This window comes from Dermochelys coriacea, chromosome 28, assembly GCF_009764565.3.
Source record: "Dermochelys coriacea isolate rDerCor1 chromosome 28, rDerCor1.pri.v4, whole genome shotgun sequence".
NCBI classification, from domain to species: Eukaryota; Metazoa; Chordata; order Testudines; family Dermochelyidae; genus Dermochelys; species Dermochelys coriacea.
The window spans coordinates 6317712-6439230 of NC_050095.1; the positions used below are offsets into that span (position 1 = coordinate 6317712).

Sequence of the window (121519 nt, forward strand, 5' to 3'; positions counted from 1 at the left end):
GTTTCCCAGGGGAGCTGAGTGGGGCCTGGCTCAGGAGGGGCAGGGAGCGGGGGCTGCTCTCACTGGGCAGGGAACAAGCCGACCCCAAACTCCGTGTGTCTAAAATAAGAAGTTACGCCGGTAGAAGTGGCTGTGTGGACATTATTCATCATTTTTGAATGGTTTCGGTTGGCAAAATGACATGGGACCCCCCCAGCCGTCAGCTCCCTCCCCCCAGCTCACAAATGTCTCTGTGACCCCTACCTTTCACCAGCTGGGATCAGGGTGCGCCTCGCTGGGGGAGCTGCCGTATCTCCCCCCGCCCCCTCCCGGTGGGCCCAGGGGCCTGGGGGGGTGCAGCTCTGTCAGTGAAAAGGGGGCTCAGCCCTTAACCTCCCATCTCCTGGCTGCAGCTTGAATGGTCCCATTTACCCCCAAAGACCCTCCTAATAATTCCCTTCTCCCAGCCCCCACCTTTGCTCCCACAACTGCCCCCCCAGCTCCATTCCCCTGGGCCCCAGTAACCATCCTGTCCCACAACCCCTCCCTATGATCCCCCCAAATCACCCTCAGCCCTCCTTTCATAGAATCATAGAATCATAGAATATCAGGGTTGGAAGGGACCCCAGAAGGTCATCTAGTCCAACCCCCTGCTCAAAGCAGGACCAAGTCCCAGTTAAATCATCCCAGCTAGGGCTTTATCAAGCCTGACCTTAAAAACCTCTAAGGAAGGAGATTCTACCACCTCCCTAGGTAACGCATTCCAGTGTTTCACCACCCTCTTAGTGAAAAAGTTTTTCCTAATATCCAATCTAAACCTCCCCCATTGCAACTTGAGACCATTACTCCTCGTTCTGTCATCTGCTACCATTGAGAACAGTCTAGAGCCATCCTCTTTGAAACCCCCTTTCAGGTAGTTGAAAGCAGCTATCAAATCCCCCCTCATTCTTCTCTTCTGCAGACTAAACAATCCCAGCTCCCTCAGCCTCTCCTCATAAGTCATGTGCTCTAGACCCCTAATCATTTTCGTTGCCCTTCGTTGTACTCTTTCCAATTTATCCACATCCTTCCTGTAGTGTGGGGCCCAAAACTGGACACAGTACTCCAGATGAGGCCTCACCAGTGTCGAATAGAGGGGAACGATCACGTCCCTCGATCTGCTCGCTATGCCCCTACTTATACAACCCAAAATGCCATTGGCCTTCTTGGCAACAAGGGCACACTGCTGACTCATATCCAGCTTCTCGTCCACTGTCACCCCTAGGTCCTTTTCCGCAGAACTGCTGCCGAGCCATTCGGTCCCTAGTCTGTAGCGGTGCATTGGATTCTTCCATCCTAAGTGCAGGACCCTGCATTTATCCTTATTGAACCTCATTAGATTTCTTTTGGCCCAATCCTCCAATTTGTCTAGGTCCTTCTGTATCCTATCCCTCCCCTCCAGCGTATCTACCACTCCTCCCAGTTTAGTATCATCCGCAAATTTGCTGAGAGTGCAATCCACACCATCCTCCAGATCATTTATGAAGATATTGAACAAAACGGGCCCCAGGACCGACCCCTGGGGCACTCCACTTGACACCGGCTGCCAACTAGACATGGAGCCATTGATCACTACCCGTTGAGCCCGACAATCTAGCCAGCTTTCTACCCACCTTATAGTGCATTCATCCAGCCCATACTTCCTTAACTTGCTGACAAGAATGCTGTGGGAGACCGTGTCAAAAGCTTTGCTAAAGTCAAGAAACAATACATCCACTGCTTTCCCTTCATCCACAGAACCAGTAATCTCATCATAAAAGGCGATTAGATTAGTCAGGCATGACCTTCCCTTGGTGAATCCATGCTGACTGTTCCTGATCACTTTCCTCTCCTCTAAGTGCTTCAGGATTGATTCTTTGAGGACCTGCTCCATGATTTTTCCAGGGACTGAGGTGAGGCTGACCGGCCTGTAGTTCCCAGGATCCTCCTTCTTCCCTTTTTAAAGATGGGCACTACATTAGCCTTTTTCCAGTCATCCGGGACTTCCCCCGTTCGCCACGAGTTTTCAAAGATAATGGCCAAGGGCTCTGCAATCACAGCCGCCAATTCCTTCAGCACTCTCGGATGCAATTCGTCCGGCCCCATGGACTTGTGCACGTCCAGCTTTTCTAAATAGTCCCTAACCACCTCTATCTCTACAGAGGGCTGGCCATCTCTTCCCCGTTTTGTGTTGCCCAGCACAGCAGTCTGGGAGCTGACCTTGTTAGTGAAAACAGAGGCAAAAAAAGCATTGAGTACATTAGCTTTTTCCACATCCTCTGTCACTAGCTTGCCTCCCTCATTCAGTAAGGGGCCCACACTTTCCTTGGCTTTCTTCTTGTTGCCAACATACCTGAAGAAACCCTTCTTGTTACTCTTGACATCTCTTGCTAGCTGCAGCTCCAGGTGCGATTTGGCCCTCCTGATATCTTTCCTACATGCCCGAGCAATATTTTTATACTCTTCCCTGGTCATATGTCCAACCTTCCACTTCTTGTAAGCTTCTTTTTTATGTTTAAGATCCGCTAGGATTTCACCATTAAGCCAAGCTGGTCGCCTGCCATATTTACTATTCTTTCGACTCATCGGGATGGTTTGTCCCTGTAACCTCAACAGGGATTCCTTGAAATACAGCCAGCTCTCCTGGACTCCCTTCCCTTTCATGTTAGTCCCCCAGGGGATCCTGGCCATCTGTTCCCTGAGGGAGTCAAAGTCTGCTTTCCTGAAGTCCAGGGTCCGTATCCTGCTGCTTACCTTTCTTCCCTGCGTCAGGATCCTGAACTCAACCAACTCATGGTCACTGCCTCCCAGATTCCCATCCACTTTTGCTTTGAACCCTTTGCCGATGGAGCACCCCAGCAGAGCCCTCTCCTTTACCCCATGGCTCATCTCCGACATCCAGCCTTTCCCCCCGGCAGGACTGGGCTCTGCCATTCGAGCTGCTCACAGCTCCATGGATGGGGGCGATGCTCTCCCCCAGATGCTGGCTCCCCTCCCCACCACCAGGTACTCTCTGGTCTTAGGTGGCTTTTCCCCAATGCTGCACTTCACCTCTGCTCCCCAGCCCTGGACTGGAGAGTGCAGAGAGCTGAAGGCTCTGCAAACTGAGTGAGAAACGAGGAACTGCAGTGACCGCTCTGCTCAGCCTCAGGGCCCAGGACAGAGACAGCTCGCCGGGATCCAGGACCCTCCCAGCCAGAACAGGGCTGCTGGGGACTGTGAGAAATGGTCCCAGCCCCACACCAGGGCTGAGCTTTGCCCCTAATGCTCTGATTCTCATCCCCCCACCCCCGCCAGTGAATGTGCCCAGCACCCTAAGAACACAGCTGCTAGAGCACAGCTCGAGGTAAACTGAGGCAGGAGCACAGGTTATTGAGTGAGCCAGACATGGGCAGCGAGTATCATAGGCAAGGGGAGGCTGTGCCTCCCCAAGGAGCCTATCATGCCCCCCCGCCCCCAGGCCAGCATGCCTCCAGCAGGGACTCTGGGCCACGCTGCCTGTCTGGCACTTTGGGGCTGGCAACATGAGCACCGGGACTGAGGGCCGCCCGGGGCTGGGGGTGAGGCCACCTGCAGCTCCAGGAAGGGAGGGATGGGGGCAGAAGGGGAGGGGCAGGGCCTGGGGCACAAGGGGAGGGGCTGGGGGTTAGCTTCCCCTGGAGCCAGACTCTGGGAAAGGTGGAGGCTAAGACAGCATCTGAATTGGTTTGAAAGGGTGTGATTTTTGTCAGGCAATGTCGATTTCCTTGTACACATACCAACTGATTGGGAAAATATTTGCACTGCTAATCATCCAAATATGAAGAAAGGTGAAGTAGGAAAAAGACTGTTGAGAACTTAAAAGTATGATTTTAAAAAGATTCACTTTGTCAACAGCACAAATGTACAGTTGTGTTCAAAGGGTCTAAAGCTTCCACTTTGTTTTGCCTGCCAGCGTCTGTCATGAAATAACAATGGTCTGACCCCCTCTTATTTGCTGTCCTTCCCATGTGAAAGTTGCCCTAGAGAAAAGCTGAAAATGCTTGAAACCCACAATTGTACAAAAGGGTGAACATCTAAACAGATCGAAATAGAAAATGGCTTAAAATGAATGTTGCTATTCAAAATTATTTATAAAAAACAAACTTATAGTTAGCCAAGGCTACCCCTGAGGAGCAGAGAACAGCGTAAAGGAGCATGGAGGATGCAGCAGAGCATCTGGCACTGTGGCGGTTTATGGATGTTGGGAGGCATCGTGGGAGGGGGTTTCTGGTATGAGAAATATCCCCTTCCCTCTCTGTCTGTCTGCCTGTCTCCAGCTCTGGTCGCTTGCCTTGCACTGGAAGCTGCCAGGTGCAGGGACATCTTTTCTTTCAGCCGCTAGCAAACCAGGTCCCGGTCCGTAACTTGGACTCCTACCCGCTACGGTAACACACCTAGTAATGTAGTAAAGGCGCTTTTGCGCTGCCTGAGTGGCATCAGAGGCGTTTGTGTAACTAAGGATCAGGCCCACTCTTTCCTCTGGAGATACCACAGGGCAGTAGTAGGTAGGCACAAGGGCCCGTTGCCACTGAAAAGGTATCCATTAAACCGGGCCATCCAGCCCCATGAAGCCTACCCGCTTTGGCAAGGAGAGTTACGTGAGCGAGCGGGAGTTTAACGAGCCAGCCGCCAATGACGTAAAACCCAAGGATGTCTTAAGTAGCGATCTTTATCCAGATTGCTCTGAACTCGGAGAAGAGTTTACACTGCACAGCTGGGATTTCCAACAGAGCGGCAGGGAGGGAATTACAAGGGGATTTGGGTGCCTAATTCCCTTCAGCTCCTCAGAAAACCCCATCACAGAAACCCAGCAGCTGCCCCGCCGGCAGCCTCCGACAAAACTCAGCCTCCTACCCCCAAACTCCACTCCCCGCAGAAGTCACCCAGCCAGGGGCTCCGTGGCCCAAAGAATTAAGGGGGGCCCCGTGACGGGTCTGACCGCTGGGGTGCTGGTTCCAAGCCTGGGCAGCCCAGCTAGAGTCCTCCAGAGCCACCCAGCGCAGCGAGAAATGGGCTGGGGGACACCTGCTGCAAGGAGATTCTCTGCCCAGGCCCCAGCCGGCTCTTTATGGGCGCGCTGAGACATTGCCGGGGAAAGGAGGAGGTCCAGGGGCTCGGAGAGATGGGAGTCCTCCAAGGACACTGGGGTTCGGATCTTGGGGGTTAGAGAAGCCCATTTTAGCATTCCCAGGGGGACACTCCCCATCTCCCCAGCCCCTTGTCTCAAGAACACAGTCTGAGCTGGGATCCCCGCACCCAGAAGAAAGGGTGGATCCTCTCCCCATTGTAAGAGGCCGGAGGGAAAGAGAATAACAGGGACTTCCAATCAGCATCCAAAAATGCTACCTGCCCCGCTTCGTAATCTAGAGAAACCCCTATCCTCTTTATGGTATCCCACGAGATCAACTGGGTGCCAGGGGAGGAGAAAAAATGGTATATTTTACAATGACCCTTAACCCCGTGCATCCCCATAGCCCAGATCCCCTCCTCAGGGCTAGGGCTGATCCGTCCCTTCCTCCTCACAGAGTCTCTGGCCACTCCCACAGCCCAGTATTGCCCATTCCCCACCTCCACCTCCCAGTAACGTCGCCCCGAGGTGAACCCCTCGGAGCCCAGCACGCAGTGACATGTGTCGAATCTCTCCGGCATGTCAGGCAGGTCCAGCAACGCCTCTGCTCGTCTCACACTTTTCCCATCCTCAGACACGACGAGGATGGGATGGGCCGTGTCTGGATCCAGAGTCACGCTTGCTGGAGGGGAGAGAAAAGCTGAGTGTTAGGGGCAGAGCCCAGCCCGGGGGGAGGCTGGGACCATTTCTCACACTCCCCAGCAGCCCTCTTCTGGCCGGGACACTCCTGGATCCTGGGGAGCTCCCGGGCACCTGACTGATTCCACCGTTTCATACCCAGACACAGAACAGTAGAGACATGGAGGAAAGAGACTGAATCTGCAGGTAGGGAGTGAGGAGGAGGCTGGTCACCGATTTAAACCCCCTCAGGATCCCCCTCCCCCACCTGGCCCTTCCTTCCTTGTCCTGGGAGAAGAGGGGAAGACATAGCATTGGGGAGGAGCCGCTCCAGAGCGGAGGGAGTAAGGTCAATATTCTGTGAGGCAGCCCCTTGCCCGGCCCGAGAGAAGTGAGCCGCATGGGAAAAAGCCCAGCCCAAGAGGAAGGGAGGATGCTGGAGAAGAACCCTCACTCCACTCCTTCCTCTTGATTTAATACACAACAGGCCTGTGAAAGCCTCCCAGAACCCCAGGGCAGAGTTAAGGGTGTCTGGATGCCGGAGAGTGAGAACAGTTCTGTTCCCTGTCGTGAGCATGCACCGAGCAACGAGGCTGGTGTCAGGACTGTTTGTCTTATGTCGGCTTGGGATCTCCTCAAGGCAGGATGTGTTGATTGTTAGACAGGGTGTGTTTGACTAGTTACTTTATCAACGTGTTCAGAAAGATGTTTCCGTGAGAATTTGCTCTTAATATCAAGAAAATCTCCACCCAGAATCTCACCCTTTCTGTGTGATCGGACTGGTTCTCCCCTTTTTGACTCCAGCTCAGATGGCAAAGTGTCCACGAGGGAGGAGGATAAAAAAGAGGAGATTTCATGCTGTCGTCTTTGTAACCACATCCCCACTCTCAACTGACTTATCATCACGACAAATCCCGAAGGGCAGTGGTCGCCTTGCCGATTAAACTCCATTCACATCAATCCCTAGCTAAATCTTTAAAGTGGCCCAGCCGGATAGTCACCTTACGTCCATCCGTAGTGATCTTATCACACCATGTTAGTATCCAGGCCCGTTGGTCAACCTGACATAACTGTGTTTTAATTAAAACAAACACACAGAGATCCTTAATAAAACTTAATCAGGGAATCAGATGGGCTGAGATAAGGTGTTTGGGGGCTGGTCAGTGACAATGTTTCTGATGATCAGTGTGTGTTTGAGTTGTGTGTTCAGGCTACTTTAACAAAGATGTTTTCATAGGGTGAATTTTCTCTTAATTTAAATATAACCACCACCTGAACCCTCACCCTTTGTATACGACAACAGCCTCTTCCAACAGTCCCTCTCCATTTCCGATGGCAGAGTGTCTGGAGGGAATAAAAGGATACTAGAGATGAGATTTCATTCAGTCACATTTACAATGACATTGCCACTATTAGCTGACAACATAATGTTTTTATTATTACAGAGGAACACACACACACACACACACACCCCTTTCTAAAGAGGCCAGATACTAATTAATGGGAAGCCTTGCACTTGTATTTCCTCTTTCATTCAGGTCTCTCAAAGCTGCTGAACCAACAGCCACCAAACGTCACAACCAGCTTGAGAAATATTATTTGTAGAAGAACATAAGACCAACCCCATTGGGTCAGACCAATGGTCCAGCTAGCCCCGTATCCTGTCTTCTGACAGTGGCCCGTGTCAGATGCTTTTGGCTTCTGGAGATCTTGGGACACCCAGACCATGGGGTTGTATCCCTGACCATCTTGGCTCACAGCCACTGATGGATCTATCCTCCATGAAATTATCTAATTCTGTTTTGAACCCAGTTATACTTTTGGCCTTCACGAGAAGTAGCATGAGTTGACTGTTCATTGTGTGAAGAAATACTTCCTTTCATTTGTTTTCAATCTGCCGCCTATTTATTTCTTTGGGTGACCCCCCTCCCCTTTTTGTGTTATGTGAAGGGGTGAATAACACTTCCCTATTCACTTTCTCCACACCACGCAGGATTTCATAGACCTCTATCACATCCCCCTTAGTCGTCTCTTTTCTAAACTCCCCGGTCCCAGTTCTTTAAACCTGTGTTCATACAGAAGCTGTTCCATAGCCCTCATCATGTCCGTGCTCTTCTCTGTACCTTTTCCAATTCCAATATATCTTTTTGAGATGGGGTGACCAGAACTGCACGCAGTATTCCAGATGTGGGCATGCCATGGATTTATAGAGAGGCAATAGGATATTTTCTGTCTTGTTATCTATCCCTTTCCTAAGGATTCCCAACATTCTGTTCTCTTTTTTGATTGTCTCTGCACCTTGAGCAGATGTTTTCAGAGAACTATCCAGGATGACTCTAAGGCACTACGGACTGTACGCTGGCCCAGCTGTACCGCAGCAAGATCTCCCATGTAGCTGCTCTTTGCCAGTAGGAGAGCCTCTCCCGCTGACAGAGTGCTGTCCACACCGGCACTTATGTCGGTCAGGGGGGTGTTAGAGGGCTTATTTTTTTACCCTTTTACTTTTTTTGGTTCTTTTTGCATGAACAGAGAGCAACAATACACGAAGTCTGAAGGTGCAAACAATCTGATGTTTATTGGAATGAACTTTTAACAAGCTTAAATTTAATGGTTTTTTTTTTTTATAATTTTTGAATTATAACTTACTTTCTGATTCCCCCTAATTTATATAGCAAGATTTTTATCTATACCTTAAGCAGTTATTTTCCTGAAATGTATTTAACCAATCCGAACATACTGTAACATATTTTTAACCAATTAACTTACACCTAGCAAAATTAATTATACAGCAAACAGAAACAAACAACAATAGAAAAGTGGGGGCCATACAGATAAAACATACAGAAATGAGGGTTTTATAACCACAACTATTGAGAAGTGATTTTTTCCCCCCAGACAGGATGCTAATAAATTAAGTTTTCTTTAAACATCTTTCTCTGGAGGCGATATCCTGTCCTGACAGTGCCTTGTATCCTAACAGCCCAATAGCACCTGATTTCAATGTGACGAGGTTGGGATGTGAGGAGGTGACCGGTCACTTCCCAGCTTATGGCTGCCTCCGTTGCTTAGCCAGAGATCTCAGCCTAAGCACAGGGCCTCAGACTGTCACAGTAAGAGAAGGACCTTATACCGGCAGACAGTGATTTTGATTCTTTTATACCTCTAGAACTAGCTAAATGATAAACATACACCTAGATTCTTAAAATATAGGCCTTCACAGACAGGCCTGAATATCTATATCCTAACAGGGGAGTGGTTTTTTTCACATCCTTGACCGACAAAAGTGGTAACGTAGACACAGCCGAAGATCCCCCTGTAATCCCCAGGTCCTTTTCTGCAAAACTGCTGCTCAGCCAATCGGTCCCCAGCCTGTAGCGGTGCATGAGATTCTTTTACTTCTCACTATCTGATGAATTAGTTTTAAGAGAACCCTCCAGCAAAATCAGTGCCTTAGTAAGATGTAAAATTCTTTCTTATGCCTAAAATCTATGGAAACCTATTTTTTGATGTTGGTGAAATTTCATAAACCTGTCTATTGTGATGGACAGCACCCGAAGTAAATGAGTGTGCCCTTTTTCTAAAAGCAGTGAACATGGTTATGAACACACTAAACCGCTATGACTGATTATTTTAAAATAATGTCTTTGTTTCAGTGAGTTAAATAGGTAGTCATCTGGAACGATTACTTTTATGAAGGCTTAAGAGTACATTTAAAATATAAAATCAGCTGAGAAATACTGATAAAGAAAATGTAAAACAGAGAAGAGCTGCATCATGTATTCCATAATATTTAAGGTTGTATTCACCAGGACAGCTGACTCACCCTGACTATAAAGTTTTTGCAAATAAATGTCTGACAAACTTCAGGGCATATCAGGGAGAGGGGCCGGGGGTCTCTGCAAGGAACTGTGACTCTCCACCACCGTGAGGCGGGCTGGGCATCTTGATATCCTTTGCTGCCTTGTCGTCCCCCCGACCCCCTCCCGCACTCCTGTCTTGCGTAAGGCCCCAAAAATCCTTAGGACGGCCCTGTTAGGCTCCAGCTGCTCTGGAGAGCTTAACCCTTTATGGAATAGAACATTTTTAATATTGTTTCTCCTAAGAGCAATGGGCGTCAGGCACGAGTGGGGGTGAAGAGCAGCCAGACCCTTCGGGGTCTGAGTGGAGCCATGACTTGAGTCCCCAAGTGCGCGCAAAAATCTGTCAGATAATCCCTCAACTTTAAGAAAAACTTTTCAGGGGGAGGGGCCATATTTTAAGAACCCCTTTGTCAAATGACCTCTAATGTGGTCATGGCCCCATCCCTTGCCCCCATGAGGCACAGCGGATTTCAAGGCAATCCGAGTATCCGTGCAGATGTTCAAGCACTAAGAAATGTCGCCCTGTAAACAGGAGGGGCTTCTCAATTTTACCAACCCTGGAGCTGGCGCTCCCCTAGAACTTCCCAGCTCTCTGGCCGGCCTGAGGTTTCTCTGTGGCGCAGCCTGTCTGCACTGAGGGCAGGAGACGTGTGTATCCGACCCCTCCCAGCACTGGCTGATTCGGGCTAGGCAGAAATTGCACCCACCGTCTAGAGGGACAGGGTCTGTGAAATACACCAGGCCCAGGGTGCAAGGAGCTTCACCCTGGAGACTTCTCCCCGGGTTCCCTGCACCTGGCTTTCCCGAGCTTGGCGATAGCCCCCGTCTGCAGCACCCACTGGGCGCTTCCCCCTCCTGACACTGACTCCTGCGGTTTGCTGAAATGCCGGGGGGGGGGGGTCCTGGGAGAGTCTTTGGGGAAAATGTAGCAGCCTGGAGGGGTCAAAACTCCTGAGTCAGCCGCCAAAAATCAGCAAAATGATCCCTCAAACCATGTGGTTTTTAAAAAAGATTCTGTTGTGGGTTTGGTGCCTTTTGGTGTCTGAACCTCCCAGTGGGTAGGTGAGAATTAGCAGCTCCGCACCCACATGTAGCAAGTAAAGTGATTTTTGTTTCTCTGCACAAGCTCTCACCCCCCCCCCCCGCCACATCTGCCCGGCCCCCTGCCCAGCCATTTATCTGGCCCCAACCCTCAAATCAATCCTCGCCCCCCACCCTCCCCATCAGATCTGGAGGTAGAACTGTGACCGCCCCCCCATCTGCCCCCCATCAGTCCCTCCTCCCACAAGCACCTCCCAGCCTCGCCTCGCCTCGCCTCACCTCTGCTGCTCCGGCCGCTCCTGGGGTGCTCCCCCGGCCCGGGGGGCTGCAGTGGGGTCCCCGGCTCCCCTCCCAGCTGGGTGCTGTGGGGCCGAGCCGGACGGTCGCAGAAGGGCGGAGGAGGAAGCAGCTGAGCTGACCCACGTGGCATCAGACGCAATCCGGTTCCCCTCCGGATTGGCTCCTTCGCACGGACTCCCGGAGCAGGCTCAGTAGCTGATGCTGACGTCGCTGCTCCGGATCAGCTCCCTGCAATCCCCGGCGGGGGGGGAGAGTTTGTGCAGGGGCCAAAGCGTGTCCCGAGGGGGGTAAAGCAGGGGGCGGAGCGGGGCAAAGGGCGGGCTCCGGGACGGGGTGCAGGAGCTGGGGGTCAGAAAGGGGGAGGCGCTGCGGGACAGTGGCACGGGGGGAACCCCCAGGAGGGGCGGGGTCAAAGTTCCCACAAATGAGGTGAGGAGCCACCTGCCGTGGTCCCCAAAATAGGGCGTGGGTGGCTTTGTGGCAGCTGAAGAAGTGGGGGGGGTTACCCCCAAAAGCTCAGGCCCAACTAAATCTGTTTGTCTTTAAGGTGCCACCGGACTCCTGGTTGTTTTGGGGGCCCTGGCTCATGGGCATCCCGGCGATAGTGTGGCTGTGGGGTCCGGAGCCTTGTCTACACTAGGATCCTACAATGAGGCAGAGAAACCCCCCAGTCTCGGTGCCCTGTCTCACACTGCAGAGCTTACTGGGGAACCCCCGGTGTCCAGGGTCCCGTGCAGCACCCCAGAGAGCCCACAGCAACTCCTCATAGTAAACCCCAAGCGTTCATCACAGGGACATGCGGGTGAGGTCCCTGCAGGTGCTGGGGTGACCCCGCTAAGTGGGGCAGCAAATCCCAGGACTGCCCTCAACCAGGGCAGCTGGGAAATTGAAAAGGAAGGAAGATGAAGAATTCTTTTTAACGCTGCATTGACATATGTAGGAGTTAAAAGGAACTTTAATAACCACAGAGCATATGGAAAAGAGGGGGAAGGAGCTTCCAGGGGTCCTAGATGTGAGGGACCAGGGGGCTGGGCAGATGGGAGTTCTCCACCCTCATAGAGATGACCCAGGAGGAAAGCTGTGTAGATGGGAGTCCTCCAGCATCAGAGAAGAACCAGATTTCAGAGTAGCAGCTGTGTTAGTCTGTATTCGCAAAAAGAAAAGGAGGACTTGTGGCACCTTAGAGACTAACAAATTTATTTGAGCAGAAGCTTTCGTGAGCTACAGCTCACTGCATTGGATGCATTTGGTGGAAAATACAGTGGGGAGATTGATATACACACACAGAGAACATGAAACAATGGGTTTATCATACACACTGTAAGGAGAGTGATCACTTAAGATAAGTCATCACCAGCAGCAGGGGGGGAAGGAGGAAAACCTTTCATGGTGACAAGCAAGGTAGGCTATTTCCAGCAGTTAACAAGAACATCTGAGGAACGGGGGGGGGGGGAGAAATAACATGGAGAAATAGAGGAACCAGGGGACTGTGCAGAGTGGAATCCTCCAAGCTCTCAGATCCTCAGCTGACTGTGGCTACCGATAGGGTGACCAGATAGCAAGTGTGAAAAATCCGGACAGGGGCTGGGGGGTAATAGGCCTTTATATAAGAAAAAGCCCCAATTACAGGGACTGTCCCTATAAAATCAGAACATCTGGTCACCCTAGCTGGAGAGGCCAATTTTGTCATTCCTGCTGGCTGTGTTCTGCACTCTTGTAAGGGCTGTAATTTGGGGAAAGAAAAATCTGGTTTTTTCACACACATTGGAAGTTGAAACCCTGGTTCAAAAGTGCACGGAGATGTTCCCGACACCTGCAGAATCATGACTTGGTTTGTTTTGTAGATTCAGACTTGAAGCTCATTCCCTTAGGAGCTGTCTCTCACGCTGTGTATGTATAACACAATACCGTGCACAATAGGACCTCGAGCATGGGTGCAGCCTCTAGCCGCTACGGTATTAAAAATAACCCCGGAATCAGTAGAAATAATTACTGCGTAGACAGACAAGAATGAAACGGGGAAAGTTGTGGTAGGAGGAACAGGCCGTAGATCATCAGAGAGAAACTCCCCAGCCTAGCGATCTCAATTCCCAACCCTGCAAAATTGTACACACCTTTCCTCATACCACTGCTAATGGCCCCATTGATTTTAATGTGCCCGAGCTACAATCAGGCAGATGGTAAGATTGTGAGGACAGGGGTCTTGAGCAGAAACCCAGCTCAGGGATCAGAGTCTCTCTCTATGTGTGCGAGTATATTTCCTGCTAACAGGTCTGATTCTCCTCTCCCTACAACTTCACACTGGTGTAAACAGAACAAGAGGTTCCAGTGGGATTATGTCTGGTTTACACCAGGGTGAGGGAGAGGTGAATGACCCTGTGAACCCAGTCAGACTCTTCCAGGTTTGTACTGGGCTCAGGGCAGGGGGCACAAAAGCTGAGTGAGTTTTGTCTCTGTGGGAAGTCTGAGGAGCCTATAACGGGGATGAGGTTGTTTGGGTGACCTCACTGTGTATTTCCATCCCAGACCATGTTTGCATTGCTTTTACCTTTCACCTTAGCTCTGGAGTGGGTAGGCATTTAATGCAAAACACAGGACACTGGGAGTGGGAGAAACTAAATTCTACTTTATTATTTCAAAGGCCGAAAAAAGACAGACTCCTTTCCCCAGCCCCAGCCCAGCCCAACGCAGGACTTTTCACCCCCAGTCCAGCACCTGGCCGTGCCCAATGCCTGCATGAACCAGGAACATTTATAAATGGGTAGAGAAGTGCCGAGGAGCCATGAGAGACACTGGGAGCCAGGCACAAAAGCAAACACCCCGAGAGCAGGGATCCCAAAGAGCTCTGGTTGGAGGGATGAATGTGGGGTGAGTGGGGCAGAGACAGTCTCTGTCGTCCCTACACAGGACACTGTGATAGATGGGGAAGGAGTGACTGGCTGGGCTGTCAGGCTCCTTTGCTCCCTCCGGCCTCAATGATGGCAGTCAGCCTGGGTTCAAGGCTGGCCAGGTCTGCTGACATCCCCGGCTCCCGTCCTGCCTGTGCCCAACCTCGTCATCTCATAATAGGGAGACGCTGCCCCCCCTTCCCACATCATTCTTCTTGGGGTGTTGTTCATGGCCCTTTGGAGCTCAGGGGCAGCTTCACATGACACTCACAGGCCAATTCCTGTTTGTCTCTGGCTCTGATGCAGGGAGTTCACAGTTCTCAGCCTCAGCGGCCTGGCTCTGATAGCAAATGCAGGAGTTTCCCAGCTCTGTTCCCCCATCTCCCGCCCTCTCCGTCTCTTGATGGTATCTCACATCACTGCAGGGATCATTTGGGCAGTAACCTCCTTCCCTGTTTCAATCTCGGCCTCTCGGAGTGTGAATCAAGCTCTCACCCGGAGAGTTTGTGCTTAGAGATATTGATCATAGTCAGTGTTCAAACAACACAAAATATCTCAATACAAAGGGTTAGACAAAGGTTAAAACAAAATTTAAATAGGCTATTGTAGCAAATGATCATTTGTCTTGTGAGGTCCTCACTAAATCTGAGCTACCTCCTGTCACACTAAGTGAATATCGAAGTATGTGACCAAACGGCCTTCACAAAGAGAGAAAACCCACAATGCAGGATGGGCTATGAAACACTTTCACATTCATAAAGGGAAATCTCAGAGAGTCTTTTAAGATTCAAAATCAGTAAAATAAATATACCCATTTTCTTCTGAAGTGGCTAAACCTGCTTTACTTCTCGCCTCATTATTTGGTTGTATTAGTTACAAAAGTTTTCGCATCATTATAAGAAAAGAAAGAGAAAGAAAGACAAAAAATAAGTAAATATGGACTTGCCTGGAAGCAGCCCAGAAACCATTTTACCAATAGATGGAAACAGGAGCTATAAGCTCGGACAGGTCACACTGTGCCTTGAGGTCTATTAGGGTACCCCTGCCCGCTCCCAGGTCTGTGACACTTTCTTCTTCAACCCTCAGGAGTCTGACTAAGGATCAGAGAAACCAAACTGTGGATCCTAAGCATCCCTCAGACTCACCCCATCGCCTTCAAAGAGCACAGGAGGTAAAACACCATTTTACTGGCCCAGCTCCCGCTCCCGCTATTTTAGCATCTAGTTAATTCTGGCCCATAAGGCAGAAAATGTACAAACAATAAATGGCCTGGAGCAACGTGAGAATATCCGGGAATGAGACAATCTGGCCCCAAAAGGGGAACTCAGGGACTAGCAATCAGTCTGCTAATGGGGGGATCAGAACAGATAAGATACACAGGGTCAGTTTACACTAGGAAATCTGTTGGAGGGTCACAAGGATGCGCGGGCTAATCCCGCCCACATTTCCTACCAGAGAGAGAACTTCTGAGGGTGATGCTGAGGAGTCAGAGGTGGTGGGATCTCTGGGCCTCCCACAAAAGGTCCTGTGGGAGTCCAGTGGCGCTTTCTGATTGCGGAGGGGGCCAGGGAGAAGGTCGTGACCCCATATTCACCATAGTGATAGGAATGTGATGTAATCATGGTGCACCTTGTACAAAATACGTCATGTGAGGTGTCAACGCAAAAGTTCTGGTTTGGCGAATATGATTATCCTATTTGTATGCATGTATCGTTGTTGTATCTGGAGTTATTAATGCTGACTATGCATCTATATTTCAAATGTGTTTGCTCCTGGGTAACACAAAATACTCTACCTCCAGTCTAGCCAGTACTTTGTGAAAGGCCTATTCTAGTTGAATGGCCCGCCAGCAAAAACAGCGGGCCATGGGCAAAGCTTAATCCTCACCTGATGATCTTTCCTGTGGACACTTCAGTCAGGATATGAGTAATGGCTGCTAGAACTCATGGAAGCTCGCAAGGGCATGTGACTAGATCATGGGATACTGGACTCCATCTTGTTGCTTGTACTTTTCCACAGACTCCTGCTGGGGCCTTGGCTTGAAACAAGACGTTCACGCCACCTGCAAGAAGCTATAAAAGGGGGAAGTGACATCACCACTGGGCCTCTCTCCCCCTACAACTTGACACCGGAAAACACGTCAGGAACAAAGACTGAACTGGGGAAGGGGGTCCCAGGCAGGACAGAATTCCTGTCTCTGGGTGAGACACGGCTTGATTCAAATCCTGTCGAGTTTATAGGGCTTAGATTGTGTTTTGTTTTATTTCTCACGGTAATCTGCTTTGATCTATATGCTCACTACTTATAATGACTTAAAATCTCTCTTTCTCAGTGAGTAAGGGAGCCCAGACTGGTATGCCAGAGGGCTCAGGGGGACCCCAGTTCCAGGCTGTACCCTGGGGAAACCCATCACAAAGGTACCGAGGGACTGAATGTTAAGAAGCGGCACTTCTCTGTACCCCATGCTCTCCCTCTCTTCTTATCCCACAGTCCCCAAACACTCGATAGCCCCAGCACCCAGTTTCCCCTGCTTCCTAGTTCTAGCTGCTCCAATTCTTCAATCCCCAGTTTCCTCCATAAAACCCATCCTCCTGGTCCCTCAGTATTTGATCCCCCAGAACCCAGCACCCTGGGGGATTTGGGGAGGGGAGGAGTTGCCAGCCCCCAGGGACACCAAATCTGCATGAAATAGCTCCAGGTACATGGGGGAGCTCAGCCCAGGGTCTGGTGGAAGACAGGAAGGGGAGTGAGACCGGTGTCTATAGAGTGAATGTCAGGCCTGGCCCAAGTGTCCTTCTCCTAATCTCCATGGAAGGGGGACCTGTCTGGGAAGGGCAGGGAGAGGGGGGGGGGAAGTTCAGCAAGGCAGAGGGAGCATCTGGAGGAGTTTCTCTTTCTCCCTTACCCACCTGTGGCCCATCAGCTCAGCAGCCAGGACTGGTGCAGGGAGGAGGGCCTGATCAGGGCTTCCCCTTTTCTGCCTGGGGCTTGCTCAGCTGCTGTTGTATCCTCACCCCAGAGATGGGCAGCTGGATCCCTGGGAGCCAAATGCCCCTGGTGTGTGTGGGAAGCAGGAAATGGACTTATTACTATGGCCAGCCCTAGCCAGGCACTGAGAGAATTTCCGTACTGGGTGGAGGAGTCTCGGATGCCCAATTCCATGTTAGCCCCGCTTGGACCATTTTCCACCCTGAGGACATCTGAGAGCTTTCTTCCCCGTGTGGATTTGCTGATGCCTGGTATTACGGGAGCAGCCTAGAAGCTTTGCCCATTCAAGGTCTCTCTGTTGTGTGGCTCACTGATGTGTGAACTCAGACTGAATCTAGTCAAGCTATTCCTAGGGTCTCTCACCCTTGAGGATTCTCTGATGTTTGGTAAGCTCTGAGCTCTTACTGAAGCTTTTCCCACAGTTGAGGCATTTATGAAGTTTATAGCCTTTGTGGATTCTGTGACGTCTAATAAGGTTTGTTCTCTCAGTGAAACTTTTCCTACAGTGGAGGATTTAATCAGGTTTATCTCCAGTATGAATTCTTTCAGGGCTGTCCTTAGGATTTATAAAAAGAAAAGGAGTACTTTTTGCGAATACAGACTAACACGGCTGCTACTCTGAAACTTAGGATTTATGGGGCCCTATGCAGTATTATTAAACTGGTGCCCCTATGCCCAATGGCAGCCCGGACTCGCATGCGTATTTTAGATAAGGGGGGGTCTTTTGAAGGATTTATTTAAAAAACTATATGTCTGAAGATCCAAGCATTTAAGGCTAAAGATGAATACTCAGATTGTTTTCAGAGTAGCAGCCGTGTTAGTCTGTATTCGCAAAAAGAAAAGGAGGACTTGTGGCACCTTAGAGACTAACAAATGTATTTGAGCATAAGCTTTCATGAGCTACAGCTCACTTCATCAGATGCATCCGATGAAGTGAGCTGTAGCTCACGAAAGCTTATGCTCAAATAAATTTGTTAGTCTCTAAGGTGCCACAAGTACTCTTTTCTTTTTACTCAGATTGTGCATCTAAAAATCTATGCAAGGATTTTTTTTTAGAGATGTGATTTTATAAACTTCACCAACACACTAATGAAATATTTTTAAAGCAAATTTTAAACTGTAGACTGACATGTTCTGAGTAAATATTACAGTCATGCACAACTGTTTTGGTCAGTAAATTCAGAAACTGACAGTATATACCTGGGGGTTGGCAAATGCCTGTTAAATGGCTTCTTTACCCCTTGAATGGCTCTTTAACAGTTTCAGTGTTGTGCTAATAGGTCTGGCAGGCTGGAAGGCTTTTTCACTTTTAAGTTACTAGATCCCCTCCGGAGGAAGACTCACAAAGCTGCAGCAGCCAGCTGCGGTGGGTGCCTGCAGGGAGGGTCAGAACAGGGATAGGAAGAGGCAGATAGGTGGACACTAAGGCCCAGGAGTGCCCCAAATTTTCAGGTGCCCTACATATGCCTAAGGACGGCCCTGAATCCTCTGGTGTCTAATAAGGTGCGAGATCTGAATGAAACTTTTCCCACAGTCCAAGCACTTATGGGGTCTTTCTCCAGTGAGTATTCTTTGGTGTGTAACAAGGGTTGATGTCTAAATGAAACGTTTCCCACAATCTAGGCATTTATATGGTCTTTCCTCCCAGGTGGATTGTCTGATGTCTAGTAAGGTTTGATTTGTGGCTGAAGTTTTTCCCACAATCCAAGCATAGATAGGGCTTCTCTGCAGTGTGGATTCTCTGATGCACAATAAGGCCTGAATTGTGAGCAAAACTTCTTCCACAGTCCAAGCATTTATATGGTCTTTCTCCTGTATGGATTTTCTGATGTCTAGTAAGGTATGAGTTGTGACTGAAGCTTTTCCCACACTCCAAGCATTTATGGGGTTTGTCACCTGTGTGCATTCTCTGATGCGTAATAAGATTGGATGGCTGAATGAAACTTTTCCCACAGTCAAGGCATTTATAGGGATTCTCTCCCATGTGGGTTCTCTTGTGTGTAAGAAGGGATGATCGCTCACTAAAATCTTTCCCACATTCCAGGCATTTATATGGTCTCTCTCCTGTGTGCAGTCTCTGGTGTGTAATAAGGGATGATTTCTGACTAAAGCTTTTCTCGCATTCCAAGCATTTAAAGGGTTTCTCTCCTGTGTGGATTCTCCCATGGTTAATAAGATGTGACCTCTGACTGAAGCTTTTCCCACAGTCCAAGCATTTATAGGGTTTCTCTCCTGTGTGGGTTCTCTTGTGTGTAAGAAGGGCTGATCGCTCACTAAAATCTTTCCCACATTCCAGGCATTTATATGGTCTCTCTCCTGTGTGCAGTCTCTGGTGTGTAATAAGAGATGACCTCTTACGAAAGCTTTTCCCACATTCCAAGCATTTATAGGGTTTCTCTCCCGTGTGCATTCTTCCATGGTTAATAAGATGTGAGCTCTCACTGAAGGTTTTCCCACAGTCCAAACATTTATAGGGTTTCTCTCCTGTGTGGGTTCTCTGGTGCGCATTAAGGGCTGATCTGAAATTGAATCTTTTCCCACACTCAAGGCATTTGTAGGGTCTTTCTCCTGTGTGGATTCTCCCATGTTTAGTAAGAGATGAACTTTCATTAAAACTTTTCCCACACTCAAGGCATCTATAGGGTCTTTCTCCCATGTGCAGTCTTTGATGTGTAATAAGGTGTGAGCTCTGATAGAAACTTTTCCCGCAGTCCAAACATTTATAGGGTTTATCTCCTGTATGGATTTTCCAATGCGTAGTGAGGCTTGTTCTCACACTGAATCTTTTCCCACAGTCAAGACATTTGTAGGGTTTTTCTTCCTTGTGATTTGTCTGCTGAGCTGTGGTTTCCTTGGGATCTACGCATCCTCCCTCACATGGAATGGATTCATCTGGTTTCTTCCTTGGATGGTTTTCCAGCTGCCTCCCTGCCCTGCCCTTATTTCCCCAGGCTTTTCCCTGTTTCAACCACTGGGAAAAACTCCCTTCAGCTCTTCTCAAGAACGTCCCCTGTGGTTCCACTTTCCCAGGACCTTTCTGCTGTTGATTCTCCTCCTTGTTCTCACTCCCACGCTCATCACCTGCCGGGAGAGAGAGACAATCCAGACAGGAGTCATTGTCTGTGCTCTCCGTAGATAGACTTGTCTACACTACACAGTTTTGTTGGCAAAAGGCAGCTTTTGTTGACAAAACAATGGAGGAGTACACACTACAACGCTACTTTTGGCAGCAAAACTCTCCAGTTTTGGGGACAAAACCTCCCCCACCTTGACGAGAGGCATAGGGCTTTTTGCAGCAAAGTTAGAGAGACAAAACATCAGTGCAAACAGTATGTTCATTATGTCGCCATAACTGGCCTTCAAGAAGCATCCCATGATGCCCGCTGTGACCGCTCGGCTCACTGTTCTGAACTCCGCTGCCCAGCATCCAGCCACGCAGACATGCATCCCCGCCCCTTTCAAAGCTCCCGGAAGTGTTGAAATTCCTCAGCTTGCAGAGCTCACATAACTACTGCCGGCTGAGCCTGAAGGCAGCAAACACACTCCTGCCTGGACTACAGGGGAGAGGCGGATCTCCTTGGTCTGTGGGCAGAGGAGGCTGTGGGAGAACTCGGAGGGAATCACAGCATCATTAATGTGAAATCCTGCTCTCCCCGGCGCTAGGAATGCAGCGGCAGACAGGCAGGGCAGGCTGCTGTGGCGGGAGGGGAGGAACACACACACACACACACACACACACAGTGTCTCTGTCTCTCCTCCCACACACACACACACACACTCCCTGTCACACACTGTCCACTGCTCCCCTGCCCCCCACACCCACACTTCAGTTGAAAAGCGACTGGCAATCTACACTAGATACGAACACCGGAGTTGCAGACTGACCAGTCAACTGGACACCATGTGGAACTGGAAGTACGCAATCAGGCAGCAGTGGAGACAAAAAACAAAGAAACAAACCCCAGAAAATCCTGTACTTGTGCCTGTATTGCATCTTACAGGTAGGCACATCTGGGCTGCCTGTCCCCACCCCTACCCGCCACACATGGGGCAGCCACTTACAGGTAGGAGGTGAAGACGCTGAGGTTCACAGGCACAGCTGTGAGCCCCTGCTCCCAGCCATCTGCCCTGAGGAGCATCCCATAACATCTTGTTCACGGTTACAAACATTTCAGAGTTAGGAACAACCCCTGTTCCGGAGGTCTCCATAACTCTGAGGTTCTAGTGTAGTAGGATGTGACACTCTACCTGTACCATGAGGCATTGCAAACCCTTCCCAAAGCACCCTGCGGCCAGTTGCACAGTGGGATAGCGACCCACAGTGCACTGCTCTCTGTGTCGGTGCAAGAGCGGCTAGCGTGGATGCGCTCTGACAACACAAGGATCATAGTGTGGGCCTGCCACAGAGGTTTAATTACAGCGGTGGCTGTATGTCGGCATCACTTGCGTCAACAAAACTCTGAAGTGTAGACGAGGCCTTACTCCAGCCCTGGCGAGCGGTGGTAGCTAAGTCGATAGGAGAAACTCTCCCGCTGACATACCGCTGTCAACACCGGCGACTATGTAGGTGTAACTCATGTTGCTCGGGGGGTTGGTTTATTGACACCCCTGAGCGACAAAAGTGACGCTGACATAAGTGGTAGTGTAGATCCAAGCCTGAGACAATGGATTCTGCCTCCACATCCCATCCGAATACTTCCAGGGAAGTAAAGTCAGGGAGAAGATTCCTGACAGCTAACAGGGTGGATTGGAAATTGGGACTGATATTTGCTGTGATGATACGACACCTCTGACCTCAGCCCTAACCTGGGTGAGATGGGGCAGAACTGAGGGCGCTCGCTCATGGCACATTTTGGGGAGTCCCAGATGCTTTCTGTGTCAGTTTCCCTGACCCCTCACCTGTGTGGGTGCCTCTCAGGAGCTCTCTTTTCTTGGGGGCCTGGAAATCTGGGACCCATGGCTCTTCCCCTCCTTCCAGCCGGGCGATCAGGTCAGGTTTGGGAATGGGAAATCCTGCATAGCGGGGGAAATCAGGCATAGTCAAGCTGCGTGGAGTCTTGGTGGAGTATTTGTCACGAGGAACATTCCCTGAGTTTAGCCTGACCTTACATGGGATTAGAATTACTCAGACCCCTTGGGGTCTGCAGGGGTGTTGTTATGACCGCACTAGGAGTTCTCCAGATCTGTGTGCTCTGGGGGACTTATGGACACACAACACACCTGGCTCGGGTGTTAAATTCCTGCCTATTTCCAAGCCTGCAGAACCTAGAGCCCTCGCCACAGATGGAGCTAGTCCCAAGAAGGAAGATAAAGAAGAAATTATACAGGCAGGACAATACCCTGCTTCTGGCCCCTTGAAAGCTGGAGATGGGGTTGAATTAGCATGTCCATTAGGTTTCTGATTCCCCTTTTCCCTTGAAAGGGGAATGGAGATGCACCCGCACTAGAGCTGTGGACAATGCGACCCTCCTACAATCTAACCAAGCAGGGAGAAGCCTGACCAGATTCAGAAATGCTGACCCAACGGCTTTTAATAAATGAGGGGACAGGAATCCTTACCAAGCAAGGTCATAGTCTCATAGTTCTCCTGCATGACGTCCCTATAGAGGGCTCTCTGAGCGGGGTCTGGCAGATCCCCCTCCCCTCGGTGAAATACACAGCCACCACCTCGAAAGTCACCGGTATCTGAAACAACATCAGTTCCTCCACTCAGTGCCTGCTGCCCTGGCCACAATCCCACTAGTCACGAAGGAGGAGGGCCGGAGAAGCAGAATCCCACCCCCACCCTGCTCAGAGGAGCCAGGTGGCTTCCGGAGTAGAGAAGGTGAGAGCCCCTTGTCCCTCCCAGCAGATGGAGGAGAGCAGGGTCTTCTCATTTACCACACACCTGCTAGCCACAGGCTGATACAGGAAGCAGAGCTCTAAGCAAGGGACAGGGACAGGAATCCTAGCACCTTCATACTCCACGGTAGCCTCTGGCTAGTGGGCCCAGGCTCCAGCACCGAGAATCTAGTCAGTTTTCCCAGCCCTGTCCTTGGGGCCTTTCCTCTTTCAGAAATGGGGGGATGGTCACTCCCTCCCAATGGGCCTGTTCAGAAAACGAGGCCCAAGGTGAACATGTCCCAGCAGATTTATCACATCCTGTCCCCTTCCTGCCTCACCCTATATATTTTCTGCCTCTTCCCCTCTACAAACCACACACACAAGCACACGCACACGCACACAGCTCCCTGAAAATCCCCTACCTGAGCGGGCTACACCACAGCCAGTTCTCTTCCTCGTCTCCTGGAAGATGGGATGATCTGGAGCGAAAAGTGGACGTGATTCTTCAGCCTGTCAGGGTGAGAGGGACAATTGGGGAGGTTTCAGAAGGGGCGTTAGTCCATGTCACACCCCGATTCCCCTCCAGGGTCTTTCCCTGCAGAAAGATGCTCTAGACTCTGCCACACTGGGAAAACCCTCAGTCACTTTGGCTTGGCCTACACTCAGGCTTACTTGGCTATAATTGACGTTGCTCAGGAGAGCTTCTCCCACGGACACAGCCGCTGCCTTTTGCGGGGGTGGAAATCTTCTGCCGACAGCAGCCACTGAAACGCTTCTCCTGTAGCCTCTAGCCCTTCATTACAAGACAGACCCGGCCCTTCCCATCAGGACTGGACCCACTGAGGCACTTTTAAACCCTCCCAGGGACAGAGGCTCTGAGACAAATGCTAGAAAAGAGCAGAATCAAAGGAGCCACTTTGGAGGATTCCCCCGATATTGATATATTGGAATTGGAAAAAGTTCAGAAAAGGACAACACAAATGATGAAGGGTATGGAACGGCTTCTGTATGAGGAGAGATTAATAAGACTGGGAAAAGAGACGGGTAAGGGGAAATATGATAGAGGTCTATAAAATCATGACTTATGTAGAAAAAGTAGATAAGGAAGTGGTGTTTACTCCTTCTCATAACACAACAATTAGGGCTCACCAAATGAAATTAATAGACAGCAGCTTTAAAACAAACAAAAGGAAGTATTTCTTCACACACTGCACAGTCAACCTGTGGAACTCCTTGCCAGAGGACGTTGTGAAAGCCAAGACTATAACAGGGTACAAAAAAGAACTAGATAAATTCATGGCGGATAGGTCCATCAATGGCTATTAGCCAGGACGGGCAGGGATGCAATCCCATGCTCTGAGTGTCCCTAGAGTCTGACTGCTAGAAACGAAGAGAGAATGATGAGATCACTCCATGATTGCCCTGTTCTGTTCATTCCCTCTGAAGCACCTGCCATTGGCCGCTGTCAGAGGACAGGACACAGGGCTAGACCGACCATTGGTCTGACCCAGTGTGGCCGTTCTTCTTGTCCGCCAGGCAGCACATCTGCCCAGCAGCGCCGTGACTTGACAGGGTCAGGAAATGGCCTTTCCTCTCTCTGCGCCTCACCTTGTTCCCAGGACACGCAATCTGCCCCAGATGCCGCAGTGAATGGATCTGGGCAGGTTGGGGAGCCGGGAACCTCTCTCTCTACTTCTTGTTCCTGCTGCCCATTTCGGTGTCACCCTTCCCCTTTCGGTCTCCTTCCCTCTCCGCTCTGCCTGGGAGAACTGGGGACTGTCCTGTGCCCATGGGCATTTGCTCTCCAGTGTGAGTCTGGCTATGTCACTGAGGGCAACAGCTCTGGGATCCACAGACAGATGGGGAGCCCCTTCCCCTCTGGTACAAACTCACCAGCTGGTCCCTGAAAGGGGGCCCTTGTGCAAAGTCACTTTCCTGCCGGTCCCCAGTTCTCTCCCCACCATCTGGAGGCTCTGGCTCAGGGCTGGTGCAGGCAGAGCCTGGGGCCAATTCCAGCCACGGGGAAAGTCCCCACCTGGGCTGGGCACAGAGGGGGCTTTAATGAAGGTCTTTCCCCAGTACAGACCCCGCTGGGGGAGCAGCAGCTGCTCAGTCTGGGCTCCCAGATCACGATGTAGGAGGCAGACGCGTCTGACCCAGAAAACTCAACTCTAGGGGCTCTAACACCACGAGCAGAGAGAAACACAGACACCATGACTGAGCCCCCCTGGGCTGCCCCGGCAGCCCCCAGGGTCAGTTCGGCAGCTGCAGATTTCATTTGCCCACCTGGACTCACATCAGAACCGAACCAGAACCAGTTTGAACTGGTATTTTTAACTGAGCAGGAGCCAGACTTGATCCATAATTTTTCTCTTACTCGGTGAAGCTGAAGCTGAACTGAACTGGGGAAAAACTGGTTGCTAGTTACAATAAAGTTTCAGCAATTTTTAAGCTCAATATCTGATCAAATAAAATGAAACCTTCTCTGCTCTTTCCTTCATTATCTAGAACACCCAGGCAGGCGATTGCTCCCAGAATGGCCTGCCCCAGTAGAAGGAGAAGAGGAGACAGACCCCAGGAGCAGAGAGGGAAGTGGGGGGGCTCCTGGTCCCAGAAGTTAACAATAACTCTTCAATTCCAGGGGAAAAGGTACTGGCTACCCAACTTTTCTCCTGCTTAGACAGGCCTCCTCCCACCCATCCCCAGCCCCTGGGGCAGCTCCTCCTTCCAAATGTCCCACTTGACACAGGTCTCCGGCCCCCAAATCAGTTCCCCACTGAAGGACGCTGCAGGGCCTGCTCCTACCCTCACCATCGCCCCCCACCCCGACACTGCCTGGCAACTGAATCATTTTGGGGCATCTTGAACCAGAACCGAACACTGAACCCGAACCAGCCCCCAATTCCACTCCTTACCGGCTATGGTGACTCCGGAGTGACACCGAATCCTGCACAGAATTCAGACCAGCACCCGGGAATCCCACCCCGAAATAACGACGGTCTTGAAACAAAATATTAAATTGAGAGCAGACTGCGGGAGGAGCGAGGGAGTGTGGCTATTTGCTGTGTCAATTCGCACCCCTTCAGGGAAATCCGCTGCCCCCCACTTGCAATGCTTACGTTACCATTTCGGGGGTAGGGAGGAACCCACAATGGCTGCTGGGTGGGGCAGCGCCTCCAGCCCACCCCCTCTCCCACTCCATGGGGCGAGAACGCTGCCCTGGTACCTCTCACCGCCCCTTCCCCAGCCAGCATCCCCTTGTTCTGCCACGGTCCCCCCACATCTCCCCCTATTCCCGCCTCCCCTCCCCCATCCCAGCCCCCCCAGTGGGGCTGCCGGCCGCCCTTGTGCGCACAGGGATGGGAATTGCAGCCAGCTCCGATGGGAGCAGCCCGGGTGTGTGTCTGTGGGGGGGTCTCTCACCTTCCCTCCCAGCGGGCCCCCCCGGGAGCGGGGGCCGGGGAGAGAGGTCCCGGCCGGGCTGGGGGCTCTGCACCGGGAGACTGTCCCGGCTGGAGCCCGGACTCCGGGGCGCTTTGCAAAAGGAGCCCGAGCCCCGGAGTCACTGCGGAGCGAGTGCGATTCACTTCCTGCTGCCGGGGCAGCGACCCCAGCCCGCTGCTCCTGGGTCCTAGCGATATCCCCGGCGCAGCTTGGCCCAGGGTGCAGGGCCTGGGGCAGGCTCCGTGTCTGATCCAACCTACCGAGCTGGGAACAGGAGGCTCGATTCCGGAAATCTCTGACATGCGCCCCCCAAAAACTCGCCGCGTTCTTTAGCTCCCATGGGGCGTGTTTGAAGGACTCTCTTCTCAGTTTCTGGGTCTGCAGAAAGTCTCCTAGCAAGTCCCACATTTCTCCAATGCTGGATTCCCTGAAAGGCTCCCTCCCTTGTCAGCCACTTTAGATAGAGTTCTGATCCTTTTTTTAAATGTTATTTTTATGACTCTGGTTACTCTCAGCACCTCATCATTTACCTTTGTCAACACCCGGCAGAGGAAAGCCAGTGTGCTGTTCCTTCTGTATTTCATAGCAAACCCTGATTGAAAATAGGTACAAGTCAATAGTTGCTAGTAGCTTTAGCAATGACCTCTGTGTTTCTAGTACAGCGCTTCCCTTGTGTTTTACTGGGACTTTTAATTTGGAATTTTTAATTCTAAATTTTTCTTCTTATTCTTATAGCAGAAGTTGATTGTGTTGGATCATGTGACTTCCAATTAGACAGATTGTTAGAGGGCTCTCCCTCCATCCTCCCACATCCCTGGTCCTTGTCACACAGACAGCAAGCCGCAAAAGACCAGAAGTCTGAAGCGCAGATAATACAATGTTTATTGGGGTTAGTTTCCAAGCAAGCATATTCCAAAGCCCTTCACACCAGTTGGACTTATCTCTATACACTGTTAGAGTCTGTTCCCCAGTGTCCCCCTTCCCAGCTGTTTCAGAGTGGTAGCTGTGTTAGTCTGTATCAGCAAAAACAACAAGGAGTCCTTGTGGCACCTTTGAGACTAACACATTTATTCGGGCATAAGCTTTCGTCTTTCGTTGGCTAGAACCCACTTCATCAGATGCACGGAGTGGAAAATACAGTAGAAAGATATATACAGCAGTACATGAAAAGATGAGGGATGCCTTGCCAAGTGGGGGGGTCAAGACATTCCAATTAAAGTGGTCTATTATCCACAGGACAAAAAATCACTTTTGTAGTGGTTATCAGGGTGGCTCATTTCAAACAGTTAACAAGAAGGTGTGAGTAAGAGTAGGGGGAAATTAGCATGGGGAAATTTAGGTTTTTTTAGTTCTTGTAAAAAGAAAAGGAGTAATTGTAGCACCTTAGAGACTAACAAATTTATTAGAGCATAAGCTTTCGTGAGCTACAGCTCACTTCATCGGATGCATCCGATGGAACTGGGCAGGAAGAGGTGGGGTGGAGGCAGGAAGAGGCAGGGTGGGGTCTTGGAGGAAGGGGTGGAGTATGAGGCAGGGCCTGGGACAGAGCAGGGGTGGGAAGTGGTGGGGTGAGGGTGGGGTCTTGAGCTGAGTGGGGGTTGAACACCCTCAGGGAAAGGAGGAAGCCAGCATCTGTGTCACGTAGCTCCCCCTCCTTCATTCTGACCTGCAGGCTCCAGGGGTCAGATTTTGTGGTACCAAGGTGATATTGCACTCGCAGTAGGTTCTATTATTATTCTGTGTATTATCTGGATCATTCTCCTACCCCAAAACCCTGATCAAAGATCTTGGCAGAGATTTTTTTTTCACATCCCCCCCTCCAGTCTAAATCTGGGATACTGAATTAGTGGGTGAAATTTTAATCCTGTGTAATGCATATAAATAAAAAAACCAGCAGAAAGGCAGATTAGGTTACTAAAGTGTAGATTTTTACCACAGCCTCAACTTTAATAAGCAAAGAAATATGGATTTCAAGGGAATACCTACTCCATTTTCTGCTACAGAGTCTGTGGAACTCCTTGCCACAGGATGTTGTGAAGGCCAAGACTAGATTAGTTCATGGAGGACAGGTCCGTCAATAGGTATTAGCCAGGATGGGCAGAAATGGGTGTGCCTAGCCTGTTTGCCTGAAGCTGAGAATGAGCGACAGGGGATGGATCACTTGATGGTTACCTGTTCTGTTCATTCCCTCTGGGGCACCTGGCATTGGCCACTGTCAGAAGACAGGATACTGGGCTAGATGGACCTTTGGTCTGACCAAGTATGGTCAGTTTTATGTTCTTATGGACACATTCCTAAAACCATTGTCAGCAGTGTGATGGGTTCGGTCACAGAGATCCCCTTGGAACTGTTACCTGATGTGTTGAAATTACCTCTGAGCCCATTTTCGCTGCCAGCTTAGGACTCCAGAACCCTGCCTTGTTGAGCCAGACATGCTAGCCTGCTGCAACACAGACCCAGGGTTTGGTCTACGCCCCCAGAGTTGCAGACTTAACTGGAAACAGCTCAGCAGGTTACCTGCCTCCAGCACCGAGACACCCAGTTCCCAATGGCATCAAAACCCCAAATAAATCTTTTTTTTTGCTCTGTATAAATCTTATACAGAGTAAATTCATAAATTGTCCACCCTTTATAACACTGAGAGAGAGAGATATGCACAGCTGTTTGCACCCCCAGGTATTAATCACTTACTCTGGGTTTATTAATAAACAAAAGTGATTTTTTTAAGTATAAAAAGTAGGACTTAAGTGGTTTCAAGTAAAAACAGACAGAACAAAGTAACTCACCAAGCAAAATAAAGCAAAAACCCGCAAGTCTAAGCCTAATACATTAAGAAACTGATTACAGGTAATATCTTACCCTCAAAGATGTTCCAATAAGCTTCTTACACAGACTAGACTCCTTCCTAGTCTGGGCCCAATCCTTTCCCCTGGTACAGTCCTTGTTAGTTCCAGCTGACATCTCAGGTGGTAAGCAGGGGTTTTCTCATGACTGGCCCTCTTTGTCCTGCTCCCCCCCCCTTTTATAGCTTTGGCATAAGGCAGGAATCTTTTGTCTGTGCTTGCTCCACCCCTGCTTCATCAATGGAAAAGTACAAGGATTAAGATGGATTCCAGTCTCATGTGACATGGTCACTGTAAGACCCCTAATCTCCATTCTTCCTGGGTTGGCCCACAGGGAGGTTTGCAGGTAAATAAACCATTACAACCAATTGCCCTAGTCCGTGGGAGCCATCCAGATTCTAAAACACCATTAATGGCCCACGCTTTGCATCATCACAATAAGACCTCAGAGTTGTACTTCATATTTCTAGCTTCAGCAACAGGATACATGCATACAAATAGGAGGAATATATTCAGTAGGTTATAACCTTTGTTATTATACTTTACAAGAGACCTTTTGCGTAAAGCATATTCCAGTTACATCATATTCATACTCATAAGCATATTTCCATAAAACACAAATCACAAGCGGGATGCTGCCCCAGCCCAGATATGTGCCTTTGACAGAAAGTGGTCTCACGCTGCACCCAATGTATCCATCTCACTTGCCCTGTAAAGCAAATCCTTAATTCTGACCTCAGCAAAAATGGCTTGTGCCTGGAATAGTGCCAGGGCCCAGGTTGCTGAAGGAGTAACAGCATGTTAAGGATTTCCTTTACATCAAGAGAGCTGTAAGCATAACAGCTCTGCTTGGATAAAAGTGGCAAGAGTCTCCCCTAATCACATGCTTCTGGGAGCTGGGGGTCTAACAAACGCAGCAAATATCGTGATAGTCCTGATGAAATCATGGGGGCTGGCAATGCACTGAGCCAGAGCAGCCCTGGTGTAAATGAGAATCAGATATTTGAAACACTGATTCCAGGTTAGCCAAGTTTTTAGAATGTGAGTTTCAAAATATCCCTCCTTAAACACCTGCTCTGGCAAGCTCATTAGCACCAGTGGATGCTGGCACCCACAAGAGGTCCTACACCAGCACAGGGGCTGATTGCATGACGGGGGGCAGAGCTTTATTGGTACTTTAATCACAAAAGCCCCCGGGGCTGGTAATGTTACCAGGGGGCTTGTTCCAATGCAGCAAACCTCATGAGTCAGTTCCAGGAAAGGAAACACCCAGTTACTGTGGCAGGTGGAGTGAATCTCTAAGTTCAGGAAAGTGAAACTTACCCACTGGCACTGTCTAGACAGGAGCCGTGGCTGCAGAGAGCACCGCACAATGTCTCCAGACTGATGGGCACAGTTTCTGCAGAACCTGCATCGGCCAGTGCAGGGAAGGGTCGGATACAGACTTCGCCTGACTTCTGTGCGGAGAAACTGCTCAGCAGAGAATCCTCACACTTGGTGACGCATCCTAGGCTCACGCCGCTTACCTGCTAGTTCCCATCCAGGAGTACAAGGTAAGGAATCGCTGCCCCGTCTAATTTGTTCTAACTGCGTTTTAATGACAGGTTCATTTAACCCCAACTTGCTGATCAGACTCAATTTCTCCCCCCTGCATCTTTCTGCTTGGTAAAGCCTTCACTGTATGAACAGTGATACGGAAAGAAATGTATAGAGGGATGTGACGTGAGAGCGGAAATGAAGGCAGAACAGATGACTGATGTGGGTGACTTTCCTCTGGGAAGCTGGAGCATCAACATTCAAAAACCAGTCGGAGAACACTTCAATCTCTCCGGTCACTCGATTACAGACCTGAGAGTGGCTATCCTTCAACAAAAAAACTTCAAAAACAGACTCCAACGAGAGACGGCTGAATTGGAATTAATTTGCAAACTGGATACAATTAACTTAGGCTTGAATAGAGACTGGGAATGAATGAGTCATTAGACAAAGTAAAACTATTTCCCCATATTATTTCTCCCCTCCACCCCACCCCCCACTGTTCCTCAGATGTTCTTGTTAACTGCTGGAAATGGCCTACCTTGCTTGTCACCATGAAAGGTTTTCCTCCTTTCCTCCCCCCCCCCCCCCCCGCTGCTGTGATGGCTCATCTTAAGTGATCACTCTCCTTACAGTGTGTATGATAAAACCCATTGTTTCATGTTCTCTGAGTGTGTATGTCAATCTCCCCTCTGTATTTTCCACTGAATGCATCCGATGAAGTGAGCTGTAGCTCACGAAAGCTTATGCTCTAATAAATTTGTTAGTCTCTAAGGTGCCACAAGTACTCCTTTTCTTTTTGCGAATACAGACTAACATGGCTGCTACTCTGAAACCTGTCATTTTCAAACTACTTACCCCTGGTGAAATAAGGGAACTTGCAACTCAAATGAAACTGTGAAAGGATCAGTGAGGTTTCGGTCACATGTGCTGCAGGCCAGTGTACCTGGGAGTGTTGCCTTCAGGCCGGAGAAGGGGGACTTACGACTAGCGGCTGGTTTTAGAACTGCTTTGCGTCACAGTCCGTATCATCCCATCAGCCCCTGCAGACCAATCCTGAGACCTGACCTCCATTGGGCTGGGCCCTGCACAAAACATAGTGGGGGACAATCCCGGCCTTGTGCATCTCCCAGAGTCCACGGCTTCGGGTAGCTTTGCTAGGCACGGTGGGGCAGCTACCCAGAGGGCATTGCAAACGAAAGGGTTTGGGATTGCATAGAGCAACCATTCTTAACACAAATCACCCACCCAAGTGCTTAGACGAGTTCTGTCCAACCAGTCCAGTCCCCCGGGGTTCAGGGCTGAAATTCAATGGGAGCTGGGCTCCTTTGAGCATCCCAGATGGTATTTCTAACCCCGGTGGCTTCTGGGGTTTGTATCACTTTGTTAGTTAAACCTTCTAAACAACTGGGTTATTGATTCACCACCATGTGACTCCAGCTTTCTCCACTGGTTTAACTCAGTGGGGGAAAAGGACAAATAATTCTAAACTGCCTGAATATAAAACACTCCCAGTCTCTATTCATGAAGATTTATTTCCTTGGTATCCCTGATGTCAGAAAGGGCTGACAATCATCTACAGAGTCTTGGGTGGGAAAACACCCACGACACACAACTAAACAACCAGAGCATTTCTGTTTCACCAGGAAAAGATCCAGGCCTCTTTGGAGACTCTGAGGGAAGAAAAGGAAAAGCTGAAGGATTTAAAGTGACTGGAGAGGGGACAAGCCTGCAGTATCTGGTAGGTCCCCATTGTTATTAACCTGCAAGAAGCTGGGGAAGGGAGGTCTCTTTGTAGGCAGATTCCTCTGTGGCCTTGGGGAATGAGGACTGGTTGTGTGCAATGACCAGGGATTAGATTCATGTGTGCACCCACACACATACAGGGGGCCTGAGAAGTCCTCTCCCAGGATCAGGCCTACCTCATATTCTACAGAAGCTAAGCTCCCATTCCAATGATTGAGTTCATTTCTAGCCTTTGTGGCTTTCCCAACTCTCCTCCCAAGCTGACTGGACTATATCACAGTAAGTGCCGTCAGCGGAGCCCACAGGAATTTCTTGTACTGTTTAATAATTGCTTCATTCTTTTTTCTCCTCTGGCATCTCTGCCTCCTGCTGCTCTGGATCAGGACTGAGGTAGGTCTCTGATGACACAGTGCCTTGCCCCTGTCAGACCTGCACACATCCCACAAAGAGATATTCGGAACAAAGAGGAAGGTATTATGAAATCCATTCCCTACAGTGTGTAGTCAAGTGTCAGATGTAAGGCAATTCTCTCTCCTGCACGCTCAGCACTTATGAAAGACCCTAGACTTTCTCTATATGTCCCTTCCCCACCTCTTTTTTAAAAAAACAGATAGACAGAAAACGAGAGGCAGAAGATTGTGTCTGAGTTTCAGCAACTGAAGATGTTTCTAGAGGAAAAAGAGCGACTCTTTCTGGCCCAGCTGGACAAGCTGGACGAGGAGATTATGAAGATACAGAAAGACCACGTCACTCAACTCTCCGAGGAGATTTCCCATCTCAGTGACCTGATCAGTGAGCTGGAGGGGAAGTATCAGAAGCCAGCGAGTGAATTCCCGCAGGTGAGACTGAGTTAAATACATCCCAGATCCCCGCACAGGGACAAGACAATATGGGCACTGGGGTCCAGCAGTCAGAGATCACAGTGTAAGTCAGTGTGTGCATTGCTGCCCTGTGAATTATTTTTGCCCTTGGAAGAGTTACAGACTCATTCATGTTTGAGATGACATTAATTCAGCCAATGCATGACCCTGGGGCCAGGGAAGTGCCTCTTTCTCCATTAGCTGCAAAATCCCTTTCCCTAGACCCCAGTGTGTGGCATGAGGGACTGAGATTGTTTTTCTCTCTCTCCCCTCTAGGATGTCAGAAGCACCTTGAGCAGGTACCAGAGTAGCAGCCGTGTTAGTCTGTATTTGCAAAAAGAAAAGGAGTACTTGTGGCACCTTATGCATCCGATGAAGTGAGCTGTAGCTCCAGAAAGCTTATGCTCTAATAAATTTGTTAGTCTCTAAGGTGCCACAAGTACTCCTTTTCTTTTTGAGCAGGTACGTGGCTCTCACTTCCTCCCCCTTGTGCTTCACAATGCTGGGAGAGGGCTTGGGGACCATCTGAGCACCACATCTCCCCAAGGTTCTACAGCAAAAGGTGTGGGGCAGGGTCACACGTTGGATGCAAATCTCTCTGATGAACTTAATCCTCAGGCACTCACCCATCTGAACAAGACTCTGGAATTCTCTAGTCCATAGGAAAGATGGACCTCTTTCATTCTCAGATGGGAAGGATATTAATGGGGCCACTGCCTATGGGGAAAGATTGCAAAGCCCTGGCCCGTGCTGCATCTGCTCAGAGGCTGGGAGGAGAGGATTTCTAACTCCAGGCTCCATAAAGCAGCAGCTTCCACCAGCAAGGAATTATAATGAGTCAGTAAACGAAATATAATCATGTGAAATTCTCTCTCCAGATGTGAGATGGGGAAGTTCCAGCAGCCAGCGGAGATTTCTCCAGAGCTGGCAGAGATACTCAGCGACTTCTCCCAGAAAATTTTTGCTCTAACGGAGACTCTGAGGAAGTTCAAAGGTACCAAGAGGGAATCTAGGAGGGGAAATGAGGGTGTGTCTCTGAGACCATGGGAGGAGATGAGCTCTGGCCATTTACCTCATAATTACAGTGGGTACCAATTTAATAAAAAGCAGAAAGTGGAGAAACTGAGCAGATGGAGCAAGAGCCCAGGCACCAGGATGTCTCACGGTGATTCACTCTGTGAGCTTTGGTAAAATTGTTAAGGTAAAAACATAGCAAACTGTGGGTGCCTCGGTTTCTCTCTCCCAAATACTGAACTGCAGGACGCGTGCGGCAGAGCTGTGTATCATCCACCATGGCAGCTTGAGGCAGTGGGATATGCAGCACCACTGAGAACCAGGCCCCAGGGGCCTGAAGTTTGGCAGCCAAAATTTAGACCCTAAATTACAGGCCACTTTTGAAATGTGGACCCAGCCCGTCCTTGTGCGCCGGCCCCTGTGGCAGCTCGGGTGGGCCAAAGGTGCAAACCCTGCAACACAGGAGCCTTTTGTGCCTCCTCCCCATCAGCTGCAGGCTCAAGAGGTGCTCCTGGGTGGGCAGGGAGTGGAGTTGTTGAAGGCAGGGTGGAGGAGGAAGAGGGTAGGGCAGGGATAGAGGGGCATAGCCAGGGTAAAGCTTCGCCATTCAGGGCCCTGATCCTGCAAAGTCTCCACAGCCCATTAATGTCAAAGGAGCCAAAGGGTGTAAAGTTCCATTCATGCTAAACTCTTGCCAGGACCTGGGTCTAGGTCATGAAAACCTGCACACGGAAAATGAGAGTAACCGTCTGGGGTCTGGAGGAAGAGGGACCCCGGGGAAATCCGTCTCCCACGTCATTCTGCTCGGGGGGGGCCGGGAGGGTTAATGGACGTTTCTGTGGATGCAAGATGCCTGAATGAAAGCAAAAATAGAAAGTTTCAGATTCTTTGATGAAAGACCTGGGCGTGGCTCTGTCCCTCGCCAACGTTTTCTCTCACGTAATTAAAACATAGTTCTGTCAGCTAAGAGTGGGGATGTCTCTGTAAACATGACACCTGAAACCTCATCTCTTTTTCCCTTTCCCTCTCCAGACTCACTGCCCTCTGAATTGGAGAGAAAAGGAGGGGAATCCCTAGAGTCATACACACCAGGTGAGATTTCACACGGAGATTATCTTTAAAAGAAGAGAAAAATCCCTTGAAAAGATTTTCACAAACTTCAGAGTAGCAGTCGTGTTAGTCTGTATCCGCAAAAAGAGAAGGAGGACTTGTGGCACCTTAGAGACTAACAAATGTATTTGAGCATAAGCTTTCGTGAGCTACAGCTCACGTCATCGGATGCATGGATGAAGTGAGCTGTAGCTCACGAAAGCTTATGCTCTAATAAATTTGTTAGTCTCTAAGGTGCCACAAGTACTCCTTTTCTTTCTGGTCATTTGTATAGACATTGACAGGCCTTTCTAATATTACATTCAGGGTTGGCAGCTGAGAGATCTCTCTCCTCAGGGCTGTCACATCCTTCCCCTTTCTCCCAAGACTCTTCTCCAACATCCCAACTTTCCTTTGGGCTGGGCTAGGCTGGGCTCTCCCGTTGGGTTTGCTTGCTGCTTTGTGGTGTGGGTAGATGGTGTCTCTCTAATGCTGCCAGTTTCTGTCCTCTCTTCTCTCTGGGCTGGGGAAGGGCTTACCCCATGGTCACGGAGCCATGGGTCCAGTGCTCTTGGACAGCTGTGGAACAGCACCTGGGGGAACCCCTTAGCCAGACCCTCTGAGAGTCACACTCTTTCACGAGGGGAAGCCACTTGGCTTCACCTCCCTCTGGGACCTCACCTCAGAGCTGTCAGCCCCCCCCCCTCCCCCCGCTTCATGCTGTGAGCTCCCTCCAGTGGATCCGCTTGAGTTGTATAGCCAAGAGAGACTTGGACACCCAAAGGGAGCAACGCACCCCCAACTTCAGCATCTGCAGTGACTCTCAGCCAGCCTTGGTGAACCCTGAGTCTACAGCCCTCTGACCCCTCTCTAGCCCCAGTTCAGGAGAGCGTGTCCCCAGCTGTCAGCAACCCACCCCTCACAACCACCACCTGGCCCCTTGTCATAAATATAAAGAGAAGGGTAAACATCTTTAAATCCCTCCTGACCAGAGGAAAAACCCTTTCACCTGTAAAGGGTTAAAAAGCTAGGATAACCTTGCTGGCACCTGACCCAAATGACCAATGAGGAGACAAGATACTTTCCAAGCTGGAGGGGGGGAGAAACAAAGCCCCCCTCTCTCTGTCTGTGGGATGCTTTTGCCGGGGACAGAACAGAAATGGAGTCTTAGAACTTAGTAAGTTGGCTGGCTTCTTGCAGAGTTTGAGCCATCCATGGTCGTTGGTTGCTAGGTGCCAAATGACTGCATAATTGGAAAAAGAAAAGGAGTACTTGTGGCACCTTAGAGACTAACAAATTTATTTGAGCATAAGCTTTCGGGAGCTACAGCTCACTTCATCGGATGCATTCGGTGGAAAATACAGTGGGGAGATTTATATACACACACAGAGAACATGAAACAATGGGTTTTATCATACACACTGTAAGGAGAGGTTTCAGAGTAGCAGCTGTGTTAGTCTGTATTCGCAAAAAGAAAAGGAGTACTTGTGGCACCTTAGAGACTAAGGTTTTTTTCCCCACCAAATGCATCCGATGAAGTGAGCTGTAGCTCACGAAAGCTTATGCTCTAATAAATTTGTTAGTCTCTAAGGTGCCACAAGTACTCCTTTTCTTTTTGCGAATACAGACTAACACGGCTGCTACTCTGAAACCTGCATAATTGGAGTGGCCATTGTCTTGTGGGACTCACCAGGGACATGGGCCCAGGCTCCAGGCAGTCAGGCATCTGTCTCACCTGGATTTCTGACTCTTTGCAGAGGGTAAACAACCTTTTCCCACCTCCTCATTAATCATGCAGTATATGGGGGAAACTGAGGCCCATGCTGCATTCATACAAAATATTACAGAAAATTCCCACTCCATCACACCCACCCAATGTCCTCTCCTACGATGTACACACTGACCTTAAATCATTGGCTCTGCCCCAGGGCTGCATCTTCATTTCTGATCCCTGGCCTGGGAGCGTTGGATGCATTTGGGCGAGAAAGCTTCCATTTCGTTGTTCAAAGTTGGTACCTGCCTCCTCTGGACCCTCCTAATTAAACGTTTTTGATGTCTTCCTTGGGAATGGAGCAGCTCCTGAAGGGAAACAGGGAGCTGTTGGAAACCTCTATAGCGACAGTAGAAGGCACAGAAGTGGGTCCCATTACCCAGGTTGAGAAACTGCAGTGACATAGAATCATAGATGATCAGGGTTGGAAGGGACCTCAGGAGGTCATCTAAAAGCAGGGCCAATCCGCAAATAAATCATCCCAGCCAGGGCTTTGTCAAGCCTGACCTTAACCTCTAAGGAAGGAGATTCCACCACCTCCCTTGGTAACGTATTCCAGTGTTGCACCCCCTTCCAAGTGAAAAAGTTTTTCCTAATATCCAACCTAAACCTCCCCCACAGCAACTTGAGACCATTACTCCTCGTTCTGTCATCTGCTACCACTGAGAACAGTCTAGATCCATCCTCTTTGGAACCCCCTTTCAGATAGTTGAAAGCAGCTATCAAATCCCCCCTCATTCTTCTCTTCCGCAGACTAAACAATCCCAGTTCCCTCAGCCTCTCCTCATAAGTCATGTGCTCCAGCCCCCTAATCATTTTCGTTGCCCTCCGCTGGACTCTTTCCAATTTTTCCACATTCTTCTTGTAGTGTGGGGCCCAAAACTGGACACAGTACTCCAGATGAGGCCTCACCAGTGCCGAATAGAGGGCAATGATCACGTCCTCGATCTGCTGGCAATGCCCCTACTTATACAGCCCAAAATGCTGTCTGGACATCTCTGACCGGGGAACCTGAGACTGAGCAGAGGCAGCCATCCAGGATCCAGGACTGTCCCAGCCAGAATGGGGCAGCCGGGGAGTGTAAGGAATGGTCTCAGCCTCCCCCAGGGCTGAGTTCTTCCCCTAATGCTCTGATTCTCTCTCCCCCGCAGTGAATGTGACTCTGGATCCAGACACGGCCCATCCCGAACTCGTCCTCTCTGGGGATCGGAAAAGTGTGACATGGGAACACAGAAAGCAGGCTCTGCCCGAAAACCCTGAGAGATTCGACCGACGTCACTGCGTGCTGGGCTGTGAGGGATTCACCTGCGGGCGACATTGCTGGGAGGTGGAGATGGAGGTGGGGGATGAGGGACGCTGGGCAGTGGGGGTGGCCAGAGAGTCTGTGAGGAGGAAGGGATGGATCAACCTTAACCCCAAGGAGGGGATCTGGGCTGTGGAGCTGTGGGGGCATCAGTTCCGGGCTTTCACCTCCCCTGTGACCCCCCTGAACCGGGTCCCCAGCAGGATCCGGGTTTGTCTGGACTGTGAACGGGTCCAGGTGACATTTTTCGATTCTGCTACTGAGGCCCCGATCTTCACTTTCCCTCTGGCTTCTGTCTCTGGGGAGAGAATCCGCCCCTGGCTCTTAGTGAGATCGAGCAGAGGGGTCAGACTGTGTCCCTGAGATGCGGTGTGGGGGTGGCAGCTGGCAGGGACACAGAACTGATTATTTGGGATTTGCGGTGGGGAGAAGCTGGAGTCCTGCACCAGCAGGCTGCTTGGGAGAGGGAGACCCAGGGGGTGGGGGGGTGACCTCCAGCCTACCAGGGAAGGATGCTGTTCTCAGTGGTAGCAGATGACAGAACAAGGAGCAATAGTCTCAAGTTGCAGTGGGGGAGGTCTAGGATGGATATTAGGAAACACTATTTCACTAGGAGGGTGGTGAAGCTCTGGAATGGGTTACCTAGGGAGGTGGTGGAATCTCCTTCCTTAGAGGTTAAGGTCAGGCTTGACAAAGCCCTGGCTGGGATGATTTAGTTGGGGATTGGTCTTGCTTTGTGCAGGGGGTTGGACTAGATGACCTCCTGAGGTCCCTTCCAACCCTGATAGTCTATGATTCTGGGAAGGATTTGTGTGTGTTGGGGGATAATTTAAGTAAATAGGTTTAAGTAAATAGGTGTCAAAACTGGATTTAGTTGAACTGGTGCATCTGCTTAAATGTATGCAGCTCCACGGATTAAAAACTGTTTCTCGTCAGAGCTCCTTTCAGTCCATTTATTGAAATCTGCCCCCAGCGAATGGCCACAATGCTTCAATCTTGTAAAAGGTTGGATGGGACCAGATATAGCCAGCAGGAGCTGAGAGCACTGGTTGCTGTACAGGATCCAGGGACCACGGCCCCAAACCTGCAGGAGCCACCATGTGGGTCCAGGGGTCTGTCCATCGGGGGCTGCTCGGAGAGGGAAGAGGCAGCGCCCAGGGTGTTGTGCCGAGATCCAGGAAACAGCAGCCGGATAAATGGGGTTGAGTGACGGCTACAGATCACAAGGGACACATTCAGCAGAAAAAAACCCAACCATGCAGCAATGAGGTCCTTCCCTTTAACATCCCCTCTCTGCTAACAGCATCCAGCTGTCCAGAAAAGGCAAGGGGGCGAAAGCTAACATATAGCCTGTGCCTAGTTCATTTTAATTAGCTGTAGCCGCAACAGTTACCGCCCGTCTCCCGCTGTAGTCAAATTTCTTATTGTGGCTTCACGAGGCTGCTTCCCAAACTCTCAGGACCCACCTCGGTGCTGGGAAAGCCTGTTTCAGGGAAGAACCCAAGCATCACCCAAGGAATGCAAGGGAGACACGGAGCTCCCTGCGGTCAGTAGGTCTGGCCTACGTTCCTTGTTCCCAGAGATCTAACTTTGCATTTGGCTGTGTGAACGCACCTTTGGTCTGAATGGGCCCAGCTTACCCAGTGATCCGGGTCCCTGTGTAGGACTGGCCTGGCCTCAGCGTTATTTACCACCCCACCAAGCTGTGTATCAGCTGCACATTTTATGAGCAATGATTGTATAGTTCCTGCCAGGTTGCTGATAAATATTGGTTCTAGAAGGGATCCCTGCCAGAATGTTCTTAATTTACTTTAAAAAAACAACCCCAAGCAAGCAAGCAACCAACCAACCAACAAACCTGGCTGCTTCACACACAGTAGAGCTAATGTTTCAGGCTGTATTCATCCAATGAGGTGACTGAGCCACTTCACATCTCTCTGATATTCTGCAGCGGCTGTGTAGAGAAGCCCTTTCCCTCCTGTTAAAATGATGATTTCTCTACGTGTTCTACAATGGTGTGCTTACCTGGATTGTGTTGACATTTACTATGCCTTGTGGGAGTGCAGGGTAGGGTTAGTGATTCAAATGTAGGATCATTTGATCTTGATGTTCCCAAGATACAGCTGGCTCCAAAACACAAAACAGAACGACAACAAACCGAAACAAAGACAACAGCATTTCATAAAATTCATAGATTCTACCAACGATGAAGTTTGAAACCCACCCTGGACACAAATCGGAGAATGAACTGCAAACAAGTGGGTGACATCCACCTCTGCCAGTGTTTCTTTATAACTATTTATTTTCATTTGGAGAACTGTGAGGGGTGATATGGGGTGGGTGGCAGAGGAAACTGGGAGGCTGGAGACGGAGGGGGGCCGGTTTTAAAATTCCCAAATTCTCCCTAGGTCTTTTTATTATTTCCTTATCTCAGTCTTGTATCAGCTGCAACACGTAGGTGTTAAATACAACTGCTTAAATGATCGTTAACTCTTACAACAAGCCTCTTTCCATTCAAAATATTAGAAAATTAAATAGCAAACAAACAAACAAATAAAAAATCCCAACCAACCAAAATCAAACAAGCAAAACCCCAGAGAACAAAGAAACCCCACAATGTTGTTAAAGGAGCGTTCAGGTTCCCCAGTGACAGCTCCAGAATGTCGAGTTCATCAAAACTAAAATTTTGGAACACCAGGAAACACAGAGTTAATGTACATGGCAACACAGCGGCCTCTTTGAGCGATGCCCCAAGACCCCCACAGCACTCGCCTTCTGCCTCTGGAGATAGTGCCTGGCACACAGGGAATAGAGCACACGACCACTGTCACACCAAATCAAACGCGTTCTTTGTGCTAAAGCAAAACTTGAACTATGGAGAGCAGTACTGGAGAGCTGTCTGTGCCTCTCCTGCACTCAGATCCCAATCTGCTCCACAGAAACAAGCCCGAGCCTGTCAAATTTTATCACCCTCCCTGCCCTGTTACAATCCTTTCACCCTTACTCACCAGATTGCATTCAACAATCTGGTTGGATTCAATGGGTTGGTTGGTGAATGGATTGTTTAGGTGGATTGATGGGTTGTTTGGTGGGTGGGTTGGTTGGTTGGTGAGTGGGTGGGTGGATGGGCTGGTTGTTGGGTGGGTGGATGGGTGGATTGGTTGAGTTGAATGGGTAGGTTGGTGAGTGGGTGGGTTGGTTGGTGGATTGGTTGGTTGGGTTGGGTGGGTGGGTTGGTTGGTGGGTTGTGGGTGGATTGGTTGGTTGGTGGGTGGATTGGTTGGGTTGAATGGGTTGGTTGGTGAGTTGGGGTTTTGTTGGTGGATTGGTTGGTTCGTTGAGTGAGTTGTGGGTGGATTGGTTGGGTGGGTGGGTTGGTTGGTTGGTGTTGTCACCATTCAATTTATTATAGCCTGCAAAAAAAAAAAAAAAACAGGAAGAAGTGGCTCTTCAAAATCATTGCTGGATTCAGATAACTTGAGACACCTGAAAGCTCGAGTCTGTTGGTACAGACACTTCCAGCTACCCCGTTGCTGTTTCTTTAAGAGAGGACTCACACTTCCCCTCATGACAGGCGTAGAAATTGTTGCCACTTTCCAGCTACTGTTGTTACCTTCACTGCCTAACTTGGCACATGCTGCACGAGGAGAGCACATTGATCCATTTGGTACAAAACCAGATTTCCTTTAAAAAGTGTAAGGAAAAGCGACGAGAAAATGCTGCTGTTATTTTATAGCCAGAATGAGCTGTGCAACTTGATAATCTGAAACAGTGACTTGAAGTGTAACTATCTCAACAAAACCAATGAGATCTGATCACACCCTGAAGACTGGTTCTTCTGAGAAGCTTTTACAATTGTAACCCTTCTGCAGTCAGAGTTTGCAGCAACAAGGGACAGGTTCAGTATCTAGGGATCCCTTTTCAACAACAAAGCACAAAACCGTATTGAGCCCCCATCCAGCGACCTGGGACAATTACACACACATCCTGGGTGCCTCTAAGAGGCCATACTTCCCCTCTCGCAAGCACAGAATCTGAATGTAGCAAAAAAAAAAAACATTTAATAAAAAGGAGGGAAATAATGCAGCATTAATTTGGGGAAACACCGTAAACAGGATTTATAAACATAAACCATGAGCAAAAGACCGACCCCCAAGTAAGTTGGGCAGTGCCCTTTTCGCCTCAGGTTCTTAAGTCCAGCAACCCAAAGGTCCCTTTAACATGCCAGTCCCTTTTCTGCACCCCACTCACAGTTGCTGTCCTTCGACACTGCAGACCCAGAGGTGCCACTGCAGAGTTCACCTCCCACCCGAGGTGGAGGGGGTCAGGAGGCAGCTTACACACGCGCTGCTCGGGCACTCACTGGCCACCCCTTTGTCATGAGATTTTTTGTGGTATTTGAACAATGACAATGATCAATATCTCTCAGCACAAACTCTCAGGGTGAGACTCAGAAGCCAAGACTGAAACGGGGAAGGAGGTTACTGCCTGAATGATCCCTGCAGTGATGTGAGATACCATCAGGAGAGGGAGAGGGCGGGAGATGGGGGAACAGAGCTGGGAAACTCCTGCATTTGCTATCAGAGCCAGGCCGCTGAGGCTGAGAACTGTGAACTCCCTGCATCAGAGCCAGAGACAGACAGGAATTGGCCTGTGAGTGTCATGTGAAGCTGCCCCTGAGCTCCAAAGGGCCATGAACAACACCCCAAGAAGAATGATGTGGGAAGGGGGGGCAGCGTCTCCCTATTATGAGATGACGAGGTTGGGCACAGGCAGGACGGGAGCCGGGGATGTCAGCAGACCTGGCCAGCCTTGAACCCAGGCTGACTGCCATCATTGAGGCCGGAGGGAGCAAAGGAGCCTGACAGCCCAGCCAGTCACTCCTTCCCCATCTATCACAGTGTCCTGTGTAGGGACGACAGAGACTGTCTCTGCCCCACTCACCCCACACTCATCCCTCCAACCAGAGCTCTTTGGGATCCCTGCTCTCGGGGTGTTTGCTTTTGTTCCTGGCTCCCAGTGTCTCTCATGGCTCCTTGGCACTTCTCTACCCATTTATAAATGTTGCTGGTTCATGCAGGCATTGGGCACGGCCAGGTGCTGGACTGGGGGTGAAAAGTCCTGCGTTGGGCTGGGCTGGGGCTGGGGAAAGGAGTCTGTCTTTTTTCGGCCTTTGAAATAATAAAGTAGAATTTAGTTTCTCCCACTCCCAGTGTCCTGTGTTTTGCATTAAATGCCTACCCACTCCAGAGCTAAGGTGAAAGGTAAAAGCAATGCAAACATGGTCTGGGATGGAAATACACAGTGAGGTCACCCAAACAACCTCATCCCCGTTATAGGCTCCTCAGACTTCCCACAGAGACAAAACTCACTCAGCTTTTGTGCCCCCTGCCCTGAGCCCAGTACAAACCTGGAAGAGTCTGACTGGGTTCACAGGGTCATTCACCTCTCCCTCACCCTGGTGTAAACCAGACATAATCCCACTGGAACCTCTTGTTCTGTTTACACCAGTGTGAAGTTGTAGGGAGAGGAGAATCAGACCTGTTAGCAGGAAATATACTCGCACACATAGAGAGAGACTCTGATCCCTGAGCTGGGTTTCTGCTCAAGACCCCTGTCCTCACAACCTTACCATCTGCCTGATTGTAGCTCGGGCACATTAAAATCAATGGGGCCATTAGCAGTAGTATGAGGAAAGGTGTGTACAATTTTGCAGGGTTGGGAATTGAGATCGCTAGGCTGGGGAGTTTCTCTCTGATGATCTACGGCCTGTTCCTCCTACCACAACTTTCCCCGTTTCATTCTTGTCTGTCTACGCAGTAATTATTTCTACTGATTCCGGGGTTATTTTTAATACCGTAGCGGCTAGAGGCTGCACCCATGCTCGAGGTCCTATTGTGCACGGTATTGTGTTATACATACACAGCGTGAGAGACAGCTCCTAAGGGAATGAGCTTCAAGTCTGAATCTACAAAACAAACCAAGTCATGATTCTGCAGGTGTCGGGAACATCTCCGTGCACTTTTGAACCAGGGTTTCAACTTCCAATGTGTGTGAAAAAACCAGATTTTTCTTTCCCCAAATTACAGCCCTTACAAGAGTGCAGAACACAGCCAGCAGGAATGACAAAATTGGCCTCTCCAGCTAGGGTGACCAGATGTTCTGATTTTATAGGGACAGTCCCTGTAATTGGGGCTTTTTCTTATATAAAGGCCTATTACCCCCCAGCCCCTGTCCGGATTTTTCACACTTGCTATCTGGTCACCCTATCTGTAGCCACAGTCAGCTGAGGATCTGAGAGCTTGGAGGATTCCACTCTGCACAGTCCCCTGGTTCCTCTCTATTTCTCCATGTTATTTCTCCCCCCCCCCCCCCGGTTCCTCAGATGTTCTTGTTAACTGCTGGAAATAGCCTACCTTGCTTGTCACCATGAAAGGTTTTCCTCCTTCCCCCCCTGCTGCTGGTGATGACTTATCTTAAGTGATCACTCTCCTTACAGTGTGTATGATAAACCCATTGTTTCATGTTCTCTGTGTGTGTATATCAATCTCCCCACTGTATTTTCCACCAAATGCATCCAATGCAGTGAGCTGTAGCTCACGAAAGCTTCTGCTCAAATAAATTTGTTAGTCTCTAAGGTGCCACAAGTCCTCCTTTTCTTTTTGCGAATACAGACTAACACAGCTGCTACTCTGAAATCTGGTTCTTCTCTGATGCTGGAGGACTCCCATCTACACAGCTTTCCTCCTGGGTCATCTCTATGAGGGTGGAGAACTCCCATCTGCCCAGCCCCCTGGTCCCTCACATCTAGGACCCCTGGAAGCTCCTTCCCCCTCTTTTCCATATGCTCTGTGGTTATTAGAGTTCCTTTTAACTCCTACATATGTCAATGCAGCGTTAAAAAGAATTCTTCATCTTCCTTCCTTTTCAATTTCCCAGCTGCCCTGGTTGAGGGCAGTCCTGGGATTTGCTGCCCCACTTAGCGGGGTCACCCCAGCACCTGCAGGGACCTCACCCGCATGTCCCTGTGATGAACGCTTGGGGTTTACTATGAGGAGTTGCTGTGGGCTCTCTGGGGTGCTGCACGGGACCCTGGACACCGGGGGTTCCCCAGTAAGCTCTGCAGTGTGAGACAGGGCACCGAGACTGGGGGGTTTCTCTGCCTCATTGTAGGATCCTAGTGTAGACAAGGCTCCGGACCCCACAGCCACACTATCGCCGGGATGCCCATGAGCCAGGGCCCCCAAAACAACCAGGAGTCCGGTGGCACCTTAAAGACAAACAGATTTAGTTGGGCCTGAGCTTTTGGGGGTAACCCCCCCCCCACTTCTTCAGCTGCCACAAAGCCACCCACGCCCTATTTTCGGGACCACGGCAGGTGGCTCCTCACCTCATTTGTGGGAACTTTGATCCCGCCCCTCCTGGGGGTTCCCCCCGTGCCACTGTCCCGCAGCGCCTCCCCCTTTCTGACCCCCAGCTCCTGCACCCCGTCCCGGAGCCCGCCCTTTGCCCCGCTCCGCCCCCTGCTTTACCCCCCTCGGGACACGCTTTGCCCCTGCACAAACTCTCCCCCCCCGCCGGGGATTGCAGGGAGCTGATCCGGAGCAGCGACGTCAGCATCAGCTACTGAGCCTGCTCCGGGAGTCCGTGCGAAGGAGCCAATCCGGAGGGGAACCGGATTGCGTCTGATGCCACGTGGGTCAGCTCAGCTGCTTCCTCCTCCGCCCTTCTGCGACCGTCCGGCCCGGCCCCACAGCACCCAGCTGGGAGGGGAGCCGGGGACCCCACTGCAGCCCCCCGAGCCGGGGGAGCACCCCAGGAGCGGCCGGAGCAGCAGAGGTGAGGCGAGGCGAGGCTGGGAGGTGCTTGTGGGAGGAGGGACTGATGGGGGGCAGATGGGGGGGCGGTCACAGTTCTACCTCCAGATCTGATGGGGAGGGTGGGGGGCGAGGATTGATTTGAGGGTTGGGGCCAGATAAATGGCTGGGCAGGGGGCCGGGCAGATGTGGCGGGGGGGGGGGGGTGAGAGCTTGTGCAGAGAAACAAAAATCACTTTACTCGCTACATGTGGGTGCGGAGCTGCTAATTCTCACCTACCCACTGGGAGGTTCAGACACCAAAAGGCACCAAACCCACAACAGAATCTTTTTTAAAAACCACATGGTTTGAGGGATCATTTTGCTGATTTTTGGCGGCTGACTCAGGAGTTTTGACCCCTCCAGGCTGCTACATTTTCCCCAAAGACTCTCCCAGGACCCCCCCCCCCCCCGCATTTCAGCAAACCGCAGGAGTCAGTGTCAGGAGGGGGAAGCGCCCAGTGGGTGCTGCAGACGGGGGCTATCGCCAAGCTCGGGAAAGCCAGGTGCAGGGAACCCGGGGAGAAGTCTCCAGGGTGAAGCTCCTTGCACCCTGGGTCTGGTGTATTTCACAGACCCTGTCCCTCTAGACGGTGGGTGCAATTTCTGCCTAGCCCGAATCAGCCAGTGCTGGGAGGGGTCGGATACACACGTCTCCTGCCCTCAGTGCAGACAGGCTGCGCCACAGAGAAACCTCAGGCCGGCCAGAGAGCTGGGAAGTTCTAGGGGAGCGCCAGCTCCAGGGTTGGTAAAATTGAGAAGCCCCTCCTGTTTACAGGGCGACATTTCTTAGTGCTTGAACATCTGCACGGATAGTCGGATTGCCTTGAAATCCGCTGTGCCTCATGGGGGCAAGGGATGGGGCCATGACCACATTAGAGGTCATTTGACAAAGGGGTTCTTAAAATATGGCCCCTCCCCCTGAAAAGTTTTTCTTAAAGTTGAGGGATTATCTGACAGATTTTTGCGCGCACTTGGGGACTCAAGTCATGGCTCCACTCAGACCCCGAAGGGTCTGGCTGCTCTTCACCCCCACTCGTGCCTGACGCCCATTGCTCTTAGGAGAAACAATATTAAAAATGTTCTATTCCATAAAGGGTTAAGCTCTCCAGAGCAGCTGGAGCCTAACAGGGCCGTCCTAAGGATTTTTGGGGCCTTACGCAAGACAGGAGTGCGGGAGGGGGTCGGGGGGACGATAAGGCAGCAAAGGATATCAAGATGCCCAGCCCGCCTCACGGTGGTGGAGAGTCACAGTTCCTTGCAGAGACCCCCGGCCCCTCTCCCTGATATGCCCTGAAGTTTGTCAGACATTTATTTGCAAAAACTTTATAGTCAGGGTGAGTCAGCTGTCCTGGTGAATACAACCTTAAATATTATGGAATACATGATGCAGCTCTTCTCTGTTTTACATTTTCTTTATCAGTATTTCTCAGCTGATTTTATATTTTAAATGTACTCTTAAGCCTTCATAAAAGTAATCGTTCCAGATGACTACCTATTTAACTCACTGAAACAAAGACATTATTTTAAAATAATCAGTCATAGCGGTTTAGTGTGTTCATAACCATGTTCACTGCTTTTAGAAAAAGGGCACACTCATTTACTTCGGGTGCTGTCCATCACAATAGACAGGTTTATGAAATTTCACCAACATCAAAAAATAGGTTTCCATAGATTTTAGGCATAAGAAAGAATTTTACATCTTACTAAGGCACTGATTTTGCTGGAGGGTTCTCTTAAAACTAATTCATCAGATAGTGAGAAGTAAAAGAATCTCATGCACCGCTACAGGCTGGGGACCGATTGGCTGAGCAGCAGTTTTGCAGAAAAGGACCTGGGGATTACAGGGGGATCTTCGGCTGTGTCTACGTTACCACTTTTGTCGGTCAAGGATGTGAAAAAAACCACTCCCCTGTTAGGATATAGATATTCAGGCCTGTCTGTGAAGGCCTATATTTTAAGAATCTAGGTGTATGTTTATCATTTAGCTAGTTCTAGAGGTATAAAAGAATCAAAATCACTGTCTGCCGGTATAAGGTCCTTCTCTTACTGTGACAGTCTGAGGCCCTGTGCTTAGGCTGAGATCTCTGGCTAAGCAACGGAGGCAGCCATAAGCTGGGAAGTGACCGGTCACCTCCTCACATCCCAACCTCGTCACATTGAAATCAGGTGCTATTGGGCTGTTAGGATACAAGGCACTGTCAGGACAGGATATCGCCTCCAGAGAAAGATGTTTAAAGAAAACTTAATTTATTAGCATCCTGTCTGGGGGGAAAAAATCACTTCTCAATAGTTGTGGTTATAAAACCCTCATTTCTGTATGTTTTATCTGTATGGCCCCCACTTTTCTATTGTTGTTTGTTTCTGTTTGCTGTATAATTAATTTTGCTAGGTGTAAGTTAATTGGTTAAAAATATGTTACAGTATGTTCGGATTGGTTAAATACATTTCAGGAAAATAACTGCTTAAGGTATAGATAAAAATCTTGCTATATAAATTAGGGGGAATCAGAAAGTAAGTTATAATTCAAAAATTATAAAAAAAAAAAACGGTTAAATTTAAGCTTGTTAAAAGTTCATTCCAATAAACATCAGATTGTTTGCACCTTCAGACTTCATGTATTGTTGCTCTCTGTTCATGCAAAAAGAACCAAAAAAAGTAAAAGGGTAAAAAAATAAGCCCTCTAACACCCCCCTGACCGACATAAGTGCCTGTGTGGACAGCACTCTGTCAGCGGGAGAGGCTCTCCTACTGGCAAAGAGCAGCTACATGGGAGATCTTGCTGCGGTACAGCTGGGCCAGCGTACAGTCCGTAGTGCCTTAGAGTCATCCTGGATAGTTCTCTGAAAACATCTGCTCAAGGTGCAGAGACAATCAAAAAAGAGAACAGAATGTTGGGAATCCTTAGGAAAGGGATAGATAACAAGACAGAAAATATCCTATTGCCTCTCTATAAATCCATGGCATGCCCACATCTGGAATACTGCGTGCAGTTCTGGTCACCCCATCTCAAAAAGATATATTGGAATTGGAAAAGGTACAGAAAAGAGCAACAGACATGATGAGGGCTATGGAACAGCTTCTGTATGAACACAAAAAGAAAAGGAGTACTTGTGGCACCTTAGAGACTAACAAATTTATTAGAGCATAAGCTTTCGTGAGCTACAGCTCACTTCATCGGATGCACACAGGTTTAAAGAACTGGGACCGGGGAGTTTAGAAAAGAGACGACTAAGGGGGATGTGATAGAGGTCTATGAAATCCTGCGTGGTGTGGAGAAAGTGAATAGGGAAGTGTTATTTACCCCTTCACATAACACAAAAAGGGGAGGGGGGGTCACCCAATGAAATAAATAGGCGGCAAATTGAAAACAAATGAAAGGAAGTATTTCTTCACACAATGAACAGTCAACTCATGCTACTTCTTGTGAAGGCCAAAAGTATAACTGGGTCCAAAACAGAATTAGATAATTTCATGGAGGATAGATCCATCAGTGGCTATGAGCCAAGATGGTCAGGGATACAACCCCATGGTCTGGGTGTCCCGAGATCTCCAGAAGCCAAAAGCATCTGACACGGGCCACTGTCAGAAGACAGGATACTGGGCTAGCTGGACCATTGGTCTGACCCAATGTGGTTGGTCTTATGCTCTTCTACAAATAATATTTCTCAAGCTGGTTGTGACGTTTGGTGGCTGTTGGTTCAGCAGCTTTGAGAGACCTGAATGAAAGAGGAAATACAAGTGCAAGGCTTCCCATTAATTAGTATCTGGCCTCTTTAGAAAGGTGTGTGTGTGTGTTCTCTGTAATAATAAAAACATTATGCTGTCAGCTAATAGTGGCAATGTCATTGTAAATGTGATGGAATGAAATCTCATCTCGAGTATCCTTTTATTCCCTCCAGACACTCTGCCATCGGAAATGGAGAGGGACTGTTGGAAGAGGCTGTTGTCGTATACAAAGGGTGAGGGTTCAGGTGGTGGTTATATTTAAATTAAGAGAAAATTCACCCTATGAAAACATCTTTGTTAAAGTAGCCTGAACACACAACTCAAACACACACTGATCATCAGAAACATTGTCACTGACCAGCCCCCAAACACCTTATCTCAGCCCATCTGATTCCCTGATTAAGTTTTATTAAGGATCTCTGTGTGTTTGTTTTAATTAAAACACAGTTATGTCAGGCTGACTAACGGGCCTGGATACTAACATGGTGTGATAAGATCACTACGGATGGACGTAAGGTGACTATCCGGCTGGGCCACTTTAAAGATTTAGCTAGGGATTGATGTGAATGGAGTTTAATCGGCAAGGCGACCACTGCCCTTCGGGATTTGTCGTGATGATAAGTCAGTTGAGAGTGGGGATGTGGTTACAAAGACGACAGCATGAAATCTCCTCTTTTTTATCCTCCTCCCCCCTCGTGGACACTTTGCCATCTGAGCTGGAGTCAAAAAGGGGAGAACCAGTCCGATCACACAGAAAGGGTGAGATTCTGGGTGGAGATTTTCTTGATATTAAGAGCAAATTCTCACGGAAACATCTTTCTGAACACGTTGATAAAGTAACTAGTCAAACACACCCTGTCTAACAATCAACACATCCTGCCTTGAGGAGATCCCAAGCCGACATAAGACAAACAGTCCTGACACCAGCCTCGTTGCTCGGTGCATGCTCACGACAGGGAACAGAACTGTTCTCACTCTCCGGCATCCAGACACCCTTAACTCTGCCCTGGGGTTCTGGGAGGCTTTCACAGGCCTGTTGTGTATTAAATCAAGAGGAAGGAGTGGAGTGAGGGTTCTTCTCCAGCATCCTCCCTTCCTCTTGGGCTGGGCTTTTTCCCATGCGGCTCACTTCTCTCGGGCCGGGCAAGGGGCTGCCTCACAGAATATTGACCTTACTCCCTCCGCTCTGGAGCGGCTCCTCCCCAATGCTATGTCTTCCCCTCTTCTCCCAGGACAAGGAAGGAAGGGCCAGGTGGGGGAGGGGGATCCTGAGGGGGTTTAAATCGGTGACCAGCCTCCTCCTCACTCCCTACCTGCAGATTCAGTCTCTTTCCTCCATGTCTCTACTGTTCTGTGTCTGGGTATGAAACGGTGGAATCAGTCAGGTGCCCGGGAGCTCCCCAGGGTCCAGGAGTGTCCCGGCCAGAAGAGGGCTGCTGGGGAGTGTGAGAAATGGTCCCAGCCTCCCCCCGGGCTGGGCTCTGCCCCTAACACTCGGCTTTTCTCTCCCCTCCGGTGAGCGTGACTCTGGATCCAGACACGGCCCATCCCATCCTCGTCGTGTCTGAGGATGGGAAAAGTGTGAGACGAGCAGAGGCGTTACTGGACCTGCCTGACACGCCGGAGAGATTCGACACACGTCACTGCGTGCTGGGCTCCGAGGGGTTCACCTCGGGGTGATGTTACTGGGAGGTGGAGGTGGGGAATGGGCAATACTGGGCTGTGGGGGTGGCCAGAGAGTCTGTGAGGAGGAAGGGACGGATCAGCCCTAGCCCTGAGGAGGGGATCTGGGCTATGGGGATGCACGGGGTTAAGGGTCATTGTAAAATGTACCATTTTTTCTCCTCCCCTGGCACCCAGTTGATCTCGTGGGATACCATAAAGAGGATAGGGGTTTCTCTAGATTAGGAAGCGGGGCAGGTGCCATTTTTGGATGCTGATTGGAAGTTCCTGTTATTCTCTTTCCCTCCGGCCTCTTACAATGGGGAGAGGATCCACCCTTTCTTCTGGGTGCGGGGATCCCAGCTCAGACTGTGTTCTTGAGACAAGGGGCTGGGGAGATGGGGAGTTTCCCCCTGGGAATGCTAAAATGGGCTTCTCTAACCCCCAAGATCCGAACCCCAGTGTCCTTGGAGGACTCCCATCTCTCCGAGCCCCTGGACCTCCTCCTTTCCCCGGCAATGTCTCAGCGCGCCCATAAAGAGCCGGCTGGGGCCTGGCCAGAGAATCTTCTTGCAGCAGGTGTCCCCCGGCCCATTTCTCGCTGCGCTGGGTGGCTCTGGAGGACTCTAGCTGGGCTGCCCAGGCTTGGAACCAGCACCCCAGCGGTCAGACCCGTCACGGGGCCCCCCTTAATTCTTTGGGCCACGGAGCCCCTGGCTGGGTGACTTCTGCGGGGAGTGGAGTTTGGGGGTAGGAGGCTGAGTTTTGTCGGAGGCTGCCGGCGGGGCAGCTGCTGGGTTTCTGTGATGGGGTTTTCTGAGGAGCTGAAGGGAATTAGGCACCCAAATCCCCTTGTAATTCCCTCCCTGCCGTTCTGTTGGAAATCCCAGCTGTGCAGTGTAAACTCTTCTCCGAGTTCAGAGCAATCTGGATAAAGATCGCTCCATAAGACGTCCTTGGGTTTTACGTCATTGGCGGCTGGCTCCTTAAACTCCCGCTCGCTCACGTAACTCTCCTTGCCAAAGCGGGTAGGCTTCATGGGGCTGGATGGCCACGGTTTAATGGATACCTTTTCAGTGGCAACGGGCCCTTGTGCCTACCTACTACTGCCCCGTGGTATCTCCAGAAGAAAGAGTGGGCCTATTCTTAGTTACACAAATGCCTCTGATGCCACTCGGGCAGCGCAAAGGGGCCTTTACTACATTACTAGTTGTGTCACCGTAGCGGGTAGGAGTCCAAGTTACAGACCGGGACCCACTGTACAAACACAGAAAGAAAAGATGTCCTTGCACCTGGCAGCTTCCAGTGCAAGGCAAGCGACCAGAGCTGGAGACAGACAGACAGACGGAGGGGGAAGTGTAAAGGGACAAGGAGACAGCACCCTCTCAGCTGGACAGGCTGGGATCTCAGAACACCATCAGCCTTTCTGCCGGCCAGTTTCCTGGGGCGAAGAAGAGGATGAGGAGGGAGCTTTGTGCATCTCTGGGAAGCTGCTCCCAAGCACGAGGGGCCCTGTGGGGGAAAGCAGGAACGTGCTTGTTTGAAAATGTGGCAAGTGGGTGATGGAGGCTGGGAGCTTCATTGGGTCTAGGCTAATTTACCCCTCCCTGAGAATCAGGCCTCTAACTGGCACAGAGACAAGATTTGAACAGGGAGTCTCCAGCCTTGGGGATGTGCATCAGCCACTGCACTAGAGGAGATCCTTGCTGGGGTTTCTCTCAATCTCTCTTGTAGAAGTAATTCCATTGCGTTTAAATAAATATTAATTGGGTAAGAGAACAAGCAAGAATCATTGTATAGTCCAGAATACCCCCCGGTCCAGTGGTCAGGGTGTTTTAAGGATGGGGAAACTGAGGTAAGCAGGTTTCAGAGTAGCAGCCGTGTTAGTCTGTATTCGCAAAAAAGGAAAGGAGTACTTGTGGCACCTTAGAGACTAACAAATTTATTTGAGCATAAGCTTTCGTGAGGTAAGCAGCTTGCTCTCAATATATACAGTAACAGACTCAGGAATCAAACCCTGCAGTTTGCATACCACATGCCCGGGTCTCTCTGCTAGATAGTCCTGGAGACAGCATGCTGTCCCTCACTGCTGAAAAGATTTACACACACACACTGGACAGAAAGGGTCTCGTTTACTATGGTGTAAACGGGAAGTAAAGCCGCTGAAGTTAGCCTCATTGTTCCAGATTCTGAAAGCAGAAACCAACCCAGCATTTCTTAATGCGACCACCAGAGGCTCTTCTTGCAGCCACAGCCTCCTGGCCTGTGTTTGGGGGTTGGGGGTGTTGGCAAAGCAGGGGCTGCCTGCAGGGGTTGGTCGCTACCCCCTTCCAGAGCCACAGACCCCGTGGGAGCAGACAACCGGTGGCCTTGCTCAACAACTGGCTATGCCCGCTGTGGGCTCCATCCCTCAGCCACAGGGTTTTGGGCGCCATCCCTGGACTCATCACCTCCATCTCCACTGCCTCCTCCTGATCACCCTGCCTCCTTACCCACCTCCTCATGTCCCCCAGCATGCCAGGGCTGAGCAAGTCTCCTGTGAAACATGATATTAACCAATATATTCACAGGAGCAGACTAACTAACTAGCAATAAAAAAATAAAAATCAAACCACCTTAATTTTGTTTCTATTCTGTTTTGGTCCAGTAAAGAATAGAGACCACTGTACAGTATTGTTATTACTGAGTCTGCAAAAAAAAACCCTACATAAATAAATTACAGCGATATGGACATGTATATATGTGCATATTTATTTGTTTTTCCTAAAGTTAATGATGTATTTTAGAAAAATTCTCAGAGCAGCCACCAGCAAGAGCGGCCGCCAAAAATTATGTTGTGAGAACCCCATAACCCGTGAAAGGGAGAGAGAGCGAGACCTTGTTCTGCAGAGAGAGGATTTGGACTGGCGATAACTCCTAGCCCTGTGACAGACACAGGCTGCAGAGAAAAACAGACATTACAGATGGATAAATGAAGAGAGAAATCCCAGCTGGCCTTGGCCTGCCATCGCCTGAGGGAAGCTATGGCATTGCCCTCTGCTTCCTACAGCCAGAGATTGAATCACACTCCACCATCTTTAATGAAAGACGAATCCTTAACTCCTGCAAAAAGAAAAGGAGGACTTGTGGCACCTTAGAGACTAACAAATTTATTTGAGCATAAGCTTTCGTGAGCTACAGCTCAAGTCCTCCTTTTCTTTTTGCGAATACAGACTAACACGGCTGCCACTCTGAAACCTTAACTCCTGGAGACTCCTGGACAAACCTGGAGGGCTGGCAACCCTAGCAGGCGTGGGGGCCGGGGCAGCGCTGGGTGGGGGTGCTGCTGGGATGGACCCAAGCCAGGACCCCAAAGCTCCTCACCCCATTTGTGGGAATTTTGACCCCCCTCTTCCCCTCCCCCTCCTGGGGGGTCCCTCCCCAGTGCCTCCCCCTTTCTGACCCCCAGCTCCTGCACCCTGTCCCGGAGCCTGCCCTTTGCCCCTCTCCGCCCCCTGTTTTACCCTCCTCGGGACACGCTTTGGCCCCTGCACAAACTCTCCGCCCCCGGAAATTGCAGGGAGCTGATGGGGGGGGGGAGCCGCTGCTACTGAGCTTGCTCCGTGGCAGCAAATCGGGAGGAGAGAAGTTGTTTTCTCCACGGTCATCGCTCCTGCGAGCAGCCAGCCCAGCCCAGCCCAGCCCCACAGCACCCGGCTGGGAGGGGAGCCGGGGACCCCACTGCAGCCCCCCCGGACCTGGGGCGGGGAGGGGGAGAACCCCAGGAGCAGAGGTGAAGCTGGGAGAGTCAGATTGGGGTGGGGGGTCTGGCGTGGGCGATGCGGGAGGGGCAGGACTCGGGTGCAGGACTGATGGGGGGGCGAGGATGGATTTGAGGGTTGGGGCGAGAGCTTGTGCAGAGAGACAAAAATCACTTTACTCGCTACATGTGGGTGAGGGGCTGCTAATTCTCACCCACCCACTGGGGGTGGCGGGGGGAGGGGGTTCAGGTATCAAAAGACACCAAACCCACAACAGAATCTTTAAAAAATGTTTTTGTGGTTAATGTCCCTGATTTGAGGGATCATTTTGCTGATTTTTGGCGGCTGACTCAGGAGTTTTGACCCCTCCAGGCTGCTACATTTTCCCCAAAGACTCTCCCAGGAACCCCCCCCCCGGCATTTCAGCAAACCGCAGGAGTCAGTGTCAGGAGGGGGAAGCGCCCAGTGGGTGCTGCAGACGGGGGCTATCGCCAAGCTCGGGAAAGCCAGGTGCAGGGAACCCGGGGAGAAGTCTCCAGGGTGAAGCTCCTTGCACCCTGGGTCTGGTGTATTTCACAGACCCTGTCCCTCTAGACGGTGGGTGCAATTTCTGCCTAGCCCGAATCAGCCAGTGCTGGGAGGGGTCGGATACACACGTCTCCTGCCCTCAGTGCAGACAGGCTGCGCCACAGAGAAACCTCAGGCCGGCCAGAGAGCTGGGAAGTTCTAGGGGAGCGCCAGCTCCAGGGTTGGTAAAATTGAGAAGCCCCTCCTGTTTACAGGGCGACATTTCTTAGTGCTTGAACATCTGCACGGATAGTCGGATTGCCTTGAAATCCGCTGTGCCTCATGGGGGCAAGGGATGGGGCCATGACCACATTAGAGGTCATTTGACAAAGGGGTTCTTAAAATATGGCCCCTCCCCCTGAAAAGTTTTTCTTAAAGTTGAGGGCTTTTCTGACAAATTTTTGGGGAATCAAGTCATGGCTCTGATTGGCCCCCAAAGGATCTCGCTGGCATTCATCCCCACTAGTGCTGTCTCTGTGCATGTGGGAGCGGGAGCTAGCCTCTGGCGGAGTGACTATATAGGGGGTGCAGCTGGCATACAGGGGCTGCTCCGAGCCCTGCTGCTCAACACTGGGGCACTGCCCAGGCCAGAGAGGGTCGCTGCTGCTGAAGGCATTAGGGTCCTGGAGCAGAGATTGGATGCTTTTAAAAGTGATTTGGCCCTGGCTTCCAGCCCCCGCTTGTTCCGGCACCTCTGCTCAGGCCAAACTGGCTGCTGTTGTAGAAGTAATCAAAAGGCTGAGTTTGCAGGCCACACAGGGATCAGGTGGGGAGAGGGTGTGTGGGAAACACCAGGAGTCTCTGAAACTGTTCTGTGAAGAGCATCAAAGTTCTGTCTGTCTGGTTTGCCGTCTGTCTTGGGCTCACAGAGCTCACACGGTGGTTCCCATGGTGAAGGCTGCCCGGGAGTGTACAAAGTAGGGAATTGCTGTCAAGTTCAATGAGTTGTAAGTCTGGATTTTAAATACAGTGTAATTTCACCTGGCACAGCAGTATCTGCATCATTGAGCTCAGTAAAGTCTTTGTTGTATGGGAGAGGTGATAAAAAGTAAATAATCTGGCAGTGTGGCGTGCAAGACAAAAAATGAAATCTTTCAAGATACCTGAAGTGGGAAACTTATCTGAGGAGCTGATTCCTTTTCAAAACCAGCTCCCGCTAGTGAAATATGGGAACTGGTTACAGAACAGAAGCTGTTAGAGGATCAGTGAGGTTTAAGTCACGAGATCTGCAGGCCAGAAGATGTGGGAGTGTTGCCTTCAGACTGGAGAAGGGGGAGTTACAATGCTGTTATTTACACAGTACATGAAAAGATGGGAGTTGCCCCCCCACTTGGTAAGGCAACTCCCATCTTTTCAGGTACTGTGTATATATACCCACCTACTGTATTTTCCACTCCATGCATTTGATGAAGTGGGTTTTAGCCCACAAAAGCTTATGCCCAAATAAATTTGTTAGTCTAAGGTGCCACAAGGACTCCTTGTTCTTTTTGCTGATACAGACTAAATACGGCTACCCCCTGAAACGCTGTTATTGTTACTGATTTGTATCACAGTATTTATTATTTTTTCCATCTCAGCAGCCACTTCAGACCCCAGATGATATCTGACCTCAAAAGTGAGGGACAATCCCTACCCTGAGCAGGTGATGGCCTAATGGTGGGAAGAGAAAGTAGTCACTTTTCCAAAGGCACCCAGAAGGTGAGTGGAAGAGCTAGGACTAGAACCCAGGTCTCTCTCAATCCTCAGCCTAGGGCACTGACCACTAGGCCATTCTGCTGCCCTGGCAGCACTGAGCAGTGATGAAGTGTGGGAGGAAAAGACTCCTTGATAAAGGTCCCAGGCACAAATACCACTAGGATTGGACCTGGTTGCAGCAAAACTAGCCTCTGGTCAGTGCTGACCTGCATCAGTCTGAGCTTTTTTATTGTGCACAGTGGTCAAGGATCAGCTAAAGTGGTTCTGTTAGTCCCACAATGCAGCCTTTTGAAAGCTCCCAGAATCCACTGCTTCCAGGATCTTTACTTAGAAATTGAACTCTAGGGTATCTACCCAGAAGGCATTGCTACTGAGTGTGTTCTGGACAGCACCAGGGCAAACCCCACCCATGTGTAACCCAAAATCAGCACATCTACTGCTGCTCAGACCATTCTCCCTATATGCCCCTCTCAACATGAAACCTCCCAAAGCGTCTCTGTTCCTACAGGGAAAGAAATTCAGGCCTCTCTGAAGACTGAGGGAAGACAGGAAAAAAGTTCCTGGGATTTAAAGTGACTGCAGAAGGGACGAGTCAGGTGTGTCTGGTAGGTGCCTGTTATTGACTTATGGAGATTTCTGTTTGTAGGCATATTCCTCTGTGGCCTTGATGAATGTCGGCTTGTCTGTGTTTCTCCATCATCATAAATTTTCTGTGTTAGACTCATATGCAGCATCTAAGCTTTCATTTCAGGGAATGAGTTCATTTCTAGCCCTTGCTTGCATATTTATACCTGCCTCTGGAAATTTCCACTCCATGCATCCAACGAAGTGGGTATTCATCCACGAAAGCTCATGCTCCAATACGTCTGTTAGTCTATAAGGTGCCACAGGACTCTTTGCCGCTTTTACAGATCCAGACTAACACGGCTACCCCTCTGATGCTTTCTAGCCCTTGTGGCTTTCACTGTGCTTGTCATTTCTTGAATTGTTGGATCATTTGATTCTGTTTTTCCCCCCTCTGGCATCTCTGTCAGTGTAATGCTGAGTCCTGTGGCTCTGGATCTCCCTTCCCAGAGGCCACTGATAGCACAACATCCTAACTACGTCCGATGTGGAAACATCCCTTGTCAGAGCTATTGGGGGTAAAGGACAAAGGTGGGACAGGATCCTCTCCCAAGTAACCACAGGGTAGAGTTGAGTGTCAGAAATCTCAGGGTTTGCAAAGAAGTTCTCCCTCCTACACAGGCTGTAACTCCCTGAAAAAACCCCAGGCTGCCTTCATGTTCCGGATTAGCTCTTTTCCTACTGTTTTACAAAAACAGATAGAAAAGGAGGGGCAGAAAATTGTCTGAATTTAAGTTCCTGGAGGAATAAGAGTGACTGCTGCTGGAAAAGCTAGACTGGAGATTGGGGATATTTTTGTTCCGTATCTTCACAAACTCAGTGAGTTGATCAGTGAGATAGAAGGGAAGTATCTGGGGGGAGCCGGGGCTGTTCTAGCAGGGACATAGGAGAGACGAGAGAGAACATGGGGGGAAATCAAATTAGTATCTTAGATGTCTGTACACGAATGCAGGAAGTATGGGGAATAAGCAGAACTAGAAATGCTAGTAAATAAACACAACTATGACATAGTTGGCATCACAGAGACCTGGTGGGATAATACACGTGACTGGAATATTGGTGCAGAAGGGTACAGCTTGCTCAGGAAGGACAGGCAGGGAAAAAAGGAGGTTTTGCCTTATATATCAAAGACGTATACACTTGGACTGAGGTTGAGATGGAACTAGGAGATAGACCTGTGAAGGTTTCTGGCTAAAGATAAAAGGGGTAAAAAACAAGGGTGATGTCATGGTAGGGGTCTACTGCAGACCACCTAACCAGGAAGAGGAGGTGGACGAGGCTCTTTTTAAATAACTAACAAAATCATCCAAAGCCCAAGACTTGGTGGTGATGGGGGACTTCAACTACACAGACGTCTGTTGGGAAAACAACACAGGAGGGCACAGATGATCCAATAAGTCCTTGGAATGTATTGGCAAAAAAAAATTATTTCAGAAGGTGGAGAAAGCTACTAGGGGAGAGGCTGTTCTAGATTTTATTTTGACAAATAGGGAGGAACTGGTTGAGAATTTGAAAGTGGAAGGCAGCTTGGGTGAAAGTGATCATGAAATGGTCGAGTTCATGATTCTAAAGAACGGTAGAGGGGAAAAAAGAGCAATAAAGACGACAAGGAGTCCTTGTGGCACCTTAGAGACTAACACATTTATTTGGGCATAAGCTTTTGTGGGCTAGAGCCCACTTCATTAGATGCATGGAGTGAAAATAAAGGAGCAGGTATAAATACATGAAAGGATGGGGGGTTGCTTTACCAAGTGTGAGGTCAGTCTAACAAGTTAAATCAATTAACAGCAGGATACCAAGGGAGGAAAAATAACTTTTGAAGTGGTAAGAGAGTGGCCCATTACAGACAGTTGACAAGAAGGTGTGAGTAATAGTAGGGAGAAATTAGTGTTGGGGAAATTAAGTTTAGGTTTTGTAATGACCCAACCATTGAGTTTACTAATACTAATTTACTCTTAAAAAGAGTCCTACAAAAAGTGCAAACTAGTTCAAATTACAAAAGATGAATATAAACAACAAACACAAGTATGTAGGGACAAAATTAGAAAGGCAAGGCACAAAACAAGATTAAACTAGCTAGAGACATAAAGAGTAACAAGAAAACATTCTGCAAATACATTAGAAGCAAGAGGAAGACCAAGGACAGGGTAGGCCCACTATTCAATGAGATGGGAGGGAAACAATAACAGAAAATGTGGAAAAGGCAGAAGTGCTAAATTACTTTTTTGTTTCAGTTTTTACCAAAAAGATTAGTAACAATTGGATGTCTAACATAGTGAATGCCAGTGAAAATGAGGTAGGATTAGAGGCTAAAACAGGGAAAGAACAAATTAAAAATTACTTAGACAAGTTAGACGTCTTCAAGTCACTAGGGCCCGATGAAATACATCCAACAATACTCAATGAGCTGACTGAAGAGGTATCTGAGCCAAAGTCTTGGAAAAGTCAAAGATGGGAGAGATTCCAGAGGACTGGAAAAGGGCAAATCTAATGCCAAGCTATAAGGGAAATAAGGACAACCTAGACAGTCAGCTTAATGTCTTTATCTGACTCCACCTCGAGGCCTAATATTTCCCGAGTGGCGAAGTACAAGTATCCGTAAGGGGGAAAACACATCTTCTCTCTTCCTGGGCTTCTTAATGCAGGCCTCTCAGTGATCATTGCTCACATTCTCTATCACATGTGGCAGGGAGGGTGTCCCTGTCCAATGCGGGGTGAGTTCACCCTATCCCTCAAGTGGTCCTTTCCCTCAAGGTGGTGAGGCCTAAGGACTAAAATCAACAGGGTAACCCTGGTGTGCAGGGGAGTGAGGCCTAGCGGCCAGAGTCAACGGGATTGACCCTGATTCATGGGGCAGCCCGGCCAGAGTCAATGAAGTTGGCCTCAGTCGCAGGGCAGTAAGGCCTACTGGCGAGAGTCGATGGGTCCCCACTTGCGGGAAGGGTGACGGATAGGCTAGGGGGGCCTGGCCCAGTGCCCTAACAGTGACGGGGTGTCCCGCCACTGAGTCAGCGAGGCTCCCACTGAAACACTTCCTACTGGACTATAGCTAGTCTCCCACCAGACCATTTCCTACCTTATCTTTTGGAGCTGTAGTTGAGGTGTTGTCAGGATCTCTGGGCTTTTCGGTGCATGTGTTTCCTGGTGATTTTGATTCCTCTCGGACATCCACAGGCACTTGGGCATCAGTCTGGGTCTCCGTCTTTCATGGTCAGGAGTTTCAGTTGCTCTTGGGCTGGAACCAGCAATGAGCATCCTTCCTCCTTGGTGGCCAGCCCAGACTGAGTTGGGCTGCTTCCTTTTATACTAGTGCTACATCTGGAGTATGCCCAGCCCACAGTGAGGGGTTAACCCTTCCCCGACGAGTGTGGGGTGAGTTCATCCTGTCATACCAACCTAATAGCTTTCTTTGACAGGGTAACAAGCCTTGTGTATAGGGGGAAAGCAGTAGATGTGGTATATCTTGACTTTAGTAAGGCTTTTGATCCTGTCTCGCTTGACCTTCTCATACACAAACTAGTGAAACACAACCTAACTGGTGCTACTATAAGGTGGGTGCATAACTGATTGGAAAACCGTTCCCAGAGAGTAGTTATCAGCGGTTCACAGTCATGCTGGAAGGGCATAATGAGTGGGGTCCCGCAGGGATCAGTTCTGGGTCCGGTTCTGTTCAATATCTTCATCAATTATTTAGATAATGGCATAGAGAGTACACTTATAAAGTTTGCAGATGATACCAAGCTGGAAGGGGTTGCAAGTGCTTTGGAGGAGAGGATTAAAATACAAAATGATCTGGACAAACTGTAGAAATGGTCTGAAGTAAATAGGATGAAATTCAATAAGGACAAATGCTAAGTACTCCATTTAGGACGGAACAATCAGTTGCACACATACAAAATGAGCAATGACTGCTTAGGAAGGAGTACTGCGGAAAGGGATCTGGGGGTCGTAGTGGATCACAAGCTAAATATGAGTCAACAGTGTAACACTATTGCAAAAAAAGCAAATATCATTCTGGGATGTATTAGCAGGAGTGTTGCAAGCAAGACATGAGAAGTAATTCTTCTGCTCTACTCTGCACTGATTAGGTCTCAACTGGAGTATTGTGTCCAGTTCTGGGCACCACATTTCAGGAAAGATATGGACAAATTGGAGAAAGTCCAGAGAAGAGCAACAAAAATGATTAAAGGTCTAGAAAACATGACCTATGAGGGAAGAATGAAAAAACTGGGTTTGTTTAGTCTGGAGAAGAGAAGACTGAGAGGGGACATGATAACAGATTTCAAGCACATAAAAGGTTGTTACAAGGAGGAGGGAGGTAAATTATTCTCCTTAACCTCTGAGAATAGGACAAGAAGCACTGGGCTTACATTGCAGCAAGGGCGGTTTAGGTTGGACATTAGGAAAAACTTCCTAACTGTCTGGGTGATTAAGCACTGGAATAAATTGCCTAGGGAGGTTGTGGAATCTCCATCATTGGAGATTTTTAAGAGCAGGTTAGAAAACACCTGTTGGGGATGGTCTAGATAATACTTAGTCCTACCGTGAGTGCAGGGGACTGGCCTAGATGACCTCTCGAGGTCCCTTCCAGTCCTATGATTCTATATTTGCAATTTCAGAGTAGCAGCCGTGTTAGTCTGTATTCGCAAAAAGAAAAGGAGTTAGTCTGCGAATACAGACTAACACGGCTGCTACTCTGAAACTGTCATTATGCAAGGCACTGAATTTAGCCGTATAGAGTGGAAATCTGTCAACTTCATGAAAAAACTCGTACAGATACAGACAGACATCATCTTCCTCTCCAAATGCAAACAGATGGACATCATACCAAAAGGACTGAAGGTAAAAAATCCATTACAATCTACATACCACACAGACTATGCTGACAGCTTGTGCCACACACTCTCAAAGAAACTGCGGAACCACCTGATCAACATCCTCTACAGCAAACAGGGAAAGATTAAGAATGAGCTCTCAGAGTCTCTAAGGTGCCACAAGTACTCCTTTTATATTTGCAATATCTCTTTTCAGGAATATGAAATGTGTGTCAGGTAGGGCTGAAATTCTCTCTCTCTCTCCTCGAGGATGTTAGATGCACCCTGAGCAGATACATGGCTCTCCCTTACACCCCCTGACATTTCAGAATGCTAGGGAAGAGTTTGGAGAGGATATTAGCACCACATCTCTCCAGGGCTCTACAGCCAAATATGTGGGGAAGGTCACATTTTTGATACAAATCCTGAAGTTCTCACCCTTTTATGGAAGACTCTGGAATTACCCATTCAGTGGGAAAGATCGACCAAAAGTATTTCCTAGAGATATTACATCTCTGCGGTCTTTATTGAGCAGGTTTTTACAACACTTAACATGGGAACCTCCTGTCCCTGAGAGCCTGGAGGTCAAGGAGTGAATTAGCTATGGAGACTCAATTCCCCTTTTATCCCCAGAGCTGGTCTCTCCAGGCCAGAGTTGAAGAATATGAATGGGATCTCTGGGCAGAAGTTTGCACTGCCCTGGCCTGTGATTCACCTGCTCTGAAGCTGGGAGAAGGAGAGGAATTCTAACTCCAGGCCCATTACAGCAGCAACTTGCTAGCAAGAACTTATAATGAGTCACTAAATGAAATATAACTATGTGAAATTGTTTTTGTACAGTTGTGAGAAGGGGAAGTTCCAGCAGCCAGTGGAGATTTCTCCTGAACTGGAAGTGAGACTCAGTGATTTCTCCCCGAAAACTGATGCTCTAATGGAGACTCTGAGGAAATTCAAAGGTATCTAGGAGGGAAAATTGTGATAAACCTGTGAGACTGTGGGAGAAGAATGGCTCTGGCCACTTGGTTCATAATTAGATGATGCATCTATTTAATTGTTGGGTGAGAATGCCACACACTTGGGGACCAAACACTCAGCTTTATGAATTCAAACCTTTATGTGTCCCAAAAGCATGCCTTGCAATTACAACTACTATTAAAATAAGAAATGACAAAGAAGTACTGGCCATTTACCATCTCCTGGGGCATAGGCGGATTTCTCCTATGATGCTCTGACTACCCCTTACAATGTCCAACATATTATACACATGCAAATTATATATGTATTAGTTCTTTTCCAATCACCTTTGAGTGTTATGAATATTAAATATATTATGTAACTCATACAATACACATGCATGAACTTTTTAAGGCCAAGGCTTTTGCTGTCCAAGATATTTTCATGTTGTTGGTCTCTTTTCTGATTGGTTGATTATCACTGATTATGCATAGGCCACTTTGACCCTTTTCTGTACAGGGGTTTGTTTGACTTTGCTAACTGCTCCTGGGCAGTACATTTTGGGGGTCTGTTGTCTTTCAGCACATTGTGTGGTCAAAACATATCTTTGGGCCACATAGCAATTTATCAACACATCACTTAATAGCAAGGTAATTTAAAGCAACAGTTCCTTATGTCAAGCAAACTCCTAAGTAGGCCAAAGCCAAGCAAGTCAGCATAATCACACAGTTTCGGTATGTCCAAACTTGAGCAGAAGAAGTGACCCTTATATCAATTCCCAATACTTAATGTAATAAATAGTGGAAAGCAGAGAACGAGGTAGCTGGGGCCCAGGCACCAAGATTCTGTTGTTGTTCATATTTCTGCCTATGGTGGACGAGGGCCCCGTCGTGCCGCTCTCTGTAGAGACGCTGAGTAAACAGAGCCAACAGCTCACAATTAGAGCCAGGATTTCGCAAGCTCTGAACATCCCGTTAGTGTCGAAGGGACCCGAGTGAGTAAAGTTCCTGTTATGACAAAAATCTTTGCATGATCTGGGTCTAGCTTTTGACAAAAGGCAGCAAGCGAATGAAACAAACCAGCTGGAGTCTGAAGGGGCGGGGGCGGATGAGGGAAAAGTAACTCTATCTCTCTCTCTCGCAGATTGTATGTCCTGCGATGGTCTTGAGGCTTCATGGCTCTTGATTGCATGGGAGTTGCCTGAATGGTCCCTCAGTGGCTATTAGCCAGGATGGGCAGAGATGGCGTCCCTAGCCTCTGTTTGCCGGAAGCTGGGAATGGGTGATGGGGTGGATCACTTGGTGATTCCCTGTTCTGTTCATTCCCTCTGGGGCACCTGGCACTGGCCACTGTCAGAAGACAGGTCACTGGGCTTCGGTCTGACCCAGAATGACCATTCTTATGAGCGGGAAGAGAAGGTTTCAGATTAATTTATATTAAATACCTGAGTGTGTCTCTGTGTCTGTTTCTCTGTCATGATTAACGCATAGTTCTGTGAGTTCAGAGTGGGGATGCTGGTATAAATAGGACAGTCTGAAATCCCCCCTCTTTTCTCCTTTCCCTCTCCAGACATTCTGCTGCCTAAACTGGAGACAAAAAGAAGGGAACCCCTAGGAGCACACAGACAAGGTGAGTTTGCTGGTGGAGACTGTCTTTCAGTCATGAGAAAACTCCAGCGAAAACGTCTTCACGAGAGGGTAGCTGAAGTTACCAACCAAGTCGATGCCGACCGTCACACACAGCCCCGAATAGAAACACAGTGAGGAGATCCCCACGCTGAAGTCACACACAGGCAATCCTGACACCAGCCTGGGTGCTCAGCCATGCCCATGCTGATGAACAGAAACGCTCCTCCCAGCCTAGCACTCGAGCAGAGCTCTGTCCCCAGCCCTCTCCTTTACCGCAGCGGACTGGGTCTCCCCCACGGCTCTTCTCCAACATCCGGCCTTTCCTCCAGGCAGGGCTCAGCCTCAGGGCCCAGGACAGAGGCAGCTCCCCGGATCCAGGACTGTCCCAGCCAGAACAAGGCTGCTGGGGACTGTGAGAAATGGTCCCAACCTCCTTCCTCCGCCCCCCCCCCACACCTGGGCTGCGCTCTGCCCAGGGGTGCCAGAACAGGGGGGCGTCCAAGGGGCCATGACCCTCCCACCTTTGAAAGTGGATGGGCCTGGCTTTTCACCAGGGCCCAGCTCCCGGCCGGCCCCTCCTCAGGCTGGAAGCTGGAGCCTGGCCTGGGGAAGAGCAGCCCGGGCAGCTGTGGGGGGCCATGGGCTCTCCACCTGTCTGGAGTGGGGGGGCCTGAGAGCAGCCCCCCCACCCAGGTCCCCCTCCCAGGGCAGATGGAGACCCATGGCTCCCCACAGCCCCCTGGGTGGCTCTTATCATGACCTGGCTGCAACTTTTTGGCCAGGTCATGGATCCAACTTCTGGCTTGGCCGGGGGGGGGGCAGGGCCTTAGGCGGAAGAGGAGGGGCAGGGCCACAGAGGGGGCGGGGCCACTTAGGGGGTGGGGCCTCTTCCTCCCCCTCCCCCACACTTTTAGGAAGAATCCGTAGCCTCTGGCTCTGCCCCTAATGCTCTGGTTCTCTCTCTCTTCCCCCCCCTTCCCCCCACAGTGAGTGTGACCCTGGATCCAGACACGGCTCATCCCGAACTCGTCCTTTCCACGGATGGGAAAAGCGTGAGATGGGGACGCACCCGGCAGGCCCTGCCCGACAGCCCGGAGAGATTCGACTCTGAGCTCTGCGTGCTGGGCTGCGAGGGCTTCACCTCGGGGCGACATTGCTGGGAGGTGGAGGTGAGGGTGCAGGAGGGGGGACACTGGGCGGTGGGGGTGGCCAGAGAGTCTGTGAGGAGGAAGGGATGGATCAACCTTGACCCCGAGGAGGGGATCTGGGCGGTGGAGCTGGGCTGGTGGGGTCAGTTCCGGGCTCTCACCTCCCCGGCCACCCGCCTGCCCCTGGGCTGGGTCCCCAGCAGGATCCGGGTTTGTCTGGACTGTGAATGGGGCCAGGTGACATTTTTTGATGCTGTTAGCGAGGCCCTGATCTTCACTTTCCCGCCGGGCTCCGTCCTGGGGGAGAGAATCCGTCCCTGGCTCTGGGTATGGAGAGCCTGGCTCAGGCTGTGTCCCGTGGGGGACCCAAAAACCAGCCAGCCTAGCCTCCGGTTTCCTAGCCTCTATGCCTGTGGAGGACTGCTGTCTCCCTGTGGTCTCTGCGACCCTGCAGGCTCCCTGGAGTCGCTGGACTTTGAAACCACAGAAAGCAGGGAGTGATGCAGGTAGAGCAGCCACTCGCATTGCCCCAAGGTTTTCTGTAGCCCCTTTTATCACTATTCTCTGTGGTCCAGGATGACTCTGACCATGGGCTTCTCTAGCTAGCTATCATCCCAGTCTCTGGGACCCTGGAGGGCTCCCATCTACCCAGCCCCCGGCACTTCATCCCTATGACCCCTGAAAGCTCCTGCCCCCTCCCTCCCTGCAGCACCAGGGATTGGAGGAGCGGGGAGAACCCCTGGAGCTGCCCTGAGAGACAGACACATAGGTGCTGGAACTAGGGGGGCTGGGGGTGCGGCAGCATCCCCTGGCTTGAAATGGTTTCCATCATATACAGGGTTGACTGTTCTGTTCAATGGCTTTCCACCCCTCCCTCCCCCATACAAAGTGTTCCCACACCCCTGGGAAGATGTGGGGACTGGGCAGGGACACAGGATTAATTCATTAGTATTTGGAGGGTTGGCGGGGGGGAAGCTAGAAGCTCTGCAGCAGCTGGGAGTGTCTTGTGCAAATCTGTGTCATTAGATCTCACGGAGGGGGTCTCCCAGCCAGAACCTCTCCTGCAGGGGCCAAAGTCACCTTCTCCCGTCACTCTGGGACAGCTGGCCACACTGCGAAATTGTCATACACACACACACATGGGATGGGCAGGGGTGCAGAGAGACCAAAACCATTATATAATCTTTTAGAAAAAAAATCATCATTTTGGGTCAGTCTCTTTTTTTTTTTTTTTTAAACTCCTGAGGTTGGCAGGGAAAGGGCGGGTTTAACCAGAGGGACTAGGAGAAGCGAGAGGAAAATGTGAATTAAAATAAAACAAGAAGAAAGGGCGAGCCTGGGAGAGATGGTGGCAAATTAGAAATGAAAAGCGTGAAAGGAAAATATGCCTGGCAGGGGAACCAGCCAGGGAGCAGAAAGAGGGGAGGAGATAAAATCAGGAAAGAATGGAGAAGCCAATGATCTGTGTCAGGGAGGAGAGAGGCCAGTCGGAGAGACCCAGGAAAATAAACAGGGATGGGAAGTGAGGGCTAGGAAAACACCGAGAAGAAAAGAGAACATGAGAGAGACAGAGATTTATGAAATGTTCCTGGAAGTGAGACTGTCACGCAGTAATTCCCTCTGTTAGTTCTTGCAAGTCTGTGCTACTGTGGTGCCATTAAGAGGACTGTTCTCAGTGGCTGGGGATCTCCTTTCCCCTATGCCTTCTACTCTCCAGCTTTCCAGTTACGTACTGTCAATAAAACATTACAAACAATTCTCCTCGTCTCTGCCCATTTCCTGTCCCAGCTGCGCTTGCTGGGGGCAGAAGCCTGGGCGTGGCTGCCTGACTTGGCTGGGTTCTTTGCAACCTCAGAGTTGAAGCAGCGTAGACATAATTGTTCTTCTAACCAGGATTTTTATTCCCTTCCCCCCCCCTCCGCCAGAGTTCAAGCTGATGGGGTGAGCTCTCCTTTTCCTGGCTGTGGGGGGAGAATCAACAAATCTTTTGCCCACTGAGGCTTGTCTGGTGTCTATGGGCTGCCTTTTGATGGAGAGAAGATGACACCTCTGGTGATAGACCAGTATGTCACACTTAATGATGCCTCCCTCCTGATGGGTTTACAGTTGCAAAACAAATATTTGTATAGTTCAGGATAGGTTGTAGATCCACTCCTCCTCCTGTTGCAATGGTCCTCGCTGAAGCATGCCTCATGCCTGCTGGGCTACGGTAGCTCCCGAGGGCAGGGTTGGGAGCAGCCGGGGTTGCATTCCAGAGTGACTCCGCTTGCAAAGCAGTAAGTGGTGGAGATTTCAGGCAGCCATCGTCACAAGGGCAAGGCAGAGTACCATCGCTTGGTGCCCGGCAGGCTTCTGCTCGCTCCCACAACTTCTGGTCTTGACAGCCGGTGAGGCATGTCTCTCACAGCAGGGACTGCCCAGGTGGTGATTAACTAAAATACACATTATTTTTGCACTTCCCAGCTCGCAGTAACTAGGAGTCAGGCCTCAAAAGTCCTGAGGATGCCTTAAAAATCAAGAATCATTTAAGAAATGCTACATTGGGGGAGGAGGGGAGGGGTGTAATACTATTTCTTTCCTACTTTTTGAGCCTTTCAAATCATGTTTCCTTAATGACCTAGAAGGCTAAAATCTGATATTTAACCAAAAAAAAAAGAGAAAGACATGCATGATTCTAGTATTGTCTAAAATGTCAGATCCTAGGCTGAGATTTCCAGCCTGACACTTATGAATTTTTTTTATCTTTGTTTCTAACCTGAGTACATTTAATCTGGAATCACAGCAAGATAATAAACATAGAACTGCACTTTATTCTCCCCTGTTTATGAACTCGTCTTCAGTATCTTGGCCGCTGAGCCTTGCCATTGGCCAAATGAAAGGAATGCAGGGACTAGACTGTTGTGTTGACTGAAATAGCCTGGTCCACGCTACCCTGGGTTCAGGTCTTGCTCCTATTGGGAGGTTCTATGGGGTATAACGGGGTGGACCTAACATAGCTCTCCAAGTCCACTGATTATACTCATCCCCAGGGTATCACTGGTCCAGCACTGGATGATGAAATCTCTGACCCACACCCCTAGCCTATAGAGTTCACAGCTGTTCTGAGTTCTGTATTTCACCAATCAAGGGACTTACAACGGAGTTTATAATTCCCATGAAGCCTGAAACGTTTGCTGTTTGGCAGGTCCAGTTCCTTTAGCCTGGTGAGCACCAGGGTTATCGTCTGAGTGAGCACTGCACATTTACAAGCTCCACCGGCCCAGCCAGGCCCTTTGAGGGAGCCCTAATCCCCATCAGCCAATCCAGGAATTTCGTAGTAGTAGTGATCCCTACCAGCCCAGCCCGGCTTTTCATGGGAGCCGTGATACCCCAGCAAGTCATTTCTTTGTGAGCTGGAATTCCCACAAGCAAAGCCAGGCCTTTCGCGGGGGCCGTGATCCCCACCAGACCAGCCAGGTACTTTGTGGGAGCTCTGATTTCCAAGAGCCAAGTCAGGCATTTTGTGGGAACTGTTATCCCACCACTGAAGCCAGGCTTTGTGCGAGCTGGGGATCTGCAACAGCCCTGCCACAGATGTCACAAGAGCCCTGATCCTCACCACCCCAGCCAGGCGTTTTTGTGGGATCCATAATCCCCACAAATTCAGCCAGGCATTTTATGGGCGCCCTGCTTCCCACCGGTCCAGCCATGCGTTTCTTGAGAGCTGTGTTTCCCCAGCCAGGCAATGTGTGGGAGCCATGATCCTGACAAGCCCAGCCATTAATTTCATGGTAGCTGTGATGCCTCCCATCCCCCACGAGGCCAACCAGACATTTCATGGAAGCTATCATCCCCAGCGTCTTCTGCAGCATGGCATGTGAGTCACTTGCTATGATTATCTGGGCATATCTCTCATCAGCATTTCCCTGCTGGCATCAGCCACTGGTGCACCTGGGTCCCTCCTGTTCTCTGGCTGGGGCACAGAATGGCTCAGGCTCCCGGGGTATCCCTGTGGTTGACGGTTACTGTGCGGTGCTGGGTGATGTCGGTGGCCTGTGCTATACATGAGGCCAGACCCAGATGATCTGCTGCTCCCTTGCGGCCGTAAACCGCGACGACTGTAAGGGGAGAGAAGGGATAAGCAAGAAGCTGGCGGCTTGAGAGGTGATGGGGAGGGAAGGGAGACCAGCAGGGTGGTTCAGGGGAGCAGGGGAGGAGAGGGGAGAGGAGAGAAGGGATAATGGTGGGTCCCCAAAAAGTCAAACTTCAGTTGGGTTGCCCTCAGGAAAAGTTTAGGACTGATTTCTCTGCCCACGAGGCTAACCGTGATATGGTAGGTGCCTGCCTGCCTTCTCCTCTGGATGCTGGGGGTGGAATGAGGCAGGTGCCTCCCTCATTCTCAGCAGAAATGACTTAGGCACCTAAGCCGGCTGGTTCCCAGTCTGTGGATCAGAAGCAGAGATCCACCGCTCTCTGTCAGAGGGTTGGGCTCAGTATTTCCCGGTCATGGGCATCCTAGCATGACAGGTTTTGTGGATCCCATTCCAAGGTGCCAATTTCTCCCCATTGACGGTTCAGGAGTCTAGGCGTTGATCTCTCCCCATTCACTGTACAGGAGCCTCAGAGCCGATCTCTCTGGTGGCACAGTTCTCTGTTAGGAACCAGACACAGACCTGAATCAGAATCTCTGTCAGCTACATGAGGCAGTTTCTGTTAAAAAAATAGTTATTTTTCTCCAGCTATCTCATGTTCAACACGGATTTCATTTTATACACCTTTGCAGCACCTACAAAGGGTTAGTTCAACAAAAACACTGCTTCTATTTCCTCCATATTTGCATAGTTAGGGACAACATTTCACCAATCAAAATATTAGCTGGAGCTATCTTCAGGAGTAACCTCCTGTGGGTCCTGGCTTATAACTTCTTTGGGAACCAAATGCATGAGCATATCACAAAACTCCAAACCACATCTGGTGGTACTTTCTTCTCAGGTCATCTGAGATAATATAGACCTAATGAACTGAACAATACTGTGACTGCATGCAATTACTTCAGTAAGTTATAGAATTTGGAGTGGGTTGTTCAGCATTTCATAGTGGAGAATTAAAAACACAAATGTTTCCTTGGTAGCATGTCCTATTGGAGTATTCTTGGAGTATTCTCCTGTGTTGACCGAACTGCATTAGAATTCCCTCCATGTCATCATGGAGGGGTGGTGGAAAAACAAGAATAAAATAAATGACTATTTTTACCAGATAGCCATTTGTCTCAAAGTCCCCAATAAATCTGAGTTGCATTCCCTCAAACAAAACTAAACTAGTGTCCCATTATGTAACCAAATGGTCTTTAGGAAAGCGAGAAAAATCCACAACACTGAGAGGAATAAGACACTTTCAGTTTTATATAAAGTAAAATTCCAGAGCAGATCATATCTGATGACTCACAATCAGGACAATGGGTTCACAGTGTTCTTCTCTGATATGTTCAAATGTGCTTTGTTCAGCACTCTTTCCATATTGTTGAGTCATGTTATTTAGTAAAATTTTAGCATCATCATAGCGTGTGTGTGCGGCTGGGGGGGGGGGGGGGAACAGCCAAATTTCTAATCTGCAAACAATCCATACTCAGCAGGAAAAAGCCCAGAAGCTGCTTTGCAAAAGGATGGAGACCGGCATTTAAACTCATTATGATCAATCTGTGTTTTGGATACATTCAGATTCCTCTTCCGGGTCTGGGACACTTTCCTCTCCAGTTCTCACGAGTCTGATTTAGGATCAAGGAAATCAAAGAGTGACTCCCAGGAAAAGTGAGCTGAGAACAGTAACCCTTTGGGAGGTGGAGAGTGTAAAGGTGGAAAAGATAAATTCTACATGGCTCGGACAGAGAGCAACTCTGATGGGATGAAGGGGAAAAAGGGAATCCCCCAACTCACCCCATCTCCTTCAGCATCACAGAAGCTGAATTAACACTTTCCCCCTGCCAGGCTCCTTGTTATAGTTACATATATTTTAAATGAGGATAAGGGTACCAAACATAGCTGCTATTCATCCCAACACAGAGCAATGTGAGAACAACTAGGAACGAGACGATTGATCCCCAAAGAGGGGACTCGGTGACTTTAACATTGCTTTGCAGTGGGAGGAGTATAAATGTGATGCTTAAAGTTTGTTGAGATTAGTAAAATGATAGAGGTTAGGTCATGTCATGAGGAAATGTTTCCTATAACCTGGGCATCTAGACATGGGTCAAGTCTTTCCTGCAAGAATAGTTGAGCTAGCTAACGCCTCGAAAATCACAGTGGAAATGAATATTTTACCTCAATGTAGCTACTGAGATAACCCCAATTTCCCCCATCTGTGTCTGAAGGACATTCCTGACAGGCAGGACATACAATCCCATCATTGGTAGAAAGGACCTTGGGCTTCACCCAAAAGAAGGCCTAGCTGCAAAAAGCAGAAGTTGGCAACTCCCCTGTGGGACCTGCAGGACCACAGTGAAGCAAATGGTGCAAACAGCCTTGAAGATGACTATATGGGAATTAGCAAAAGTATTAAAGAAACAAAAAAAAAAAAAATCTTTCGAGAGCCATAGGCAAGGTCTTAATTATGCTTATTGCCCTGGCAGATTCTCTGATGATAAGTGAGGGCTGAGCTCTGAGGGAAGCTTTTCCTGCACTCATGGCATTCATAGGGTCTCTCACCTGTGTGGATCCTCTGATGCGTAATCAGTGCTGAGTTTCGTGCAAAGTTTTTCCCGCACTCACGGCATTCATAGGGTCTCTCTCCGCTGTGGATTCTCTGATGTTGAATCAGGGCTGAGCTGTCAGTGAAGCTTTTCCCGCACTCACTGCATTCATAAGGTCTCTCCCCTCTGTGGATTCTCCGATGTGCAATAAGCGCTGAGCTCTGAGTGAAGCTTTTCCCGCACTCAGCGCATTCGTAGGGTCTCTCCCCTGTGTGAATCCTCTGATGAGTAACAAGTACTGATCTCTTAGTGAAGCTTTTTCCACACTCACTGCATTTATAGGGTCTTTCTCCTGTGTGGACTCTCTGATGTATAAGAAGGTCTGAGCTTTCAGTGAAGCTTTTCCCACATTCACTGCATTCGTATGGTCTCTCCCCCGCATGGATTCTTTGATGTCTTATAAGGGCTGAGCTCCGAGGAAAGTTTTTCCCACATTCACAGCATTCATAGGGTCTCTCTCCCCTGTGAATTCTCTCGTGTATAGTAAGGTTTGAGCTCTGAGTGAAGCTTTTCCCACACTCACTGCATTCATACGGTCTTTCCCCTGTGTGGATTCTCTGATGCGTAATAAGGGCTGAGCTGTTAGTGAAGTTTTTCCCGCACTCACAGCATCCGTAGGGTCTCTCCCCTGTGTGGATTCTCTGATGTATCATAAGAGCTGAACTCTGAGCAAAGCGTTTCCCACACTCACAGCATTCATAGGGTCTTTCTCCTGTGTGAATTCTCTCATGGTTAATAAGGTCTGAGCCTCTACTGAAGTTTTCCCCACACTCCGTGCCTGTGTTTCTTCTCTCTCCTTTGAGGATCTTCTGCCGGGCTGTGGTTCTCTTGACATCTTTGTGAGTTTCCCAACAATTAATGGATTTATCCACTTTTTCCTCTGTCTGGTTTCCCTGATGCTCTGGCCTCTGCTGATGCTCATAACCTTGCTCACAACTCCTGGGCACATTCCCTTTGGATTTTCGTGATAATATCCTGCGCAGTTCCACTTGTTCAGTATCTTCCTCTTTAGAATTCTGCTCCACACTCCCATTCACCATCCCATCACCTGCTGGGAGAGAGAGGGAAACCTCAGAAACAGGAACGGAAAAGAGAGAGCAAACCAAAGTCTGTGCTGGAGAGACAGAAAAAATCAGGATCTGAATTTCCCCAAACTCTCTCCCATAGGGAGTCAGGAGACAATCAATTCTGCCTCCACATCTCACCCAAAAACTCATGGGAGAAGGGAGGTCAGGGAAGGAGCTATTGCCAGGTGTCAGTCAGGATGGGTAGGAAGCCATGAGTGGTATTGGCTGTGAACATATGACACTTGCTGAACCCGGAGGGCTCACAAGGTCTTTGTAGGGAATCCCAGCTGTTTCCTTCAGGCACTGACAGTTTTTGAGTTTGTTTAATGATTACTCACCAGTGTAGGTGCATCTCAGGATCTCTCTTTCCTCTGAGTCCTGGAGTTCTGGGACCAATGGCTCTTCCCCTCGTTCCAGCTGGGAGCTCACATCAGGTCCGGATACTGGAAATCCTGCTCAGGAAGATCAGGTGAATTCATTTGTCACCAAAAACAGAACAAAAAAGGTTTCATTATTTTAATCCCAGTCCATTTTAAAGCAGTAAAGTCCAGGGCAGTCCCCCAGATGCTCAGAGGTACCAATGTCCCATGCTCCCAGGGGGTGCTTGACCCCCACTCCATCCCTTCCCCAAGCCCTTCCCATCCCCTCCCCGCCTCTTCCTGTCCCTGCTCCTCCCCCTCCCGCCCAGCGCCTTCTGCACACCGCTGAATAGAGTCAGCGCCTATGGTCAGAGGTGCAGGACACACTTTTTATGGGGGATTTAACTACCTCCACCTCTGTCAGGAACACACAGGCAGACACTCATCATCAAAGGGGCTCCTAGAACACAGAGATGGTAACTCCATGTCCCGGAAAGCAAAGGCTCCGGCCAGAATGGAAGGTCCCCTGCAAATGCTTCTTGCTGACCTTAGAGGCCCAGAGAGAAGGAGAGAGATAGGGAAGCCGGGACTGGTGAGCATGGTCTGGAGGAATAGGAGGGAGCAGGGATGACAATGAATGCAGGCTGTCAGGAGCAGTAGATGTCAAGAGAGCACATGTGGAGGCATTAGGGAATCTAGCAAGTCAAGTGTAATGCGGGTGGGGGGGTTATGAACATCCCCTAGTGCAGGGAAGGCTGAGGAATTTAGGACCAACAGACTCTAATTCCTCTAGAAAAGGAGAATGTGAAAAATAAGAATCAGGCCAGGTGACTTCAGGAGGGATGGACTCAAAGATCAAAGGAGCCTGCTGGGAAGAGAGTTTGTGGCTGCTGCAGATGGGAAGGGACTCTCTGTGTCTCAAGAAATCTCACTACCAACCTATGATGTCGCCAGGGACACACACACACACTTGTGCCAGGGAAGGGGTTGTGTAGTGGCTGGGAGGAACATAAGGACTCAGAGATGGTGGCTGGGGTCACAGTGGGTGGGGGAGAGGTGTTTGCATGTGGTGGGGACGGGGGCAGGCGCTGAGTCACGGAGAGAGAAGAGGAGTGAAAATAATAATATTTGGGGAAAATCCGAACAACCAAGTGAAAGTGGAATGTAATACGGATGGAGTGCTGGCTCCAAATTAATAGGGCCTCAGCAGGGATAGTATGTAAACTCACTGAGATTACCCCACCACTCCGGATCCCCCAAAGCTCCCCTTTCCTATGTCCCATCCCCTCCCACTTCCATGTAGTCCCATTTCTCTAGACCCCCTTAATGAGATGGTGCAGTTCTGTAATATTGATGAACACTGGGATATTGGCTTAGTTTAATGGGGCTGTGACAAAGTGGGGATTTTTTGTAATATTTTTATGAATCCTGCTTTGGCCTCATTTTCCCCTATGTGCTGCATTGCTCCCTAGTGGTTAGAAAAGGGCTGTTTGCTCTCAGGGCAGGTGAAGAGACATAGACATGGGTGTTGCCGAGTTGTCTGTTCCTTAGGTTCCATATCAATGGAGCTTTTAAGAATACACTGGCAGATCCAATTGCCCAGACACTGACACAGAGCAAACCAAGAGCAAGAAGGATATGGATTTCCCCCTCTTAGCAGGGAGGCTGTTACCTAACACACTCCTGGATTCACACCTGACACACTATTGTAAAAATCTTTGCACAAAGTACGCCTTGGGAAGTATCATTTGAAAACTCATAATTTGCTGGTTGTTATTGTCCTGATAAAAGGTGTGTGGCAACATTATATGTGAAGTTGTAAAATTTCCCCGTAGGAAAGTTATTACCACATGTTCCAAAAGCCACAGCCCTGCCCAAACGGAGGTTGGCAAACTGGTCTTTCCTACGCAAAGGAATGTGTGCCGTGTTTCATTTAGATTTAAGCAGTCAACAGAGTCATCAAGCAGGAAGGGACACAAAGGAAGCTCAGATAGCTGAGGAAAAAGCAGGGGAAGCATCCTTCCACAAAGGCTTTTTGTCTCCTGGTAGCCAGCTGGAAACATTTTTCAAGTGGCGGGACTGAAACAAGAACCTGAGTTCTTCCTGCACTTAGGAAGGAAGAATCCCATGCACCGCTTCAGGCTGGGGACCAACTGGCTAAGCTGCAGTTCTGCAGAAAAGGACCTGGGGATTACAGTGGACAAGAAGCTGTATACGAGTCAGCAGTGTGCCCTTGTTGCCAGGAAGGCCAATGGCATATTGGGCTGTATTAATAGGACTGTTGCCAGCAGATCAAGGGACGTGATCGTTCCCCTCTATTCGACATTGGTGAGGCCTCATCTGGAGTACTGTGTCCAGTTTTGGGCCCCACACTACAGAAGGGATGTGGACAAATTGGAGAGAGTCCAGCAGAGGGCAACGAAACTGATTAGGGGGCTGGGGCACATGATTTACGAGGAGAGGCTGAGGGAACTGGGTTATTTAGTCTGCAGAAGAGAAGAGTGAGATTTGATAGTAGCCTTCAACTACCTGAAAGGGGGTTCCAAAGAGGATGGATCCAGACTGTTCTCAGTGGTGGCAGATGACAGAACAGGGAGCAATGGTCTCAAGTTGCAGCGGGCGTCGTCTAGGTTGGATATTAGGAAACACTATTTCACTAGGAGGGTGGTGAAGCACTGGAATGGGTTCCCTAGGGAGGTGGTGGAATCTCCTTCCTTAGAGATTTTTAAGTCCCGGCTTGACAAAGCCCTGGCTGGGATGATTTAGTTGGGGACTGGTCCTGCTTTGAGCAGGGGTTGGACTAGATGAGCTCCTGAGGTCTCTTCCAACCCTAATATTCTATGATTCTATGAACCTTTCTTGGTAACCTATTCCAGCACTTAATGACTCTTATAGTTGGAAAGTTTTTTCTACTAGCCAACTCAAACATCCCTTGCTGCAGATCAAGTTAATTACTCCTTGTCCTAACCCAATGGACGTGGAGAACAATTGATCACTGTCCCCATTTATAACAGTTTTTAACATAGTTGAGAACCATTATCAGGTCTTTTCTCAAGATTAAACATGCCCAGTTCTTTCAACCTTTCCTCATAGGTCACATATGCAGTAGCTTTGTAGGTGTTTGCTTCTGAATGGATATGAGCAGGGCAAAACTGCGTTTGTCAAGGTCAGAGAAAACGATGTTGCAGTAACTGAGGTAGGAGATGATGAGTGCCCTGAACAAGAATTTCAGCTCCGTGGATGGGTAGGACAGGCCATAGTTTAGGAACATTCAGCAGAAAGAAAATCCAAGATGTAGAGCAGAAGTAGGCAACCTATGGCACACGTGCTAAAGGCGGCACGTGAGCTGATTTCAGTGGCACTCACACTGCCCGGGTCCTGGCCACCGATCCGTGGGGGGCTCCACATTTTAATTTAATTTTATATGAAGCTACTTAAACATTTTAAAAAACTTATTTACTTACATACAGCAATAGTTTAGTTATATATTATAGACTTATAGAAAGAGACCTTCTAAAAATGGTAATATGTATTAATGGTGCACGAAACCTTAAATTAGAGTGAATAAATGAAGACTTGGCACACCACTTCATGAGAACATGGAGAGGGGTTTGTGTCAAAGTTATGGGCCTGAGTGACAGGCAGGATAGTGATGCTTTCCACAATGAAAGAGAAAAAAAGAGATGGTGGGATGGCTGGGGGGATTTATTAAGGGCTCTGTTTTAGCCATTTTAGCTGTTGAGTTTCAGCTGATGGACAGAAATTCCAAAGGAGAGGTTAGAGAGACCGGCTGGGATTTTAGTTTGGACAGGAGGCGACGGGTCTGGAGTAAAGAGGTAGATCTGAGAGTCACCAGTTGTATTTGTGTTTGTGGATGAGATTATCCAGAGATCAGGTGTAGAGGAAGAACAGAAGGGGACCACGAACAGTGTAGTAGAAAAAGACCCTAAGACCCTCTATCAGAGGCCTAGGGCCCGAACTAAAGTAGTGGTCGAGCCCTGCTCATATAAAGCAAAGTTAGTAAAAGTCAGGCTGTGAACAGACATCAGGCTCTGCCTGCTTGCAAGATCACAGAACCTGGCAAGAACAGGCAGGGCCGTCCTGAGGCATATGCCGCATACGCGGCTTCATAGGGCACCTGAAAATTTGGGGCACCCCTCGGTCTTGGTGACCCATCTGCCTCTTCCTATCCCTGTTCCGACCCTCCCTGCAGGCACCCACCACAGCTGGCTGCGGCAGCCTGGTGAGTCTTCCTCCAGAGGGGATCTAGGTTTCAGAGTAGCAGCCGTGTTCATCTGTATTCGCAAAAAAGAAAAGGAGGACTTGTGGCATCTTAGAGACTAACACTTATTTGAGCATAAGCTTTCGTGAGCTACAGCTCACTTCATCGGATGTATTCGCTGTAGCTCACAAAATCTTATGCTCAGATAAATGCGTTAGTCTCTAAGATGCCACAAGTACTCCTTTTCTTTTTTCAGGTATATACTGTCAGTTTCTGAATTTACTGACCAAAACAATTGTACATGACTATAATATTTACTCAGAACATGTTAGTCTACAGGAATTTAGTTTAAAATTTGCTTTAAAAGTATTTCATTAGTCACATGATTACAGACCTGAGAGTGGCTATCCTTCAAGAAAAAAGCTTCAAAAACAGACTCCAATGAGAGACTGCTGAATTGGAATTAATTTGCAAACTGGATACAATTAACTTAGGCTTGAATAGAGACTGGGAGTGGATGGGTCATTACATAAAGTAAAACTATTTCCCCATGTTATTTCTCCCTCCACCCCACCTCCCACTGTTCCTCAGACATTCTTGTTAACTGCTGGAAATGGCCCACCTTGATTATCACCACAAAAGGTTTTCCTCCTTCCCCCCTCCTTCCTGCTGGTAATAGCTCATCTTAAGTGATCACTCTCCTTACAGTAAGAAAAGGAGGACTTGTGGCACCTTAGAGACTAACAAATTTATTAGAGCATAAGCTTTCGTGAGCTACAGCTCACTTCGTCGGATGCATTTGGTGGAAAAAAAAACCTTAGTCTCTAAGGTGCCACAAGTACTCCTTTTCTTTTTGCGAATACAGACTAACATGGCTGCTACTCTGAAACCTCTCCTTACAGTGTGTATGATAAAACCCATTGTTTCATGTTCTCTGTGTGTGTATATAAATCTCCCCACTGTATTTTCCACCGAATGCATCCGATGAAGTGAGCTGTAGCTCCCAAAAGCTTATGCTCAAATAAATTTGTTAGTCTCTAAGGTGCCACAAGTCCTCCTTTTCTTTTTTTCATTAGTGTGTTGGTGAAGATTATAAAATCACATCTCTAAAAAATCCTTGCACAGATTTTTAGATGCACAATCTGAGTATTCATCTTTAGCCTTAAATGCTTGGATCTTCAGACATATAGTTTTTTTAAATAAATCCTTCAAAAGACCCTCCCCCCCACCTAAAATACGCATGCAAGCCCGGGTTGCCATCAGGCATAGGGGCACCAGTTTAATGATACTGCATTGGGACCCATAAATCCTAAGGACGGCCCTGAGAACAGGGCTGGTATTGCAAAAACTCACACTCACACCAGTGCTAGGCACAGGACACTGGAGCAAACACATTCCCCAAAGATAGTGAGTGACCGCTCCTACAGATAAGGTCAGGATAACAGTGTGATGGATAGAGATGCTTTGATTGACCCAACATGTACAAGGTACTGGGTGGTAGCTAACCACGTCAGAGAGGCAATGGGTAACTTGTTTGTATTAATGTATAAAATGAAAACTCAAAGGGAGTATCTCTGTCTAGCCTAAGGAGGAACAGAAAGTCCCACCATTCACTGAGCTGGTCCATTGTTACAGGGATACATGTATTAATGGTCCGGTAGAATCTGCAGGATACTGATACCGCGCTTCGTTGACAATAAACCTGGCTGGACACCTTCGCTACAAACCGGGTCTGTGGCCATTGGGCAGTTCATTGCACAGAGCTGGGATGGCTCACAGACAGAACACACAATCAGCCAATATCTGACAACAGACAGAGCCTGGTAGATCCTGCCAAAAGTTGGAGGGGTGTACTCCTAAGGGCACACTGAAGAAGAGTTTAGACAGGTAGGGGAGGGACCGGGAGGAGACAAGAGACAACAACATTTCAATGGTCAGAGGTGTCAAAGGAGGCTGACAGGCCAAAGAGGATGAGGATGGAGGGCGGGTTCTGAGCTGTGCCTAGGGAGAGGGCATTAGAGAGTTTGGCAAAGTAGCCTCAGTGGCGTGCCCCAAATCCCTGCCCTCCTGCATCTGTCCATTCCCAACCCCACCAGACCCTCCGTGCTCCCTAAAGCAACCCCTCACAATCCCGTGTTCTCCACTCCCCAGTAACCCAGATCTTCTACGCCATCCTCCCCCACCAACAGCACCACTGCTGGGCCCTCCATCCCCTTTTCCTCATTCCCAGTCTCCCGCTCCCCAGCCCAACCTACCCCATTGCCAGTTCCCAGATGCACCTGTCCCTGACTCCCTCCCTCCCTCTTCCTTCCTCCCACTGCTCTCAGCCTTCCCCGCTTTGCTGCACCCCACAAGCACCAGCTCCGCATCGTCTTCCCCCTGTTCCCCCTTCTCCCAAGGACTCCTCACACGGTCTCCTGTCAGCAGATGGTCCCAGCTGGCTGTCACACCCTCCCCACCTTTGGGAAGTTATTACAGCAGAGTGCCAGTACCAATATTGTTCAGGTTCAGTATTACTTTCTCTTTACAGGTCAACTATTTTAATTTCTCTAAAATTCACATGATTACTCCGATAGTCTTGAGATATATCCAACATCATGGGGGTGAAGGGCAGGGTTATTGGTCCAAAAAAAGGGGTTGATTGCATGAAGAGGTTCCTGAGAGACAGCCCCCCTCAAAGCAGCCGGTTACAAAAAAATCATTTCCCTCTTATAACATCTTCTTGCACCTGCCTGGGGCTCATATTATGGTTCTAATGGTCTCCTGACTAATCTCCAAAAACAATGAGGACTCCTTGTGGCACCTTAGAGACTAAATTTATTTGGGCATAAGCTTTCATGGGCTAAAACCCACTTCATCAGATGCATGGAGAGCAAAATACAGTAGAGAGGTATAAATACACAGCATATGAAAAGATGGGAGTTGCCTTACCAAGAGGGGGGTCAGTGCAAACGAGCCAATTCCATTAAGGTGGAAGTGGGCTATTCTCAACAGTTGACAAGAAGGAGTGGCAATCATCTTTGTAGTGCTAATGAGGCCAATGTAATCAAGGTGGCCCATTTCAAACAGTTAACAAGAAGGTGTGAGTATCAGCAGGGGGAAATTTGTTTTTGTAGTGACCCATCCAATCCCAGTCTTTATTCAGGCCTAATTTGATGGTGTCCAGTTTGCAAATTAATTCCAGTTCTGCAGTTTCTCGTTGGAGTCTGTTTTTGAAATTTTTTTCTTGAAGAATTGCCACTTTTTAGTCTATTATTGAGTGTCCAGGGAGATTGAAGTGCTCTCCTACCGGTTTTTGAATGTTATAATTCAGGATGTCAGATTTATGTCCATTTATTCTTTTGCGTAGAGACTGTCTGGTTTGGTCAATGTACATGGCAGAGGGGCATTGCTGGCACATGAGGAGATATATCTGCCATGTACATTGACCAAACCGGACAGTCTCTACGCAAAAGAATAAATGGACACAAAGTGCTGGTCTCAGGCTAAAGGGATTTCTAGCCTGTGTATGGAAGCTTGATGAACTGCTTGTACTATCTAACAGGGTGAGACATGGTTTGATTCAAATCCTGTGTTGTCTATTAGGCTTAGCTTGTGTTTTGCTAAGTAACCTACTTTGATCTGTTTGCTATCACTTATAATCACTTAAAAATCTATCTTTCTGTAGTTAATAAATCCATTGTATATTTTACCTAAAACACTGTGTGTTGTTTGAAGTGCAAAGGGAAAAATCTCAGCTCAGGAAAAAGAGCCGGTGCACGTCCACTTTCCTTTGTAGAAGTGGTGGACTGGGTAATAAATTCACACTGGTCAGGTTTTTGACCAGAGCAGGACAGTATAGCTCCGGGTCCTAGGCTCGGGAGCTGAGTATATTTTGGTTGGAGCCTCTTGGTAGTTGGTTTGTGCAGTGGTTGACAGAGCATTCAGTGAACATAGGTGGTCCCTGCTTGTGGATATTGGTGTAAGTGCAAGCTTGGAGGGCTTTGCAGTTTGTCACAACCTTACAGGGCAAGAGGGAACCTAGTTTGGTGTGACAGAGGGCTCAGCTGTACCCCAGTTCCAGGCAGCACTCTGAGGGTATTGATTCTCTGTGTGTTGCTAATAAATAGACGTTTAGAGCATAATTGTCTAAGATTCTGCAGACCTGTAGAGACCCAAAGCTCATGGGTACTTAAATTGACCAGGTTTTCCCTGAGCCCCATGGGTAAAGGTAGGTGCTTTATACCCCGAGTCCTCAGTAGGGAAAGGGTGGGAGTACCTACATTGACCGGGTCATGCCTTGAGCCCTCGATAGGGTATAGGCGGGTTGCCCTAATTTTTTGCGGGTAAGGAGAGGGTTCCCAGCAGTCTGCTCTCACAGTAATTGGTTGCCTCAGGAGGACATGCTGTGGCCACTGGACTTGAATCCTACCACTGCTAACTTTCACACAGTGCGTGTTGCTGATTTTTCTTGCATCCTGCATTCTTGGAAGCTTTGCCCTGATACCAAACATTTCTGAGCTAAGAGCAATATTCTGAACTGTTCTAATAGTCACATGTAGAGTTTGGCCTGTTCACTACTGAAAAGTTTTGCCAAACATTGCTCTGGTCAGTTAGTTGTGTGAAAATAAAAAAAAAAATCACATCCCTACCGGACATAGCGATGCCATCAAAGCTCGAGTGTACAGACAATTATACAGCAAAAAAAGTCCATTAAAAACCAAGGAAATTAAATGCCCACAAATGACATTAAAGCAAAATTATAGTGGCCCAGTGCTGCCTCGTGCCCTTCCAGCATATGGATGGTGGCTAAACTTAAAATTAGGAAATGAAGGAATGAAATGAAGAGTTTATGTACCTACCACATCTACAAAGCGCTTTTAATTTTGTCCTCACCCCCTAGTTCTGGAGCTGGCAATACCCACTGGAAATAGATCTGGAAGGGTGGTGCAAAGTCTAACAAAATACCAATAGAAGTGGCCAACTTTCCATTTATTGAAGTCTTCAAATCAAGACTGGATGCCTTTTGGGAAGATGATTTAGTCCAACACAAGATATTCATCTCAGTACTGCAATAACTGGATGAATTTCTATGGCCTGTGTTATGCAGGATGTAAGACTAGTGGCCTGATAGTCCTTCCTCGTATCTATCATAGTTTCAAAGACTTTAAGGCCAGGAGGGACTAAGAGAACATGCTGTGGTTTGTGTTTTCCCCAAACTGGAATACCAGCATTTATCTGCATGCCCTCCAGCTGTGTGCACTGGGTCAGGTGTAGCTGTAACTGAATGCTGGAGGGATTAGTTGGAGCAGCTTGGAAGAGCTGTGACTGTGGTATGCAAAGAGGTGCATGTGAACCCTAAGGGACTGAGTCTTCCCCATTTCAGTGGTCAGTGTTGTAGGTTGTGATAGTGAGGGTGCTCAAGGATGAGTTCCTGCCACAGGGATCATCACATACATGCTAGTGCTCTCCAGGCTTAGTGAAGGGTTACTGAAGGTGATGTCACAGAAGGAATTCTCAGCCCAAGGGTCCTGGGGTGGTAACATTTTATACGTCTCAGATGGTTTGTGTGGCTCGGTGTTTGAATGTTGGCCAGATGCAGGCAGCTTCTGTTCTTTATGCCAGATGTGAATCCAAGTTTTGCCTCAGCAAAGAGAAGACGTTAGACTCTGTGCTATTCTGCCCCTCGGCTCTGTTCCCAGAGTGTTCTGGAGCAGGGCAGGGCACAGCGCTTGTGTGTGTGTCACTGGCATGTCGGGGTGATGCTGAAACAGGGCAGAGTTAAGGTTGCATTGTGGGGGTGGGGTGAAACTTAACTCTTCATTTCCTCCTTCTAAGAACTGAGGGGACGGGAATCCTTACCCAGCGAGGTCACATTCTCATAGGTCTCCTGCATGACGTCTCTGTAGAGGGCTCTCTGAGCGGGGTCCAGCAGAGCCCACTCTTCCCTGGTGAAATACACGGCCACCTCCTCAAAGGTCACCGGCCCCTGAAAGAGCAAGAGTCCAACTCTCAGCATCTGCTGCCCCACTGACAACCCCAAGACTCACCGGGGAGGAAGGTCAAATACACGGAAGCTCAGGGAGACAGGCAGGCAGCAGAATCCCACTGTAACCCTGCACCCCATATTCTTCATAGGGATATTAGTATGATATAATTATATCATAATTATGATGCATTTTATGCAAGCCCCTGTCCCAGGCTCAGCCCGGAGCCCTTTCCCACACTCCAAACCCCTCGGCCCCACCCCCCAGCTCGGACTCCAATCCCCTGCCTCAGCCTGGTGAAATTGAGTAAGGGCGTTGGAGAGCGAGCGAGCGAGCGACCGGGGGGGGGGGGGAGGTTTCAGAAAAGGGGCAGGGCGTGGCCTTGGGGAAAGGGGCGGGGCATGAGTGTTTGGGTTTGTGTGATTAGACAGTCAGCAACCCTAGCTGTTGCTCCTTGAATATTTTCTCTTTGAGGAACTGTCACCTCGCGTAAACACCTTTTTCCCTTCCATTTTCTACACATGGGGCCTTACTTACCAGATCTCTCTGTGCGTGAACTCTGCTTTTTGGAAGTCCATTGGCCTTATTCTCCTGCTTTCACTCAGGTCCTTTCCTTACAGTCATGACATCTACCATTTCATGATCACTTTCACCCAAATTGCCTTCCACCATCAGATTCCTACCTACCAAAGCCCTACCAAATTCACCATCCATTTTGGTCAATTTCACCGTCATAGGATTTTAAAAATTGTCAATTTCATGATTTCAGATATTTGAATCTGAAGTGTCACAGTGGTGTAACTGTCAGGGTCCTGACCCCAAAAGGGTTGGGAGGGGAACCAATGTTATTGTGTGGGGTCATGGTATTGCCACCCTTACTTCTGCACTGCTGCTGACGGCGGCACTGCCTTCAGAGCTGGGTGGCCTGAGAGCGGCAGCTGCTGGCCGGGAGCCCAGCTCTGAAGCCAGCTGCCAGCAGCAGGGCAGAAGTAAGGACGGCGTGGGAGGCTATTGCCTCCCTTCATTCTGCACTGCTGCCCTCAGAACTGGGCCCTCTCTGGCCGCCCAGCTCTGAAGGCAGCAGCACAGAAGTGAGGGTGGCGTGGTGAGGTGGGGAGAAAGCTTGCCTGCATGTAACTGCACCTGGCTGCGTCCTTACCTGTGTGTATGCTGATGAAAGTTCAGCCTTGAGCGGGCTTTGCAGCGTGGCTCAGCAGTACGGTGTAAAAGGGAGCCCAGGCTGGTGGGTCAGGGGAGCTCAGTGGTACCTCAGGTCCATGCGGCACCCCAGGGGGGAACCCATCACACTCACCCTCACCTTGCTCAGAGCAGCCAGGAGGCAGCGGGGTGAGGGGAGAAAGAGAGAGACCCTCAACCCTCCCAGCAGAGAGAGAGGGCAGGGGTCTTCACATCCGTCACTCCCATACTAGTCAGAGGCTGATACAGGAGATGGAGACCCCCAGCCATGGGAAGGGACAGCCCCCAATAGGAATCCAAACACTTCCCCCAACACCAACAGCTGGCTATGTATGTGGGGCGGGGTGTGGCATCTCCCCCAGGCTGCACTGTTGAGTGCCCCCTTCATATGTCATAGCAACTTCTGACTTGCAGGGTCATGCTCCAGCATGGGATTGTTATACAGGTTCCTAGCCCTGCCCAGGAGCTTTGCTTCCTGTTCCACGATAGTGCCATTTCTTCCCTCAATGCCCATGGGTCTGTCCCTAGAATCTAGACCCCCAAGTCCCAGAAGGTTTGCCACACCCTGTCCCCCTCTCTCTCTCTCCCACCTCTGGACCAAACCCCCCTCAGAAGCTCCCACCTCCTAGCTGGTTGCTGCCCCTCTCCCTCCAGCAGGGACCCACCAGCAACTCCCCCATAATCCCTACCTGAACTGGCTCCATGGCAGCCATTTCCCTTCTGTGTCCCACAGGAGGCTGGGATGAACTGAAAGAAAACATGAATGTTATTCTGCAGCCTGCCCGGGCAATAAGGGCAACTGGAGAGATTTCAGAACAGGCTTTAGTTCATTTAGTTCATTCTCATGAGGTTCAACAAGGACAAGTGCAGAGTCCTGCATTTAGAAAGCAAGAATCCCATGCACCGCTACGGGCTGGAGACCGACTGGCTAAGCAGCAGTTCTGCAGAAAAGGACCTGGGGATTACAGTGGACGAGAAGCTGGATATGAGTCAGCAGTGTGCCCTTGTTGCCAAGAAGGCCAACAGCATATTGGGCTGCATTAGTAGGAGTGTTGCCAGCAGATCAAGGGAAGTGATTATTCCCCTCTATTCGGCACTGGTGAGGACACACCTGGAGTATTGTGTCCAGTTTTGGTCCCCCCACTACGGAAAGGATGTGGACAAATTGGAGAGAGTCCAGTGGAGGGCAATGAAAATGATTAGGGGGCTGGGACACATGATTTATGAAGAGGGGCTGAGGGAACTGGGATTATTTAGTTTGCAGAAGAGAAGAGTGAGGGGGGTTTTGATAGCAGCCTTCAACTACCTGAAGGGGGGTTCCAAAGATGATGGAGCTCGGCTGTTCTCAGCGGTGGCAGATGACAGAAGAAGGAGCAATGGTCTCAGGTTGAAGTGGGGGAGGTTTAGGTTGGATATTAGGAAACACTATTTCACTAGGAGGGTGGTGAAGCACTGGAATGGGTCCCTAGGGAGATGGTGGAATCTCCTTCCTTAGAGGTTGTTAAGGCTCGGCTTGACAAAGCCCTGGCTGGGATGATTTAGTTGGGGATTGGTCCTGCTTTGAGCAGGGCATTGGACTAGATACCTCCTGAGGTCTCTTCCAACCCTGATATTCTATGATTCTATGATTTCATAGCACGATTCCCCCCAGGTTCTTTCCCCGAAGACAGACGTTCTAGACTCTGCCACACAAACAAAGAAATATCCAAAACACACGTAGAAATGGGGGAGGGGGGAATTAATTACACAAACATCTGTTGGGAAATGTAATATGAACAAACACAAAATGTTCAATGAGTCTGTGGACTATACTGGCAACAAATTTGTTTCAGAAGATGGAAGTAGTAACAAGGGGGACAGCTACTTTAGACTGGATTCTGACGAGCAAGGGGAAATTGGTTATGAATAGGGGCCTACCAAATTCATGGCCATGAAAAACACATCAAGACCGTGAAATCTGGTCTTCCCCGTGAAATCTGGGCTTTTGTGAGCTTTTACCCTATACTATATAGATTTCATCAGCATTTCTCAAATGTGGGGAGTCACAAGGTTATTTTAGGGGGGTTGCGGTATTGCCACCCTTACTTCTGCGCTGCCTTCAGAGCTGGGCGGCCAGAGAGTGGCAGCTGCTGAGCCAGAGAGGGCCCAGTTCTGAAGACAGCAGCGCAGAATGAAGGGAGGCAATAGCATCCCACGCCATCCTTACAGCTGCCCGCAGCAGGGCAGAAGTCTTCAGAGCTGGGCTCCCGGCCAGCAGCTGCCGCTCTCAGGCCACCCAGCTCTGAAGGCAGCGCCGCCGTCAGCAGCAGTGCAGAAGTAAGGGTGGCAATACCATGACCCCACACAATAACATTGGTTTCCCCCACCCCAACCCTTTTGGGGTCAGGACCCTGACAGTTACACCACCGTGACACTTCAGATTCAAATATCTGAAATCATGAAATTGACAATTTTTAAAATCCTATGACGGTGAAATTGACCAAAATGGATGGTGAATTTGGTAGGGCCCTAGGTAGGAATCTGATGGTGGAAGGCAATTTGGGTGAAAGTGATCATGAAATGGTAGATGTCATGACTGTAAGGAAAGGACCTGAGTGAAAGCAGGAGAATAAGGCCAATGGACTTCCAAAAAGCAGAGTTCACGCACAGAGAGATCTGGTAGGTAAGGCCCCATGTGTAGAAAATGGAAGGGAAAAAGGTGTTTACGCGAGGTGACAGTTCCTCAAAGAGAAAATATTCAAGGAGCAACAACTAGGGTTGCTGATTGTCTAATCACACAAACCCAAACATCCTTGCCCTGCCCCCTTCCCCAAGGCCACACCCTGCCCCTTTTCCGAGACCCCGCCCCCACCACTCCAGACCCCCCTCCCTCTGTCGCTAGCTCTCTCCCCACCCTTAACTCACTTTCACTGGGCTGAGGCAGGGCATTGGGGTGCGGGCTCTGGGCTGGGGGGTGGTTTGGAGTGTGGGAGAGAGCTCCGGGCTGAACCTGTGGCAGGGGGCTGGGGTTCAGGAGGGGGTTCGGGGTGTGGGCTCTGGGAGGGAGTTTAGGTGTGGGAGGGGTTTCAGGACTGGGGCAGTGGGTTGGGATGCAGGAGGTGGTTCAGGGTGTGGGCTCTGGGAGGGAGTTTGGGTGCATAAGGGGGCTAGGGTAGGGGGTGGGGGTGTAGGAGGGGGTTCAGAGTGCAGGCTCTGGCCTTGCGGCACTTACCTCAGGCAGCTCCCGGAAGTGGCAGCATGTCCGGCAGCAGCTCTTAGGCTCACAGGCAGCTCTGCGCACTTCCCCTGCCTGCAAGCACGGGCCCCACAGCTCCCATTGGCCGGGGTTCCCTATTCCCAGCCAATGGGAGCTGCGGAGTCGGCACTCGGAGCGGGGTCAGCACACAGAGACCCCCTGGCCGTGCCTCCTCCTAGGAGCTGCTGCTGGACACGCTGGCCGCTTCCGGAAGTGGCGTGGAACCAGGGCAGGTAGGGAGCCTGCCTTAGCCCTGCTGGACTTTTATCAGCTTAAAATGTCCCACATTGGCTTCAGTAGACTCTGGGAGATAAAACCCAATGCTGGGAAGCTCCCAGCCAAACTGGGAGAGTTGGCAACCCTAGCAACAGCAAACTATCCCCCCAGCCCAGAAAGGAAAGATAGGCAGAATAGTGAGACGCTTATGTAGATCCATGATGAAATGAATAGCAGAAGCAGGCAGGGACAAAATCAGAAAGACTTACACCCAGAATTTTCCCCATCGACCTAGCTACCCTCTCAGGGAGGTGGAGAACCAATGCCCACAGGTGCCAGCTTCCAGCTTTCACCAGGAGTGCTCAACCCCACTCAGCCTCAGGCCCTGACCTCACCCCACCCCTTCCCCCAAACCCCCACCCCTGCCCTGCATCTTCCTGTCCCCACCCCGCCTCTTCCCCACCCAATTCCACTCCTTCCCCCGAGCATACCCCATGCCCCGCTCTCCCTCCTCCCTCCCAGGGTCTCCTGCATGCAGCAGAACAGCTGATCTGAGGTAGGTGAGAGATGCTGGGAGAGAGGGGGAAGAGCTGATTGGCGGGGCTGCTGGCAGGTGGGAGGCAGTGGGACTGCCAGTGGGTGCTAAGCACCCGTTAATTTTTTTTCATGGGTGCCCCGAGCACCCACAGATTCAGTGCCTATGCCAATGGAAGAATCCCTCCCCTCATCATAGATAGTGTCTTCACTGAAACATTATAGCAGTGCTGCTGTCAGGATGTAGCAGTGTCACCATAACTTAAGAACATAAGAACCGCCAGACTGGGTAAGACCAATGGTCCATCTAGCCCAGTATCCTGTCTTCCGACAGTGGCCAGTGGCCAGTGCCAGGTGCCCCAGAGGGAATGAACAGAACAGGGAATCATCCAGGGATCCATCCCCTGTCGCTCATTCCCAGCCTCTGGCAAACAGAGGCTAGGGACACTATCCCTGTCCATCCTGGCTAATAGCCATCGATGGACCTATCCTCCATGAATTTATTTAGTTCTTTTTTGAACCCTGTTATAGTCTTGGGCTTCACAACATCCTCTAACAGTTTGTGTGTAGACATACCACTAGAAAGGGACATAAAAGGCAATAAGATAAGGGTTCTCAGAGCAAGAGAACAGTGAAAGAAAGTTCAGGTCCTCTACTTAGTAGGGAAGGAGAGTGAATAATAGATGGCATCAAGAAGACTGAGGTGTTCAACGCCAATTGTTTAACCTTCACTAAAAAGATGAATTTTAACCAGATACTTAAAACAATTATAAACAATGAGGGAGAGGGAAGAGAACCCAGAATAGAGAAAGAACTGATTTAAAAATATTTAGGGAAGTTAGATGCATTTCAAGTCAGCAGGGCCTGAGGAAATTCATCCTAGGGTATTTAAGGAACTAGCTGAAGCAATCTCAAAATCATTAGCAATTATCTTCAAGAACTTATGGAGGACAGGTGAGGTACCAAAGGACCTATGTATCTATCTTCAAAAAGGGGAAGAAAGAGGCTGTGGAGAAATAAAGACTATCAAGCCTTACTTCAATACCTGGAATGATACTGGAACAAATCAATTTGTAAGCACTTAAATGATAATCAAATGACAAACTATAATCAGCATAATGACAGGTTTCAGAGTAGCAGCCATGTTAGTCTGTATCCACAAAAAGAAAAGGAGTACTTGTGGCACCTTAGAGACTCACAAGTACTCCTTTTCTATAATCAGCATGTATTTGTCAAAAACAAATCATGCCAAAGCAACCATTTTTCTTTCTCTGACAGGGTGATTGAGCTCATGGATGAGAGGAATGCTGCAGATGTGATATATCTTGATTTTAGTAAAGTCTTTTGATAGAGTCCCACATGACATTCTAAAAAGTATACTAGGAAAATGTGGTCTAGAATGAAATTACGATAAGATAGATAAGATAAGAAGTATTTCTTCACACAATGCACAGTCAACCTGTGGAACTCCTTGCCAGAGGATGTTGTGAAGATCAAGACCATAACAGGGTTCAAAAAAGAACTAAATAAATTCATGGAGGATAGGTCCATCGATGGCTATTAGCCAGGATGGACAGGGATAGTGTCCCTAGCCTCTGTTTACCAGAGGCTAGGAATGAGCGACAGGGGATGGATCCCTGGATGATTCCCTGTTCTGTTCATTCCCTCTGGGGCACCTGGCACTGGCCACTGTCGGAAGACAGGATACTGGGCTAGATGGACCATTGGTCTGACCCAGTATGGCCATTCTTATGTTCAGGTGGGTGCACCATTTGTTGGAAGACCATACTCACAGAGTAATTATTGATGGTTCACTGTCAAACCAGGAGGCCAAATTTAGTGGGGCTCCACTTGGGTCAGTGCTGGGTCTGGTACCATTCAAAATTTTCATGAATGACCTGGACAATGGACTGGATGTTTATAAAAACTGGGGCTAACACCAAGCTCGGAGGGGTTGGAAGTTCTTTAGGAGACAGGATTAGAATTCAAAACGATGCTGACACATTGGAGAACTGGTCTAAAATCAACATGATGCAATTCAGTAAAGAGAAGTGGAAACTGCTACAAATGCACAATTACATAATGGGGAACAACTGACGAGGCTGAAAAGGCTCTGGGAGTTATGGTGGATCACAAATTAAATCCAAGTTGAACATGACTGTTGCAAAAAAGGCTGCTTCAGTACTGGAATAGGTTACCAAGGGAGGCCGTGAAATCCTCACCATTGGAGGTTTTTAAGAGCAGGTTGGACACACGCATGCAGGGATGGTCTAGGTTTCCTTGATCCTGCCTCAGGGCTGGACTAGATGACCTCTCGAGGTTCATGCTAGTCCTACATTTCTATGATTCTATGCTGGGAAAATGCTTGGTCACTTTATCACAGAACAGATCCAACCCTTCTCACCAGGACTGTAAACTTGAGGGTTGTACCCTATGACCGGAGAATTGCTAACATAGTCCCTATTTTTAAGAAAGGGGTGAGGGGGAGGGAAAGTGAACCAGGACACTTCACACCTGTGAGTTTGACCTCAATTGTATGCAAAGCCTTGGAACAAACTTTGAGAGAGAAAGTGGATAAGGACATAGAGTAAGCGGTAAGTGGGATAAAATACAACATGGTAAATGGTAACTGGGATAAAATACAACATGGTTTTACGAAAGATAGATCATGCCAGACCAAACTGATCTCCTTCTTGGAGAAGATAACTGATTTTTTAGACAAAGGAAATGCAGTTGAACTTATCTACCTGGATATCAGAAGGCGTTTGCTGCAGTTCCACATGGGAAAGTATTCATTGAATTGGAGATGTGGATTAATATGAGCATTGAAAGGTGGATAAGGACCTGCTTAAAGGGGAGATTACAAGGGGTCATAGTGAACGGTGAGTTGTCAGGCTGGAGGGAGGTTACTGGTGGAGTTCCTCAGGGATCAATCTTGGGACCAATCTTATTTAACAGTTTTATTAATGACCTTGGCCAGAAGTGCCAACTTTCTGAGTTTCCGGCCGGGTGCTCGACTCTTGCTCCATTCCATGCCGAGGCCCCACCCGCACTGCACCCCTTCCCACAAGGCCCCACCTCGCCTGCCTCTTCCTGCCCCAGCTGATGGGGGTGGGGCTGGCCAGCCCCGGAGCATCCACAGGAGTCAGAGCCTATGACCTTGGCACAAAAAGGGGGAGTGCGTTAACAGAACTTGCGGGTGACACAAAGCTGGGAGGGATTGCCAGTACAGAGGAGGACTGGAATATCATGCAAGAAGACCTGGATGACCTTGAAAATTGGAAATGAGATGAAATTTAATAGTGAAAAGTGCAAGGTCATGCACGTAGGGACTAACAACAAGATCTTTTTGTTACAAGCCGGGGACGTATCAGATGGAAGCAACAGAGGATGAAAAAGACCTGATTGTACGGGTTGATCACAGGGTGACTGTGAGCCACCAATGTGAGGCAGGCAGGAAAATGGCGAATGCAGTCATAGGATGCATCAGGCGAGGTATTGCCAGGAAAGACAGGGAAGCGTTAGTACCATTATTTAGGCTACGATTTTGTCATGAATATTTTTAGTAAACGTCATGACCAGGTCACGAGCAATTAACAAAAATTCACTGAAGCTGTGACCTGTCCTGTCCCCCCCACCTGCAATGGCTGGGAGCTGAGGGGACCCACCACCCTGCGGGGCTGGGAGCTGGGGTGGGGGGCCACCACCCTGCAGGCTGGGAGAGGTCCCCCCAGCACCTATGGCGACTGGGATGCTGCAGGGGTCCCCCACTGCTGGCAGTGGCTGGGCAGATGTGGGGCCCCCCAATGTCACAGAGGTCTCAGGGATGGAGAGCCACTTGCGGGGAAGCCGCGTGTGGGTGCCCCCCTACGAGCCTCAACATTTGTACCGCGGACACTTGCGTCCCTGTGCGGACACGTTGCCTATCCCTGAATAGGAGAGAAAAAGCCCCCCCGGATCTGAAGGGATTTTATCTCCACATTAAATCAGGGAGCGGAGGGCTTGCCTAGGAACACACAGGCCTGAAGCCCAGCTCTGTGTCCAGCTTGTCTCTCGCCCCCAAAAGAAGCTGGTCCAATAAAAGGGGTCCCCTCCCGCACCTTCCCTCTCCAATCAGCAGCGCTGGTTCCTCCACCACCTCCGGCTTATTTTGCATCCCTTCCCTTCCTGCCACCTCCCTCCGTTTTGCTCCTGACCGGAGCTGGACCCCGGGGGCTGTGAGGTCTGAAGACCCCCCCTCCCTCCGTCCCCCAGCTCTTTGCAAAGAGAGACACTTCCCTGCCTGTCACCAGCATTTCCCCCAGGTCCCTCTCACTCACCTGCAGTCTCTGGCTCAGGGGCTGATCCCAGCTGGAGAAAGTTCCCCCGCCCCGGCTGGGCAGGGAGGGGTTAATGGCTCCCCCCAGCACAGACCCCCGCGGGAGCAGCGCCTTGCATTGCACAGCCCGGGAGCTGCCCCCGTGTTTCTGTTCTTTGTTTTCCCTGCTTCCGCCCTGGCTGGTTCCTGCCAGCACCGGCTGCTCCAGCCCCTTCCTGGGCAGAGCCCTGCAACTCCACCCCGGGCTGCAGCAGCGCTCCGTGTGGACGGGAACTAGCCCCGCTCTCCGCCCCTGCGTGGGTCTGCCAGCCCCGGGGCCGCCGCACTGGTGACTCTGTGAGGGGGTGGGGCTGTGGAGGGGAGGGCTATGGGGGTGTCATTGTGAAGGGAGGGGCTGTGAGGAGACAGTTATGGGGTGATGCTGTGAGGGGGAGAGCTATGGGCTGTCTCTGCGAGGGGGAGGAGCTGTGTGAGGCTATGGGATTTCTCTGTGAGGAGCAGGGGCTGTTGGGGGCAAGGTCCATGAGGGTATGACTGTGAAGGGAGGGGCTGTGAGGGGGAGGATCCATGGGGGTGTCAGTGTGAGGGGAGGGGCTGTGAGAGGGAGGGCTATGGGCCATCTCTTTGAGGGGAGGGGCGAGGGGAAGGGTTCTGAGGTGTCTCTGGGAGGGGTAGGGTCCATGGGGGTGTCAGTGTGAGGGGGAGGGATTATGAGGGGAGGGCTATGGTGGGTCTCTGTGACGGGGAGGGGCTGGGTTATGGGCTTTTAGGGCACTGCAGAGCCAAGCATGGAGCTGCCACCCCTACAGGGTCCCTGGTAGTCACAAAGGGGTGTTGTGAGGTCACTGCCCCATCTGGCCTGGGGTGGGGCAGGGCCCCCGGAATAGCCCTGTGAGGAGACTCAGCTCTTGTGGGGACTCACTGGCTGTGGAAAAGCACTTCCAGAAACTGGGATTCCCAGCTGCAGGCAAGTGTCCGACAGAAGAAGGAGTAGATGCTTTAGGAAAGTCTGGGTGCATTGGATCGGGGGGGGGAGGGGGAAGGGAAGGTTTTCAGTAATCAGTCTGCAGTGTGGCCAACCCCAAACGTTCAAAACTCACGAGATTGGCTTTAAAATCATGAGATGACATAAAAATAATCGCTTTGGGGGGTCTTTTTATTTGCCTTCTGCTTGCTGAGCTGTTAGCAAGCCCTGGGGTCCTGTTTGGTAGCTTTCTCCACAGCCAGAGGGGCTCGAAACTTACTTTTTCTTGGAGACTGAAGGCTGAAATCATCACAGAGCCAGGTGACTCCAGGAGCTGGGGCTTTACGGAAAACAATCATTCTCCTGAAACTCATGGCAAACTCCTGAGAGTTGGCCATGCTGAGTCTTTATTTTCAGGAATTCCCCAGAGCGCTGCTCAGACAAGGCTGAAGTAGGGAGCAAAACCGCTGCCTTTCTTGAGGGTTGGCTCAGTGAGCAGCAGGGTGTCCCCAGCACCAGTCTAAGCCTGCAGGCCCCAGGAGGCAGGGAAGTCTCTGGCTCAGGCTGGGAACACTGGCCCCCAGAGAACTGGCCTGGCTCCCTTCTCAGCAGCAAAGAAGTCAATTCCCCCCACCCCTGATAAGTCAGCCTGGAGCTAAGGGCAGAGCTGTGGGTTTCTCCTTTCACTCCCGCTGGGGCGTGCGGGATCCTGGGGGCCTTTTGGAACTGAACTGGGGACACCAGCCTGTCAGAACAGAGAGCTCAGGTTCCAACTAATCTTTTTAATAATATGATCAAATCCTTCAGTCCCAGTGTCACCATCTATAGAACTGTGTCCGCCTTGTAGGTTACCAAGGGTGAAACCAAACAGCTCTTGGAATCCAGGAGAGGGGAGATCAATCACTTGTCAGATTTCAGAGTAGCAACCGTGTTAGTCTGTATTCACAAAAAGAAAAGGAGTCCTTGTGGTACCTTAGAGACTAACAAATGTATTTGGGCATAAGCTTTCGTGGGCTAAAACCCACTTCCAGAACCCACCACGAAAACTTATGCCCAAATACATTTCTTAGTCTCTGAGGTGCCACAAGGATTCCTCGTTCTTGCTGATACAGACTAACATGGCGACTTTTTTGAAACCTGTGCCCTTGCGTCATCGTGTGGCCATTTCCTTTCCTCCCTTCGGAGAAAAGTTTTGTTATTTTGCACAGAAACTTTATTTCCTCAGGAGAGACCCAGGAGCGGGAGCTGCCTTCATGTACCACACACCCATTAGCAAGTGATGGATGAACACATGTCATGGAGGTGAGGTGGCCGTCCCTGTTAAAAATCATCTCTCTTCTTCAGCTCAGTGACAGCCTGAATCGTCCCCTTTCCCAGCAGAGCCCCAGGGCTGGAATCAGCAACAAACCCCTCTGTAGGTAGCAGGAACGAACACAAACATTTTCTTTAAAAGGCGCTGTCTCCTTCCTTCTCAGGTAAGATTTGTCATTATGGTAATTTATCTCCATTACCATGTCCCTTCTCCCAGGTGAGGGATGGGAGTGGTGCCGCCTCCCCATCTTTCAGTCACTGTGGGAACCTGTCTGCTCAGAACTGAAAGGTTGCTGCCTGTCCATCTAGCCTACTCATTAAATTTGCAGGAATGAGTCATTTTGCTAGTACATGTGACACCTAGGAGAAAACTATTTTGCGAGATGCATTGGTGGTATAGTGGTGAGCATAGCTGCCTTCCAAGCAGTTGACCCGGGTTCGATTCCCGGCCAATGCAGGGGTGTGTTTTTTCCTTCTCTGGAATTGGTTTAATGTCAGTCCCATTGTGTGATAATCACATTGTCAGTGGAATGAGAAAATTCATGTCCCAGATCCCAGCAGGTCACTGAACACACAGCGGGGGATGCAGGGGATGGGACTATGTAGTGAGCTGCAGGAGTCATCCTTGTGTCATTAGAGAAAGTCAGAAACCAGATGAACATGCATCTGTAGCTCCTTGTCTTTGGTTGCACCTTGTCAGGCATGGGATGGTGCAACCAAAAGTGCAAATATAAAGTTTAGTGACATTTTTTGCTGCTACAAGATTCTTTTGTGTTCCCGTAATAATACCACAAACCAAACTTCAGCAGCAATGTGGACACAGGCATTTCCCTCAGCCTGAATCATCCCTTATTGCCACAGAGCCCGAGGACTGGAATGAGCAACATCAAACCCTGCTGTACATAGCGGAAATGAACACAAACATTTACTTTAAAAGGAGGTGTCTCCGCTAAGATTTGTCATTCTAGTAATTTATCTTTGTTTCCCTTCTCTGAGGGGAGGGGAGGGGTGGGGTTGGTGACAATGTTATGCTTATAAGAAGCACATGGGATCTTTTTCAGGGGAAAAGGCAATATGCCGTGTTTATTGAAGATCCAACAATCAGCATATGCATTTAATTACACCCCCCCTCTCCCTCCCCACACTGTCCCACCAGTCAATGTTATAGTTACCAGTCCAGAGTTGGGATCAATCTAGTGGCCAGGTAGGTTGATCACAGGTAGGGAGGAGTTGGGTTCTGTCGGTCACGACACGATGCTCCAAGGAAGTCTTGGCAGAATGAATCCAAAGTTTCATGGCAAGGCACCTTGTTTATATAGTGATTTTCCTTCATTGGGGCCAATGAGTTTTGCACCATCATGCTGTAATTAATTGTTGTTTGACAAGTGCTTGTTTTTTTAAATTGAACTTTTCGTTCTTTATTTTGTTCTTTTATCAAGTCTTTCAGGGAGTTATCCCATGCTGGTTTTGATCACCGCTATCTTGTCCCCATTGATAGGTGCCTGTCTCATCTTTAGAGTTGTCAATCTGCCCTCCTCTGACATCTCAACAGGGGTGTGTTGTAGCCTCCTGGTGCCCTTGCGTCTGTCTCTGGTTCCTCCCTCGTACATCTGGTTCAGCGACGGCCTTCACGCTTATCTCTCAACACACATTCCTCATTCACACTCAAAACAGAACTGATTTACACAGAACATTTTGAACAGGAACATCAAATTGCAATGCAAAGGGAAAACAATCATTGCATTCTTTTACTTATTTTAAAATGCTAAACCTACAGCAAAGTGGTGACTTTAAAAGGTCTATTACTGACTTGAAATCAGCCCAGACACAGATTCCCGCTGATGTATCTTTACCAAATGGCCCATTAGGCCATTCCTTTCTGCTATTCAAAAAGGGTGGCTGGCAGGATATGATTAAATCATACACCAATACATTTAATACATGCTACATTATTATTTTTATGCTTTATTTTAAATTATACAGAATACCAACATAAAATCCTACTACTACAACACCTCACCTTGGGATGTAGCACACCTCTCCCCATCTTTCAGTCACTGTGGGAACCTGTCTCTGCTCAGAACTGACATCTTGCTGCCTGTCCACCCATCCTGCTCATCAGCTGTGCAGGAATGAATCATTTTACTGGTACCTGGGACAGCAGCTTTCTGCAGTTGCATTGGTGGTATAGGGGTGAGCATAGCTGCCTTCCAAGCAGTTGACCCGGGTTCGATTCCCGGCCAATGCAGGGTTGTGTTTTTGCCTTGTCCAGAATTGCTTTAATGTCAGTCACACTGTGTGGTAGTCACATTCTCAATGTCCCAAATCCCAGCAGGTCACTGAACACACAGCAGGGGATGAGACTATATAGTGAGCTGTAGGAAGCATTCTTGTGTCATTGGAGAAAGTCAGAAACCGTAGGAACATGCATCTGTAGCTCCTTCTCTTGGTTGCACCATACTCAGGGGAGAAAGTGCAAATATTAAGTTTTGTGACAGTTTTTGCTGCTACAGATTATTTTGGTTTCCAGTAATGATATCATACTGGAAGACAGGATACTGGGCTAGATGGACCTTCGTCTAACCCATTAGGGCCATTCTTATGCTCTTAAAAATGGTACAAATAATCGTATCCTTCTAGAATGTAACTTTAGCTTATACTCACCTTAGCAGTGCCAGTTAAAAAAAAATTACCTAAACACAAAACTTTATTCACTCTGCAGATGAAGGTTGCTTATTTTCAAATTGTATTTTTAGTTATAGCTGTAAAGTAACTTAAAATTCGTATGAAAGTAAATGCAGTTCCAAGTATGATACTAATACCAATGATGGGGTGAACTGTTAGTGAGTCACGTACATGATTGTGTTCGGTAAACCTAAGTGCCAAAATAATTAGAAAACTAAATTCCCTTTCTTAATAAAGGAGAAAAACCTTAATCACATATGTTAGAATTAAGTAAATTTCTTTTTTTAGTGGAGTGAAAAACAATTGACTAAAATAGAGGAGATAATGGCAGAAACACCGAGTATTTCCATTAGTGACAGTAAGCAGATTTTATTTATTTTATTTATCTCTACGAAAGATAGTGTACAACAGATCAAACATGTGTTTCTGATATCTGTGTTAAAGCTCCAGAACTGATACTTCAAGGTTTGGGATTGGGAATATTTTGCTGTATTAGCTCCTGATTGCTCTAAATTTACACAGAAATTTAAAATGTGGCTTTAATTGGAGTTTGTATATATTTTTCTTTCTTTATATAACAATTAGATACAGTGCTTCTGTCAGCTAATTCCTAAGTAGTTATCTGCAACAAAAGCCTAGAGTCTTCAGGTGCCTAAGTAGCCCCTGGAAATCACAGTTAAAGTTGCTCCCCACTCTCCAAAATCGTAAACGGTGCCCCAGTGAGCCAGGGGAAGCCAGAGGGCTATGGGAGGACTGTGGGCTCTGGCAAGATGTAGCCCCGTGTGACAGAACAAAGCTTGCCCTGAGCCACAGACCAAATGCCAGGCATTGCAAGCCCCAGCAGCAGCGCAGAGGTAAGGGTGGCAATGCACCATATGCCAGGCCACCTTTACTTTTGCACTGCTGCTGGCGGTGGCATTGCCTTCAGAGCTGGGTACCCAGCCAGCCGCTGCTGCTATCAGGCTGACTGCCAGGGCTTAATTTGTGCCGAGGCTGAGCTCTGGCACCTCTTTCAATACAAATGAAGCACTGGGGGGGAGGCAGTGGGGGCTGGAGGTGCTGGGGCGCTCATAGGGGGTCAGAGGTGAGGTCAGTGTAACTTCCGTTACTCAGGGTGTGGCTCATTCCCACCCCAGAGCAAAGTCAGTTATATTGATGTACCCGGGAGTGTTGCCAAGGTCTTAGTCAGTGTATAACAAAAGAGACCTTTTAATAAAAGGGAAAGGGAACGACGCATTAGTTTGGGAAAATGCGACAGTCACATTCAAAAGCTTCAGAGTAGCAGCTGTGTTAGTCCACTGAATGCATCCGATGAAGTGAGCTGTAATTCAAAAGCTTGCAACTGTAGGCAAAAACCCCACCCCACAGTGCACTGGGCAGTTTCCTTTGCCTCAGTTTCTCACCTGGCAGTGGGAAAGTCTGACAAACAAATGCCCATTTAACACACCTCACCCCTGTCCCTCCATGGCACCCCACTCGCAATTGGCGAGTTGTACTTGGTTAGTGCAGACCCAGCATTCAGAGGTGTGTTCACAGGGGTTCACCTCCCACCTGAGAAGTCTCCGTGGTTGCTGTGCAGACCTGCAGCTGCTACAGCTGTTTTTCTCGGGTGCTGGTGCTGCTGGATACTCGCTGCCTTTTCTGCTGTGTTCTGAGGTTCCCCTGCTTAACCCAGGTGTTCAGGGATTTCAACTCTCCGTGATCGCACTGGGTAGCAGGGAACCTCACTGCCAGTACAGCCGCTGCCTTGGCTTTCCTCGCACCCCTGTCCTGACACCGGGTCTGAGACAGAACCCCGAGAGGCACGTATCAGTAATTCTGCTCTGCTAATCACTGAACAGAAACAACAACTCTCCCTGGAGGGTAATTAGCTTTGCCTTCAAACACCAAACAGGGAAAGGTCAGAGCATATCTTCAGGCACAAGCCAACTCAGCAAACAGAAACACCTGTCATCCCCCCAACTTTTCCCTAGCATTTGGCATCCCTCTCCTCCTGTTCAGTGAGTCAGATTCAGTTTAGGGCGACCCCCCTCAATCAGTTGTCTTCAGTCCAGTAAAAGATAGAACCTCACCCCCCTAGCCCCTCAATCAGGGCAGGGTAAGTAATCTCTGCCGCCCTTTACTCATGCGATAAGGATAACAACATCTCAGTGATTTGTAACCCAATATCAGCCAAAACTGGCCATTTTGGCAAAACAGCTCCACTGTGCTGCGTAGCTGTGGATCTGTGCAAACATGGTTTGTTCCTGAAGTCTTTCCTCCAGCTCCTCACTAGATGGGAGGGGGGAGCTCCTTCAGACCCTGCTTCCACTAACATATTTAAAAACTCCTTATTGTCCCTACCTCTCCTGGAGTTTCTGTCTGCTACTGAGCAGCTCAGATGAGATGCTCGAGTGGTTAAGGTGATGAACTGCTAATCCATTGTGCTCTGCATGCATGGGTTTGAATCCCATCCTCCTTGGATGCATTTATTCTTCTCCCTTCCCTTCCCAACACCCATCTCCTATTTGGTACAAGGACAGACCATGATGCTTCTTGCAAACAAAAGTCTTCCCAAGGTGTCAGACTGGCCTGCTGGATCCCTGCTTGAAATAAAACCAATTGAAACACAAGATTTCAAAGAGAGTTTGGGAGTCTACTTTTTATTTCAAAAGGTAACATACTCAGAACTTCCCCCAAAGATCCTGGGACTTCCCCCAAAATTATTAAAATGCCCCAGTCCACAGTGAGCCCATGACAGTGAAACACAGCCAGAGTGTCTAGGCCAAGCTATTCTGAAGCAGGCAAGTGAAACATTTTTCTCTGCACTTCCCTTGGAGAGGTTTGTTTGCCTGGGAAAACAAAATCCCCCAAATGGAAAATTCTCTGCTGAAAATCCAGTCCTGTTCTGTTCTGGCACTTTGATTTGAATTTATCTTTGTTCTTCTCTTCTGGTTTCTGAATTATTTCAGGTTTTCGTTGGAAAAAAAAATCAGTTTTCAATTTCTAAGCACAAAGGGGGAAAATATGTTGAAAATATCTATATTATACACATACATCTCATCCCTTGGGAATTAAGAAATGAAATGCTTCAGCTCCAGTTATGAAGAGAAAAGAAGGTGGAGGGGGTGGGGAAGGTGAGCAGAGCTTTCTATTTAATATGGAAATTTTCAACATGCTGTAAAATCCACAAGCTGATTCACACACAAAAACCTTGCAAGAAAAGCTCCCTGAAGGAGTCAGAATCACCTGCTGCTGGGGGGGAAGGTGGGGGCTATGGAAAGGGATTGAATAGCACTGTGCAGAGGAGGGTGCTGTGGGTCGGGATTGAGCAGCAGTATACAGAGGAGGGGGCTGTGGGTTGGGACTGAGGAGCACTGGGAATGGGGGGGGGTTCTGGGTATGTGTGTTTTCCCTCTGTGCCACCCCAGCCGTGCCCAGACAGCTGGCATGGCAAACTTTGAGCTAACCGCCCAACGACCACAAAATCCGTTAAGGAATGAAGGCACCCAGTCAGGTTTATTGTCAACAAAGCACGGTACTAGTATCCCACAGACTACCAGACCACTAAGACACGTATGCCCATAACAATGGACCAGCTCAGTGAACGGCAGGACTTTCTGTTCCTCCCTAGGCCAGACAGAGACAATCCCTCTGAGATGCATCTTTACACCCCGATACAAACAAGTTGGGGACCCATACTAGATCTCAGAGCTCTCAAGTTTGTTAAGGCTCAAAAGTTCAAGATGATCATCTTATCGCTGATCATTCCAGCATTGGAACAGGAGACTGCTTTTCAGCCTTCGACCTCCGGGATGCCAATTTTCACATCTCAATCCTACCGGCTCACAGACAATTTCTCATATTCACTCTGGGACACGACCACTATCAATACAGAGTGCTCACCTTCGGGCTATCAGCAGCCCCGAGAGTATTTTCCAAGGTTCTCTCAGGGGTAATTGCTCATTTACACTCTCAGAGGACAATGATTTACGCATACCTGGATGATTGTCTCCTCAGAGCCCGATCTCTCCGGGAAGCTCATCAAGTCACTGACACGATGATACATTTGTTTATGGAACTGGGTCTACCCTTCCTAGCAGGATGCGATTAATGGCCCTGCACACTTGTGTTAACGCAGCCCCAACAGTTCACTTCCCAACTCCAAACTGATTCGCAACCGACTGGCAGACATTTGGAGTCACCAGCTTCCACACTGTGATCGCCACACGCTTCTTCACAGAGAGGACAGCTCTCATTTGGCTGTTCTTGCGCCTCAGTGCTGGGGCAAGTTCCGCACACAGTTCCAGGAAGGTGGATTTCCTCATCCAAAAATTCTGTAGCCACTGCTCTTCATCCCAGACCTGCATGACGATACGATCCCACCACTTGGTGCTTGTTTCACTAGCCCAAAAGCGATGGTCCACCATGTGCAGCTCTTCCAGGAATGGCAAAAGTAATCTAACGTTGCTCCTATCCATGGCAGACAGCATGTCAGGCAACTGTGAATCCTGTTGAGTTAGGAACTTCATGATTAACTGCACTGCCATTTAGGATGTGTTAATGACAGTGTGGGATCCAGCCTTTCACACAGAGATGACAGGGCCAACAGCAAACAAGGGCCATTGAAAAATCCTGTGAAACAAAGTTCTGGGGAGAAGCCAGTTGTCATGGTACATGTAGGTACCAATGACATAGGCAGGAATAGGAGAGAGATCCTAGCCAAATTTAGGCTTCCAAGTAAGAGATTGAAGACCAGGACCCCCATGGTTGCATTCTCTGAAATATTTGTTGGGTCTGCCATAGACCCACACTCTGTAGCGTAATGAGAAGAAAAGATGTGTACTCAACTCCATGTGGCCGCCTTACATATGTCTGTAAGGAGCATGTCACGGAGCACGGCAGTAGTCGATGGAATGGGCCCATATCCCACCTGGTTGAGACCATCCTGATAATTGATAGCAGAGCTCAATTCGCCCTGAGACCCACTTCAAGATTCTCTGGGTGAATACGGCCTGCCCTTTAATTCTCTCCGCTATGGGGACAAATAGCCAGGGAGTTTCTGGAATGGCTTTGTCCTTTGTAGGTAAAAGACCAGGACCCTACATACATCAAGGGAGTGAAGTTGCCATTCCTCATTCAAAGCACGTGATTTGGGAAAGCAGGTAGATTGAAATGGAAGCAGGAAGCCACATTTGGGATGCAGGCAAAGTGAGACGGCTCTCTACTTGCATTCAGAAATATATCTTAAGCACAGACGGTGTTGCGTGGAGGACTGCACTGTCGGAACAGGTGGATGGTCTCTGTGGACTTTAGGATGTTTCTGAGGAGGTTCATAGGCCTGTTGGTGGTAAAACTGGGGATTCTGTAACACTATGAGAAGATGGCAGGTGATAAAACATTTGCTTTGGTGCTGATGTATATATGCCCAAGGATCACAGAGTGGCTCTGGAATCTTTCAGCGAGTTCAAGGAGTCATCCGTCTCTACCACGATTTGAGGACTTCAATAGCTCAGACATAGGTGAGGTTTTTCGTAGGAGTGGGTGGGTGAGATTCTGTGGCCTGCGCTGTGCAGGAGGTCGGACTAGATGATCAGAATAGTCCCTTCTGACCTTAGTATCTATGAATCTATGAATTTGGGACGTGCAGGGCTGCGGCGGCCAGAGAAAGAGGCAACTTTCCCCAGCTCCAGCTGCCAGGGAGAGACGGTGTTCCTTCCCAGCCCCAGCTTGGGGGCTGCCATGGTGGGAGGGACTCCCCTCCTTCCCAGCCCCAGCTCAGGGGCTGGCACAGTGGGGGAGAGAGGGCACATCCATCGCATTAGAAAGGTAAGATTACTGATATTAAAATATGAGTTGTGTGCTTTTATTTGTAGAACAAAAAAATTAATTATTAATAAGTTTTTTTCTATATAGCGCTTTTATCCAAAGCACTTTGCAATAGTCAGCTAACAGTACAAACAGCATTTGGAAAGATCATTAAGTGGTTCGCCAAGACCTTTAGCAATTTTCAAGTGGTCCGAAAAGAAAAAGTTTGAGAACTACTGCTTTAGTACAACCCCAGAATTCATGGGAGAGCAGGAATAGGAAAATGGAAGCTCTGGGAATGACATGGTAGCACAGACCCACTCCCACCCTGAGCAGCCAGGAGGCACCAGGCTGAGGGCAGAAAAAGAGAGCCCTTCACGCTGGCCAGTGGACAGAAGGGACAGGGGTCTTCATATTCATCACACATCTACTAGCCAGAGGCTGATACAGGAAATGGAGTCCCCGGCAGAGTCAGGGACAGCCTACTGTTGGGAATCCCAATATCTCCCCATAAAATTATACAAAATATATAAAACACCTGGAAGAAAGAGGTAATTGACAGGAAAAAATGTCAGAAGTTTGGAATTGTAGATCATTAATAAGGCAAATCAAAGAAAGAAATGGAGAAATCTATGGCCAGCAGAATTAAGGAAATATGAAGGGGGGTTGTTGGGTTTTTTTGTATATTAATAACAAAAAAAATCCTAACAATGATGTTATTGGTCCATTACTAGACAGAAAGGGCAGAATCATCAATAATAATAATAATACAGAAGAAGTAAAAATGTTCAGTGACTATTTCTCTCCTGGATTTGGGGAAAACAAACAAATGATGTTGTGATATGTTTATGACGACGACACTCTTTTCATTAAAATCATAACTCATGAGGACGTTAAATAGAAGCTACTAACGTGAGACATGTTTAAAAACAGCAGTTCCAGATATCTTCCATTCAAGAGTTTTGAGAAAGCAAGCTGAGAAGCTCTCTGGAGCATTAATGATGCTTTTCAATAGCTCTTGGAACACTGCGGAAACTCCAGAAGATGGAAAGAGAGCTAAAGTTGCCCCAATATTTAAATATTTGCAGATGACACAGAGTTTGGGAGAGTGGTAAATATGAAGTGTGTCAGTTGGTTCGGGCTGCAGCACAGGGAGTCTGAGAAGGTTTTACAACCCTGGCCAGGGGGTTATTTCCTGTTCCACAAATAGGGGAAAGTTCCACACCCAAACCCCAGGAGTCTGCTCCTTCAATGTGGGGCCAAATTCAAATTAGTTCTGGCAGGTTTGTTCCCTCCCTTTCTCCACCCTGGGTATTTCCTCCCCTCTCCCACATTCAGCAGCTCCCACCCTCTTGTGCTTTTACTGCTCTTCTCCCCTCCAGTCAGTACCCACCACCAGCCCCATAATAATCCCATATCTCAGCTGACTCTGCTGCAGCCATTCCCTTTCCCCTGAAAGGATGGGACGATCCGGAGCAGAACATGGACGTTATTCTGTAGCCTGTCGGGGCAAAAAGAGCAATTGGAGAGATTTCAGAAGGGGCTTTTGTCCATTTCACATACAGAAACCTCCCACCCAGACTTTTCCCCCTGGAAACTGACATTCTAGGCCCTGCCACACTGGAAAACACTTAGTGACTTTAATAGACTTTATTGTTTCCCACCAGGATTAAACCCTCCCAGGCCTAGTTTACACTACAAAGACCAGGTCTACACTAGGTCAACGTAAGCTGCATTGCACGCACTTAGTTGCGCGTCTCTCAACAAAAATTTCTCTCCCACCAATGAAAGTTGTCCATTATGCCAAAACAGTTACACCACCTCCCCAAGCAATGTTGAGCCATGGTCGATGTACTGAGCTGAACACAGTGCAAGCGTAAACACCGCGTTACCTGTGTCAACCCTAACACTTCTCCAGCAGCTCAGGGCAACAATTTCCCACCTAAACAACGAGAAACTGCGGCAGATAAAATGGGTGGGAAAACATCCCAAATCTGAGGAGATTTTAAATTGATAGTGGAGAGAACATGGGGAAAAATCTGAGGAGAAAAGAGAATTAGTCAATAATTTGAGAGAAAACAGGGAGTTTACATGGATTTCCTATCCACACTTCATAGTTAGAGAAAAGGGGCACACTTGAGAAGACTGTTGCCAATTTCAAAGGGGGGGAATCAGAGGAGATTTCAACCCCCCCCCCCCCGCAATCCCTGTCCTGCTGAGAGATGGTGAAATCTGCCATGTCACACTCTCTCCACCCCCCCTCCACCTCGGTTTCCCCCTTTCCCTTCCTGACACCTGCACCCTCCAGACACACAAAGGCCAAGCCCCACTGAGGACCCGTCTCCTTTCCCCCCCGAATCTCCCCCCCTGTTTGCTCCCTGGGCAGATCCTGGCAGGAGCCGAGGCAGCGACATCACTGCTGCAGAGGCAGCTCGCAGCCTCCCACAGGGCGCTCACAGCCAGGGAGCGGATTCCCGGGGGCTGTGAAATCTCAGGCTCCCGGGACATCTGTGCAGAGTCAGTTCCCGGCCCGAGCCCCACCCTTTCCCCGCGGGCTCTGACTCGTGGTTGGAGCAACAGCCGGGGCCCCCAGCGACCCTGACAAATGACCCCCCCGCATCTCCCGCCCCCCCGCACTCACCCACTGTCGGTCCCCGGGCCTGGCTCTCTCCGTGTACGCAGGACACGGGGACACGGAAACAGGCCCCCCACCCCGGCGTGAACTGCGCATGCCCAGAAACTGCGGCGCGCCGGGCCTGCTGGACGCTATGGTGCTAATAAACGATGGTCACATAAACACCACCCTATATCGGAAACCTACTGACCGCTATCCCTACCTACATGCCTCTAGCTTTCATCCAGATCATACCACACGATCAATTGCCTACAGCCAAGCTCTACGATACAACCGCATTTGCTCCAACCCCTCAGACAGAGACAAACACCTACAAGATCTCTATCAAGCATTCCTACAACTACAATACCCATCTACTGAAGTGAAGAAACAGATTGACAGAGTCAGAAGAGTACCCAGAAGTCACCTACTACAGGACAGGCCCAACAAAGAAAACAACAGAACGCCACTAGCCATCACCTTCAGCCCCCAACTAAAACCTCTCCAACGCATCATCAAGGATCTACAACCTATCCTGAAGGACGAGCCATCGCTCTCACAGATCTTGGGAGACAGGCCAGTCCTTGCTTACAGACAGCTCCCCAATCTGAAGCAAATACTCACCAGCAACCACACACCACACAAGAGAACCACTAACCCAGGAACCTATCCTTGCAACAAAGCCCGTTGCCAACTCTGTCCACATATCTATTCAGGAGACACCATCATAGGGCCTAATTACATCAGCCACAATATCAGAGGCTTATTCACCTGCACATCTACCAATATGATATATGCCATCATGTGCCAGCAATGCCCCTCTGCCATGTACATTGGTCAAACTGGACAGTCTCTACGTAAAAGAATGAATGGACACAAATCAAGAATTATAACATTCAAAAACCAGTTGGAGAACACTTCAATCTCTCTGGTCACTCAATTACAGACCTGAGAGTGGCTATTCTTCAACAAAAAAACTTCAAAACAAACTCCAACAAGAGACTGCTGAATTGGAATTAATTTGCAAACTGGATACAATTAATTTAGGCTTGAATAGAGCCTGGGAATGGATGAGTCATTACACAAAGTAAAACTATTTCCCCATGGTATTTCTCCCTCCCACCCCACCCCCCACTGTTCCTCAGATATTCTTGTTAACTGCTGGAAATAGCCTACCTTGCTTGTCACCATGAAAGGTTTTCCTCCTTTCCCCCCCGCTGCTGGTGATGGCTTATCTTAAGTGATCACTCTCCTTACAGTGTGTATGATAAACCCATTGTTTCATGTTCTCTGTGTGTGTATATCAATCTCCCCACTGTATTTTCCACCAAATGCATCCGATGAAGTGTGCTGTAGCTCACGAAAGCTTATGCTCAAATAAATTTGTTAGTTTCTAAGGTGCCACAAGTACTCAAGTACAAGTACACAAGTACTCCTTTTCTTTATGGAAAATGGAGTGTCCGCCTGCTCTCGGCGGGCGCTGCGCATGCGCAGCGCTCTGCGATGACTGGCATGAGGCGGCTGGGGAGGGGCGGGTTCTGCCTCTCCCCCTAGCGATGCTGCTGAGCCCGCGAACCCCAGGAGCAACGGCCCCCCGCTCCGCCCTCTGCTCCTCCCCTCCGCCAAGGCCCTGCCCCCTGCTGCACTCCTTTCCCCAGGGCCCCGCCCCCTGCTCCACCCCTTTCCCCAGAGCCCCACCCCTGCTCCTTCCCTGCCCCGCCCCTTTCCCTGTGGCCCCGCCCCCCAGCCAGAAGCAGGAGCTGGGCTCTGGTAAGAGCCTCCCGGGGAGTCTGGGCCACTCTGGGAGCCCCGGACCCTGCCCCTGCCCCGGGCGCTGTGCCCTGGGGGGCGGGACATGGGCCGGGGGCTGCTGGTACCCGGGATGGTTGGGGAGGCAACCCCAGGGCAGCGTAGTTTGCATAAGAGCCTTTGGTGAGGGACCTTGTCAAAGGGTTTCTGAAAATCTAAGTCCACTGGATCCCCTTGGTCCCCAAGCGTGTCGACCCCCTCAGAGAATTCTAGCAGGCTGGGGAGGCTGATTTCCCTTTAGTAAAACCACGTTGATGATTCCCCAACAAATTCTGTTCATCTCTGTGTCTGAACATATTGTTCTTTATTACAGTTTCAGACAGTTTGCCCGGCCCTGAAGTCAAGCTTACAGGCTTGTAATTGCCGGGATCACCTTTGGAGCCCTTTTTAAAAATTGGCGTCGCATTAGCTCTCCTCCAGTCATCTGGTACAGAAGCTGATTTAAATGAGGGTTTACAGACTACAGTTAGTGGTTCTGCAATTTCACATCTGGCCCTGGTGACTTATTGCTGTTTAATTTATCAATTTGTTCCAAAATCTCTAATGATACCTCAATCTGGGACAGTTCCTCAGATCTGTCACCCAAAACGAATGGCTCAGGTTTGGGACTCTCCCTCACATCCTCAGCCGTGAAGACCAATGCAAAGAATTCATTTAGTTTCTCCACAATGGCCTTATCGTCCTCGAGTGCTTCTTTAGCATCTTGATCGTCCAGCGGCCCCACTAGTTGTCCCTTACATAGGAGTAACTGCTACCAGTAGCACATTCCTACAAGGAGCACTTTCTCGTAAAATAATGTGATTCTAACACAGTGTGATGGAAATGAGACCAATTTCAAACAAGGGGGACAAAATACAATATTGCATTGGCTGGGAATTGAACCCAGGTCAACTGCTTGGAAGGCAGCTATGCTCACCACTATAACAGTAGCGGCCACTGAACTGAAGGAGGGAGATGATTTTTTGACAAGGACGGACGCCTCATTCTATGGATGTTTGGTACATGCAGGCAGCTCCTGTTCCTGCATCTTTCCTGGGGAAATAAAGTTGCTGGACCAACTACCAAAACTTGTTACAGAAAGGTGGGGAAAGGAGATGGCCACACGATGGTGCCAGGACATAAGGAATGAAACACAACACTTGTCTTCTATATGCAGTCACTCTTGAAAAGTGATTGATCTCCACTCACTTGTATGTCAAGCGATGTTCAGTTTCGCCCTGGGGAAAATACAAGGCTGAAGCAATTTCACGGATTGTGACACTGGGATTGAAGGATTATTTAGTATTATAAGAAATTGTAAAAAAACAAGACAAAACAAAAACCAGTTCATCTAAACTTGAGCTGCCTGTTATGAAAGGCCGGTTTCCCCAATTCAGTTCTAAATGCTCTTTGAGGATTGCCCCTGGGTTCCCTGCATGCCACAGCAGGAGTGAAAGCAGAAACCCCAGCTCTGCTCCTAGCTCCATGCTGATTTTTCACAGCGGGTGGAATTGACTTTTTTATGGCCTGTTCTCTGAGCACCAGAACTACCATTCTCTTCCCAGCCCAATCCAGGCTGCTTCCCTGCACCAGCCTCTGCCCCGCTGGGGGCACTACATGCTTCAGGTACATAAGGAACCAGCTGAAGCAATCTTGGACCCATTAGTGGTTATCTTCAAGAGCTCATGGTAGAGCATAGGTAAGGGCCCAAAGAACTGGAGAATGGGAAACATTGTTCCCTTTTTTAAAGAGTGATAGACACTAAGAGGACCGTAGGAATTAAAGACCAGTCAAGCTAATCATTGACACTGGCAAAGAGAATGGAAGAAATGGTTAAACTATCAATTGAGACTTGTAGGGTTATAAATTAAAGCTAGCAAAGATTTGTCAAGAAGAAATCATGCCAAACCAACCTAATTTCCTCCTTTTACAAGGTTACCAGCCTAGTGGGCAGGCAGGAAGCAGTAGACATATCTTGATTTTAGTGAGGGTTTTTGCAGTCCCACATGATGGTCTCATAAGCAAAGTTTTTCCACCAAATGCATCCGATGAAGTGAGCTGTAGCTCATGAAAGCTTATGCTCTAATAAATTTGTTAGTCTCTAAGGTGCCACGGGTACTCCTTTTCTTTTTGCGAATGCAGACTAACACGGCTGCTACTCTGAAATAAGCAAAGTTGGAAAATGTGGTCTAGATGAAATGACATCTACCTAGGGAGGTGGTGGAATCTCCTTCCTTGGAAGTTTTTAAGGTCAGGCTTGACAAAGCCCTGGCTGGGATGATTTAGTTGGGGCTTGGTCCTGCTTTGAGCAGGGGGTTGGACTAGATACCTCCTGAGGTCCCTTCCAACCCTGATATTCTATGATTCTGTGACAGCAGAGAGGGTGCACAATAGCTTGAAAGGCTGCACTCAAAGAGCAACTAGCAATGGTTCACTGTCAAACTGGAAGGACACATCCAGTAGGGTCCAGTGGGTCCTGCAGTGCTGGGGGTGGGAGAGGAGGGAGGTGAGCTTGGCTGCTGGTGGAGTCAGCACCTACGCCCATGTCTCTTCCTGACAGTGTCCATGTGAAACATTCCAGCACTGGCTGGTAACAAGGGGCAGAGGGGAGCTCCAGCCGCAGGTCGGTATGTTTGAATGAGCTGGGAAATCAGACACTTGTGTGAACTGAATAGGGAATGGAACTGGAACCCCAAGCTAGTAAATAATCATACAATTAGCTGGTCTTCTCCTCATGAAATGCTGTTGCAAATCAGCTACAGCCTAGCACGGAGCATTTCATTCAATATGTCAGACCATTAGTGTTAGCTCCGGGTTAGGGTATTGGAATTCTGATGTCAGGCCATGTTGATTCTGAACTTTCACCAATTTTATTATTGATACCTTGAAAAGGAAACTTTCCTGAGGTGTTTCCTGCCCCAGGGACTCCGCAGAAGGAGCAGAAATGGCAGTCTTGGGAAGATGCTTTTCCCCCTTTAGCTGAAGGCTCTCCCCACACACACATACTCTACCCTGATCTACACTGCAGTGTTATGTCAAGTGTTATGGGGTAAGGCCTAGTGGCCAGAGTCCATATAATTGCCCTGATCCACAGAGCAATAGGGCCCCATGGACCAAGTCAATGGGGACACCCTTCTCTGCAGGGCAACAAGACCTAGCAGCCAGAGTCAATACAGCTACTCTGATTTGATGGGCAGCAAGGCCTAGTGGCCTGAAGGGGGGGCCACCACCCCTAGGTGGGGTGACCAGTGTAGAGGGACCAGGGCCCTCCCTGCTCCACTGGGTCCCAGTCCAGGGCCCTGGTGGCGCTGAGTGAGTTCACCACCGAGTCAGCAGGCATCCAAGTGCAACACACCAACTATGCTTGGTTCTATGAGTAGTCCCTCCCCAGGCTACTTCCTACCCTGACTCCTGTCTCTGTGGTCTGGGTGACTTCTGGGTTCCCAGGTTCCACCGCCTGGACTGTGCTGGTGGCTCCAAAATCCCTGAAGTGTTCGCAGGTAACCAGGCATCTGCCGGGGTCGCAACACCACTGGCTTTCCTGGGGCTCCTGCTGCTCTGAGGCAGGCACTAGCAGCACACATCCTTCCTCACTGGTAGTCAGCCCAGACTGAGCTGGGCTGCTCCCTTTTCTACTTGTACTGCACTTTGGTGCATGCCCAGTAGGGATGCGGGTGTGGCTTCCTCAGTGCCATGCAGAGTGAAGATAAAGGAGCAGAGGAAGGCATACCAGAAGTTAAGGGAGGCAAACTGTTGCCCTGGGGCTGCACTGTAGACCTGCTGTCTGTATAAGGAGCTGGATACTATCCTTGGCTGCAACCCCACCACCACCACCAGCAAGAGCCCTGTAGATACTTTGGTGTAGTTGGACAAAGTCATGGATGAGGAGGTGGAGTTAGCAGATGGTGTGTAGCCCATGGCTAAGTCGCCAGGTGGGGTGGCAAGTCAGGAACTCCGCTGCATTCTGGAGGTGTCTAGCCAGTCCCAGGAGTCCCACTCCAGTGGGCAAGAAGCAGGAGAGGAGACCTCTGGGAAATGATTTTTTTGAGTTGATGCTGCATGGTTATGATGGCCAACTTTCCTTGGCTTTGTGTAGTGCGGAAGTGGGTGAGGGGATAGAAATGTATAAGACTGTGTTTCTGCGTGCTTGCTATGTTACAAGAGGTGTATTTTGCTGTAATGATTTGATGTGTGAACTAACAATCACGCTTCTGTGTAATTCTTGTGCTTCTGCAGGTGTGACAGAGGATGTGGAAAAAGCTAATGTACTCAATGTTTCTTTTGCATTGCTGTCTTCACGAACAAGGTCAGCTCCCAGACTGCTGCACTGGGCAGCACAGCATGGGGAGGAGGTGAGCAGCCCTCCGTGGAGAAAGAAGTGGTTCAGGAGCAGCGTGTTGGAGCTTTACCGTGTGTACGCAAACCCGCGTTATGTCAGCGTGGCGTTATGGTGGGGTAGAGGTGTATGTCATATGCCTATGACACAGTGTTGATTGATACATGTATTATCAATAAATGTGGCACTTTGCCTTATTCCCCCTGAAAAGATCCTGTGCAGTACTTTAAGTACAACAGCTGGGGAGGTGGATGGGGGAGAAAGCCAAGGCAAGGTGACAACGGTGGCCAGGAGTCCCCCTCCATAAGTCTCTCCCTCTTCCCCCCTCACAAGCGAAGTCCCCAGAGTTGAAGCCTCACACATGGCTGAGTCAGGGTCCACCACTGGGGACAGGTGGTGGGAACAGCCACTGGAAGGGAAGGTAGGAAAGAAGCAAAAGGAAGCAAACCACTTCTCCCCACTAGGCTGGGAGGGGAGGGCGCAATCAGACCTAGGGGGGGAGGGGTTGCCAAGAGAGTCAAGGAGGGTGAGGGGCACAACTAGCGTTACCACCTTTGAAATGCCAAAATACCAGCAAACCCCCTCCCCTCCCGCCCCACCAGGCAAGCTTGCTGCAACCCCAAACCCCAGGCAACTCCACCACCCTCCCCTTCGAGAGCCAGTTACAGTTTCTCTAGAGAAAAGGAGGACTTGGGGCACCTTAGAGACTAACAAATTTATTTGAGCAAAAACTTTCGTGTATGTAGCTCACAAAAGCTTATGCTCAAATGAATTTGTTAGTCTCTAAGGTGCCCCAAGTCCTCCTTTTCTTTTTGCAAATACAGACTAACACGGCTGCTACTCTGAAACCTGTTATTGCCCGTCTCCTCACTCTCGCATGACTCAACCCCGCTCACACCAGCACAAGGGGTGCTTGCGTGTGGGTGGGCAGGGTGGGTGCCAGGTATCATAGGCCGGGGAAGGCTGTGCCTCCCCAAACATCCAGGTGTAGCCCCACCCACGCTCCACCCCCAGGCCTCTTCCCGCAGTTGCAGTTCCTCTTCGTCCTTCCTGACCCCTGGCTGACTGGGGCTTGGGTGGGCGGTCGGGACTCAGGGCAGCTGGCGCTGGGGCCCTGCTGCCGCTCAGTGGGGGCCTGCCCAGAGCTCTGAGGCAAGGGGTGCTTGGGGCTGCCACAGAAGTGGGGTGCTCTGGGATGGGCTCATGGGGGAGCAGAAGAGGAGGGTGAGGGGTGGGACCTCGGGCAGAAGAAGAGGGGCCGGGGGCTAGCCTTCCTCTCCCACAAGGCCGGTTCACTGGCCACCCATGGTGGGCAGCTCCCTGTGTTTCCCACCGTTTTGATCCGTCCCTTAAACTGTGGGAAACAACAACACAAACTTTCACCATTCGCTCCCCCCGGGTGCACCGTGGGAATAACGCAAAACTTTAGACCCACGTAAAACTAAAAAAGAAACTGGCGAGAAAAATAATTTAATCGGCAACTGGCAAATCCATAGAACAACCGACCAGGCTGGTCAAATGCCATCCTGGTGGTAACCCTAGGCACACAACAGGGTGTGTTTCAGAGTAGCAGCCGTGTTAGTCTGTATTGCAAAAAGAAAAGGAGTACGTGTGGCACCTTAGAGACTAACAAATTTATTAGAGCGTAAGCTTTCGTGAGCTACAGCTCACTTCATCGAATAAAGCTTATGCTCTAATAAATTTGTTAGTCTCTAAGGTGCCACACGTACTCCTTTTCTTTTTGCGAACAGGGTGTGTGTGTAGGGAGGGGGGCGCCCCTGGGCTCCTACCCAGGCCTGGCCCCTGTGGGGTTTGTGACACGCGGGGACTCGGGCTCTGGCCGGGGGCACCCCAGCTGGATCGCTCCCCCAGCAGGATCGGGCCCTGCACGTGGGAACAGGGCCCAGCTGCTGCCCGGGTGAGTCGGTGCAGGGCGGCGGGACTCGCAGGCACCCGGGCAGCTGGGGTGGCGATGGGCCGGCCGGGGCCAGCCCCTGCCCAGCGAGCGCTGTGTGGGGGTGGAGGACACACAGGTCGGGCTGGGGCTGGGGCTGGGCAGGGGGGCGGGATGCAGGGAGAACAAAGGGGCCAGGCACACTCCGCAGACTCCGGGGCTGTGTGAACACAAGGGGGCTGGGATCTGCCCGGGAGCCGGAGCAGCTGCTGCTCCCCACATCCCATGAGCTCTGTCCTGAGAGGGAGACCTTCATTAACCCCCCGGGCCGGAGACTGCAGGTGAGTCCGTGGGAACCCGGGGGAGAAATGCAGGCGACGGGCAGGAAAGTGACTCTTTTCACCGGGGGCTCAGATCTGCAGCCCCCGGGAATCTGCTCCCTGGTAGCTAAAAGCGAGATTTGGAGCTAGTTTAATGACAGGGAAGCCGCTGCGCAAAGCCCCTGCCAGGGTCTGCTCCAGGGGGATCCAGAGCGGGCCCCAGGGGGGTGTCCGGGGTCAGGAAGGGAGGGACGAAAAATGAGCCAGAGATGGAGGGAGGGGAAGACAGTTCAGCGCCTCCCTCTCCTCCCCACACTGTCTCTGTGCAGGCAGGAGATTCCAGGGGGTGATGAAATCCTTCCTGGGTTGCCATTTCCCTGTCAAATCCCGCTCACATTCTCCCCAGTTCTTCCCTTTACTGTGTAACTCTCACATAGGGATACAAAATCCCCCTAGATTCCCCCTTTCTCTCAAGTTACTGGCCCTTCCCCCATTTGCCTCCTCACACATTGCCCCATTGATTCTCCATTAAAAATCGCTTCAGCTTTGGGATATTTTCCCACCTGTGGGAAATTGTCCTTTTTCAGGTGGAAAATTGGTATCCTGAGTCCACCTCTAACTGGGCAGGGGGTTAGTGGGTGCAGGTTGGGGGAGCCCTGAGACACGGCTGGCTCTGGGGTAGGGGCTGGGGCTGTATGGGTCCTAGGATAGTCGAGAGCCAAGGCCGGTGAGGTCATATCTTTTATTGGACCAACTTGTCTCTCTCACTAAACAGAAGTTAGTCCAATAAAAGCTATGACCTCACCCCCCTCGTGTCTACAGTGGGGTGGCTGCCTCTGTGTGGGAATGGGGTGCTCATTCCCTGCCACCAACAGGGCCTAGAAGGGACACAAGCAGGGCTTAATTTGTAATGACAGGAGTGCCGGGGCGGGGACTGAAGCAATTATTTTACTTTACTTTACTTTACTTATTTTTTTTTCTTTACTTTATTTTACTTTACTTTACTTTACTGAAGCAATTAGTTTACTTTAACTGACACAGGGAGCCCAGGGGTGCCTGGGCCCTGAACTGCCGGGGCTCAGCCCTGGAAAGTCCTGGCACAAATTAAGCCCTGGATACAGGAGGTAGTGAGAGAAGCAAGAGTCCCCAGGGTGGTAACCAGTCTGAAATCCCCATCTGCCCAGTGCAGCTGCTCACAGACACCAGCTGCCTGTCACCCTGTCCTCTCCCCTTGCCCTGTTAAAGCAGCTTTGCAAAGGGCTCCCTGCTGCCATGTGGATGGTGCTGGTGAGGGGGGAATCATTACTTTCTGCTCATTTGACCATTCATATACAATCCTTTCCAACTTTCCCCTCTCATTTCATATGGATATAAAATCCCCTCAGATCTTGCTTTCTGGCCGCTGCCGCCGCCGCCCCGTACCAAATATTTAGTTTCAGACCCATTTTCTCATGGTTTTTTTTCCAAAGATTGATATAAAATACTCTAAAATGTTGCCCTATTTTCTTCCCAAGGTATATTAAAACAGTAACAGAACTAGGATTTTCCCTGTCTCTAGTTATAAAATATTAACAAAAACTCCTCCAATTTTGCCTTTTTCAAATTCTTGAATATTGATATAAAATTCTTTCAAGTGTTGCTTTTTCTATTTATAAAATATTGAGAAGAAATTCTCAAATGTTACCTTTACTTATTCACTATTGATATCAAATCCCTCACACTTTCCTCTCTAATTTGTGAAAATTGACCCAAAATTCCTCAGATTTCCACCCTTTTCTCTTTAAAAAATGAACTTTCATATCAAATCCCAGAGTTTGCCTTTTCCCCTGCAATTATCAAATGTGAATTAAAAATCTTCTCGGGTTTGGAGTTGTTCCCCTTGTCTTTTAATTGCAAGAATTTCTGCTTTTTTGGAGGGAACCTGTTACCCTGAGTCAGTCTCCATAGTGGAGATTACAGGGGGTTAAATTCTCAAATGAGCAAAATTTCTCCTGTCATTGGTATCTGAGAATTGCCACAATACTGAAGAAGTGGTTTTTTTACCCATGAAAGCTTATGCCCAAATAAATCTGTTAGTCTTTAAAAGGTGCCACGGGACTCCTTATTTTCACAATACTGTATAAAGCCCTCACATTCCCATCACTGATTTCACAGTGGGTCCATGGTGACTTATTTGCCAGTGACAGGCATGGAAATTGGTATGGATTTTGGACCCCCTGCCCCTGTGCACTCCATTCTCCTGTTAAAGAACCATCCCCCCAGAACTCCCTCTGCCTGTGTGAATACCCTGGCTGGGGGTGCTGATAACTTTCTATCCATTTGTCCAATATAGAAACAAACCCACCGCAGATCTTGCTTCTCCTCCCCTGTCCAAAACTATGGGACCACCAGGTTTTGGAAGGAAAACTGTATCCCTGACCCCTTGATGGGGAGTGAGGGAGCAGGTGGGAAGTGGGTTACCTACCCCCCCCCCCCCCCCCAAAAGATCTGTTGAAAAGGATTCTGACCTCATCCCTCCTGAGCCATGTTTCTGCAGGAGCTGGTCCAACCATTGCAGAGGGAATGACCCTGGAATGGAACTTTCCCAGCCAGAGGGGGAAGGAGAAGGGACAGGGGAAAGGAGATAGAAGGGGAAAGAGGAGAGAAACTGAAAGGGGTAGTGGGAGAAATAAGTGGGGAGAGAAATTCCCAGATCTCTAGCCTGCCCAGACACACTTATTGCAGCATCCCTGGGCAGATTTACTTTCCTGGGGACAAGGTGAGGAGCAGAGACAGGAAAAGCCAATTTCTGGGGGGGCTGCCTTGGGGACAGTGTCAGGGGAATCCTAAGAAGTGATTCCTTGGGTTCTGCTCTTCTCTAGCATTTGGTCCAGACTCAGAGCCTGTGTTACTGGGAGGGTTTAAAAATGTCTTGGTGGGTTTAGTCCTGGAGGAAGGGGCCAGGTCTAAACTGTAATAAAGTGACCGAGTGCTTTCTCAGAATAAAATCATAGAAACGGAGGGCTGGAATGAACTTTAACCAGTCATCAAGTCCTGCCCCCAACACTAAGGCAGGATCAAGGAAACTGATAGATATGTCCAACCCGTTCTTAAAAACCTCCAATGGTGAGGATTTCACAGCCTCCATTGGTAACCTATTCTAGTGCCTAACTAGTCATGTGTTTGACTTGGATTTAATTTGTGATCCACTCTAACTCCCAGAGCCTTTTGTACAAGATCCCCTTTTGTATTTGAATCTCTCTTCTATTCTTTTATACTCATCCTCAGAAGTTTGTCCACATTTCCACTTTTTGTAGGAGTCCCTTTCATATTCACAGGTTTCAGAGTATCAGCCGTGTTAGTCTGTATTCGCAAAAAGAAAAGGAGTACTTGTGGCACCTTAGAGACTAACAAATTTATTAGAGCATAAGCTTTCCGATGAAGTGAGCTGTAGCTCACGAAAGCTTATGCTCTAATAAATTTGTTAGTCTCTAAGGTGCCACAAGTACTCCTTTTCTTTTTTCATATTCAGATCACCAAAGAGCACCTGGTGGAGCCACATTGGCCTCTCACTCTGTCTTTCCTTCACAGAAGGATAGTTTGCTGTTGCTCCTTTAATATTGTCTCACTGAGAAATTGCCAGATCTTCCAAACTTCCCCCACCCCTTAGATTTTATTCACATGGGACCTTGCCATCCAATTCTGAGTTTCTTGAACTTTGATGTTCTAAAATCAATTGTCCTTATTCTGCTGCTGGCACTCCTTTTCCTTATAGTTATTAAATCTGTCATTTTGTGATCACTTTCACCCAAATTGCCTTCCACCTTCAGATTAATAACCAGTTCCTCCAGCTTTGTCAGAATCAAGTCTAGAACTGCTGACCCCCATTACTACTTCCATCTTCCAAAAGAAAAATTATTCAATATATTCTGGACATTGTGTTTGGCCAGATTACTTTTCCAACAGACTTCTGGGTAATTAATCCCCCCCATTAATACTTGTGTTTTAGCTATTTCAATTGTTTGCATAACAGAGTCTAGAATGTCCATCTTCAGGGAGCAGAGTAGCAGCCGTGTTAGTCTGTATTCGCAAAAAGAAAAGGAGTACTTATGGCACCTTAGAGACTCACGAAAGCTTATGCTCTAATAAATTTGTTAGTCTCTAAGGTGCCACAAGTACTCCTTTTCATCTTCAGGGAAAGAACCTGGGGGAATTGGGCTATGAAATGAACTAAAGCCTGTTCTGAAATCTCCCCAGTTGCCTGGGCAGGCTGCAACATAACATCCATGTTTTCCTTCAGTTCGTCCCATCCTCCCATGGGACAGGGAAGAGAAATGGCTGCTATGGAGCCAGTTCGGGCAGGGATTCCTGGGGGGGTGGCTGGTGGGTTGCTTTTGGAGACAGAGGGGCAGTAAGTAGCTAGGAGGAGGGAGGGTGGGAGACAGGGTGTGACAAAGCTGCTTGGACTTGTTTAACCTGGGGGTTTAGATTCTAGGAACAGACCCACAGGGACTGAGGCAGGAAATTCTCCTATTTTTGGAACAGGAAACAAACCTCCTGGACAGCGCTAGGAAAATGTACCAGATTCCCAGTGCTAGATTCTAAGCCTTCTAGCCAGAGGTTGCTATGAAATATGAAGGGGGCACCCACCAGTCTTGGGGAGATGCCACCCACCCCCACACATACCCAGCTGCTGTTATTGGGGGAGGTGTTGGGATTCTTACTGAGGGCTGTCCCTTGACATGGCTGGGCACTACATCTGCTGTATCAGGCCCCTGTCTAGTAGGGGAGTGATGGATGTGCAGACCATGCCCCTTCTCCCCGCTACCCCAGTGCCTCTGACTGCGCTGAGGGGGGTGAGGATGGGACTGACTGTGTGCATGCCAGCGCTTCCATTTGATTGGCTCCCTTCCCCCTGTGATTTGTGGAGCTGAGAATGGGGCAGCAGGTACTGACTGTGGGACTCTTGCTCTTTCAGAGGCTGGTGACCTTTGAGGAGGTGGCTGTGTATTTCACCAGGGAAGAGAGGCCTCTGCTGGACCCTGCTCAGAGAGCCCCCTCCAGAGACATCATGCAGGAGAACTACAAGAATGTGAGCTTGCTGGGTAAGGATTCCTGTCCCCTCAGTTCTTAGAAGGGGAAATGCAGAGTTAAGGTTCACGTTACCCCCACAATGCAACCTCAACTCTGCCCTTTTTAGCATCACCCCCACATGCCAGTGACACACACTAGCACCCACCCCTCCTAGAGAGCACTTTGGGAACAGAGCACAGGAGCAACACAGCACAAAGTCTAAGGTTTTCTCTTTACTAAGAC

General features: G+C 49.3%; 5 protein-coding genes, 2 long non-coding RNA genes, 2 other non-coding genes and 1 pseudogene across 15 annotated transcripts; 7 read left to right on the top strand and 3 right to left on the bottom strand.

The window, feature by feature from the left end:
• Positions 1-3826: 3826 nt before the first annotated feature.
• On the bottom strand, positions 3827-11110 carry LOC119849420 (E3 ubiquitin-protein ligase TRIM39-like). Its single transcript, XM_038386523.2, has 3 exons — positions 10945-11110; positions 7049-7108; positions 3827-5768 (listed from the first exon to the last, which is right to left on the bottom strand). Exons 1-3 carry the CDS (start codon positions 11093-11095, stop codon positions 5242-5244), a joined length of 738 nt encoding a protein of 245 aa, XP_038242451.1. The 5' UTR covers positions 11096-11110; the 3' UTR covers positions 3827-5241.
• A 3846-nt stretch (positions 11111-14956) lies between these two features.
• On the top strand, positions 14957-15433 carry LOC122457770. Its single transcript, XR_006277444.1, has 2 exons — positions 14957-15024; positions 15309-15433. It is a non-coding gene; the product is annotated as an uncharacterized LOC122457770 (long non-coding RNA).
• Positions 15434-18143: 2710 nt separating this feature from the next.
• LOC119849394 lies at positions 18144-23456 on the bottom strand (annotated as a pseudogene).
• Positions 23457-32043: 8587 nt separating this feature from the next.
• On the top strand, positions 32044-45900 carry LOC119849260 (tripartite motif-containing protein 15-like). The gene is made up of 7 exons (XM_043503602.1): positions 32044-32228; positions 32844-33072; positions 33370-33392; positions 33972-34087; positions 35140-35199; positions 38119-38597; positions 45748-45900. Exons 2-7 carry the CDS (start codon positions 32896-32898, stop codon positions 45898-45900), a joined length of 1008 nt encoding a protein of 335 aa, XP_043359537.1. The 5' UTR covers positions 32044-32228; positions 32844-32895.
• Positions 45901-45924: 24 nt separating this feature from the next.
• LOC122457747 (butyrophilin subfamily 3 member A3-like) lies at positions 45925-52468 on the top strand. The gene is made up of 3 exons (XM_043503898.1): positions 45925-46109; positions 50029-50088; positions 51372-52468. Exons 1-3 carry the CDS (start codon positions 45959-45961, stop codon positions 51533-51535), a joined length of 375 nt encoding a protein of 124 aa, XP_043359833.1. The 5' UTR covers positions 45925-45958; the 3' UTR covers positions 51536-52468.
• Positions 52469-52554: 86 nt separating this feature from the next.
• LOC119849261 (tripartite motif-containing protein 15-like) lies at positions 52555-68443 on the top strand. Its single transcript, XM_043503603.1, has 5 exons — positions 52555-52633; positions 55112-55289; positions 63798-63913; positions 65481-65540; positions 66527-68443. Exons 1-5 carry the CDS (start codon positions 52555-52557, stop codon positions 67186-67188), a joined length of 1095 nt encoding a protein of 364 aa, XP_043359538.1. The 3' UTR covers positions 67189-68443.
• LOC119849402 (zinc finger protein 501-like) lies at positions 67867-94838 on the bottom strand. Of its 7 annotated transcripts, XR_006277409.1 has the most exons (7): positions 94527-94610; positions 86912-86969; positions 84901-85027; positions 74817-74930; positions 73368-74462; positions 70576-70784; positions 68839-69119 (listed from the first exon to the last, which is right to left on the bottom strand). XR_006277409.1 is itself a non-coding variant. In XM_038386476.2 (6 exons), the coding sequence occupies exons 2-6, from the start codon at positions 86933-86935 to the stop codon at positions 71271-71273; spliced, it is 1404 nt and encodes a 467-aa protein (XP_038242404.1). In that variant the 5' UTR covers positions 86936-86969; positions 94527-94838; the 3' UTR covers positions 67867-71270. The 7 variants fall into 7 exon arrangements, 6 of the variants coding, with proteins under 6 accessions (XP_038242404.1, XP_038242403.1, XP_043359788.1 ...); XM_038386476.2 differs by having other exon boundaries at positions 67867-71317; positions 73368-74459; positions 94527-94838; XM_038386475.2 differs by having other exon boundaries at positions 67867-71317.
• LOC122457757 lies at positions 94776-100033 on the top strand. Its single transcript, XR_006277431.1, has 2 exons — positions 94776-94861; positions 96715-100033. It is a non-coding gene; the product is annotated as an uncharacterized LOC122457757 (long non-coding RNA).
• On the top strand, positions 97186-97257 carry TRNAG-UCC. The gene has a single exon. It is a non-coding gene; the product is annotated as a tRNA-Gly (tRNA).
• On the top strand, positions 98977-99048 carry TRNAG-UCC. The gene has a single exon. It is a non-coding gene; the product is annotated as a tRNA-Gly (tRNA).
• Positions 100034-121519: the final 21486 nt, after the last annotated feature.

What these genes read in the sequence shown, in the direction of transcription:
- LOC119849261 (XM_043503603.1), top strand. Translation starts at nt 52,555, where the DNA reads ATGGGGCTGGATGGCCACGGTTTAATGGATACCTTTTCAGTGGCAACG. An exon ending in GGAGAACCCCAGGAGCAGAG is followed by an intron (nt 55,290 to 63,797) that starts GTGAAGCTGGGA and finishes GTTTTTGTACAG; the next exon opens with TTGTGAGAAGGGGAAGTTCC. An exon ending in GACTCTGAGGAAATTCAAAG is followed by an intron (nt 63,914 to 65,480) that starts GTATCTAGGAGG and finishes TTCCCTCTCCAG; the next exon opens with ACATTCTGCTGCCTAAACTG.
- LOC119849402 (XM_043503853.1), bottom strand. Translation starts at nt 86,935, where the DNA reads ATGGCTGCCATGGAGCCAGTTCAG. An exon ending in CTGCCATGGAGCCAGTTCAG is followed by an intron (nt 85,028 to 86,911) that starts GTAGGGATTATG and finishes TTGCTCTTTCAG; the next exon opens with GGGCCGGTGACCTTTGAGGA. An exon ending in CCTGAGATGCACCTACACTG is followed by an intron (nt 74,463 to 74,816) that starts GTGAGTAATCAT and finishes TCTCTCTCCCAG; the next exon opens with CAGGTGATGGGATGGTGAAT.
- LOC122457747 (XM_043503898.1), top strand. Translation starts at nt 45,959, where the DNA reads ATGCCACGTGGGTCAGCTCAGCTGCTTCCTCCTCCGCCCTTCTGCGAC. An exon ending in GAGCGGCCGGAGCAGCAGAG is followed by an intron (nt 46,110 to 50,028) that starts GTGAGGCGAGGC and finishes TATTCCCTCCAG; the next exon opens with ACACTCTGCCATCGGAAATG. An exon ending in GCTGTTGTCGTATACAAAGG is followed by an intron (nt 50,089 to 51,371) that starts GTGAGGGTTCAG and finishes TCTCCCCTCCGG; the next exon opens with TGAGCGTGACTCTGGATCCA.
- LOC119849420 (XM_038386523.2), bottom strand. Translation starts at nt 11,095, where the DNA reads ATGCCACGTGGGTCAGCTCAGCTGCTTCCTCCTCCGCCCTTCTGCGAC. An exon ending in GAGCGGCCGGAGCAGCAGAG is followed by an intron (nt 7,109 to 10,944) that starts GTGAGGCGAGGC and finishes TATTCCCTCCAG; the next exon opens with ACACTCTGCCATCGGAAATG. An exon ending in GCTGTTGTCGTATACAAAGG is followed by an intron (nt 5,769 to 7,048) that starts GTGAGGGTTCAG and finishes TCTCCCCTCCAG; the next exon opens with CAAGCGTGACTCTGGATCCA.
- LOC119849260 (XM_043503602.1), top strand. Translation starts at nt 32,896, where the DNA reads ATGTTTCTAGAGGAAAAAGAGCGACTCTTTCTGGCCCAGCTGGACAAG. An exon ending in GTCAGAAGCACCTTGAGCAG is followed by an intron (nt 33,393 to 33,971) that starts GTACCAGAGTAG and finishes TTCTCTCTCCAG; the next exon opens with ATGTGAGATGGGGAAGTTCC. An exon ending in CCTAGAGTCATACACACCAG is followed by an intron (nt 35,200 to 38,118) that starts GTGAGATTTCAC and finishes TCTCCCCCGCAG; the next exon opens with TGAATGTGACTCTGGATCCA.